The 144,179-nt window shown below is 40.7% G+C and overlaps 3 protein-coding genes across 5 annotated transcripts; 2 read left to right on the top strand and 1 right to left on the bottom strand.

Annotated features, from left to right (window-relative positions):
- The first annotated feature begins 10,210 nt into the window (after nt 1-10,210).
- LOC136695442 (microsomal glutathione S-transferase 1-like) lies at nt 10,211-14,356 on the top strand. The gene is made up of 4 exons (XM_066669516.1): nt 10,211-10,313; nt 11,406-11,529; nt 11,698-11,792; nt 13,240-14,356. The coding sequence occupies exons 2-4, from the start codon at nt 11,413-11,415 to the stop codon at nt 13,484-13,486; spliced, it is 459 nt and encodes a 152-aa protein (XP_066525613.1). The 5' UTR covers nt 10,211-10,313; nt 11,406-11,412; the 3' UTR covers nt 13,487-14,356.
- Nucleotides 14,357-14,502: 146 nt separating this feature from the next.
- On the top strand, nt 14,503-17,654 carry mgst1.1 (microsomal glutathione S-transferase 1.1). Its single transcript, XM_066668940.1, has 4 exons — nt 14,503-14,648; nt 15,784-15,920; nt 16,230-16,324; nt 17,319-17,654. The coding sequence occupies exons 2-4, from the start codon at nt 15,795-15,797 to the stop codon at nt 17,563-17,565; spliced, it is 468 nt and encodes a 155-aa protein (XP_066525037.1). The 5' UTR covers nt 14,503-14,648; nt 15,784-15,794; the 3' UTR covers nt 17,566-17,654.
- Nucleotides 17,655-49,077: 31,423 nt separating this feature from the next.
- On the bottom strand, nt 49,078-96,710 carry lmo3 (LIM domain only 3). Of its 3 annotated transcripts, none has more exons than XM_066669556.1 (4): nt 96,537-96,710; nt 88,894-89,107; nt 57,170-57,295; nt 49,078-49,986 (listed from the first exon to the last, which is right to left on the bottom strand). In XM_066669556.1, exons 2-4 carry the CDS (start codon nt 89,097-89,099, stop codon nt 49,881-49,883), a joined length of 438 nt encoding a protein of 145 aa, XP_066525653.1. In that variant the 5' UTR covers nt 89,100-89,107; nt 96,537-96,710; the 3' UTR covers nt 49,078-49,880. The 3 variants fall into 3 exon arrangements, with proteins under 3 accessions (XP_066525653.1, XP_066525652.1, XP_066525651.1); XM_066669555.1 differs by lacking the exon at nt 96,537-96,710 and adding an exon at nt 93,803-94,180; XM_066669554.1 differs by lacking the exon at nt 96,537-96,710 and adding an exon at nt 92,455-93,318.
- Between the last annotated feature and the right edge of the window lie 47,469 nt (nt 96,711-144,179).

The following is a 144,179-nucleotide window of genomic DNA, read 5'->3' as shown; positions in this document are numbered from 1 at the left end:
GGATATGAGTTTGGCGGAGAGACTGCCTTTAGACTGATGCTTATCTTCCTCTGGGGCTGAATGTACATCACAGAGCCCATTAGGGTTAGTATAATGTTATAATGTTAGTATAATGTTAATACGTATGGAAAAGTTCACATTGTTAACGGGTCTCTCAAAATGATATTTTCCCAAATTATGATGTGTGTGGGGCAGCACAGTGGCGCAGCAGGTAGTGTCGCAGTCACACAGATCCAGGGACCTGGAGTTCGATTCCCGCTCCGGGTGACTGTCTGTGAGGAGTTGGTGTGTTTTCCCTGTGTCTGCGTGGGTTTCCTCCGGGTGCTCCGGTTTCCTCCCACAGTCCAAAAACACACGTTGGTAGGTGGATTGGCGACTCAAAAGTGTCCGTAGGTGTGAGTGAATGTGTGTCTGTGTTGCCCTGTGAAGGACTGGCGCCCCCTCCAGGGTGTATTCCCGCCTGATTCCAGGTAGGCTCTGGACCCGCCGCGACCCTGAATTGGATAAGCGGTTACAGATAATGAATGAATGAATGAATGGTGTGTGTTGTGTCAAATTTCTGTCCTCCTCTCATCTGTGTCCAAGTTTAAAAAGATTGATTTTAATTTTTAAAACCGTCTACAGGCGAACAAGCTCGCAGTTCTTCAGTAAGACTATCCACATAACTCAGAAAATACTCAGAAGACACTTCACTCGACCTAATTCACAGTTATGAGGCTTTACCCTCTAAATATGTATGGTTTTAGATGAAGTTTGCTGGAAAACGATCTGCTGTGGTGTGCTAAACCACAAGTGCCCGTTAGCTGGCCAGCTATGCTTCTAAACAGTGCAGAATGTTATTTAGCTTTTTAAACATTCGGTTCACTTCAGTTGCTGAAATGTGCTCTCTCAGAAACTGTTTTTTCAACACGCGTTGGTGTGTGCTGTAAGACTGTGCTGAGCTGAACTGCACAGCACCGAAAACCCTTCACTTGACTCACACTTGCTGATATGAGGCTCACACAGTCTGACAGTGCACCCCCTCCCACTCCACAGTACTCCTGTACGCTGTGTTAATATTTTGAAACAGTATAACAATATGAAAAATGTGGATACAGAGGGAGTGGAGTTCTTTCCCATGTGTATTTCTGCCTTATGCCCAATGATTGCAGGTATGCTCCAGGTCTACTGCAATCATAAACCTTATGAAGTGGTTAAAAATGTGAAGATTTAATGAACAGATAATAGGTCAATATAGGGAAAGCATAAAAAACAGCCCCACCATTACTCTACATTGGTGGTGAAGTAATGTAACATTCTGAATGGAGGCTCTCATTAGTAGACCATAAGAGATGCATAAACCATCTATGGCCAGGAGTCCCAAATGAGAGCCTTCATTTTTATTACTCAGTGCAATGCAAACTGAAGACACTCTTGCTTCAGTTGATGCATTCAGAAGAAAATTGCCACTTGCAATTATCCAGAGGTGACAGTGGGTTGGCCAAGAATAAAATTAGCTATATCTACACATTTCTCACCAAAAGTGGAAAAAAGACAGTTGGTAAAACATATTTTTCATGTGAAGTGAGTTGACATTTGTGCAGCAGATAGATAGATAGATAGATAGATAGATAGATAGATAGATAAAACTGCAGACAGCTAGATTGATGGAAAATGAACATTAAAGTCCACCTCAGGTCATCAGTGGAATCCTAAGATTTAACTCCCCAACTCTTTCAACAAACACGTTGAAAAATTTGTCCCTGCTGTTGTCTCCACTTACCCCTTCACTGCTCACCTGCAGTTCCCTAGCTTACGTAGCTTAGGTAGAAAGCCCCATAACATAAGCTGATGTGACTGGTTTCTTAGTTTCATGATGCAAGAAACCCTACCTGTCTGAATTCACTCATTTGCAGGGCAGGCACTAGAGATTAATGATTAGTTGGCTAAGCTTTAACCAAGGGGTTCTGGGGTAATTGCCTCATAGCAGCAAATTTCTTTGATGAGGTACAGATTAAGCAAAGACACAGGGAGCTGCTGCCTTTTTGAAATAAACAATGTAGAATATCCATCTACAGGTAGGTATCTTGTAAAATATATAGTCATAACGTCAGGAAAGAACATAAACATTCATTCAATCTGGCTTTTCAGTTAATCAATAATAAGGTTCTCTCTCTCTCTTTATATATATATATATATATATATATATACATGCTATTTTAGCTAGTACATTAGTGGCTTTTCAATTTGGTTAATTAAAGATTGTAACAGGCATTCAATTAATGTTTTTTTTTGTCTTGAAATGACACTCGCTGTCAGGAAACGCACTACATTCGTGTGTGTAGGGTTGCCAACCTTCTGAAATCAAAAGAAGGAATGCAGAGGCCAGGGGACAAGTGTGCACTTGTAAACCCTTTTAATTTAAATTGTTCATTAATTATAATAAGATCTGAAGTGAAAGAAACTTATTCGTCTAAGAGTCTAAAACACAGTCTCGTCCTCATTACATTATCAGATGTCCAGTCAAAATGTCATTGCCTATTTAGGACTCATATTTGTCTTACACTCTGTTAATCTATATGAAAATATCTAATGTGATTTTAATGCATAAAGAATTACTTTGATTCAGAAATGTATCTGATATTTGTTGATGGAGAATGATATGTAGTTTCTCTAGGACCCAGTGCTAACATTATTTCTCTCTAAAAGCAGAGATGTAGTTCCCAGTTTCTCAGGACTGACCCACTGCTCTTAGCGCAGCTGCAAAAACAACCCCCTGTAGGAGGGACTGTGACATTGGCTGCAGAACTGAATGGTGGACAGATAACTCTGGCAGCTGATTGGATAAATAAAGGTCGCAACCAATGAAAAGCCTGTTTTCTGTTTAGGAGCCATGGAAAATCTGCCCCTCTCTAAGGCTGAAAGACAGGGAGCTTCATGTTTCTGTCTATAACAGTATGACCTCAAAAATATAGAACGTCTTGTATCGGTTCAAAACAGAACGCACCTTTTAGTGTCCAAATATGGGACAGTTCCTTATTTTACAAGACGGTCGGCAACACTACCTGTGCATAATCTGCCAAGACAGCAATACAGACGATAGCTAACTAACTGCTATCTGGGGGATATACTTTATGTTTTCCTTTTCCCTTTATATATATGTAGACTGTGGTCCAGACCCAGACGCTGTCCTATCCGAACCTGGACCTGTAACTGATAAACTATTAAGAGCGTTTATTTTGAACTGAGTGTGTGTGACTCTTCTAGTCTTGGTTCAGTTTTAGTGCTCCAGGAAACTCAGACTAATCGCATACGTATCTGCATGTCACATGTAAGTCTACTCAGACAATCAGATAGATTTGTGCATTATGATGTGACTCGAATGAGTGACACACGGGGAAGAACACACCCTGGAGGAGGCGCTAGTCCTTCAGAGGGTGACACACACTCACACATACATGTGTATTTGGACCGTGGGAGGACACCAGAGCACCCAGAGGAAACCATTGCAGACACGGGGAGAACACACCGAACTCCTCACAGACAGTCACCTGGAGTGGGATTGGAGCCCACAACCTCCAGCTCCCTGGAGCTGTGTAACTGCAACCACTACCTGCAACCTGCCAACAACTACCAGTTGTTAACTACATAAAATTGTGCTATAATTATAAGGCTGTTTTAATGTACAGGATATGGCACTGATCATAATGCAAGTTATACATTTTGTTAAGGAACCTTGGCTTGGAAACTTTCCTCTAACTGGACCTTAATGAATTTTAATGAATTTTCCCTGATACAGAACCTTTTTTTCTTTAAATAAACTTTTTAACAATGAACTTCAGATGAAAAGTGCCTTTCCTTCTAATTCCTTACCAGATTGTGTTCAAATATGTGTTGTAAAAGATGTGGAATGTTTGGCTGTGAGATATTTTCTCCAAACAGGCTTCACACATACAATTCATCCTTCAATCTTTGTGCTCACAGTTAACTACTAAAGAAATTACCTTGACATGGGAGGGGGACCCATTCTCCAGTGAACCCCATTGTCACACGGCACATTGTATTCACAAAATCAGGTTCAATCATGCAGGCACTCCAGAATAACACAAGGACAGTGTTACACTCAAAGGAACATGCAGCAAGGCACTACTCTGATGTTTCATTGAAACCTGTTGTTTGCCTTATCTCTGACCCTGTACACTGTGCTTATTGGAGGTGAACTTTGTGTGTTGGCAGTAGAGATGCCAATAGTTAACCCCCACTGCTGTGAACAGCTCTTGATAAAGTTCTTGGCTTCTTACAGTGGCTTGGAACTTCGTATGTGACTTTGTTGAAATGGTGCACAAACATCCAAAGGTTTGTAAATCCATTTTTTAAGTAGTCAATTCTGCTAGTTTACACAACACTCTAATATCACCTTGCCCCACTCAAAGGGGTATAAATGTTCACATGTAAATTATGTCATTAAAGCAAACGTGAAGCAAAATTACCCAGACATTCTGCAAACATCCATAGACTAAATGAAAATATATTGATCTAGTTCAATAAACCGAATAAAAAGTGCAGATTTAAAAGGTTGTTTTTTTCTTGGTCTTCTCTTCATTAATTGTACTCAGGGACAGAATGAATAAATGCTGGTCATCAGTTTTGAACCAGGAGTTATTGTGTCACACTCCTTGAAGCAAATGAAAACATGCTTTCAGGTGCCAGAGGATAATAAACCTCTCTGATTCCCATAATTAATGGCAGAACAACCAGTTTCTCAGTAATGGCTCTATTCATTAATGGCCATTTTCAGTTGGTCATGTTTAAGAGTGGATGATTCGGAGGTTATCTCAGCGGGAGCTGCAGAACTCTGTCAGGTTGAGGCTCTACATAATGAGGCTGTTACGCTGTGAGAATGTAACTTTGAGAATGCTATTTTCAAAATTTACTCAACATCACTGATAACAACATCATGACCACCGGCCTAAAACACTTGTGGCGAGTCACATTTGGCTGTATATGACTTTTTTTATTTATATTCTCATATTTAATGTTGGCTGGAAAGATGTTGCTTGAAAATACTGATAATATCACAATTTTATTAACGTTAAGTAGAATGTAATTAACAGATTTTGGTTGTGAGCAGTTACAATTTCAGGTCAAATCACCTAACTTAACACAGTGTTAACCCTTTTCCAAAGAAAATTTAAGTGCCAGTCAGTTTGTCTTTTTTCTTTAGTAATTTTGATGGATATATTTAGAAGGAAATATATATTATTTACTGTGGAAATATACAGATCATCATCTTCAGGCATGCTTCATGCAATGTTTTACAGAGTTTTTCAGTACTCACCCTTCCTCATCGATCTAAATTGCTCACTAGCAGCTCATCACATGATGCAATATCTAGTAGGAAATTAGAACCGTTAATTGCCGAATTAATAGATTGAAATATTTTTCATTTACATGACATCTGTAGAGTTTTGAATCACTGTATGTAAGAGATTATATTATTATACATAGGAGATCTTGGCAGGAGATCAGAAAACTAAAAGCTTTTAACATTTGCAGACCATTTTAATAGGATTTTAAAAATATATATATTTTATATCAGGGGTTTTCAGTTAAACTTTAATGAGGTTTAGTTGCTAAACCTTCCTCCCAGCAAAGGTCCAGACGCCAAAATATGTGCTTAATCTCATATTGGAGCCTCACATTACTGCTTTTGATTAATGTCAGGAAGAATTCTCATAAACTGGTATGTCCATTCATCATTAAAGGTTCAGTTTTCTGCACCAGCTTTCCTCATTTTACAGGTTAATGTAAAGAGATATCATTTTAAGTCACTTCAATGATTTGAAGCATCATGGATTTTGACACGGTGTATAGAGCAGTTGATATCGGACTATCAGCAAGTGTGGAAATGCATGGCTTTCTAAAGACAGCATCACTATTAGGAGTCTTAATGCTTGGTTACAGTTTAAAATTAATAATGAGTGTATTACCTCACACTCTATCCTCATATGGGTCATGATGAGTGTGAATCTTCATTCCCAAATATACTGCTGTAGTTTCACACTCATCAGCCCTGTCAATAGAGGTCACCTCTGTTCTGTGACCATATGGCGAAAATATACAGCAGACACCTGGGTTTAGCTTATGCTAACACACAGGCTCAGCATTCTGCTGGCATTGATTGGTCCAGCTCGGGGCATGTGACAGTGCAGGAAGAAATGTGGGTGCCGTCTTGGGTCGATAAAAAAATGTATGTGCTTGGAGCCTAGGAGGCTTTCAGTAATGAAATCAATAGCAGCGCTTGGCTCCAGGCATTAAGATCATCGGGCGGGCTGTTATTTAGTCATCGTTGTCCTAACAGCCCTAGCACAAGTTGGCGACCAGTTAAAAATCAATAGAGTGACACCACAGCCAGCATCCCAATTACTGGCGAGTCTGGTGAGAGATCAATTGAAGTGTTTGCCATTAACAGGTCCTGGAGGGAAATCATGCTGCATTATTTGTTTTGGGGGTCTCTCTCTCTCTCTCTCCCACACACACACATACACACACACCACTCCCTCTGCATGACTATCATTCACGTATGCAATGCAGCATACAGTTGCGCAGCATCACTGCTTATAGTTAAGTCTTTTTAGAAAGTAGTTCTTTATTTATTATTTGTATTTTTTTTAATATAGAGTGCAAAACATTTGAAATGAAGAATAAAACTGCTTTGATGTCTCTGAGTGAACCAGTTTATGGTTCATGGAGAGGGTCCCTCACATGACAGTGGCCATGTTAAAAATAGATTTTCTACATAAATACATAAAGAAAACTACTTTTTGGGGGGTTAATAAAGAGTCAGTCATGCATGTAAACGTTGCACAGAATGTTGTGTGTTTTTTGTCAAATAGAAGAGTTACGTGTGAATCCTTGTTTTTTCTCTCCACGCACATTGAGGTTTGACTCAAACTTAAAGCAAACGCCTAGCAGGCTAGTCTAGAGTGCTCATAAAAATATGACTCAAGGAGGCCCGCAAGAGCCCACTATTAGCTTTCATGTCTGCGGCAGCAGCGCTGATCAAAATAAACGGTGCTCCTGTGCGTCTCCTGGCATTAGCGACGTGATGGTGAGCACATCGACGCGTCACATCAGTTCCCCCCAACTCTCGCTGGTGCCCCTCAGGCTAAATACAGACACCTCCAAACCTCCTGTCCCAAATGTGACTGACAGCTCTCAAGTCTTCTTCTGACAACTCAGCCTCTCCCTTCCCCCTATTGCCTCCCATCCTTCTGTAGCATGTTAAATACCTAAAAGAGATAGGAGGGATAGGAAAGGAAGAGCCACATTAGAGGCAGGGTATCTAATCAGCACGTTCTCTTTATCAAATATTTTATGCCTCTCTCTGGCAGCTCATGCATATGGAAAGAAGGAGGAAATATGTTCTGGCTGAGATAAGAAGGAGGCCTACACCTGGAACGCATTCCAAAAACGCAGCACAATGGCGACATGTATTCAGAGTGACAGTGGTGTGATTGTGGAGAGGGACAAGGAGACTTGTTTGTCGCTCCGCTGGAGACATGACTAACTCCTCACTCCTCTCTCCATGACGCCCAGAGAAGCAAGGCAACAGCAAGCGGAGATGACTGCATTGTTTTCATATGTTCAGTGACATGTCATGTTTAAATGGTATAGCACCCTAATCTACTGTAGTAGTCACTACATATATCTGCTTTCAAAAGCATAATTAAGGTTTTATGAAGCTTGTAACCATTTAAATACTATTTAATCATTTGTATACTATTTTTATGCATTCATGCACATGTCTGTTTTTGACATGTGCTAATATATTTCCATGTAAGACCTTTTTTGTATGTGATTATTGTGGTAATTGTACTAGATTTCATCCCAATTTATCATTTTTGTTTACAATTTTGTGTCATATTTACATATTCATTCATTCATTGCCTGTAACCTCTTATAAAGTTCAGGGTTGTGGTTGGTCCGGAGCTTACCTGGAATCACTGGGCGCAAGGCAGGAACATATCTGGAGGGGGCATACTTAAATATGTTGTATCATATTTACATACATGTATTTCATTTATTTGTATCCTGGGTCTAATAAGGTTGGTGTTATATGTGGTCAGCCATCCACACGGATCCGTTTATTTTGAAAAACTGAGGTTTTGTCTGTGTTTTGGCCTCCCATCCACACAAAAATTGTGCAAATACCTCCTCACTCCCTATACATTGAAATACATAAGTCATTAAACTACAGTGTGCTTGCAGCTAGCACTAGATTTTAGATTCCCACATTTGAAGAGATATAAATTATGCTGTATTAGAAATATATAATCCACTATTAAAATATATATTCAGTAATTTCATTATTGAGTAGTGCACTACTAAGTGGAACATGGAGTAATTTGAGATTAAAACCTCTGTGTTTCTCTCATGTGTTGTGGTGTTTTGATGCCTCTCTTTAAAAAGTAACATGGCCCCCTACCTGACTGGCATGATAATGCAGCCTTTATTGTATTCATCTGGACGGGGTTATTTTCACAAACAGAGACAGGAAAATCTCAGTTTTTAAAAATGGATCAGTGTTGACGGGTGCAGTTGTGCATCTGCTTTACAGTGTTCTATCCTATAAGACAATGTCAGATGTGTTTTCTGCTGTAGGTCAGGCCTCTGTAGTAAATAAGAATTTATTAAATTATCATAATACAGTTCATTCCAAAGCCCAGCTCATTATTTTAGAAAAAAATAAAATAAAAAAATAAATAGTGGGCGGCACGGTGGCGCAGCAGGTAGTGTCGCAGTCACAAAGCTCCAGAGGCCTGGAGGTTGTGGGTTCGATTCCCGCTCCGGGTGACTGTCTGTGAGGAGTGTGGTGTGTTCTCTCTGTGTCTGTGTGGGTTTCCTCCGGGTGCTCCGGTTTCCTCCCACAGTCCAAAAACACACGTTGGTAGGTGGATTGGCGACTCAAAAGTGTCCGTAGGTGTGAGTGAATGTGTGTGTGTCTGTGTTGCCCTGTGAAGGACTGGCGCCCCCTCCAGGGTGTATTCCCGCCTTGCGCCCAATGATTCCAGGTAGGCTCTGGACCCACCGCGACCCTGAACTGGATAAGGGTTACAGATAATGGATGAATGAATGAATGAATGAATGAAAAAAAAATAAGTAAATAAAAATAAGAATTGAGATACATGTTAAGATATCCACATGGAACTGTACTGAATACCAGCTTAACCTGAATGACACTTATACAGTGACTCAGCTTCTACCACGTTGGAGGTTTTCTGCAATACTACACTGCTGCCAAAACTGGCTGGAGAATCACTCATACACTCATACAGCCCCCATTTTTCTGCTGATTAGGTCCATTCATTTATCTCCAGTTATTTTAGACACAATTTATTATCTGAAATGACAACATTTTTTTGACGAAACGAGTAGATCTCCTTGATTTTGAAGTCTATAAATCATTAATGACCCCCATGGGTGTAGTTAGTCCTCACATTTTTCAATCAATTTCTATTGTTAATTTATCATAAGCAACCAAACCATTATTTTGTTGTTGAAATGAAGGGAATTACACAGCGAGGCAGGGGGCATGCTGAATGTACAGTACTGTGCAAAAGTTTTAGGCACCAGAGATTATAAACAGCTATTTATCTGAGCAGGAAGTGTTTATTTGCTAAAAACAAACAAACAACAAATAACATTAGAATAAAACCAAATAACATTATTCACAGTAAGTGTGATATTCTGTGTGTGAATGTGTTGGTTTAACTTTTTCCAAATCTCTCCTTTTGGCAGTCCGTATTATTTGAGGTTATCATCCATTACCTAATTTTACTGGTTAATAAATAATGATTTTAAATGTGTGCTGTTGATTTAACAAATTCATGTAATCAAGGAGAATCTGAACAAATTGTTCTTCAAACTCACTCACACCTACTACTTTATAGAAAAATTATCTTATATTTCTTATTTGTTTTATATTATTATTTATTTTTATTTACTGTGATTATATATAAATTTGTACAAGCACCACGCTTACTGAGAATGCATTAGTTTAAATATATATAATTATCTTAGGTGCCTAAGACTTCTGCACATTGCTGTAGTTCAGTATTCTGTGGATTTAACTCAGTGCCTTATGGTATCAAAGTTCAAAAACTGCAGCATTAAGTGAAGTGTTATTAGGCAAAGCAAGAGCAAGCCAGCTGGCGTTGGTTCAAGTAGGCGGGCCTTCAGGTCAATATCTGCAGGCTACACCCAGAAATCAGCCTTTAACCTCAAACTGTCAAAATTCAGCTTGACATTCTGTAGGCTAACACATTCTAAAGGTAAGTCTTGCAACTATTCTACTTTTAAAATGGCTTTAGAGTTAAAAGATTTAATTCTCTTCATACAATGACTCACAGACACAGCTACAATGTTAGCAGGTCAGAACAGGTTTCACGTTACAACTTTACAACCCGTCCTACAACTATATTTTCTTGACATTTCTTATGGAACTTTATGATAACTGCTTTCTATGTGCATATGTAAAGTAGTACGAGCTATTCATAATACCTTATAATGCCTGGCCTAAGCTTGTGTAGTAGTATGGTCATGAGTACAGGCAAAACTGTATAAACCAAGAGTATGTGGATAACTTTTTAAAGTCACGTTCTGAAGATTTGCTAAGAATATTTTAAGCATTGTAATGCAGCGTAAAGTTCTGCTCTGCAGTGCGCACATGAACACATTACAAAATCTGACTTTGTCACATACTTTCGTTTTTTAATGTAATTATTATACACATAGCTGTATGCTGTAAAATATTGGGTGTATGTGATATAACACTTTTAAGCTTCAAATGAACACAAGATTCATAGGAGGTCTTATGCTGTTTTCTGGATATTTCATGGTACAACCACAAAGCTATGATCTGTATATGAAGATATGATCAACTGTAGAGATACAACCTCCCAAACAAGCTATTCCTGCTAAATGGAAAATAATGCTGTTTCATTATTAAAGCATTCTGTTAACAGATCAATTAAGTTTAAATAATAGTAGCATTTCTGTGCTTTGAATAATGCTGATCAGAACCATCTGATCAGCTGCCTTAAGCACACGAGTTACCAGTTGTCAGCCAGAAGATTTCACCCCTGTTTTTTTCTGAATGGGACCACAAGTTAGCATCTATGAGATGAGTTGGAGTGGATTTTCTGATCTAAAACTAATTATCTTACATCTTAACTGTACTCACTAATTAGTCCAAATTCCATACAATCCTCATAGACCTGCTCCACCGTCGGTTTGGAATGTTGTTCAGGGGACTGAGAAATCCTGCTTCTGTAAAACAGATTAAAAGCAGATAACAGCGGACTGAGAATTGTATTATTATTTGTTTGCTTTGCATAATTCTGAAATAATTTGTTTCTTGACAGTTGGATAATGGCTAACGTAATTGACAGTGATGTGTTCCTGGCCTTCTCCACATATGCCACTATTGCCATTCTGAAGATGATGCTAATGGCTCCTCTGACTGCCTACTACAGGATCACTAGAAAGGTATTGCAATACAGTGTGCACATGACTAGTGTGCGCAAGCATTGGGTGTCTTTGACCACTGTGACTACTGTGCACCAGTAATGTGGTTGAACACCTGTGTGTGGTATGTGGGCCCCTAGACCATATATCTTTGTCTGAAAATGTGTTAACTCTCTCTGTCCTATACAGGCATTTTCAAACTTGGAGGACACTCACATGGCCAAGACTGCAGAAGAGAAAAAGAGAATGTTGCAAGTCAATGAAGATGTAGAACGTATCCGAAGGTACATCTATTGAATTCATGTTTAAATTTCTTATGTATAGAAATAAATATGTGATATCTTTTGGTGTTTCACAATTCACCAAATTCATAATTTGTCACAATTAATTGCAGTGGTATCTTGATTCAATTCATTTTTTTATACCGAGTGCCTAACGACAGGCTAATGTTATACATGACTATGTCACCAATGAATATAAAGTTTTTAATCATCTATTTAGACTGAATTTTAGCAGCATAGAGCATTACCATTAAGCTAAATATGTGTTGTATAATGTACCAAACAAGCAAGCTAAAATGGCTGTTTTGTTTATGAGAAAAAAAAATCATTCAAACAATTTGAAATATTCCACTAGACCACACTGAAATGATAACACACCACTGACAACTTTACCAAAATATACCACTTAATCCTGCAAGCTTTTCCAGTTAGCGTAGAGGAGTGTCGTTGGCAGCAATTCTGAAACTGTCAGAATGACTCAGCATAAAAAAAAATGCTATACTTGTTTTTTTTATGCTGTGTCATTCTGACATTGAGTAATAGACAATGGCTAGCATTGTACAGTATTGTGTAATATGTTTCACTTGAAAAATAAGGGATATACCTTTTCAAAGGTATGTACTACTTACTCAGAACTCATTATTTATAATTTGTCACAATTAATTGCTTTGGTATCTTGACCACTTGATCAATACACAGTGCTTAGCAACAGGCTAAATTTATACATGAATATATCAGCAATGCAAAGTTTTTTAAACATCTATTTATACTGATTTTAGTAGCAAGGAGCATTAGCATTAAGCTAAATATGTGTTGTAAAATGTACCGAACTAGCAAGTTAAAATGATTGTTGAAATGTTGCCGTCCTATAGTCAAAGTTACGCTCATATTAAGAAATGCTAGATCTAAGCTGTTTTGTCTATGAGAAAAAATACTTTTAAAAAGTTTAAAATATTAACAAGCAAGCTTAGATTTTAGCACACATTTAGAAATGATAACACATCACTGACAATTTTACCAAAATATACCAATCAATCCTGCAAGCATGGCCATGTTAGGCTGGCTAATTTGCTTTGGCAGCACAAGTCAGCAGTTTCAGTTGTTAGCGAAGCTGAATAATATTTAATTTTAATATTGAACTTTAGTGTAAAATCCCTTAGCTAGCTTGAAAAATAAATGTGGCATTACTTATATTTTGACTGGTAAACAATTTTGTAATTCTAAAGGAAAATGTTTTACAGAACAATATGTTTGGGAACTTTTAGGTTCACAGGACATGAGTTTTTTGCAAATGCCATTTTTTTCAGAAAAGTTTTTTATACATGGAATTCCTAATATGGGTATGACAGTTAACTTCATAGCTCCATTCCTTGGCCACAATAGAAGAGTCCAATACAATGCTATATGTAACAATGCAGTATGGTGTATGACTTAAACTCCTTGTTTTCAGATGCCATCAGAATGATCTGGAGAATATCATTCCCTTCGTGTTGATTGGCCTGCTGTATACTCTAACTGGGCCTGACCTCTCCACAGCTCTGTTGCACTTCCGCCTGTTTGTAGGCTCACGGCTGATCCACACCGTGGCCTACGTGATGGTGCTGCCCCAACCCAGCAGAGGTCTGAGCTGGATACTGGGCATGGTCATCACTTTCTCCATGGCCTACCGTGTCCTCACCACGGCTCTGCTGTTTTAGAACAGGGCAAAGTTGGAAACGTCACTAGAGCTAATTCAGTGTGTTACTGCTAATGCAGCATAATTTGCCAAGAACAAACATGAATATGAAGCATTTTTTTAAACTACACAGAATTTTTCTACAATGTGAAATGTTATAAATAAAGATTAAGTAATGGCTAATATACATTTGGAGTACTGTGAAGCAACATAACTCTGAGTAGAAGACTGAGTAATTCTGAAACTGGCAGCATGACTCATCATAAAAAACACGTTTATGTGAGTACTATACTATGACTGTCTATCATTGTGCAGTATTGGGTAGTATTTGTTTCACCTGAAATATAAAGTATATACCTTTGCAAATGTATGGGCTACTTATTCAGAGATGTGTAGTAATTTTACTCATGTAAACCTTTGGTGGATTTGTATTTTTCTTAGTACGTTCTAATGATAAATTGATATTTCTATTCACGATTTATGTTTATTAAAAAATAAATAAATAGAACTTGTAGTTTTTCCCTATATGTTAAACTTAACACATACATAGAAACAGAAGCCTAATAATTAAAAAATAATAATAAATAGACGTAGTTATTATTAGTTAGACATCAACATATCAGTTGATTTTTGTCCTGAATTTGTATGCACACAGAATTTTAATTTAAGCCACTTTTACCAGGTTTTCCCCCAATGCCTAACCCTCTGGGTATTCATTAAAATTTTAGTAACTCACCTGTTTATCAAAATGACACATTTAGAAGTAATTTACAAGTGAAAAATATCCGCTAGTGGCTCTATTCTTTACACCTTGATTTAGAAAAATGTGTTTGGCTTTAGGCCCCTGCCCATATCTGTTTACTTGTAGACTATGAAATAAAAGGGCTGTTGAAAACGCAACTTATGTTTAGCCAGGTTTGTGTGTGTGTGTGTGTGTGTGTTCTTCTATGTGATTGTACACTTTTATCTTTCCGTCGCAGCCTGAGAGACACTGAGCGTCTCTGTAAATCCGCGCCATTTGGCGGTGGGCACGACTCAGTTCTCTTTATTTGTGAATATTGCGTAACATTCAGGAAGTTGGCGATTCACAGTGCACTTCTGCGCGCTCCCGTGTCTCTCTCGCAACCGGTGCTGGACACTTCCACAAGTTCCACACTCAAATAGCCTCCACTGTCCATAAAAAGGTAGGAAAAGTGCGTTACATGGAAAAAAAAAAATTAAAAATTTCTTGTTGTTTTGTTTTTGGTGGTGGTCGTTGTTTTCCGCTCTTTGTGTCTGAAGCAGCTACGTAAATTCCTCAGATTCCGCAAAAAAAACTGCTTCGAGGTTCAGTTCTGCTTGGATCTACAAAAAATGACACATAAGGAAAAGAAATAATCTTAAATCTTGTCAGAATGTTTGTCACCAAGTGATAGGAGTATTATACGATCAGTTCACCTATTTATTTACGTTTTATTGGCTCCTTTAATTCATTGTGTGAAATTGCATACTGCCAGGTCATTTTACATCACAAGGAAAAAACCATGGCAAGTTTTCCGCCAAGGGAATAAAACTTATCATTACTTGAGAATTCCAACGATTTTGAACCGTGTGAACCGTGTTATTGAGAGTGGTTTGATGTGAAACTGTATGTAAAGAAACTCCCTAATTCAAACGTATAAGTGTTAAGAACAAGGTGTAAATATATGTTTTTTTATAAGAGTATTTATTTATAAGGAAAAAAAAAATATCCTCAACTGTACACTCTCTACTTCAATAAAGGAATACAAGCATTAATGTATATACAGTCAGTCTGCCTGCAGTTTGAAAGCTCAGTCCTGCAAGTTGACAGGATTGGTTCATTAGGTTTATGACATAAGAAACCATAAAATCACACCTTTGAGAACACATCCGTTTCAAAGTGGACATGTTCAGAGATGGTGCTGGCTGTTTATTTTGCGCATGTTCATTAGCATAAAAACCCACTAACAATGTAAAACATTTCTTTTTAATCGGAAGGGGCCGCTACATTTTCTTTGAAGACTGTGTTGCTTTTCACCAGCCAGAATGTTCTTTTATATCATGAATGAATCAAAAATAATAATATCTCATGGCTCAGATATCAGTGAATTTGCTATAACTGTATGTTAAAACTTCCACTGAATTTACATCATTCCAATCAGAATGTCTTTGTTTACACTTTAAAAATTTACATATACAGAATGATTGGTGCAACTACATTTAACAGTTAAAAAGCAATGTGAATAATTACAGTTTCTCTGTTATTTGGTTCTGAGTCCTTTGTAGGCCTAATCCTCTCTCTTAACTGTGCCACTGCAGTCACTGTAAAGATGACAGAAATCGTACACATGATTGACAGCGAGGTCTTCTTGGCTTTCTCCACCTACGCCACCATAGTCATCCTCAAGATGATGCTCGTGGCTCTTATCACTTCATACTACAGACTGACAAGAAAGGTGTGTCATGATGCTACTCCGGTGCTTTGATGCTTAAAGGATCTGACCTGTTTGGTTGATATGAAGACATATTTTGTAGACAAAAACAAAAATGTTTCTCTTGAAAACATTAGTGCGCAATGATTTTGCTAATATCTATTTTATAAAAATAAAATCTGTAAGATCTGTAAAAAAAAAAAAGCTGTAAGTTTGCACAGACTCTTCTGGAGCAGGTATCCACAAACTTTGGCCTCATTTATGTTTAGCGTTTGTTGTTTTTTCTTTAACGGAAATCATTGTGTGGCTCCTCCTTGTTGCTGATTGCTGCAGGTGTTTGCCAACATGGAGGACACAGCTCTGGGGGGCTCTACAGAGGACAGGAAGAAGATGATTAGGGTGGATCCAGATGTTGAGCGGGTGCGGAGGTATGGTGCCGTTTGAGCTGCAGTCTCAAACGTGGTCCCTCTGCTGTTGGCACTCATTTCATGTGTGTGAAAAAGTATTATAATTTGCCACGATTCCAAATTCATTTTGAAGGTGTTACTACAGTTTTCACTTTTTATTAACTTCAGTTGGAGTTTAAAAATAAATGTATTCTAACATTTCCATGATGAATGGAGCAATAGATGATTCCCTAGCAACTAAGGAAACTCTACAGCATCCAAATTGAACTTATTTAATAATAAAGTTAATAACTGGAATGTCTTGTATTTGGGGGACAAGTCAAGTTTCAGGGAATTACTATAAATGGATATTTGCATGTTCAGTCCTGTATTGTGATGGGAGTCCAAGAGATCACTCTGATTCTCTTCCCTCTTCCCCTTTTCTCACCTTCATCCAACCACTAGCACTCTAGTGAAAGCAGGTGTCGATAAATAACATAACAGAACATGGAGGTTAACGCACTCTCCAAGAGTCTTGAGCCGACACATGATGCTGCATTAGCGACTGACTTTGGACTTAGTGACGGAGAGAGCATGTGCTAGTCTTCACCTGCTCACATTTATAGTATTGTGTGATGGGGGGAAACTTATGTGGCATAGGCAATGACTAAATATTGAGTACAGAAAAAAAATCACCATATCTTATTGTTGTTGCCAAAAAAGGTTGTTTTCAACACTGGGCTGTGGAGCAGGGGAACTTTTTTTTCTTTTGGAATGATGGAGCACCATCCAGTATTTTTGGGATAAGCTTAAAAGATGTTTGTGATGCCTTACAAATGCTCATGTGGCTTGCTGCAATAACAATTTCAGTGAAATTTCCAGTATGTAGTGTATAAGCCTTCCCCGAATAGTAGAAACTATTGCTGCAGCAAAGGGGCTGTACATCCTAGTTATGATTTAGATTTTTAGTAGAAATGTGTGATAAGGAGTTGTTCACAAAATATCCCTTCGACTAACATTTGTTCTCTGCCCTCAGATGCCATCAGAATGACCTGGAGAACATCATTCCCTTCGTGGTGATTGGCCTGCTCTATGCTCTTACAGGGCCTAACCTCTCCACAGCTCTGCTGCACTTCCGCCTGTTTGTGGGTTCACGATTCCTCCACACCGTGTCCTACTTAATGGCACTGCCCCAACCCAGCAGAGGTTTGTCCTGGATAGTGGGCATGGTCACCACATTCTCCATGGCCTACCGTGTCCTCACCACTGCTCTGTTTCTATAAAGCTACAGCACAACTTTGATGGAAGTTGCTCTGTTGAATGTGATGTTATGCATACAACTTTATTAAATAAGCTAAAATTACACAATTTTTAAAGGATATCTGTTACATTTATTGTATTTCTTAATATTTGGCGCAGCAGGTAGTGTTGCAGTCACACAGCTCCAGGGGTCTGGAGGTTGTGGGTTCGATTCCTGCTCCGGGTGACTGTCTGTGAAGAGTGTGGTGTGTTCTCCCCGTGTCCGTGTGGGTTTCCTCCGGGTGCTCCGGTTTCCTCCCACAGTCCCAAAAACACACGTTGGTAGGTGGATTGGTGACTCAAAAGTGTCCGTAGGTGTGAGTGTGTGAGTTGCCCTGTGAAGGACTGGCACAGGGTGTATTCCCTGCCTTGCGCCCAATGATTCCAGGTAGGCTCTGGACCCACAGCGACCCTGAATTGGATAAGTGGTTACAGATAATGAATGAAAGTCCAGGTGATATTGATTCAAGGTTATATTCTTAATTAATTTACAAAGAAAACAACCGAAAAGAAAGAAAAAAAACTCATACAATACATTATACCTGTGATAGAGTAAAAAGTTATAGTCGAGATGCACATTTAATTCAACTGATCTTCATCTTAAATGGAATTGGATTGGTTCTTGTACAAAGGCCTTAGGTGGTGGATATAAAAATATGCTTAAATAGGTTCAGTGAGCAGAAATAAAGCTTATATGGTATCTATTTTTATTTTACTTAATACTTCATAGTTTTTTGTTTTTTTTTAATATAATTGATTTTCAATGTGGTCTCAGTCTTTTGGAGTCCAGGGTCCATTAAAAGGCTCTTGAAAGGATCTAGCTCTCAATACAAGTGATGTGTTCTTTGTCCACTAGAGGGAGGTGTCTGAAAACTCAAACTCTATTCCCCATGATCCCCATAAGGCAGAGACATGTGCCACTCTAAGGACTTGATCTTGTGAACTCATGGCTCCTACAGGCTCAGAGACTGAGATACTGCCACATGGAAGTTACCTCTCAGTGAATTTATTATATAATGGTGGATAGACCTCACAGCCACTAAGTTACATGTTACATAATGTTATCATAAATAAGTGCAGGTACCAGGAAAGGTTAAGATGGCAAAGACTTTTAGCTGGCGTAATGTATTCAGTAAGCACACTAAAACAACAGAATTCCTCTCTCGTCTGCGCAGCAGGCGATAGTACCTTATCATATCCTGAATCAAGGTGAGGCTTGACAGTTCATCACTCTGATCCTCCTCCTTTTTTCCATGGCCTTCTCTTTGTAACACATTAAACACTGCCACTTAGCTCCAAGGCCAAGGGGCCTGGCCATGCATACGCTCCATAGGCTTGTGTTCATTTGTTTTGGGCTTGTGCCCAGCTCCAGAGCCTGCAATATTTCAGTCAAGTCGTGCGTCTTACAGCCAGGGCAGATGAGGTACGCCTAAACTTTGTTCCATGATCAATAGTGACTGATCCTCCTACTCTGTCCACAGCGTTGGCTCAACTCTGGATGCTGTTTAAGCTAAAGTGTAGTGAAAATTAATTTTTTTAAACCCCACTCTTCTCCAAATGTAGTTATAATCACAGGATTCTGGGAGCGTGGGGGTTGGCACATGCCAGTTCTGTCACGGTTACGTAATGCCTGTACTGGCTAGCATTGTGGTGAGTGATAGTTGGAGTGGGAGGAATATATTGCCCACAAAAAAGCAAGGCCACTTCTCTTGGACTCCCAGTCATGGATGGCTGTGGCATCATGGAAAAAACTCACAATTTCCCAGTGTTAAGGCCAAAGTTTGGATCAGGTGCTCTTGAAAAACTTTCCCAGCACTGAATCCATGGTTCATGCTTGCACTTGAGAGTGTTTCTATATTCAGACAGGCTTTCAGATGTATGGATGAGAATAGACGGAACAGACTGACCGACCGCCTCTGCACCTCCACATCTGTCAGAACGTCTCCTTTCTCACAGTCTCTGTATTACAGTAGACGTCGTATATTTCTCACATCTGCCCGCTGCCTTATTGTTGGGCTTATTAACTGTACAGGGGCTTAATTAGGCAGAACTTCAAAGTGGTGGCTCGGGCCGGCACTGAGGTGCAGCAGAGATTTATATCTCACAATGGCTCCCCGGGTCCTGAAAAATTAATGAACGCTTAGCCAAGATCCGACTTACGGCCAACGCTGTGCATTATAAATCAATTTGAGTTTAAGCCTCGCTATCTGCTAGCCACTGGATCTGGCGTCCTGGACGTTTTGAGGGCACGCATAGAGAGCAGGTGACGGGTCCATTACGCCTCGATTCTGAGGTAATATTCGGACTGATTGTGTTTTATCCAGCTCAGGCGGATATGACAGAGTAGGCCCTGATGTAGCAGAAGGACAGTCCATAATGGTCACTCTGGCTCTCACACATACTACAACCTATTAGTTTCCAATGAGGGATGTGACGGAGCAGCAGTTCAAAGCCATTCTGGCTCAGCCAGTACGTAATACAGGTCTACATACAGCAAATGTCACCTTACTCAGAGAGAGTGCACACTTTAATGGAATGTGCACATAATAAAGACCAACTAATGCCTTTTGTGTTATTCTGTTGCCCTGTTCTCTGCTAATGCCCTAGCCTCTATTACTCATATATATATATATATATATATATATATATATATATATATATATATATATATATATATATATATATGTGTGTGTGTATGTGTGTGTGTTCCCACATTGCGACCAATGATTCCAGGTAGGCTCTGGACCCATCGCGCCCTGAACTGGATAAGCGGTTACAGATAATGACACCTAATGTTGTTAGGTGGATTGGCGACTCAAAAGTGTCTATAAGTGTGTGTGTGAGTGGGTGTGTTGCCCTGTGAAGGACTGGCGCCCCCTCCAGGGTGTATTCCTGCCTTGCACCCAAAAATTCCAGGTAGGCTCTGGACCCACCTCTGGTTACAGATAATGAATACATATATAAAATGAATCTGGTGACAATCAAATTTGGGTCTCAAGTTCCCCTGTGCTGTGCTTGTCCATGAGATCTTAAATGAGTATTTAGCTCAAGTTTACACAATTTAAAACCAATACCTGATGTAGCCAAGGAATGTATTATTTTCAAGTTTCTGCTCCTTTAGCATTAGCTCTGTGGCTAATATGTCAAAAACTAAAAGTAAATATTTTCCCAAATCTTTTCCAGAAATACATCTCCAAAATATCTTCAAACCTAAGTGCGAAGTCTCGTTAAATATGTAAATATATATTGTCACTGTTCAGTTAAAAACCTGTATCTCACACAATAGCAACTTTTGCGCTCACATTGACACGTATCGTACCCAAGTCTTACTCAACCTTCTCAAGCGTACCTGGGCATGATATGCAGCACTTACACTAGTCAATGTAACTGGATTGTGGTTGTCAAACAAGCCTGAGTATGGTACGGAGTGCCTACTATGTATATTCCCTTAAGGTGAATTTAATGGTACAGTGCACCGCCTGTTCTTTGTCTTAGAGTATACATGTGCATGCAGGTTTCAACAATGAACTGCAGTCTGTCCTTAGTAAAAAAAAAAAGCATTGACTTCTGTGCCTGATTTACTGCGTGGTCCAGCAAAGACATTTACTTCTTTACTTATTTGTTTCACCCACCCTGTGCTCTGACCACAGTGAAAAGTAGAATGTATAAAAATAACGTATAATCATAGTTTAAATTGTGGTTGTAAAAAAACGTGCTACAATGTAAGGAGTCCAAAAAAGATATTTTGGGCCCAAGTCACTTGCCTCTCTTTAGTGCCAGTTACAACCCAGTCCTGGGCTGCGTTCACGTAATTCTGAAGCAGATTAAATATTATGGCAATCCTTTAGACAAAAGCTTAGGTGCCACTTTTTATTTTACATCACTTGTAATAATTTTACGTATTATGTGAAAATGTAATGATTCATTTTGTTATTAATTCATTTTACATGGTACCCCTAAATATGTCAAATAATGTTTTTCCTTCCTTCTGCAAAGTTCTGGAAATGGGAGAAGGCATTTTTCCTATAACAATAATATGGTCCTCCATGCAGACAGGGCCTTTGCTTTCCCAGTTTGATCCTACTGTCAAGTGACAGAAGAAGGATTCACAAGTAATACTTAAATCGCCTATAAATGAGAGGAAAAAGTAATCCTCTAGTGTACTTGACTGAATCAAGTGTAGACAGCAATCAACCACTCAATTACATGTAAAAGTGGCATACGTTGAATGGCCCGTCAACCAGCAGCTGTATCATAGGATGTTCCTCAATACACACATATACCCACACACACACACACACACAAACTCACACAAACCAAATGAGCGTGCTCTCTCTCTCTCGCACACACAAACTGGGCCTTAGCTAAACTAACACAGGCTCAGGCTTGACCTCTGATCTCCTCTGCAGAAGGCACTGTGTTCAGCTCAGCTGGGGTCAGCAGATTGTTCATGCTGATGGCAGTGATTGGACCTCAGGTGATTACCATAAGCAATTTAAATGTTATTGATCCAACCTCACGGCTGCAGTAATTGAAGGCCCCTCCCCCACCACCCTGTCTTGCTGCACACCACTCCACTGAATAGCAATGACAGAATCATTCTGTGACTCGGTTCTTTCAATTTAATTGATTCAGTAGAAATATTATTCAACTGTTCAACTAGATCATACAAATATTACAGTGGAAAAAAGTATAGATACATGTATTGACTTTGACAGGGACATTTAATCTAAAAGCAGAATGTATACATATATATATATATATATATATTTTTTTTTTTTCTTTCATTCATTGTATATATTAATTGTAATATAACTCTGATATTTTTGTGTATGTATAGAGGACAAATATTGAAAGTTTTTTCCACATTCTGTTGTGTTTTATTAGATGGGGCTCCTATCAGGATCAGTTACTTAATCAAGCATTGTTTTATAATATGGTGAAGTTCAATGAATCACTGAATCATATATATGATTCATCAAAACGAACCATTATGAAGAATCTGTTCCATCAACCGACTATAATTTGCCATCCGGAGCACTGGAAGGCATTTGCTGGAGTAAAGGGTGTTGAACATGGTGAGATCAATCAGCCGCCGGATCAATCAACAGCCACATCAATCCGTAGCCAGTTTGTCATGGCAACAATGGAACAGTTCAATTAACATGCTGGGTGTGGCTTATTCTACCACTTCCTGCTTCATTATAACAGCTAGTACCAGGGGAGCGAATGGACCACGTCCTTGTAAGCCATCTGGAGAGAAATAATAGAAGAATAACACCATTCCATCAGCACCTCTGACCAGATAACCCACAAAAAATGTAATAACTCTATACAGTTAATCAACGTCCTCGAAATCAAAGTCCTAAATTGGCCTGAGAGTCATAACTTGGCATTTAGATAACATTGACCAAGGTGATGCAGGCAAACGGGTGCAAACACAAGACTTTAATTGTGTTTTCTTTCCATGAAAAGCTTTCGTCAAATAACTTGTACGCTATCTGAGATTGCACGGTGTGGTTATATTTGGTGCTGTGATCAGTTAATGAGCAGAGAAGAGTCCACCTGGGAGAACACGCCGCCTGGCGCCTGCTTCATTTTTCAACCCCCCTTCCTTCTCCTCAGGAGAGCATGCCGTTTCTTGTTTTAATATTTTAGCGTTCTAACTTAAGCTTCAGACTTCTCTCCAGGTAGCGCACTAGATCATCCTGACATCTCAAAGTACTAAAACCTTTGGAATAAAGTGTTTTTTATTCCATTCTATTAACATAATTTATGCTTGTCAGGGAGCCCACCTTGGTGGAAACTGAGTTTGGGGGGTGGGGGGCACCACCATATTTCATTCTCTCCTGTGTGTATGTGTGTGTAAGTGTATGCGTGTGTGAGAGAGGGAAGAAGATAACAGCTGGGTGTGAGATTTGAAGTAGACATTCGACTTCATTAGTCAACTCTGAAGCGTTGATGAAGAAGAGAGCAGACTCCAATGAAAGCCAGCTGTCACTATTTGGGGGCTTGCTAACATTGAAACAACTAGCATTCACTCTTCCATCTTATTCCACAAACACATTCACATTGCGTTCACTACCGCAGAGACCCTAGACCCTCAGTCAGAGACTGCGTTGTGGGGGTTGTTCAGAAAAGCTTGTGATCTTGGCACTTTTTGACCATGGAGATATTTCTGAGTATGTGGGCTGAGATTTAGGCAACAAATTAAAAAAAACAACAACACATATATATTAAAAAGCATTATTTACATTCATTATCTATACTGTCAAATTCATTCATTCATTCATTATCTGTAACCCTTATCCAATTCAGGGTCGCGGTGGGTCCAGAGCCTACCTGGAATCATTGGGCGCAAGGCGGGAATACACCCTGGAGGGGGCGCCAGTCCTTCACAGGGCAACACACACAGGCACACCTACGGACACTTTTGAGTCACCAATCCACCTACCAACGTGTGTTTTTGGACTGTGGGAGGAAACCCACGCGGACAAGGGGAGAATACACCAACTCCTCACAGACAGTCACCCGGAGCGGGAATCGAACCCACAACCTCCAGGCCCCTGGAGCTGTGTGACTGCGACACTACCTGCTGCACCACCGTGCCGCCCATACTGTCAAATTATTTGTTAAAAAACATAAATTATGTTTTTTTTTATCATATATTAAGTATTAACAAACTTCTAACAAACTATTAAAAGGGTTACATCTTCAGAACAGAAGCCCCAAAATATCATATTAAGCACTAACATAATTAGAAAAGGACCCAGAAATCAACCAGTTCATTTTTTGGATTATTGATGTTTAGGATACATTTTGTGAGCAAAAATAGATCACTTCTTGTTCGGTAATAGTACATGTTTTGTGCTGTCAATATTAACAAGTTTATGCATATTATGCATGTGGGAATTTAACAAGTTTACTGAATTGTTTTACCAAATTTGAAATAAAACGTTCTCCCATTATTCACTCTTTTTTACAGAAACTATGCAAACTCATTAATTGTCTGTAATAGTAATTGTAATTCATTCTTTGTCTTTGTATAGAACATTTCTTTCTCTCTCTCTGACATACACATACACAAGCACACGCACACACACATGCAGAGATTGGTTCCCTCTTGCTAGATTGTCATCACATATCATACTACATATTATATATATATAATAATGGAAATATTTTAAATATAATTCCATTGTGTTGATCGTACAATGGTGCTTTTGTTTACGTTTAAACAGCCATTATTAAAAGCTAAAGTAGGACCAATACGATTAATCATTTAATTATTTAATTAATTAATTATTTGTCCAATTAAGCAACAGTTACTAAGTATGCATTTGGAAGCAGAGCATGGCTATTTCAGTTCTCAGAGAGATGTGCTGCTTTAGCTTTTAGACTGTTAGTAGTCCCACTCTGCACTGCTAAATCCATATTAGATAAACTAACGACAGATAGCACCAGTTATTCAAACATTTCAAAGCCAGTCTTCAACCTTTCAACAGAAAGGTAGTACACATGCACAAGATTTTTACCAAAACAGAGCCATTTTCAAGATGTACAGGGAGGAGTCCATAGGGGATGAGGTCTATAGGTGATATAGTTGACAATATTGTTGTATTGAGCTAGGTGAATGGGGTTATGTGCCATTTTGTTTGTGTCCATGCGTTGGGCAGTGGAGGTCTATATGGTGCCGTTCCTATAACACCAACACCAACATCAACATCAACGTGTTTCATGACCCCACTGGGCCTTTCTACATCACACACAAGTCCTTGTGCTGTAGTAAAAGCCTCTGAACTGTGGTGATTTACCCTCATTCCCGAATACCAACTGCTTTAAGTATGTGTGTGTGTGCACGATAGAGCCACTGAGCAGCAAAGCCGGAGAATACACAGACACTTTAATCACCTTTTTAATGCTTCTAAGGATAATTAGCATTATCAGTATACTGATAATACACCTAGGAGTCATAGCTGCTGTAGACCAATAGCTGGTACATTTCCTACAACCTTGTGCTTAGTTTTTATTATAGCTAATGCTATAGATTTTGTATAAAACTTTGTGAAAACTGTTGTCTCTATTTCTTGTCCATTAGCACTGCTGTGTACTGTTCCTCTCTGGTAAATATGGCAACATATCCTGGAGGAACTATGGTCTATTCACTCAACTTTGTCCTTGGCTTTGAATGGGCTACCTAACATGAGGTTCTTTTTTCTGGAAGTCTTCATCTCGATCCTGATCAAGGATCGTTCTACACAGTGGTACGAATCACACAGTAATACACATCGATTGGTTTCTGCACTCATAGTCCAATTTATCAGCTCCACTTACCATATAGGTGCACTGTGTAGTTCTATTATTAAAGAAATACGTCCATTTGTTGCTGTTTACATGTTATTTTTCAGTCATCAGGTATAATTTGGGGGCGGCACGGTGGCGCAGCAGGTAGTGTCGCAGTCACACAGCTCCAAGGACCTGGAGGTTGTGGGTTCAATTCTCGCTCCGGGTGACTGTCTGTGAGGACTTGGTGTGTTCTCCCCGTGTCCGCGTGTGTTTCCTCCGGGTGCTCCGGTTTTCTCCCACAGTCCAAAAACACACGTTGGTAGGTGGATTGGCGACTCAAAAAGTGTCCGTAGGTGTGAGTGAATGTGTGTGTGTGTGTGTGTGTGTGTTGCCCTGTGAAGGACTGGCGCCCCCTCCAGGGTGTATTCCTGCCTTGCGCCCACCTCTGGACCCTCCGCGACCCTGGATTGGATAAGTGGTTACAGATAATGAATGAAAGGTATAATTTGGGTGGTGGATGGTTCTCAGTGCTTCAGTGTCAGTGAAGTGATGTTGGTGTGTTAGTGTGTGTTGCATAAGAGGCACCATTGGGTTAATAAGACACACCAGTGCAGCTGGACTGAGAACACTCCTGCCAATGGTGTCCTGTGTCCAATGATGAAGTACTAGAGTACTAGATGACCCACACAAATTGTGCAACAGCAGATGAACTACTTTTTCTGACGTAACATCTACAAGGTGGACCAATGAGACAGGTGTCTAACAGAGTGGACAGTGAGTGTTTAAAATCTTCAGCAGCACCGCTGTGTCTGATCTGCTTGTAGCAGTGCGACACACACTAACACACCACCACAATGTCAGTGTCATTGCAGCACTGAGAATAGCCCACCACCAAAATAGTAACTGCTATGTGGTGGTCTGATGGGAGTCCTGAACACAAATGAACAATATATGGTAGTGTCACAATCACACAGCTCCAGGGACTTGGAGGTTGTGGGTTCAAGTCCCACTCCGGGTGAATGTTTGTGAGGAGTTTGGTGTGTTGTCCCCATGTCTGTGTGGGTTTCTACGGGTGCTCACACAGACAGAAAAAAAAAGTTGGTAGATGGATTGGTGACTCAAAAAGTGTCCAAAGGTGTGAGAGTGTGAGAGAATGTGTGTGTGTGTGTGTGTGTGTGTGTGTGTTTGTCACCCTGAGAAGAACTGGCAACCCCTCCAGGATGAGTTCCTGCCTTGCGCCCAATGATTCCAGGTAGGCTCTGGACCCACCGCGACCCTGAACTGGATAAGGGTTACAGATAATGAATGAATGAATATATATATATATATATATATATATATATATATATATATATATATATATATAGAGAGAGAGAGAGAGAGAGAGAGAGAGTGAGAGAGGGGTTAGAAACACCTGGTTTTAGACCACAATAATTTCTTTTATTGTTTTATTTATTTATATATATACAAGTCCTGCACAGTGGTCAGAGGGATTTTAAGCCATTCTTCTTGCAGGATAGTGGCCAGGTCACTACGTGATGCTGGTGGAGGAAAACGTTTCCTGACTCGCTCCTCCAAAACACCCCAAAGTGGCTCAATAATATTTAGATCTGGTGACTGTGCAGGCCATGGGAGATGTTCAACTTCACTTTCATGTTCATCAAACCAATCTTTCACCAGTCTTGCTGTGTGTATTGGTGCATTGTCGTCCTGATACACGGCACCGCCTTCAGGACACAATGTTTGAACCATTGGATGCACATGGTCCTCCAGAATGGTTTGGTAGTCCTTGGCAGTGATGTGCCCATCTAGCACAAGTATTGGACCAAAGGAATGCCATGATATGGCAGCCCAAACCATCACTGATCCACCCACATGTTTCATTCTGGGCATGCAACAGTCTGGGTGGTACGCTTCTTTGGGGCTTCTCCACACCGTAACTCTCCCGGATGTGGGGAAAACAGTAAAGGTGGACTCATCAGAGAACAATACATGTTTCACATTGTCCACAGCCCAAGATTTGTGCTCCTTGCACCATTGAAAATGACATTTGGCATTGGCATGAGTGACCAAAGGTTTGGCTATAGCAGCCCGGCCGTGTTTATTGAACCTGTGGAGCTCCCGACGGACAGTTCTGGTGGAAACAGGAGAGTTGAGGTGCACATTTAATTCTGCCGTGATTTGGGCAGCCGTGGTGTTATGTTTTTTGGATACAATCCGGGTCAGCACCCGGACATCCCTCTCAGACAGCTTCCTCTTGCGTCCACAGTTAATCCTGTTGGATGTGTTTCGTCCTTCTTGGTGGTACGCTGACATTACCCTGGATACCGTGGCTCTTGATACATCACAAAAACTTGCTGTCTTGGTCACAGATGCGCCAGCAAGACGTGCACCAACAATTTGTCCTCTTTTGAACTCTGGTATGTCACCCATAATGTTGTGTGCATTTCAATATTTTGAGCAAAACTGTGCTCTTACCCTCTCCTAATTAACCCTTCACACTCTGCTCTTACTGGTGCAATGTGCAATTAATGAATATTGGCCACCAGGCTGCTCCAATTTAGCCATGAAACCTCCCACACTAAAATGACAGGTGTTTCAGTTTCATTGTCCAACCCCTGTATATATATATATATACTCACCATGACAAATCCCTTCTGTGTGAAACATATTTGGTGAATTAAAGTGATTTTGATTTAGATTCAGCCCTCATAAATCTCTTGACTACTTTTAAACAAACAAAGAATAAAATGGCCTTGGAGCCAGAGTGTTGGGCCAGCAGGAGAACTTAGCCATCCACACAGCAGCAATCGGACGGTGGGCCGGAGCCTTTCAGGGAGCCTGCTCGGAGCTGCACTGCCTCCTGAAGGAAAATCGATAACCTGGAGGCAAGCTAATTACCTGCAAATCATTTAACCCTGTCTCAGCGCTACATAAAATGTGGCCATTATGAGTAGCAGAGTTAATAGTAGATAAATCTGCCTGCTTTTATGAAAGAATATAAAAGCTCCTTCTGATAATTTAAGGGGCATGAATGAGGCGGCTGGGATTTCAGTCATGTTGGAAATATGGGTCAGGGAATAGACATTCTTTTCACATCAAAAGTTCTCGTCAAGACAGTGAAGAAGTGGTGTGGCTCATAGGAGGTACAGCATCATTATGGTGATGACACTGAACAAGCTTGAGGTACCTTCATGTATTTTTAGAATTCTTTACAGTTTTCACATACATGTAAAAAGGTAAGGTACTCCTGCAATGTCACAGAGATCCATGGCTAAGGGTCCCAGGAAGCAGAACTTGTCTCACTCTTTGCCCGTCACTTAATGCAATGCTAATGTGGCCCACTGTGAGCTGATGAATTGGCAGTTAATGTTCTCTTCCAAGCATGTTGAACAGCCAAGGGGTGATTGCATCAGCAACAGTTGACAAGATGTGGTAGCACTTCATGTGACTGAGTTGAAGCATGTGCTGTTTTTCATCATCCCAGCTAGGTAACATTGTGCGATTACAGCTAGTGGATGGAACAGGAGAAACTTTGGAGAAAAAAAAAATCAATCAATCCATTAATAAACGCATAAAAATAAAGCGATGAAGCGATGCCACGAAAGAACAACCTGAGGTCTCCCCAAAGGGGACACATTATACTCCATTATCCATACACTACATTATCCACAAGTCCAAACAGTTCTCTTGGGTCATAATGAAATATCTGTGACATGCTTTCGTCAACAGCAGAGTTTTCTCCTTCACGTCTTACTGCTCAACACAGAGACAATACTTCACACACAGAGTCCACACAGTATTTTAGTTCACCTGATATGGGGTTTGACTGTAGAACATTTTATTTAATTGTACTAAAATTACATGGTACGTATCACATTTGACCTGGACAAAGAAGCCAAATTCTCAGGTTTATTACCCACTAATGCTTATTAATGAATAATTACATAGAAAGTAGTGCAAACCACTAAATAATTAATAAATTACTGGAGTAAGAATTGGAAGTCTGGAGTCACCAGGAAGCCATTTTAGGGACTAAAAGGACCACACCTGTTATACCAGTTAAAGGTACCAGGAACCATTTGGAAAACTTTGTTTAACAATGTAAATAGAAATCCTGGAATTGTTCAACTATCTGGATACTCCCTCACCCTTTGCTTGAACGCTCAAGGTGGATCCAATTCTGACACAACCAAAAGGCTGGAGTTGGAGCAACTCCGAACCTTGTTCCAAGACAGAGGGAGTCAGGGATGAGAGAGAGAGAGAGAGAGAGAGAGAGAGAGATGGAGACACAGCCCAAAAAGTCCAAACAGAGATTTATTTGGTCTGCGTGTACTGCGCACTCCCTCACCCTGTGGCACTCGCCGATCAATAATTGAACAGACCGAGGATAATAGCTTCTACACACACATACACACGCATGCACATACACACACACAAACTGCACACTCTTTCAGAGCAAACAGGAACACAGGAGAAACTCATTTGGAGGTGAAATAAATTCCCGCTTGCATTCCAAACATGGCCCTCTCTCTTTTGACAGATGGACAAAGAGCACTGCGTTGGTCAGCATGTGACTTCACGTCCTGGCCTCTTTGCATAGTTGAGCCTTTAAAACCATAGTTGGGAGGGGAAAAAAATCATCCAAAAAAAAAAAAATACATCCAAAAGGATCAGCTGAAACATGTCGGAGACTATAGTTTCCCTCTGATGTTTTGTGCTGGAGCCACAAGGCTAAAGTCAGATAGACAGGATTATGTAGTTTCTTAGGTTCTATAACACACTGTTAGCTAAAAATATGGACAATAAATGATAGAATTCAAATTACAAAATGACTGACTCTTTCTGCTTTTCAACTTACTTCTGTATGTTTGTTATAAATGGGTGCCTATGTATATTTGGAGTTGAAACACACCATGTATCTCAAAACCCCGTTGTTTTGGCTTTTACATTGTCTCACTGTGCTTCATGAAAATGGACCAATAGATTTAAATAAATTTACAAACCCCCATTGCAACATTTCATAAAATGCAATAAAAAGAAGAATCTGTGATTTGTTAATTGTTTTGAAGTTTTATTTAACAAACATAAAAGCACAAATAAAAGATTTCCATTATTATCACTGAGTGAATTTTGCAATTTTGTAAATATGAACAAAAAAGTAAACTGCGCTTGCAACACATCCAAAAAATTTGGGACAGACGCATGTTTCCTACTATGTTACTTCACCTTTCCTTTTAGTGCCATGTTTTAATCGTTTGGGAACCAGTGATACAAATTGTTGAAATTTTGCAAGTGGAATTTTTAGACTTCAGCTCCTCAAAATTTGTGGTGGCCATTGTCTAACTGTCCTATATATATGATGCACCTTACAATTTCAACAGGATATGATGAATGAGGCCGTGATGGAATGAAGCCTAGTATTGTCTTGGTGAAATAACCATGTCTCTCTAAAACTCCAATATATACCTCCACACATCGGAACATCAGTCATGAGTTAGGCACTGATACACATCCCATAAATTGGTAGATGTAGACTTTTGCACCTTTCAGTGGTAACAGCCAATGTCATCTTATCTTTGGCACAGAGAACTCAACATCCACTTCCCAAAAACAAGCTGAAATGTGCACTCATCTGAGTTCCACTAACATTTAGACCATCTGAGATGAGCTTAGGTCTAGAGAATGGTGTTTCTGCGTAGAATTGATGTATAACTTTCTCCTTGGGTAACAGATTTTCTTTTTGCATGTCTTGATGCAGCAGTTAACTGTGTTAAACGACAATGTTTTGGTTTTGCAGTACTCCCAAGTCCAGTGCCATGATGGTTTCGCATGGTTGCTCATTCCATTTATGTTTACAAAATACAATCTATTTGGTCAGTGCAGACACTGGAAATCTTTTCTTTTTTGTTTTATCAGTTAAATACAGGGTTTAATTAACCTTTTATTTAATTTTACAATTTTATAATGTACTTTTCCAGAAATGGGGCTTGCACCTAGAAACAAAATCACTATGAATGAAACAGTAAAAAGGGTTTTTCTTTTACCTTCCTTTATAAAATTACCATTTAAAGATACATGGCTGATGGACTACATTTGGGAAATTGGCAATTTATTTTAAAAAGACCATTTAATTTCTTAACGTCCTTTTTCAATTTAGACTCATTTGAACAGCACTACTCCAGATTATTTGCAGGTGAAAAAACCCTCGGCACCACCTTTTGGTTAATGGAGGATTTAATGGGTGACTTGGGTTGAGCTAGTGGTTGAGTGCAATAGTACACTCCGGCTCCAGCTGTGGAAACTGTGACACAAACAAAGGCAGAATTCCTCCCAGAGATCAATTGGGAGGTACTCAGCGATGGAAGGGGGGGGTGGCTAGTGAGAGAGAGAGAGAGAGAGAGAGAGAGAGAGAGAGAGAAAGAGAGAGAGAGAGAGAGAGAGAGAGAGAGAGAGAGGCAGGTGATGACGGCACACTGTTAAGTGCACGGCTTGTGAAAGCCTGGCCTGGAGCTGTGAAAAAAAGCCCCATTATTTTAGGGTAAAGAGGGGTGAGACGCAGAGAGGCACTTTTCTGCTGGGAGCTCGACTTAATGCGGTGCAAATGGGCTAGAGTGCATTGTCACCTTTAGACTTGATGCACTGCCATTGCAGTGTGACAGACACAATTTCTTTCTCTTGCATTTTTTTTTTTTAACCCACGCACCCCTGCTCTGTTACCGCTGATAGCCAACAATGCTCGCTGGATTGTGTAACTACACTCATGCCATTGTTTCCAAAAATCACCAGGTGTTATGTGACTGAAGCTTTCTTTTTTGTCCCTTCCTTTTTTTGTGTGCCCTCAGGTGGTGCAGAACACAATCGTCTATGGCTTACTAGCCTGCATTAACAGCACAGTAACAGAAATCTCACCAGCATTACAGAGGGGATGGAATAGGCCACTCATGGTCAGAACAGGCTGACTGTCACTCACCTTGCCCTGGTCCAGGAGGCCAGCTCCAAACCCATCACTCATCTGTCCCCAATTATCACACACTGGACACACTGACGCTGATGGCTGTTTGGGGCCATGTTGGTTGGGCCCTGTGTTAAAAATGAGAGAGAGAGAGAGAGAGAGAGAGAGAGAGAGAGAGAGAGAGAGAGAGAGAGAGAGAGAGAGAGAGAGAGAGAGAGAGAAGGGAGAATGAAGAAAGGGAAATACAAGGAAAGAGAAGAGAGAAAGAGAAAACAGTAAAAAGAGAGAAAGAAAGAGATCTGAAATACGGAGTGTGGAAAAGAAAGATGAAAAGGAAGAGAAAGAGATGGAGAGAATAAGAGCAGGAGAAAAGAGAGTAATTATAATCATACACAAGATAAAATGTAAAATAGCCTAGGACAATCCATTAGAGCTTAACATATGGCCCACCCTACTCTCTTCCGCTGGCAGCCACACAATTTCCATTGTTCCAATCCTACAGCTACACCCTAAGGCTGCTGTGGCCGTTTATGATCCGATCAGCAACCAGCTACTCTTAACATCTACAGTTACTCATTGAGCCCATCACATGAGTACCCAAACCACCCACTGCATTGCTAGCTCTTCACAGGGGTCGTCAGGTTGGCACCTCCCCTCGTCAGTGTTTTGCTGAATTAAGCCCACGACACCTCCATAACCTCCTCTACAGTGCATCTCCCCAACTAGTCTGTGTTCTCCTTATCCATGACCACTGACTAGACCTTTCAGCTGTTTCTGATAACTCCTTCACAGCTGCCCTTAGTCCTATCCGGCCTCTGATGCCAAACGGCACAAGCAGGGATGTGGCAGACTTGGTTACAAATCCCCTAACATCTATCTCCATCGGTCTAACATGTGCCTGCCACCCACGTTCCCTCACCTCATCCGCCAAGTCTGCATACTTCAGCTTCTTCCTTTCAATGCTTCGTCTACTGCATCCTCAAATGGAACTGTTAACTCTATGAAATAAACTATCCGTTTACTTTCAGAGTACAGCACCATATCTGGCCTCAGTGTAGTTAATGCAATGCACTTTAGGACCTGCAGTTTTTTTTACCTAAGTCCACCAGCAATTTCCAGTCTCATGCTTCACCCCATCTACCAATATTTATAGCCTGTGCACACTCTCGAATACGTTCACCCTCACGCACAAACCTAATCTCTTTATTACTACAACCACTCGTTAATGCGTTTACCTCCGCATTTGCTGTCAAACAAACGTGCTAAAACCCTTAGCACCTGATTATGTCTCCATGTATACCTCCCCTGCGACAAACTAACCTTACAGGCTGACAGAATATGCTTCAGTGTGCCAACCCCTGTACATAATCTACAACTAGTGTCTTCGCCTATCCACTGTCCAAGAGTTTGTGGAGTTGGAAGGACATCATAAGTTGCTCCCAGCAAAAACTTAATACGACTTGCCTCCATTGCCCACAATTCTTGCCAAGTAACCTTCCACTTCTCTAAATTCTCCCAGCAAAGCCATTGGCCTAGTTTTGCCTGTGATGCCACTGTTGCACACTGTGCCTCCTCTTCCTGATTACGAATATATCTAGTCATTATTTACCTTGTCTCTGGTGATGTGGCCTTACTAAACACAAATCCATGAATCACTGCTCTTCGGCATTACACTTGGCCAATCACATCCTTTAGCTCTAATGAGCCCCTTCTACCTGCACTGGCACTCCTAGCCACTCACGTTTGCCCAACTAAACTTGTGAGTGGTAACTCCAGTACCCCTCTCCCATACTGTGCCACGCTACTTAAACACTGCAGCACCCCTAGCCACGTCCTTATGGCCTTCTTAAATATCCATTCCATCCTCTCTACTTCTGTGATCGAAACATCATAAACTGTCAATGGCCACCTAATATGAGGCAGGAAGACAAACTGCAGACACCACAATTTCAACTTCCCTGGCAGACATGATCTATCAATGCTATTAATATCCTTCACCATACCATCTACCTAAACTCCTTACTGGTCTCTCCAGTACTATAGGAATCATTTCTCCTTCCATCCAAAAATATTCCTGTAAAGGATTTCCTTTGACAATTGACAGACTTCTAGACTTGTTTGGTTTAACTTTCAGCCTAGCCAACCTTAGATTATCATTTAACTTCCCCAGCCATGTGCAAGGTACAGTAGTCATCAGGGTCATCATGTCTTCCATGTAAGCCCTGATTGGGGGAAGCTGCGTACCATCAGGCAACCTCTCCCTGCCTACAACCCACTTAGAAGCCCTAATTACTACCTTTACTATCATCACCATCGTAAATGCTCATGGTGAAATTGTACATCCAGCCATTATACATATTTCTATCTGCTGCCATGATGTAACAAATTCCCCTGTAAAAAAGCAAAACGGAATGTCCTCAAATTATGCTTTAACAAACCTAGTAACTTTATCTGGCAAATAGAATAATTCAAAGGCTTTCCACATAAGTTTATGTGGCACTGAGCCAAATGCATTCGCTAAATCTAGGAAAAGGACATGTAGATCTCGACCTTCTTTTTTGCTGTCTGAATCTGATGCCAGATCATGCTGCTATGTTCTAAACATCCTGCAAAGCCAGAAACTCCTGCATTTTGTACTGATGTATCAATGAATCTGTTTGCTTTCAAATAAGCAGCAAGTCTCCGCACTATCACACTAAAGAAAATCATACCCTGCACATTAGCCGAAACGATTCCATCCCCACGGTTCTCTACCCTGTACACTCGATATGGTACAATATTAGGCCCTGGAGCAGAATCTGCCTTTGCATGATGCACAACATATTAAACCTCACTCCATTTTGGTGGGCTAACCTGCATTTGCTGCTCTATTTCATCTAGTGGTGGAATATCTTGTGGCAACTCTAGCTCCTTTGCTTTATCTTTATCAGTGTACACATAATTGAAATCCCCTCTTTCCAACTTTTAAACTTCCACATTTCTCCTTACCAAATAAGGTCTTCACAAAATTAAAAGGATTCCTAAAGAACGCTACCCTAGCATGTTCCTTCTTTTTCCTCCATTTCAAGTTCTCTGCTCACTGCCAACCTACACTTAAGCTCTTTCTTAATGCCCTTTCTTAATGCCCTCCCTTTCCTCTTCCCCTTCTTGCCTCCACTGCTTTCTAAGAGTCTTTAACTCTTGTATTAGTTTATGTATTTCTACTTGCTGTCTTGAGTTAACTATATCCCTATTGTCCCCTTTGCTTTTTCTGCAACGTACCAAACCTTGCAATTCCATATTCATAAATAACTTTACCAAAACTATTCAATTTCTTTTCTGCTGATCCCTTCAAACCAGCCAACATACCTTTCAAATCATCATTTATACACTTCCACCCTACTTTATCTATTCTCTGCCCAATTCCTTTTTCTTTCACCCCTTCTTTCACCCTCTCCTGGTCTCCACCATTCTGCTGGTTAACATCAGATTCACCCTCCTGTACACTTGTGCTGGTGTTCTCTTCAGTAGTAACAGAGGTGTTGATATCCTGTGACCTGTGGTGAGTAACCTGTCGCTGGACTTCAATCGACTGATTTGAACAACCCTGTAACAAGTATTGTTCAATGCGGGGCCTCTGTACTCCCTCATCCAAGCACCTTCTCTTTCCCTGATGAATCCTCAGACATCTTACTGTACATAGATGTGGGTGTGTATGGTAATACAATGAAAGAGAAGAGAAAGAAAACAGAAGAAAAGGAGCGTGAATAAAGGACAGGGGCAGCGTGGGAGAGAGAGAGAGAGAGAGAGAGAGAGAGAGAGAGAGAGAGCATAAAGGCGCTTTTCCACTGCATGCAACCTACATGACTCGGCACGGCTCTTTTGCTTTTCCACTGGCCAAATCTGGTACCTGGTCCCTAGAATGCGGTAGGTTTTCAGTTCCAGCTCCGTGTTCTACACGTGCAGAGTAGGTACTAAATGGTGACATGTAAACCCTGCAGAACAATTGGCCAGAGCCATGTCAATCACCACTAAATACAAAGCTCATTCAAATCCAGCACAAACTTGATGCTTGTAAAATTTCTAAAGTTACAGCAGCTTTCACATTTATTTTTATCAGAGTCACTCACAACGGCAGCTCATAACTTTACCTTGGGGTGTTTTGAAGCAGTTTATATGCTCCTTGGGCCGATGGCAGACAAAAATTTCCAGTGAAAGCCGAACCTGCAACAAGTAAAACTGATCTGTGAGAACTGTGGAGTGGGTGTGGAGCTGTGTTCAGTCCAAAAACTAAAACAACCTGCGAATACACGATGAGTAAACAGCGCCTAACTTTACCGTCGCTGTTGTTGTGGTTTTCAAAGCCAGAGATTCCTGTAAGAGTCGGGGTTTTGCGACGTCACCGTCTCCATTTCACGGGGGAGCCCTGCCAGTAGAATAACAACAAGCTTTAAGCGTGACGAGCCGAGCTGTGTCGTGTTGAGTCGTGTAGAGCCGGATACATGCGGTGGAAAAGCGACATAAGAGAGAGGGGGTCTGAGGTTAGGAAGGTGGAAAAGGTATAAAGGGATGGAGAGAAAGAAAGAAACAATGAATGAAATGAGTGGGGAGGAGAGATTAAAAAAAAGTGAAAAGAGATGAGGGAGAGAAAGAGAAAGAGGACTGAAAGAAAGAAAGCATTACAAGAAAAATGAAAGAAAAGGAGAAAGAAATTAGATAGGAGTGGGAATGAGATGGAGTGAGAAAGAGGAAGGAAGAACAAAGAATGTGCAAGAGAAAGAAAGAGAGAAAGCGTGAAAGAGAGAGAGACGGGAACTGAAAAAGGGATAGGGAGAGAGAGGTAGGATAGTTATATTCTGTGTGCTTATTACTTTACTTCTCACCAACCTTGGCAGTGAGTCCGGGGGTACAGGGCAGGAGATTAATTTTTGACGATGCGATCGATCGAGAGAGATTTTTTTCTTCCCCTCTCGCCTCCCTACCATCTCCCTGACACAGACACATCTAATTTGCTGCTTATCTTATACTTATTGAGTTTGGAGCATTGTTAAATCATACCTTTCAGCTGTTTAATTTCACCTGGCACCCCCCCCCCACACACACACACACCAACACCACCCATCTCCCACCCACCCCCAAGTGTACACAAGCACTTTATATTTTATATTTCTCCCTCCCTTCCTCCCAAAAAATAAGAGAGAGTGGGGGGAGCAGGAAAGGAGCGAGGGAACAAGGCACCCAGGGGCTGATGAGAATCGCTCTCCTCCTAATACGGCCTCCACCTCCCTCTCTAGTGCTCTTTCATGGCTGAGGTGCCTCTTATGAAATGCTGATGCGGACCCCTTCCCTCGCCCCCCTTCTCACTCTCTCACTTTCTCTCTCCCTCCCTCCCTTTCCTCCATCTCTCCCTCAGGTCTTTCTTCTCCCTCACTTCCCTGTGGCAATAGATCAGATTTCCTCTGGGGAAATCATTACTTGGCATCATTACCATCTCCAACACTTTTATCTAGCAGGCCTTGTTTCCACCCCTCATCACTTGATTAAGTTTAGGGAGGAGAGAGAAAGAGAGAGGAGGGGTGGTAAAGTGTGTGTGTGTATGTGTGTGTGTGTGTGTGTGAGAGAGAGAGAGAGAGAGAGAGAGAGAGAGAGAGCAAGAGAAACTTAAACACTTAGCACTAATAAATACCCCTTGTAGGACCCCATCGGACTGGGTGCTGTTAGGGTTACCAGGCACCGTGTAAATTTACTGTCCAAAGGGACCACTCCTGCTAACCATTCTACCCATAAACACACACACACAAACACATCTTGGTTTGTTTTCATACAATGTCAGGACAGAGTCACTATCTATTTTGTTAGATAGAGATATGTTGTATATGCACTCACTGGCCATTACTTCCTCTCACTATATAGGCACAATCTTTCTATTTGCCAAGGACTCTCTGAATAATTTGTTAGTCGTTCTTTATCCTGGTTATCAAAGAACTACCACTGAGCAGGAATTTCTGGACAGTGCTTCATTCTCATCTGAGTTGATCTGAGTCTGAATCAAATTCTGAGTCTGGCTTGTAATTCAGATTGAAGTCTGGTGTTTCTCACATATGAAACTGAGTCGAGTCTCATATCTCTGCTGAGTTGAATCTCACTAATCTGCTGAGTGAGTCTGAGTCGAATGTCATTTCTCTGTAGATTGAATCTGTGTTGAGACTCACATTTCAGCTGAGTAAGTCTGAGGTCAAGTCTTGGGTCTGGCTTGCAGTTCTGGGAGCCTGAGTCGAGCCTGATGCAAGCCTCACTTCTCTGTTGAGTGAGTCTGTGTCGAGTCTCATTTCTCTAGTGAGTGAGTGTGAGTCAATTCTCATTTCTTCATTGAGTGATTCTGAGTCAATTCTGAGTAAGTCTAAGCCAAGTCTTGAGGCTGGTTTGCGATCCTGTTTGAAGTTTCGTGTTTCTGGCATTTGACTCTGAGCTGAGTCTCAGTTTTCTTTTGAGTGAGTCAGAGTCCAGTTTGAAAATCTGGCCTATAATATCTGGGTCAAGCCTTGAATTGATTGTGTGAGTCTAAGTGATATCTTGAGTTTGTGATGCGTTAGTCTAAGTCAAGTCTGGGATTTCTTGCATATGAATCCAAGTTGAGTCTTGTGTCTTTGCATGTGAATGTGAATTTGATTCTAGTCTCAAATCTCTAGTGAGTGGATCAGAATTGTGCAGAGTCCTTGTTGTAAGTACAAGCCTTTCTAGCATGTAAGCATAAGTAGAGTCTTAGCTGAACTGAGTGAGTCTTGACTAGGCATTTGTGAAGAAACAGCCAGTCACGGTAAACATCTGTGTCCAGATGGTTGCAATGTGTCCAGAGCTTTTGAATGCAAGGCAGAAACTCACCCTGGATGGGGCGCCAGTCCATCACAGGACATCACACACTCACCCAGTCACTCACACACTCACATCTATGTACATTTTAGCCATTCCACCTACCAGTGTGTGGTTTTGTACTGTGGCAGAAAACCTGATCACAGGGAGGAAACCCATGCAGACACAGGGAGAACTGAGGTGGGGTTTGGACCCACAAGCTCAGGACCCTGGAGCTCTTTTGCAGAACCACTATCTGTGGTGCCACCATGGTGTCCTGCCATCAGTTAGGCTGATTAAAATTATAAACATATTACAAAATTACAGCTGCTTCAAAGTGTTTATGATTAAAATATTAACTTTCAGGATCTTTCAGACTGAGAATCGAATCTGGCCTGGTTAGGGTGAGGCTCTCTTCTTCTCCAGCACAGGAATCTTTATCAATTAGTTTTTTATTAGAATGACTATAGTGACCAGTGACTTCTCTATGTAAGTCCAAACATATTATAAGGGTTAGAGTCTGTGTGAAAGTCTGAACAAATATGTAGTTCCTAAAGCAACACATAGAACTGACAAAGACATTCCCTCATTCACTGTTAGGCTTTTCACCACAAGGGGTGCTATTTCTCACATGCATTGGGGACTGGTGCAAAAGGGTGTGCTATTTTCTTTCACATCAATGACACGCTGTGTCCTTTTCTTAAACTGTTTTTGGCACCAGACAATGTTGATTGTTGCTGTTTTCTAGTTTTCAACATGTTCAGGTCATTTCTGTCCTGGAAATGTACACACACACACACACACACACACACACACACATAATCCTTTATCTGTAGAGGGACATTACATAGTACTTCTATTAATTTTGTGGATACTTTTAACTTTTCCATAGGTGTTAAAAGCTTAACCCCAGCTCTACAGTAAAACCTTGTCTTCACTTTATAAAGTCATGATTTACACGGTTGAGATGAGCTAGTGGTCCCTATATGGAAGACAAGTACATACAATGTGAGTGTGTAAACAGGTTTTTGTCCCCACAATGTGATATATTCCTGACATACACACACACACACTTCTTGCATGGTGGAAACACAATGTCCTCAATGAGGACAAAAGCAGCTTTATTGTAGGTGGAGATTAGGCCTAGCAGATGTTCCTCCTATTAGCAATGGTAATGAACTCTGTGTCTGGCAGATATGGTGGATGTCATTTGTTTCAAATAGTCCTAATTAGATTAGGCTGGATTTTTGCAATCTGTATGAGACTTTAATATCACAAGAGTGGAACATCAATTGTATCTTGATGGGATAAAACTGCTTATGAAGAATGCTTACGTATTATTTTTCCACATTTTTCAAAGCTGGGTTCTTAGGTATCCAGATAATCAATAAGTCTTGTGCAGATTTATTCATGGCATACAAGATGTTTCTGCATAATTTATTAATATGATTGTTATTTCACTGTTGCACTGGAGTAGCAAACGTTAAGACACCTCTTACACAAGCACCCAAGAAATAATCACTGGTTTTAAAGTGTTTGCTTGGAGGTTGATGCGCGCATCACGCACACACACACACACACACACACACACACACACACACACACACAAATGCACCATCCCACGTATCTGACCTGCAGCTGTTTGGGACCACAATGCACAGCATGTGTGTAGGCGTGCTTTACCAGGGGGTCGCAGTTCACCAGTCGAGGCAGAAAACAGACATCTTTCTTCGCCATTCCTAATATAAGAACATCTAACTGACAAATAAGCAAACAAATAAACAGGAACACAGAACAGACAACAACTTCCTGCATTTTTATCTGGTGTAACCACAAGTTTATACCAGGCGACTTTGAGACTTAATGCACTTGTACTGTCCTCAGTATCTAAAAAAAGACGTTTCCTCAAACTGAGCCCAAAACTACACTACACATCACTATGGAAACTCACCATCATTAATAATTAATTCATTCAGATGTTCATCCTGCTCAGTGTACAGGGCACCACACACTCAGTCACTCACAAATGTGCACACCTAAGGACACTTTTACACCGCTGGTCCAGATGTGTTTTTTGGCTGTGAGCAGAAACTATACCCAGAACAAAGCACTATGGAGAGAGATTAGTCTCAAAATACTTTACAAATGGGTAAATGTTAATCCACAAATTAAACACAAGTCACAAAAACGTTTCACTATTCACAAATGAATACATCTGTGTCTCATGGTCTGTATTTTGTACAAACACAGTTACATTCATGAATGTTTTTGGTTTTCATAGTTATATCATAATTTTATGCAAAAATAAATACATTAGTTTAAATGTACATTCCATATATTTTTATATCCCTGTCTCAAATTTAAAATGTATTTGTAAATTGTAGAATCTGAATTTATGGAGGAATTAAAAAAAAGAAACTGACTTAAAGGAACACTGAGTGATATTTACCCTAAATTACAGTTACAAAATTATTGTGATGCTTTATTGACCTGTAATTGGGAGAATAAAACTACTGTTGTTGGTATTCTGGGATCAGCACTGCACATTTGGAGTTTTTTTCTGCAACTGTAACTTTTGGAGGAATGTAGGAAACTACTCCTAGGTCCCTCCCCTTCCCTGCTAATTTCAGTAGTTCTGTAAATATAAATAAAACTCTGCAACTGTAGGGGGAGCCCAAGGAGCAAAAATACCAAATCTTACCTAGCTTTCTTTAATATTAAAAATAAAATCAAAATTGTTACTAGTCATAAATAATGAAACTACATGCTCCCTGCAGTGACAAATGATGCAGCAGTATACTGTTAAAACTGCAGTTAGTGCAACTGTTGGAAGCTAACAATGGCTGCATATCTTGGCCTATGATATTAAAGTGTGTGTAGCTGCTCTGTAAAATGGAAAAAAGTCGATTCCTGACAGTATATGATCATGGAAAGCCTGTTCATCCCAAACTAGCACTCATATTGGTCATATTGGTATGACAACAGGAAACTGTTAAGAAGAGCCAGCAAAATTATATTGTAACAGTAATGTTACTGAACGACAGTAAAAGCAAGCGGCACATTTTATTTATGAAAGATGAAAGATTTACATTTTTAACTAATGAAAGATGTTCACATCTCCTTCTGGAGAAGACAATGAAATGTAACTTTAGGGAACACAACTGAACTTTAAAAAACTCCATTGTACCTTTAAAAGTACTTTTACACTATTTTTAGTGTAATTTACAGCCCTGTTTCTCACTCTCTGGTGTTCTGACTTTATTAGTCTGGAGATTTCACCTGTTTTCATGTAAAGTTAAGCTAAAGAAAAAGTTATGCACATGAATTTTACTCGTCAGAAGGTCAGTAACACTCAGATGTGTCTGTGTGTTAATGTGGGACATTATGAATAGGGACAGAATGAGATGACGTTCAGTTTCAGAAAACGAAAGGTCAGTTGGCCACAGAAATGCCTCCACACATGAAAAAGAGACTAATACATTTCCTTAACAACTTTTAACAGTTCTGTTTGAGGCTCTAGTAAAACACTGTATTGTTGAGTGGAACCTGGTTGAAAACCAGTGAATTGTGTTTAAGCTGTAGTGATGTAAACACGTGAATGTGCAAAAAGGTCAGACACATTTTTTAGGTCCTAAAAATGGAGGACATGTTGGCGAAAAGAGGACATACGGTCAGCCTGTTGTATTAGATATAGGCATCTCTGCTGTTTCTATGTGGACATGATGACTTCCCTGTTGATGCTACACTCATGATTTAGTTCATGGAAGTAGCAATTTAGCAATCGTGGCTTTCTACACTTTTCCACCTCTTCCAATCAGGTTTTGTGACGTAGAGGCCAAACTGGCCTTTAGTGTGGGATCCTGGTCAGGTGTTGTCTGTTGTCAGAGGGTGGTAATTGCATGGATTCACTGCTCGTCGGAGATCCCCTGTGTCAAAAACGGGTGCGGCCGATTAGCAGCCTCTGCTGGCTTCTGGGTCTCCTGAGTAGCCATTAGAAGCCGCTCCGATTATGCTGGGGCAATTTTGTTCTAGAGAGTCTCGAACCCAGCTGAGGCATGGCTGGCTTATTGTGCTCAAAGCTGGTTCAGGTTAGGGTCAGCAAGGGGTCAGCACTTTCTGATGTCGACTTACTGTTTGCAGAGTCAACTCAACTTGCGGAGAAGGAGCTGTTGGTTTATATATGCCAGATGATCCTACAGGCGCTCGGGCACAAACATAACCTTCAGCTGTTGTTGTGTACACAAGCCCCCCCCACTACCCACCCCTGCCGGCAAATAAGACCATAAAAGCCAGCAGTCCAATTACCCACCTGAAATAAAGCTCTTATCCACTGGAGGATACAGCCTGACATAGTGCTACAGCTTCAAGCACACACTCAAGGCCGTAGGTATACGGTAGAGCTGCGCTATGTGCTAATGCCTAGCAGATCCATACCCTCCCCACCTCGTTCATCACCCCTTTTGTTGGTGTTTGTTGCCGAGATAACAAGCCATCATCTTCCAATAGCCCTCGAAGGACAGCACAATGTTTCCGAGCTGGGTGAGGATCAGATGAGGGGATCGCGTCTTGCCGCCCCTTACTCTGACACCCTTTCCCATCCTGTATCAATCTCTAAGAAGAATCTTAAGTTGCTGGGATGTTTCGGTTGAGCAAAGTAAAATGTTCCAGGTTGTGTTTGCCCTCGCCAGGCAGGCAAAAAAAAAGAAAGAAAGAAAGAAAGAAAGGAACGTCAGAAAAACGGAATCGTTTGTATCTCCCCTTTGAAGGATTTTGTGAAGGTTATTGTCGGTGGTTATGTGGTTCCAGCAACCCCTGCTGAATACAATCATCTCTCCATTTCCAGATTAGGTGAAATGAAAATAGTTCACGATAAACAAACAGGGCTGCTGCACGGATAGGTGGGTTTCTAACTGTGCAAACAGCAGACATGCCAAGACACCAAAACAACCACACAGAGCTTAGGTGACAAAGCAGTAGGCTAATTAAAATGGCTGCTCAGTCCCACAGTGCGCATCTTAGTATAATCCTAGCTGTAAATGTATAAATTGAGCATGTGTCTTTGAAATGGACAGGTAGAGAGAGACTATCTCTGTAGCTGCTGATCGGGTGTGCATTCCTGTGACACTGCCTGGTGGACCAGGCCTGGTGCATCTGGTATAGGTTAGTGTTGCCACATCAAAGGGGAAACTTCACAGAGGCAAACGGCCTCCAAATCTCACCCCCATCCCATCTCCCTGAGTCATTTGCCCTGTGCTATGCTATCCAGAGCACATTCCTGATAATGGCAGGCAGCCTTTGCAGATCGCTCACTGCCGATAACACATTGTGCATTCTTTAAATGACACATCAGTGGACTGAGCCTCATGGAAGAAATTGCCAGTGGCATTTGAACGCGTTCTAGGTGAAATAACTATCATTCTTCCTGACTTACAGTTTATTATCTGAGCCACTTATGTGAATCTGCAGAGTCGGGACTGATGTGAAAAAAATGGAACAGGACATTGGTGAGAGTGTGTATGTGTGAGGTCAGGTGCATGGCTGCCACGGCAATCGTTTTGATTGATTTGATAGCTGCCGAATTCCTGAAAGGCTTTGGTCTTGTGCCATGTGCAGGGGGTTTAGCTGAGTTTAAGATGATGATAATGCCTTGAGCTATGAAAAGGCCAGAGTAATCACCCCGACGCAAAAGACCGTTCAAATGACTGAACTCATCTGTCAAACGTGCCTTCCAAATCTGGCCTGCTGCTTCGTTCAGAGAGATTTACATTTCTGCTCTGCTTCTGAGGATTGGCAGGGGCTCAAAGAAACCACGTTAGAAGAAGTATTCGCTCACTATCATTATCAGCTTTTAATAAAACAAGCATGTCACAGTTTATTGGCAATACCAGTCAATGATCAGCAGTAGTGCACTGACCACTGCACATTGTTACTGGCGGCTGGCTAATGTATCTGAAGGCTGTTTTTTTGGCCACGGGCTAAGCGCGCACACAAATTCGACCCAAAAATACTCAAGTCTATTATCGCTGCAATAAAGAGATAATGACCCAACAGCGGGAATACATTTGCCAGGGCACCCATCTCTACGAAAAAGGAGGCCGAAGGATAAGGAGTCATTAAGGCAGCGTTATCTGGTCCAGATAGCATTGGCATGTCTGCGTAGATCATTATTTTCGCCCCTGGAGCCGTTTGCCAAACGAGGAGAGTGGGGCTAACGGAGACTCTGGGGTCAGCTGCAGCACGGGGATGAGGCGGCTAACGATACGCGGCCTGGCAGCTAATGCTTTTTCTAAATGCTCCTAATGACTATTTTGTGGAAGAAAACTTGCGTGTTTTTTTCTCCTCGTCTTCCTCTGTCGACTCTCCGTTGCTAAGGGGGGACAAAGCTGAGAAGTGTTTTTTTCCACTTCCTTTATCTTCCTTTCTTTCTTCACTCTCTTTAGCTTTTAGATCTGTAACAAACGCCCAAGCGAGTAGCAAGGGTCTGATACAATAACAGCAGCATGTTAAATAAGACACCGGTTTCGTACATGCGTCTTCTCTCTCCGTGTGCTCTTGGCGAGTTGGGTGTTCTTCTCTCTCTCTCTCTCTCTCTCTCAGAGGATTAAAAAAGAGCTGATGAAACCATTCTTTGTTCCCAGCGACGACGACGTTATAAGGTGAGGTGTTTGAGACTTGAAGAATGCACTGGAGAGGAATTTTCTCTCCAAATGCATTAATATATGCTTTAAATCTCATAACCACAGGGAGTTCACAAAGGCTTGTTTAACAAAGTGAAAGTATCATGTCATAGTTTGACATAGTGATGTAAGACCACTGTTACCCATGTGCTTGGCCTTATGCACTGAAAATACAGAGCTGAACTGCTGCAATCATGTTTAATGTCCAAAAACACCCAGCTGACCCTTGTGAAGAGTAAAGTTAGCTACATTTTGCCTGTATATTAGTGAGTTGTGTAAATACCATAAACCAGTGGTGCCCAAAGTGGGGATGGGCACTTTGTGTGGATGCAGAGGGGGGGGCTGTACCGGTGTACCGGCTGACATACACAAGCTGTCTTTTCTGATTCAAAAGCAATCCAGACAGAATCATTCAATATAACCTCAGTGTGAATGAACAGGGCTAAACGATATGAACTGAAAAATAAATGTTGCTGTGCTTGTGAACACTGTCATTTTTGCAGCTTTGCTTTCATATGAACCACTTGGACTGCAGAAAACAGAATGTTTACATACAACTTTTACATACCATTGCTGAGGTGCATACAGTTGTGCTTGTGTACCCACTGCCAATAGATGAAATGCTCCAGAGCAGCTTACGTTCATCACGTCAAATGCTAAGTGCAGGCTAGAAAGGTAAAATACTGCAAGCATTCGAACTGGATTCTCTGCTATGGTAGTTCCATTTACTACCATATGGATGAGATGAAAAGTAGAAATTGTGATCAGCAATGTGGCAACAACTCAGCTTCCCCAAATTTCTCAGAGTTGCAAAAATTCCCTAATTATACATGAGGAGCTGTCTACAAATGTTTGGACATACGATGATAGTGCAATATATACACACATATATATAAGCCACGTTACTGTGCTGTCATTTTAATAGTGACAGTCTACACAAATTAGTACAGTCATGTCACTCCAAAGCTAGAAATATTCACAGTTTGACAATGTATTATTCAATAATTGCTCATTCGGTTGATATATCATGAGAAAATCATCATTAACAAAGTGTTTTTCTTCCCTCTTTCACAGTTCTTCCAGACTTAGTGTAGCTTCAGAGCAGTCTCTGTCTCTGTTGAGGGACTTAACAGCTTGAGTCTAATCAAAGACATTTTTCCCTCTGTGTTTCAGGCTAAAGAAATTCAATTAGTTTAATTGGTCTGCTTATTATGGGCTGTAATGTGATGAGTGTGCTGCTATTGTCAAACTTCACAGGCTACTTTAAACTGCCTTACTAATTAGAGGAACTTTAATCTCACTGTTTTACTTGTACAGTAAGAAGGATCTTAGAACACTCCTCTGGCTTCACTTGTAAACCAAACTACAAAAGGCTTTAAGTGGTTCGAGTGTGGGCCTCAGTCGGGGCCTAGCAGGAATTCGGCTTTCAGCCATTTTAAAACGCTCTGGTCTCCTCACCACACAATGCATTAAAAGCAACCAACATTTCCACTGAAGGTGATTATTTCTACTCTTCAATTCAGCTGATCCCCCTAAATGCACTCAACTGCTGACAGATTCCTGCTCCTACCCCTTGCTTTTCAGTAGGTGGTGGGGTGAGTAAAGAAAGAGGGTGGTGATTTTTTGAGGAGCAATGACAACAAAATGGCTGACAAAAATGATTGCACTTACGATCAATCATAGAGCAGAGAGTACAGCATGGTCTGGTGGCTAGGCTAATGGAGTGGCGACCAAAGAGGCCTCCACCGGCTCCTTTGCATCTACACTTGTGCCCTTGAGTGAGGCACTTAACCTAAATTGCTTCAGTAAACACTCGCCGGTGGAAACTGACAGAAGACTATACGAAACCAGCCTGTTAGCTTTCTTCTTCTCACAAGGACACACCGCTGGATTAGCGGCTTAAGGACAGGGAAAGAAAACACCACCAACACACGAGGTAAACACAATAAAACTGTATTACATTTGTGATTAAAATGATTACAATACAGTATGTACACGTGTCCTAAAAATAAACATCTCATGCTGAGTGACACATAAAAATGAAAATCATTATATAATAGCAAGCAAAAAGGAATACTTTTTGTTTTTTCAAATATGTACAACAACCATTTACAAATAATTTTTTTTTCTTTTTCTCTCAGCTTTGCCCTCAGTTGAACTGAAGTGTGTCAGGAGGAATGCTGCTTAAGCTTGATACAGCACTGTTCACTTGCACTTAGCTGATTGCTTTGAGCCAACAGCCAAACACATGGTCAAAGAGGAAAAACTCCCCACCTTGAAGTAGTCAGAAGTTTCTTGAACACTTCTAAATTTGCATGACCCAAATCAGTCTTCAAGTTAGCACAAATGTTAGCCAACGTTGAGCTAATGAGGCGACACTTGTGAGGCTCTGCAACTGGACAGTGATCCAATTCAAGTATAAACATGCCAAGGACAAAGCCTCAGTACGATGCACAAAGACAAAAAGAATCAAATAAACAAAACCAAACAAAACAATCAAATAAACACAGTGTATAAAAGAAGTGAATCAGACCCATTTCCTCCCCACCCCACCCTACCTCACAAACTCGCTTTGTGCCAGATCCCACCCAATGTCCTGACACTTTTGTAGTGTATGTTCCCCCTCATCAGACTGCCACCATGTATTCTGCAGAGATTTTTAAAATACAAAGCAGGCAGGCTTATTATTATTATTTTTTTTCTTAATTATTATTACCACCCTCCCCCCTCCGCCCCCAGAACATGGTATATTCTTACTAATGCAATTACATCACTGAGTGTAGTCATCCCAGGCAGATCATCTGAATCCATAAGAAAGAGTCAATGGGGAGAAAGTCAAAGGGAGAGCTGAACAGCGCTCAGCTGGACGAGGCTAAGGATGACTGCCTATCGCTTTTTTTCTCACAAAGGGAAAAGAGAAGAAAAGTAATAGAAAAGAGAAATAAGGAAACCCACTCAACCTGAGATCTTATGTTGACACAGCTCCCTCTCTCACAGCCATACTATACTCCTGCTTTTTCACCAATCAATTCCTTGATTGTTTTCTCATTTTTTCCCCTCCTCTGTGGTCCACGGCCTGTGAAGGGACTGAAATGGGGGTCACTGTGATTTGGAGAGGGGTCTTGGTGAGTTGCTGCGTTTCGCAGGCTTGGATGTATGTGTTGGTGTGCGCATGTCTGAGAGAGTAGTGCGTGGTTGTAGCTGAGGTGCCAGGCCAAGGGGTCAACTGTCTCCATGAGGCCGTGTGGAGTGGGGGGGGTGGGGTGGGGTGGAGTCAGGGTCATTTTCATAAGGAACCACAGCAACGTCCATGACCACTGTTATGTTTTGCTCCTGGTGGGCAGGGCTTACGCACACCCTGCCTTTCCCACTCACAAAAAGTCTCTATGGCTATTCTGTACAGCAGTGCCCTGTAACTGGGCTATCTTATGTACATTATCAAGGACAGGGGCTGGAGAGGATGCTAGTGCTTTTGGTGTTTTGATTGCATGTCCTTTCAAGTCCTCTCTCAGCTCTCTCTCCTTCCCCATAGGTGAACTGGGTTGCGCGGGGGTCAGCGGACCTGCGGGGCGTAGCCTTCCTTCATCAGGCCTTCCTCATAGTCCGTCTGACACAGGATCATGTTGTTCTTCAGGAAGAATTTGTCTCCGACGCAAAACCTGAGAAATGACAAGAGAAGGGAGAGAGAGATGGGGGGGTGTTAATTAAATGTGAGAGAGTCACAGATGGGCTCATCATTAGCCATCGGTTGAGGGCTTCCCTCAGTGTAGTGAACGAGTCTTCCTCACTACTATGAGACACGGCCATGAGCGCTAACACACCCCCACGCTATTAGTGTAAGGAGGACTTGACCTGAGGAAAGACGGTGTATGGTGTGGTATCTCTGGAGTGCATCGGTAGCATGAAGCTGCTCCTGTATTTGCAGCTGCTACCTACATAAATAAACTGCAAAGATGGAACACAGTTGCAGCCTGCCCAACGGGCCACTGTCTCACTTGACCTTTCAGAGAGGAGAGTGTGTTGGTCAGGAGAGAGGGGGAGAAGAAGAGAGCAAGAACACGAGAAAGAGAGAGAGAGAGAGAGAGAGAGAGAGAGAGAGAGCAGTAAGTGAGAGAGTGTGAGAAGGATAATGATAAGTGAGAGAGCGAGGGGTAGAGTAAAAACACACACACACACACAGAGAAAGAGAGAAAGAGAGAGAGAGATAGAGAGAGAGAGAGAGAGAGAGAGAGAGAGAGAGAGAGCTCCTCGATGTCGAGTTGTCCTGAGGGCCGCTTATCTTGCTCACAGCGAGAGTTCGACAAGGTCGGACTACAAGTGTGCACTTCTGTTTACCCGAGTTTCTCTTTCCTCTCCTTTCTCTCTCGCTCTCTCTCTGTCTCTCTCTCACTCTCTCTGTCTCTCAATTTGTCTGTGTACCTGAGACTCCCCCATCACCACTTTTACTAGAAGATTAAAAGACTAGTTCATTCTCTGCTTGAGGCAGTAACGGGAGCACAAACAACGCAAGCAGGCTTCAATCCCCCTGCGTGCCCATTTGCCTCCAATTAAGAGCGCTTAAGCATGTTCTGTTGACCACACTGCATTGTTTTCAGGGGAGAGAAAGATCAACTGAACGAAGATATGTTAACCTTTCCGTATTTCTAGCACCTAATAAGCGACAGAGACGGCCTTGAATAAACCATGTCTAATCCTGCTCTCTTTGCCGGTGAAACTTTTGAAAAGTTTCTATTAGTCACAGGTGACGATGTCAGGCGGCAGCCGCAGCCATTAGGGAGGATCAAGTATCAACAAGTAATATCCATTAATCTCGCTTGTTGACACTGTGATTAACACAAAGCAGAGGTGTGCTTAATGTAATGGTGTCATTGGCTCCAATAAAAACGTCCTGTTTAAATGACACATTCTCCCTGGGATTCCATTAGTGTCTGTCTTCTTTGACATTCGGGCCTTCTCCTCCTCCTCCTCGTACCTCCAGCCCTTTCTCTCTCTCTGTGTCTCTGCTAATAGGATCCTTGTGTGTTTATTTAAAGCCTGTGTTTTCTGCTGCCTCTTAGTCTCGTCACCGCCCTGTTTCATAGCGCCAAATTGTTTCTGCTTGGCGAAATGTCAACAGCGCTTGTGACATCTGTGCGCCAATTATGACGAGGATATTGCAGGCAGCCCATCAGAGGTAGCAGTAATAAATGCCCTTGTGCTGCCCTCCGTCTTGCAGCTCTTGCAGTCATTACGGATCACCACATGTTCAGAGCACCGGCATTACCCTCAGCTTTATGTGGTGCCATCCCTCCCCCTCAATAATGCTTTTCTGCCTGGCTTCAACAACTCCAATTGCTTTTCAGTAGTTTCACTTTTGCAAAAAAAAAAACAAAAAAAAACAAGTCTACAACTGCCTTGATTTGGAGTTTGTGTTCTGATAGTGTAGACTGATGGAATTCTTTCCTGCTTTTGTCCTCCTTTCTTTCCTTTTACTTCTTTCTTCCTACCTTTCACTTTCCTTCCTTCTCTTCCCTACCTCCTACTCCATGCCCCCCTCAGGTCTGACAGTCATGATGAATATGTCTATTGAGACCCATCTAGTTGAAGAAAAGATAGCTTCCAAGGCAGCACACTTAATGATGTATGGCTACGTCTGCGATTTGCCTGGAAGGGCTGTGTTAACTATAGTAGTAACATCTCCTCGACAAAATAACAGGCAGTCGCCGAATGAGGGATGTAGAAAATACAACAGAGCTTGACAGAATATAAGACAACTAGAGAGAATGGAGTAGAACACAATAGAATATACAGGATATATCAGGGTAACTATATTGTATTCATATTTTATGATATCTGAACTAATGAAACCTTTCATGTTTTCATTAAGGTACGTTAACTGTTTTTACCAAAACACTATTTTTATTTGGTGCCACAGACCTTTTAGTGACCATTAGGAGCTGTGTTTGCAACTTTTCAGTGACCACTAGAAGCACCATTAGACTGGCACTGAGACACACTGATCTATTTGTAGGAAAAAAGACAATCATTTGGTGCCCACAGCCCACAGCACACTGATCCCTTCTGCACAAGTGCAGTCCCAGAGCAGTGTCCAGCCCAATTTGGCTTCAGAAAACTCTCTGTCCTCTCTAGCAAGGACAGTGACCCACATCGGTGATGTCTCTCTGGTATGGGACCTGGGCCCAGGGTCCCTGTGTCTGTCCCTAGGGAGCCTCTGGGCAGCAGTGGTCAGGCTCATCGGCACGAGCCGAACCGTCTGAAGAAGCCTGATGAGGCCCGAGTGGACGACAGGCTCATCGATTAGCTGTTCCCTCAGGGCTGATCTGTGGCTAATGGATGGCTAGAGTCTCCCAACCTCTAATACACACACACACACATACACACAGTGCCATGACAGGCCCATAGCCGTTAACTAAGCTGGGGAAATAACTCCAACCCAGGTGATGAGACTCTGATCCAACTCCAAAAGATTAGGCCAGGTTTCAGACAAGGAAAATCACACAAAGGTGTTGGGGTCAGTATTGTGATATGGACAACGGTTGACTGATGATGAGTGACTGTTTATTTGTGTGTGTGTGTGTGTGTGTGTGTGTGTGAGCATTGGAAGACACATAAATCTTATCCAGGGTTTCACAATTTAACCACACTGCAGTATCCTACAGCAGTTACTTTATTAGATATTGCGACTGCAGTTTACTTTACAAAAATGCAATCTATGAAATGGTGATTCTAACTGAGAAGGTAAACACACTTCAATTCCATGTACTTTATTGCACCATGAAAGTAATAGTGGAATATTTCAAAATTATCGACAAGAAATGATCATACGATGTAAAGAACAGCTGGTGCAAAGGTTGTAGAAATAATAAAACACCAATTAGGAATATGGCATTTTGGCATTACAGCGATTACAGTAAAAGACATGGGAGAACCCTTGTTCTCTGTGTTCTTATGGTTAGATGACAAAATATATGTGATTTCATGTACAAAACGTAAGATTACTTTGACATTAATCTGGTAACTTCATGTGGATGGCCCAATGTATATCGTCTAATGTTGTCCAATGAAAAACGTGTATTCCCAAAATAATATATTTACAGGAGAAGGAAAAGAAAATCTTAACTTTCAATGCAAAAAGATTATATTCAAAGTAATTTTGGAGCATTTCTATGTTATAAAACTGACAAATTTTGATCTTTCTTCAACAGGGTGGTGGATTTAGTGTTTCTAAATAGCCTCCATTCGATGTCTGATCATAGCAGTCAGTCCAGTGCAGTGCAGCTCTCTTAGATGAAATCAGGCTAATCACTGGCAGTATGTAACACTCTCAGCTGTGCTTTTGTGTGGGCTGCTCTGACTAATAAAACTGCTTTAAAGGAAATGATGTCTGTGGTGTGTGTGTGTGTGTGTGTGCGTGTGTGTGTAGAGGTATCGAGAGGGGGTGCTGTGGTGTGTTTATAAGCCTGATTGTAGCCATTTAACCACAGAACATCAATGTTTGGCCACTGTTGACCCTTTGAAAAGAGAATAGTTGTATGTTGTGAACTCTGTTAACCTACAATAGCCACCTCTATGTATTAGTGAGACAATGATGGCCATTGTGTAAGATGGATTAGGTAACTTTTAAAGCCAGGTATTGTTTTTCTTGTTTGTTGTAGGGCTAAATAATGTGGATATAATACCATGTTATGATTATGCTACGTATTGCAAAATACTGAAACACACTAGTAAGCCTTTGATTTGAGTTAAAAATAGCCTGTATTATTTTTAAAGCCAGCTACTTTTTCCTTAATGCCTTCATTTACCGGATTGCTCAAAATGAATAAAAACTGTGGAAAATCTGTGACTGGACAATAAAACTGTGATGACATTAAAGAAATAAAAACAAATGGAACAATAATTGAGACAGTGTGATACTACTGCACAAATCACCAGAGGAGAAGGACTACTTGCTTTTTCTTCATTTACTACAGAAATAATTAGCTTTAATATAATCTTCAGTTATTTTCATTGGTGTTCTACCAGTGTTCTGAATGCTGATGTGCCATACACCCTGAAAATAGTCTGTTCATAAATGGCCCTTTAGTAGTAAATATGGAACTGTGATAACTCTGATAACTCAGAAGAATCATATGAAGGCATATATTTTCCATGATTAAATGGATCCTCTCTATTGTTGAACACATGTGTTATACAGTTCTTTAAACATCTTTGCAAAAATGGTCCCATATCACATCAAAAATAAAGTTTTGATTTTATGGCAAGACATAGAACCTGTTCTGCTAAGTGTAGAAGTATGTCTTGGTTCTGAGCTTCAAGTAATCATTGTACACCTTGCAACTTGCATCTTTTTCCCACCAGAACGGAATGTCCAAGCAAAGGATTATTTAAGCAGTTCTACATTTCTGAACTAATACTCTTTAATAGGTTGTTTAGATTTTATGCTATTTTACTCCAATAAAATATAGGCAGTGATGTTCTAAAACCTTCTCATCATGATGCATGATTCATCTCTGTTTTATTTTTCTTTGAGTGATACACATGCCAGCTAAAATTTAGATTCTTAGGTCTCTCTCCCTGCCACACCACAACCCCCCCTCTCCAAAAAGAAAAAACCCACAACAAAACCTGTGATGGTTAATTTTCATGGCTGTGCTTTCTGGTTTTGGCTCCTTTGTAGATTTGCCTGCAGAACTAAATGTGGAAGCAAGCAAGGAGTGTACTGCACTGGAAGCCCCTGATAAGCAAATCAACATTCAAACTGAATTTGGTATGAGTGCCAATTGAAACCGACGGGAGTGAATTCCCCCCACCCCCAGCACCACACCACCACCATCCCCCTTTTTTTTTTTTTTTTTTTTTTTTTTTTAATATCTACTGCCATCGCAGGCAGTTGACAGAGTCTGCCTGTCCTTACTGATGTTTATCAAAGAACATCACAGTACTGGCGTGAGCCGATACAAGGGTGTCGCATGGAGCCGTCACTGTGACAGCAGCCTAATGCACGGGCATGCCATTTCTCTATCCTCTTTTCTTTCGGAGAAGCGCGTAAAAATTTTGCGAGCCGCTTTCACAAAAACCTAGCGAGGGAACAACAAAGCTACTCAGAAGTGTCAGGTGGCATGTGTGTGTGTGTGTGAGAGTTTGTGTGTGTGTCTGTGTAGATAATATCTCGTCAAGTTGTTGACAAATGAATTTGTGCACAGTCAAATGGCACAGAGAGGGGTTGGATTTACATATCACACTACGGAGGCTGCGTTCTCCAGAGTCTTGCTACCTACCCTTGCTTCACCGGAGGTCTGATGCAACAGGCTCCTCAGGACTGCCAGCTCAAAAACACAACAACAACAGAAAATCTGACCATTTTTACCTTTGTAACTATCATTCAGTTTAGACTGTGGTCTTTTTGCTTATGGTAATATAGGGATCTGAAGGAATAGTTTGTTAGAAAAATGTAATTGACCTAATAGCATTGCTCACAGTGCCAACTGGTAGGCCAAATACATGCATCTGCAAAATGGTAGCGTTAGGGTAGATGGATAGAACATTTTTAAAAATTACAGATATTTCTGGACAATGTCTTGTAGTTTATTCATAATTGCATATCCATGTAATGTAAAACACAAATTAAGTAAAAAAGAAAAACCCAGTGTATTTGGCTAATCCACTAATAATCCACTAAGGGGAGGAAAAGTTTAAATTTGATTATTATTATAAGGGCTTAAAAAGTTTCCCATAAACACTTCCAAAAATCACTGCTCCGAAGTCTTGAGAAACTGCTGAAAAGGCCTCAGGGTGAGCAACAACAGCAATTAGCGCCAACACCATGCCATAAATCTTGTCGTGAGGGTGGGTGAAATTGTGATGGGCAGGCGAGGCTTCAACGGAGAACGCCTGGGACTGACGTCGATTTTATTAAACAGTTGATCGGCTGGCCTAATGTAAAAAGAAAGATTTGCCCGGGTCTAAATGGGTTTTAATGCTGGGCAGGCCAGTGGACCTAGGCTGGGCCTTTGCTGATGAAGATTAGCTGACTTCTTGCATTAGGTGAGTGTGTTTCGTGCAGTCAAGTGAAGTGGCAAGACAATAACCCAGTGCTAATTGTGCGTAACCAGAGCCTGCAATCTGCCTCGCTGATGTTCAAAGCTTTCAGGGTGTGTATGTGTGAAAAAAGAGACAGAGAAACAGAGAGATATCTCCTCAACTGTCCGTGCTCAGCCTTTCTTCCAAGTGTAAAGAGGCTGGATGCTACACTGACCTCGCCTTACCAAGTTATACATGGTGAGATGACAAATGGTGGTTTTTTCTCATGGTGAAAAAGGACTGACAGAGCAATTTGCTCTATATGGAACAATGGAACAAGAAAAAATATTGTGTCTATGTGTGATAATTTTAAATATTTCAGAGTTCGGTCACAATTCAGGATTTATTTAAAACCTAGAGGCAGGATGCATCTTGGGAGGACTCGCTAGTTTTAGAAATCTCTGTGGAATACTTTCGAACACAAGGTATATTCAGTGTGCGAGAATCAAACAGAGAACATGTTTCAGTGATTGCATCAAGGATTCTGCAGTGTTTCTTGACTAATATGTGTGGGCTATGACAGTCAGATTGTAGCCTAGATGGTGTGATGCTTCTTTATGATGCCATAGAGTAATCATAATGATGAGGAGGTTGTGAAAGGATTACTGACAAACGTCACCTAGACTTGAGTGAGACTTCACTGCTTGCACATGTATTCATAAATGCGTGGAGGCTTGACGGAAATGTCAGCAAACACAGTGGCTCTGATCAAAACTTCAATGGTACCCCCAGTTTGGAGGAAGACAGATTGGCAGTGCTTACCTCTGGTTACAGAGCTGGCAGGCAAAGCAGTCGAGGTGATAGACGTTCTCCTTGGCCCTCATGACCATCTCGAAGGCTGGGATGAGCTTGCTGCAAGCCGCACAGTTCCCCGTCACGCCAAACAACCTGCCAAAACAAGCAAAGATTCAGCCCCTATTCAGAAGGCCATCCCTAGATAACGGGAGATCAATAACAGAAATTGATTGCACATGGTTACTCTGCTGCCCTTGCAAAAGCCAATCCGAACTGGCTTGGTTTGGCTTCTTCTCCCCAAAGCTCGTCATTACAGCTCAGTGTGATGGGTTAAACAATATTAATAATATGGACTTAGAAGGTGCCCTAAAGGTATGACGGACAGGTCAAGTGCGATGGAAATATCATGGAGATGACTAGTGCCACTGACATGGGCTAGACAAGGTTAGCACCATGGAGGCCAAGCAGCTGAGACTCTGCCCAGGGAAGATTCTATTATTTTAGAGGCTGCTTGCGGGACATTACGGAGAAAGAGGATTCATTAGGGATTCATGGCTGTTACTCCACAACGACCTAGCCTGAGTAAAAGGGGGCAGGAAAGAAGAGAGAGAGAGAGAGAGAGAGAGAGAGAGAGAGAGAGAGAGAGAGAGAGAGAGAGAGAGATCTGATAACAAAATCATATAACAAAATAACCTATTAGGCAGACTTCTCCAGGCACTTTTAGCCGTCGTTGTTAAAATGATAAAACTGCATGCCACTCTCCGAGTCTGTAAGAGATCGCAATCTGATAAATGATCTCGGGTCCTGGGATATGCAGGGTTGTTTATTAACCTTCAGAAAGCATGTTCCCCACAGGCTAAAAAAAGGGGAGTAGATAGATTGTGCTCTTATGAATACCTACAGAATTAAGGGCTACTGTCAACACACCTTGAGACAATGAAGGCTAACTGGAGGAGAGCAATGGGGTTTCAGCCATTGGTTCAGTGCCGATATAATTAAAAGAATTATGCCTTTCCTTTTGAGCTGTCTAAATATAGATACATTTGTGTTATTTCTTGCCCCTCCCCCACCCCCCACTCTTTTCTGTGCAAATGCCATAAGGCCTCAGTATGAAATAGATGGACCTTTTATTTATTATTTTTATTTTTACTCTTAACCAGACCTGAAATTGATCTAAAAAACCTGAAAGCATCTAAATATGAATATAAAAGGACAAAACGATTAATGATGCTATAAACTCAGACTGTGATGCACTGATGTAAGATTATGATGAATTAAAATGGAAAAGAAGGCATACAATGTAAGGTTAGGAAGAAAGACTCTGTGAAAAATGCTGTTGGAATCAAAAGCTGATTTGTTTAAGGCAGAGTAAACATTCTGGACTTCACCTGATGAATGATAGAAGGTGCCCATAGGTTTTCTTTTTTGTTGTCAACTTGAATCAAAGTAGCATTGCATTTTACCACTCTTGCAGTATTTGTGTTTCAACTTTCCATCTTTGAAATTGGCCTACACCTTTGGATGGGTCCGTCACAGAGTTTTACTCCAAGTAAATGAACATATAGGTCCGGGCTTTGAAAATACACAAGGCCTTGCATGCCCACCCCCACCTAGAGTGAGGAATAAACCTGCATTTATTTGCCTGCTGTGATTCAGCTTCACCCCTGTTGGGGTCCTGTCATGCGAATTAAAACACATTGCATTAAATGATACGGGAAACAGCTGGAGCGCTGTTCTAATAGTCCAGATTACAGTCAAATTAGTATTCAATAATAGGGTATCACCAAAATAGAAACTTTATAGAGGAGAGGGAATGAAAAAGTGCATGCTAATGTACGTTCACGTAATAAGAATTGTTTTCAACTCTTTTTGAACTGTTTTTATTGGTCACTAAATGTGGCCATTTAGCTGTTATTGTTATAATTAGCAAACTAAAGCTTTTGATATGGAAGTTATGATATGAAAGGTCAAAGATTTGCATGAGAAGCCAGTTTGCTTGAGGCATGGTAAAAACATTATGCAAAAACTCTGGCAAGGTAGCCATGTTGGAATCATATCAACAATTTTTAATTGCTTTAAAAATAAATTAATATTGGACAAACATTTACATGTCACTGATGTTTCAAATAGAGTTTTTGTTATGTATTTAAATGCACTCCAAACAGAGCAAACCAAGTAACTGGTGCTGGGATACGGTGCTAAAATATCTCATTTTATTTCTTGTACACTCTTTGTAAACCTTTACAAATACACAAAACATTTTTGGAAACCAATCGAGGTAGATGTAATCGCATATTCTACATTTTATAGCCTAAATGTTGATCTGTGAACAGATATGAGCAGATATGCACATAAAACTATCATTCATAGACACTGGCCCTCAAATCCTGTAACAGGGCATCCGTAGTTGATATTTTCAGCACATCTCACCCGCTGAACATATCCAGGTTGTACATGCAATTATTTCCCTCTTAGGAGGCTTAGCTTCAAGAACTCAACATGAATCAGATAAAATTCTTGGAGTAACTCTCTAAATATTGTGTGTATACATTTTAACAGAATGAGAATACTGAATGCAGGCAGTAGACTATACACCTACACACATCTCTAAGATGTGCAAAAGACCTTTTATCAGTTTGCCGCTATCCAAAGCTACAGAGCACTTTAAGAAATCTTTTATTCGCTTCAACTCAGGAAATTGAAGGTGATGTGCTTGAATGGCTACAGCCAAGAAAAGCTAATGATGTCATAACTACATATTCATACATGCCATATTAATTTATATATTCAATAGGGGTGTCAAAGTTAACGTGTTAATAAAGCGTTAACATAATAAAGTTTTAACAGCACTCATTTTTTTAACCCTGTTAATGCATTTTCGCAGTTTGCCCTGTGAACCATCTATCTAGACTAACGGTACGTGGTCACATATATTCCCCCAGAATTTCTTTCCTAGGGGATATATTGTGTTGATATTTTTTGTGCCGTATTTATTCCACCAGGGTGCAGAGCTCTGATTGCAGTGTGGGTGTTTCTCTTATGTAAAAAGTGTAAACAATGTGGTGCACAGGAACCAGAAGACAAATAGGTGTGTCCTGCTGTCTTATGATTGGCTAAATAAAATGCACAATTAACATGTTTAAGGTGAAAATGTTCTCTATAACAAGAGTTACTAAGCTAGTGTTGTAGTAAATTGATTCCATTTCCTGTTTTAACCAACATTTGGTGTGGTAAGCTTCTACTAAGAAGTAGGCAGTATATTTATTGTTTAATATATGAACTTTACCTCAGTCATTTTTGATGACTCCAGTATTGCCCAACAATATTTTAATCAGTTGCTGTGTTCTGTTCTCTGGTCTCTCTATTCTGCAGCATTTATGTGGATTTGTATATTTTAATAATATTTTATTTATTTAGGATATTTAAACATTTTATTTTCCAATTCTGATGCTTGAATAAGCTTAATACTTATGCTTGTGCTAATCTTTCATTGCTGTTTAAAGAGGTGTATTGCATTAATCTACTATTATGTTATTTTTATATCAGTTATATAAAATAGTCTCAAAATGACAGTAATATTGTTTATCACAATTACTCCAGGGACAATGTAACGTTCACAAAAAAATGCCTATTGTGACAGGCCTACTTATAAGAAAGATCTTTGCTTGTGCTGGGGCTTCTTGGTACATGTTAGAAAAGACACCTCCTCAAACTACCCTCAACACTAAGACTAGAGGCAAAAAAAAGGGAACTGTTTTCCTAAAAGGCCCGTGTGTGGCTCTATCAGGTACCTCATGGTTTGAGAATATTCTGTTCCTACAAACGAGAGACAAGTTTAAAACGATGTTACTGAATTACTACCAATAAAAATATTAGTAATAAATACGATTGGTTGAAGCATATTTTGACTATTTTCATATCTGTAATTAATGGCACTTATTTTATATAGGAAAATCTATACTTTAGGGTCAGACATGTGCTAATGAAACAATAATGATTAATCTTGATTAACTGAAGAATATGATGTGATAAATCACATCAATTAATTATTTTAATCATTTCACACCCCTACTATACATTTATACATTAATCACTTCAACAACAAAACCCTCTGTGTTTTACTTTGTTGCATTCTTAATGTGTAAAAAAAAAACTTGAAGCTTGGAAAAGAGCCTTACATGTACTGTGTGAAGCTGCAGGCTTTAGACATGTAGACATTAATCTGAAGACTTTAGGATTAGGTGTATGTAGACAAAATCTGAAAAACATTCTGAGCTTTGGGGGGACACTTGTGTATCAAACTGGAATAAAAGCATTGCAGTAATTTAAAATAATCAAGTTAGCATATTCATAGAGTAAACATATGGCTAGTATACTCTGTTTAGATGTTTTCTTGCTGACTTGGGGACATTTAGCTAGCATCTATTTTTTAATACGTACTTTTACCTATTACATATATAAAAACAAACTTGTAACTTTAACAACTAAAGAAAACTCTCAAACAAAAAGCACAGAAAACTGCTTTCCAGAGATCACAAACCACTAAGTGGAAAAATGTATTTTCTATGAATATTTATGTTGTCCTATAGGAACACCAACCTAAAATGCATAAAGAAAATGCAAGGAATCGACCTTGAAAGCCATGGAAGTCCAAAGGGAAGCTTTTCCTTCTATAAGCTGCTCGAGGATCAATCAGTAAAACATCTCAGTGTAGGCTGCCATTCTTCTGGGGATATACTTCTCAACTCTTCTTCAAGCACAAAAGTACTTTTGGCTACTGATTTTGGTTCGACTTTACTTTCAGAGCCTGACAACTTTACTTCAAGTCACAATTTCCACATACTCAACTATTTCAAGAGTTTCAAAAAGGCTTGACTTTCAGCTCATAAATAAAGGAAGAGACACTTGAGTCCTGACGCCTCACAGAAACTCAGCCTCTCCTCCACTTGTTTGCTCTATAATTCAGAATGTAGTGTAAGTCGTCAGTTACTTAAACCTACCGATTCAAAGATGACTGCTATGGCTGAGAGGAATAATTCATTTTTACGCAGAGTACGCGGGTTCCTCTGGAATTTTAGATTGGGTCAGGAGACTAAATAGATTGCTAAGTAAAAGCACATACTGGAAATGTTATATATGCTCAATAAGTGATTCTGTGCTGTTCAATACTTAATGAAGTTGATGGGTCTCATTGTTAGGACCACAGGTGAATGATGCCTAAAAAGTAATGTTGACCTAGACATTACTAACAATATATTACTCTACTTGAACGAATGCTTCATTCAGAGCTTTAGTACAGAGTCTAACATATGTTCTAGAGTTCCTGAGGTCATGTAATAAAAAATGTGAGTGCACCTTAGTTATTACAGATGTTGATGATGTAACAAATACTCCCCTCTCCTGAGAAAAGCTTGTGCCTAAGCCATGCAGGAGTGGAAGGGGGTGGGGGGAGATGGATGGAGGCCTACCTGCCACTTGTCTTTCCCTGCTCCGCCAGTTTGATGCCACAGACGCTAATGGCTCTCAGGGGAGGCGGCAAATTAAGCGTGCTTGGCTGGTAATGAATTCAAAAGGCACATGTTCACCAAATGTGGTCTCTAAGAGGCCTATGAGTTCAGAGTGCAACGCCAGCCCGACTCTAACCAGTCTAATCTTAGCTTTAAATGCACTGATCCACATTGTGTGATAAATGCAATACAGTAAGTATTTTTGGCGGTTAACATTTAGAATTTGAAAGTGAATGCGCAATAGGCAGCACCTTATTGGAGGCAAAAAATAAGTGTTGGATGTACACAGCGGCACCTCACGGCTGAATAGTACCTATTTGATGAGAGAAAAACAGACACCAATTAAATTATTCCACAAGGCTTTAGCCCAGTGGTCGCACGAGTGAAAATCCAGGCACTCTGCTGGCCTGTAATCATTAGACAGCGCCCCATTGGAAAGCGCATAAACAGTGTCACCTCATTGTGCTCACCAAGCTACAAAATTCATGTAATTTACTCACTGTCAAACTCCAACGAGAGACTGTTATCATTATCATGTGCTATCATATGAGATTAAAAAAAAGCAAAGTGAAATAAAGAGATAAACTGGTTTGAGAGAAAAATCATGACCTGAGACATCTTCATTTGGGCTCAGCAGATCTATGGTTTTCACTGTTGGTCTGTTTGGGAATTCGCTGTACATCAAGGGCAACAAATTAAGCGTTACTTTCTTTAGGGCTAATCATTAATTTTTTTCTTTATAGAGGAAAAAATAAAGAGTGATAACACCGTCACCTCCAGAGCCATTTGAAATTCTGACAGCGGCCCCTTCTCTCTCTCTCTCTCCCTCTCTCTCTCAGCATCCTCCATTTCCCCTCCGCCACCCCCGCCACTTCAATTGCTCCGGCCTCTGCGTGCATTCATCAGCTGCCGAATTAGAATTTGTTTCCTCACAAACCATTGATCATCGGCCTATTACCAGGCAAATGACAGTTAATTACCCACTACATTAACCACCGGGACCCAGGGACCGGCTCCCCGTGCCATCAGTCAACATGATGAATGTGGCAAGTTCAGTAATGCACGGCCGTTCCCTCGTCCGCCTGCCACGCTGAGAGCAACCCCTGGATCTCACTTCCCGGCACCCAGGGAAAATCTATGGCAATCTGCATAATTACAGGCTCAGGGTTAATAACAGACAAATGATTTGTTGCGTCTCGAGCAGCAGGCGCCCCCTGTGCTAGCATGCGGCAGCGTTAGCATTTGCAGACCCCGAGCTGGTGTAAGGTTTTAAACGTCAGAGTTTAGCGGCGCCGATCCGCCTGCTAGAGAAGGGTTGAAAGATCTTAAAAAGCAAGACTAGTGGGGAGGAGGTGCGGTTGGGGTTGCGAGATGGAGGTTGGTTAGAGCTGGCAGATGTGATCAGACGTGTGCTTTCTTCAATTTACAGCCTCCCGCATGTGCGATTTCCAAAGATTAAACAACTCTTGGGGCAAAATTATTTCAATTAGGCCGGGCATGACCTGGGAATTGTCCGTGGGATAAGATTTTCCTCCTTGAGTGCCCTGCCTTGCCTGGCTGCTGGCTGGATCAGTTCTAATCTGCACCTGGACTCTGATATCCTAATGATGAATTATGGGCCCCCCTCTTGCCTCTCTCTCTCTCTCTCTCTCTCTCTCTCTCTGCTGCAGTGTGGACAGAGCAGACTTTCCACCCAACTGTCAGTCTGCTCAGGCTAAGTCAGGGATCTGAGCTAATCGCCCAGAAATACTGCGCACATGTTTCAGACTCATGAGCATCTCATGACCATCCCTCACTCATTAAGTTTCAAGTCTCTCTCTCTCTCTCTCTCTCTCTCTCTCTCTCTCTCTCTCTCTCTCTCTCTACTCCTACAAATCCTGAACACTGAAATCTGCTACATAAAAAGCAACTGATTTATTCATGCTCAGGTCACCGATTTGTTTTTCATTTTTTGTGATATGGGATCCCAAATTACTCATTCAACATTATGAGAAAATGATAGTATTATTATTACAATGCATGCTTATGTATATTCCTACAATGTCATATTATTTTACTACGTTGCATGCTTATGTATAATCAAACAATTTCATCGTTCCACACTTGTTTACGTCCTATTCACAGCAACATCTTAGACCAGCTCAATATCACAGCAATGACGGCTCAAACATTGGCTCTATATGTAGGTTTATTAGGATGAATGTAATTTTGCCAGCATTATGTAATGCTTGTCCAACCTGGCAACAGCTACAACAAAAGAAGACAATTGTTTCCTCAGAGTGAAAGGTTACTGGTTCTCTTTGCCTCTACAAGTTAATTCATTGTAAACAGTGTTGTAAGAGGACAACAACTTCAGAAAATGGCTACATTATAAAGGAGATAACATAGATGAACAAATATCAGATAAGATGGTGGCTAAAATTGCCTGCAGAGGAATAAGGGAAGTCAAACATTTGCATTTGGGCACATGAGCACAAACAGAATGAAGAAAGGCACTGTAAAGGCTTCCGTTTTTTGTGACTCTTTTAACTGCAAATCACAGTGAAACAAAGAAAAAAAAATAATTATGCCCTTGCTAAACACAACCATCCAAAGCTTGGAAGGCCTTTCAGCGTGGAAATTTGGCAGTGCCGTGCGGGGATTCGGAGGGCATTTTGAAGAGGGTGTAATGAAAGTTTTCAACCCCCGCAGGGCCCAGATGTGCACTTCGATAGGCACTTCTCAGTGCCAACCCACCTGCAGTCGCAAGCTGGGCGCCAGGGTGCGCCACGCTAGCCCTGCAATTATCTGCACCAAACACACTCTGTCCCACGAGTCAGTGCTCTTCACAGCTAATTAAGCTAATCTCAACTGGAGGGGACCATCCAAAAACATAATGCGTCCAGTCGACTGATCTTGAAACCATTTAGTTCAAATGAAAATACCAGCATTGTGATCTTTAGCTTCCCAAATTTAAACGAAGTGATGGACAGGCCACTGCTGCTGTGGAGAGCTCATAGATGGAAACAGGGTGTATTGTTTGTGACATCTCTGAGTCTAAATGCAGACTAGCTGCACACATGGTGCATAGTGTCGATGCCAACACATCAAATGGATTCTTCTCACATTATTTTTCATGCCTCGGATATGTGCTCAAACAATGTTTAGCAGAGCAAGTTGAATTTAGCGACTTACGGTCCCGGGGATCAACAAAATTCTTTTGAGTGAACAGTACGCTCCAAATCGCTTTTCATTTTTCAAAAAGCAACTTTTAACCTTTGTAACCTCCCAAACTTATTACTGAAAAAACCCTCTTGAGAGATGAATTCCATTCAAGTATGAGGGACCCTCACACCGCACAAAGGAAAAAAAGAAGGCTTTTCTCTTTTCAGCGCATATGCTAAAACATCCGTCCATCAAGACAAACAGAACATCTATTCATGCACCCATTGCAAAGACTCCATTTCATTAGAACCTGTCAAGGACTAGAAAGAGAAAACAATACGCTCCTATGCCGTCCTACCCTTGACCCATCGACTGAATCCCTGACACTTCCATCACGACAATTTAGCACGGAAGAAAAACAGAGGATTAAGTATTTGCACCTTTACTTCAGATTCGATTGATGGTGATTACAGGTGCCCATTCTGACCTCTCCGCATTTCCAGATTACATGTGAAAAGCCCAATTTAATTACAGGAAGTCAAGAACACACACATTTGCAAGAATGGGCATTATTGCAGAGGTAATTGCCAGACATGTGAAGTGAATTTTAGTGCGGAGAGGTTAATGGTGGGCAAGCTTTTTTTTCCAATCACAACATAGCAATTACCAGACGCCTTCAGAGCTTTTAACATCTCCATGTCATCCCATTAAAACGCAAAACAGAGGCTAGCAGGAATGTCACATTTCTTTGTGCTGCTGCTTTTTAGATTTTTTTTTTTTTTTTTTGCAGTAAGGGGACTTAAATTTCATTTAAAGAATAATGTATTTGTAGCGGTGATTGGCCATGTAAGTCTTTGTTGGAAATGCCATAAGAAAATGTGCAAATGGACAGCTAGTGAAAAGAAATGAATCTTCTCTAAAGATCAGAATCATTAATACAGGTCCTGAGTGAAAAGCTTTTACAAGGTTAATGTCTAAACATAATACGCCAAGTGGTGTGGCGGTACTTGGTCCTGAAAGACAAGGAGAAAACGTACAAGAAAGCTACAAATACACCATATTGTCTATACGTGACATACTTGAAGTTCTCTCAATACCTTCGTACCACCCCCATGCCGTGGTTTGTTCGACAAGAACTTTACTACGCTCAGTGTGGAGAGGCTGTGGTTGTTGCCATGATGTGTGCAGACATGTTCTAAAAATTCATTCTTGTCTTCAGGGCCAACTGTCAAAACAGACACATCTGCCCAGCTCAATTAACTTAACGGTCAGACATTTTCACTTTCATACTAACTCTGTGTGGAAAAATATCTTAGGTTTGTGATGCAGAAAAAGGAACCCAAGCTATTAAAACAGTTAGATCAGACCAGGCATAAAGCTGCAGTGTTCTTAAATGTGCATGATCAGACATTAGGATCAGAGTACTATCACGCTCGTGCAATCCCTAAGCAGAGTGTCATACTGTCAAGTCAATTTCAATAGCACCACTTTCTTCAGATCCAATCAGAAAAAAATGACTTCAAAAATATACCTGATTAACTTCTCTCCCTTTTCATATCGCAGCTAAGAGAATTAAGAAATACTTAATGTAGGTTTTTAATTAGATGGAATTCTAAATGGCTCTCCGCATTCAGCTCAAGGGGTGTTTTTTTGCAGACATAATGATTGAAATGTTTTAATCACTGATAAAATACAGATTAGGATTTTTTTTCCCTGAGAATTCCCACTGTCGGCTGAAATGAAAATCCACCTTAATGTTCTTCAGACTAAAAGTAATTAGTCGAATAAAGATAAAGCCAAATGAACTCATGATCAATATGCTTTTTTCCTCCCTCCTTCGTTTGAAAATCAAATTAATTATCCACACCCCCTCTCCGTATCAAAAGCTTCTGCTGCTTTGTGCCAGGGACATATGGGTATCACAGTAATGCGTTACGGAGAGCGGCACCTCCACTTCCCCGGGTGTGATGTCTCTTTATTATTCCGATGTGTGGTAGGGAGGAAAGAATCAGGGCAAATGATCTCGCTACCCATGCCTAACAATAGAGGAGTCTCTAATGAATGGACCAAGAGCAGCCAATTATTTTAATGAGAGCACACAAAAGCCTGGGGCCTGATCAAATCCAAATATCTGGAGCTGTTATGTGTGCGTGGCCTGTGCTGCAGTAACTTTGACTGGAGGAAAAAAAAATTAACTGTTTCATTATAGCATACCTTTTTCCTTTCATAATAGGGACTTCTTTTTGCACAAAAATGTAACTGTGAAAAAAGACGAGCTCTTATGAATTATGGTCTTGTGTAGTAATCTGAAATAAAACTCATGGCCGAGAGAAGCCATCTGCATCATATACAGATGTCGTCAGAAGCACCACAACACAAGTCTAGCTCTAATTCTGCTTCATCATTGCACATCAGGCAGAGCTGGATGACATGACGGTATGCTGCGCTATATTACTATGATACATTACATCCTAAAATGTGTTTGATTCTACCTGACATGCAAGATGATCATGATCTTGCTTTTCTTTTTCTCCAAGAGTCGAAGCTTAACCATACCCCATGCCATACATGGTCAAGTTTATCGAGCAAAATAAGACAGAAAAGTTATACAAGTAACAGTTTTCGAAGGTTCCACAATTAGCAGTTTAACTGATAACCAGTGAGGTCAGTAAGGCTCACTAAAAAACAAGCATGCACCAAAGGCTCAGACTTTGCAAGCAAGGATGGGTTTTGGTTCACCACTTCGTGGCATTTTTCAGTTCAAAAAAATAAGTGCAAGATTGAGAAGAATTTCGTTTTCACTATCTTTCAATATCTACACTTTACAATATCATGAAAGGAGCCAGGGGAAATCATGTGCGTAAAAGACAAGGGCGGAAACATTTGCTGAATGTGTGTGACCATTGAACCCTTAGTCATTATTTTTTGAGAAACCATCATGCTGCACTGGGCTCAAAAGTACTTTGGAAAATCACTGTCACTTAACACCGTCTGCCACTGCATCAAAGAATGCAATCATTAACTGTATTATGCAAAGAGGAAAATATATATAAAAATGTGCACAGAAATGGTGTGTTCTTTGTGCTCAGTGTCAACTGAGTCAGACTAAAACACAGCGGAAACATTTAATTAAAAAAGCATAACTGAAAGAAAAGGTGATGTGACCCAGTGGTAAACATACCCCTGTCCCAGCATTATTTAAGTGTGTTGCAGGCATCTAAATTTGCTTATCTTCAACAAATAGAATTCATTTTGTAATTGAAAACAATGAAAATCTTTCCTTAGTTGTTTTTTTTGCCTGTTTAAAAATAATAAATTACAGATTAAAAGTTCTATTGCCGGGCGGCACGTTGGTGCAGCAGGTAGTGTCAGAGTCACACAGCTCAAGGGACCTGGAGGTTTTGGGTTCAAGTCCCGCTCCAGGTGACTGTCTGTGAGGAGTTTGGTGTGTTCTCCCTGTGTCCGCATGGGTTTCCTCCCACAGTCCCAAAACACTCATTGGTAGGTGTGAGTATACTCCTGCCTTGTGCCCAATGATTCCAGGTAGGCTCTGGACCCAACAGGACCCGGAACTGGATAAGCTGTTACAGATAATGGATGAATGCATGAATTTCTATTGCCTCCCTCCAGGGTATGTACCCGCCTTGTGATCAGTGATTTCAGGTACACACCAGACACACAGCAACCCTGAACTGGATAAGCAGGTACAGATAATGAATGAATGAACTGCATTTTTAGAAAGTGGCTGAACTTTGTCCATTTGTATTGTGTTTTGAAGTTTGTCCATTTGTATTTTGTGTGGAAACTCTAGTTTACAATAACAGCAAAGTCGGTATAGTAACAATTTATTGATAACAAGATTTAACGGCAAGTAACAAGATTTACCTGGTGTTATTCCTACTGGTACTTCTTTTTTTCATTGCACTACTGTTTTCTTAGTGCATTCAGATTGGTCTCAAACCTAACATATTTGGATAATTATTGTGCTTTTATTTTTTGTGGTTGAAAATTTTTTGAACTGACTATGTTAGTTTGATTACATTTGGTCAACAGTTAACCAAGCCTTAGTACAGCAGCTGTATTCTCTTTAAGACTAGGCTTTCATGGCTGTGTGTGTGTGTGTGTGTGTGTGTGCACGCAATTGATCAGAGTGTATGGCTCCAATGCAGAAGAGCTGGGCTGAGAAATCACCAGGCCTGACGCACTTTGACACACACACACACACACACACACACACACACACACAAACATGCTGGGGCGATTCCTTTTGATTGCCTCTTTAGCATTTCAGAGAGATTAAAAGTGTATGGAAAAGTGGCGGAGATTCAGCACAATCAATGCTGCGGCAGCACCAACAGCGGCTGCCTCATCTCTCCTCTCTTTCACATGCACACACACACACACACACACACACACACACACACACACACACACACACAAAACTACACACACACAAAACTACACACACGGACAGCTGGATTAATCCCATGCCCTTATTTCCCCATGCTCAGATAGGCATTTAATGAAGAGGCTGGGTGTGATTTTAGGACTGCATTGATTACTTACAGTTCTACAGCACTACCCCCACACACCTCTCTGCTAGAATACACCACACAGGAGAGCAGGCTTAACAGGGAGTGTGTAAATGGGGATAATACTGATCGCTCACTCACACATTTCATTACTCCTGTTCTGAGTCTACACTGCCTTTGTGCCCCTGGCCACAACATTTCACATTTCGGCTACTGAAATTGCAGAGGCCTGTGACCTGAGTGCCCACTTGCTTTGGAAAGCTTTTTGCATTCCTTTTCCTTTTAATCTCCCTGTATAGTTGGTCATGGTGCTAAAATGTCAAACCAGACATTTTCAGAACTAGTTAAATATAACTGTAATAGTTAATGTTGATAGTGCCCTCAGCTCTGTTGGTCTACCTGGCATCACAGGATTTTTCCCTTTGGCTGAAGGTTGCCAATATCACTCTGAGATAAGATTTGAAATAAACTAATATGGCATTACAGTGAAAGACTGTGTGCTAAACATTACTAAAATGGCTTTTTCAAATCAGCACATTCTTGTTAACTGTTATTGGTAAATACGATGTTTGTGCATTAAATACATTACATTTCTATTATTCTAGCCAGAAACTCTTCATTTTAGTGCCAAGATTTTGTGCCAGTACTTGGTGGCATATGTGTCCAGCGCAAAATATTTTCATCTGTCTACGTCCATCTTTCTCTGTCTCCTACAACACTTGCCTCACATAAGGGGACAAAAATCCTAAATAGGTTTTGTAAAATAAACAACAACAATGCAAAGGAATTTTAGACAGTCTCAGAACTGCACACACATGTCAACTGAGCTACTTGCAGTTTGATCCTTGCAGCTCTGAAACAATAGGAGCTGATGACATCAGCATTCGCTGAGGAAGTGAAGGTAGCTGTCAAGTGCGGGGCATATTGTCAGGTAAGGTAATAAAGCTGTTAATTCCTTCAGTGAGACGAGCTTGTTTGTGGCTGCGCCCGGGCCAAGGGCAAAGCCAAAGAGGCTCATTTGCATTCCTCTCTCTCTTTTGGCTCGCTCATGAATAAATCAGGCTGTTAAAATGGCTACATTTACATCTCATTTTACACAAGTACAGTCGAGTGACTGGCCTAGACGGAGCGCACTTATGCAATTTGAGAGAAAAGAAATCTTCAGTTTCTTTCATCTATAGCCTGCCGTGCAGCCTGTATAGAATACAACAGTGACTGAGGTTCAGATATCACATTACTGAAAAAAAGACGTGTTAATTTGGCTCACTTATGAAATCTGACAGAATAGAAATATCCAGCTCCTTTCCATGTACATTTTGCAGTAGGTATATAAGAGTTACGAAGGTTCAGATATCCGAATCAGTGACATAAATAATGCAATACTTTGATTATAACGTCATATATTTACCCTGATATAGCTTGCAATATAGTAAAGCTGCATTGCTGGAAACCAGTAATGTGAAATGTTTGAATACATGTTTGTTTATACTTTGCATAAAATAATATAATAGGTGTCAGAATACATTTCAAAGTGTTTTTGTTTAATAAATAATTGTAATTCAGAATTTAAACATTCTCTTGCTGTTTTGTCGTTTTACACTTTAAATCTTAGTACACCTAATACATATATTGACATTGCAGGGACTGGCTTAATTATGTAAAACACACAAATCTGAAACAGTATCTGGTCAGGATATACATTGTCATTGTCAGATTGCAGTCTTCTGTGACCTCACTATTGCAAAACAAAATATCTTGATTATGACTTACAAACAATATACTGTATAGGCCTATTGAGAAAATGAGACTTACTATTCCTTGTTTGTTTTCTTTGGAATGCAATCGAACTAGTAACAAGCTGCTGCTACTGTGGTCAAAATCTCACTTCTGTTTCCACCTTTACAGCCAGGCTGAGCTGCGGTCTGCTGGGCTCAATATAAGCATGTGTACTGATGCTGTATCCACAGCGAAATAACCCTGACCATGTGGTCGCAGGAGAGATCTCAGCTTGCGGACGCTTGCAGAAGCAGTGGGGGCCATGGAGCATCCAGTGGTGTCTCGCAGTTCCGCTAGGCCGCACACTAATTGAGAAGTCACTCAGGGGTTTAGGTTTTGGGGGTGTGGGAGGGAGAGGGGCAATGCACTCCCTATCCAAATCAAGCTCTTGTAAATGGGCTTGACATGGACCAATCACCATCTGGAGGTTTCTTTCCCCTCGTCATACTGAGAAGGGCTGGGGCCTTCACTTTCCCATCTATCCCCACTTCATCTCCATAAAAGGCTCATTACACATAGGGCGGGGCCAGGGGCTGAGGCCAGCCCCCTCTCCCTTGTATACTGTAGGCTAATTGCCAGCTAGCCCCATCGACTGCTGATGAAGTCCGCCAAGCTGCCAGTCACCAGCAGCCCCCAGCCAGAGAGGTAAGACTGATGGGCTCAGAATTCCAGAGTGGGCTTCGTTAGTGTTGGGGGCTGCACCTGGCTAACGCATGCATAATAGTGGAGGAGCCTATAGGAGGCATATCAGAGGAGGTATGGAGGTTATACTGATGTCTTGAAATCTGTATGTGAGAAAGAGCCTGAAGTCTCATAATAAAAAAATAATGTTTTTCTTAAATAAATCTCTGTAAGGGTAGCACAGAGATGCTGAAGGTAGTGTCGCTGCCACAAAACGCCAGGATCTCAAGTTTCAAAATTTGACCTCAGACTCCCACTTCGGTAAGTTGATTGACTAGGCAAATGAGCCTATTTGGGTGAGGGTGTGATGCCCTGTGATGGGTTGTTACCCTAGGATTTCTTGTTGGCTCTGGACTTACCATGACACTGTGTGGGTCATCATTAATGAATGATGATGAAGTAGTTCTGTAGTTAACAAGAAAGAAATAAGAATCCACCATTAGGTATTATTAAACAATGTGCTTCTTACACCCCCCTGGATCAGCCCTGTTGATCTTGCGCAGCCACTGAACTCAGTCCTGAAGGCAGACTGTCTCTCCATAAAGTGCAGTTTGTTCCTCAGCCTGATGTAATGTAGAGCTCACAGTCTCACTGACTTGAATGCTGCTAGTCAAAAAGGAAAAAATGGGAGGCCAGGAGGCAGCAAAATGGAGCTCATACTTTTGTGCTAAACTCCAAACACAGGGTCTCTCCCTCGTGAACCCTGCACCAAAACCCCAAAAAGAATGTGAATGGGCCGAGCGAATCTGAGGCACCTGTTTTGAACCTGCATCAGTGGAGATGCTTTTGTTGCATTGCAACCAAAGTCAGGCTGGATTTCTTAAAACGGAATCCCGCTGTGAGAAGCACAGCTCCTCCTCCTTCTCTCTGGGGGAAGGGGATCCATTACCGTCTTGTTTCCTGGGTGGCGTGTGTTGCTTTATCACAGGTGAGAGGCAAGCAGGGTTGGAGGGATTGTACGTGCAGGTTGGAGGCTGAGCCGTGAGCTTTTTCGAATGGCTGTGATGTTTCTCAAGCCAAGATGGCGGCGGGCTTCCAAAGCGCTGAGCCCAGAAACAAAAGCTGATCAGTGTCTGCCAAAGCTCTGGGGGCGGCGGATCGGGGGGCTTGCATATCTGCGCGTGTCAAACGGCAAGGCTGGTTATCACACTCTCACATGCCGGCAGAGGAGAGATGCCAGCCAAATATGCGATGGCACCTCATCCCTACCTCCCCCATACACACACCACCACAATCACCCCCAGCACAGCTGGGCCAGGGTACACCAGACCTGAAAAAAGCAGTCTGATTTTCAATTAGCATGTGCAGTCTGTAGGACTGTTGCAATCGTAATCACAACACAGCATGGATCTGTGAGGTAAGTAATCTCTAAGGCAAGACAAATGTGATTTAGTTTCCTTTCATAACACTGGTAAATGCATATACTCTTAAGCTGTCCTCTACAACATTGAAATGAGATGAAAGAAAGGTCTTTGAAAAGGAAAAAAAAACCTGTTTGGTCCACTATTGTTAAAACCAATGAAACTTAAAACACAATGGAAAAATGTGAATGGACAGATCTATAACCACACACTTATCCCACTCTGAAAATGAGGCCTTTTTAAAAGCTCCTGATCCTCTCCAAGATTCTTCATTGAGTGGTGATAAGAACCTGCCTGGTATTCGACCACACCTCACACTTAATCTGGAAAGCCTGGTGTATCATGGTTACGCCGGAATAAGCGATGGGCAGACCGGTGGTAATATATGCATGGAAATGACCTGAAGCAGTCCTCACAAAGAGGGGCTGGGAAAGGTCAAATAGCCTCCAAACTATGCTCAAGTTTAATTAAAAAGACAAAGAAGAGTGTAATTTCCATACGGTCGACCCAGATTACTACTCTTCGTGTTGGAGAGCTGAGGCCTAGCTCTTTTAGGAAGCCCCGGGACCCCTTCCCAGAAGGCCATGTGCCATCTTGCCTGTCCCTTTGATGTCAATATAGACCATTTATTAAGGGCGTAAAGGTTAATCTCTGAGGAGCAAGGATATCAAATGGTTTGGAGGGCAAGAAAAAGGAATTGGCAAGAATGTCTGCCGGTGAAAGTTAAATTTAGTGTGTCAGTGAGCAAAAATGATCACCACTCTGAGTCCAGTCAGCAGGTGCTTGATTTAATTTCCTCATTAAGATTGCTGCAGTTTCTGCAAACTAATGTACATCAGGAAGAAAATTAGAGGGGAAAAGATAGAAATACAGATACATGCTCTTAAAATCAGTGCAAATTACATCAGAATGGCTATCTTTATGGCAAATTTTTAAGATAAACTCTCATTGGAAGAAAGAACTTACTGTCCCAGATGATGGATACACAATCTCTAGTGATAAAAAGGAAAAGGGATTAATACAAAAATGGATACAGAAATGCTGCCATGTTTGAATCTGCATGAGAAAATTATAGGCAAGGCACAGCATACGAATAAATAGTATATAAACTGTCAATGCCAACAATCATGTATGTTACGGACTGGAGCTAGCAGCAGAGAAAGTAAACAAGGAGCTAATGAATATCCTTAACAGCTTTGCTCTTGTACAGAGCCTTTGCTCTGTCAATACAAATCAAACCTTAGAGAATTGTATCACTACATAACGGGGGGTAAAAAACGCAAAATGGCAGAAATCAATACAACAAAAACAACAAGGAGCAGCAAGCTGCTGGCAAACAGTTTCTTCCACTTCTGTGATGATAAAAGATAATATTGCACTCAGCAGGTAGCTGTGGCATGAGGCAAGGTATTATACTGTGCTACTGTGAGCATGCTGCGGGTCTGCATCCACCAAACCAAGCAGCAGCATGCACTGCTAACTCAGGGTCCATGGATCCTTACCGATATATGTGCAAAACACCCTCAATTTAAAATTTTTGTCATTTTTTTCAGTGTGTGGTTCTTGCCCTTACAGTATCAGTGCAGCTATTAAATGTGAAGAAATATATAAATAAATCAGTAATACATAATAAATATATCTATTAATGTGTGAGATTAATCTATCGAGCGAAAACAGTGAGAGGGATATAAAAAAAATCTCATATCTGAAATATGTATTAAAATAATAGAAAACTATATGTAACAGAGGGAAAACATTAACTTTCATTTATTTTTGGGTGACAAATAATTTCTTTCTCTTTTTAAAACATTAAGAAGTGATTCTGGCCATTTGTGGTGCACATTTGCCTTCCATAATAAAGCTATGATGAAAAATGTGCTAGGGAGGGAATTCAGTGCAACAGCAGCAGTCCACAGCAATAAATCCACAGGAGCTCAGTTTCCTCCTCTGGACCAAATCAACCCCATCTCCAGGCCCTGGGTGGCCCTTTCTGATCAGCAGCAGGGTCAAAGTTGACATTTAATCTAGCCTTGGACTCATGGAGTCTGTCCACGCATGGCACAGTCAGAGCCGTCCGACATTTCGCTTCCCATAAATCCACAAAACAAATAGGGAGAGAAAAACTGCACTCCTCCACCCCGCCGCCACCACCACCTTTCTATGGCTCCCCTAGCCAGGCATGAGAATGTAACAGTGGCTGGGAAAGGTAGGGAGGATTAGGCTTTTATATTCCTCTCCCCAGATTAGATGGAAATCATAACACAGACCAACTCACCGAACTCTGACCCTTCGGAAACCAATTTCATTTGGAGAGATTGGAGTGATGTAGCTGGATGTCTATGTGGTACCGCAGAGAAAATTAAAGCGGGATTTGTAATGCATTCAAAGAGAAAGTACACAGGAGGGGAGGTTAGCATGAATAAATTGCTGTCACTAGCCCTCCTTCCCACCAACCCCCAACCCTCCAACTCACTCGTCACTACCACCACACATCAGTAGTAACATTTGTTTTAATGGAAACATGGTGGATTAGAATTGCTATGGCTGCTATAAGCAGGATGTGGAAACACTTATTTTGGCCACTTACTTGAACGGATTGAAAGCAATTCAAAATAGAAATCAATTAGAAAGTTTACCTAACTTATAAACTAATTTCTCCTTTAGTGTCTCAAATGTAAAACCCCAATGCCAACAACACCAAAGAGCTGTGTACAGATAAGCATGTGGACCCACACACAATTTTTATTCAATCTTCTATCCCCTATATCCATTTTATTTTAATGGTGCTGCCAGAGCACTAAACTTTGACGAGGGGTATGAGGATGATGAGAAGGGGGAGACAGTCAAAGTTCCTCCCTTTGCTCTGCTCTGTTCTAACAGATAGCTTCCATGCTCTGGCAAAAGGTATACTTAACAGTGCCAGGTGGTGACATCTTAATTTTTCACGCCTGCAAACATGGCCATGCTCTAGTCCCCAATCGCCCCTATGCATTATTCCTGCCTTAAGCACTGATCCTCTGGGGAAGTAGGAGGGGAGGTGGGGTGGGGGGGGCATGGGGGGGGGTATTGTTTTACAAGGCGCCCAGCTGCGGCCTACTTGCCTCGCCCTAGGTTCTTTTCAAGGAGTTGTCGTGGGTGACCCCCTCTGGCTGACAGTTATTAATAATAACACACGGCAGGGAATAGTTCACCTTGTGGCAATGTAGAGGCCGCTGCAGCTCACATCCTGGCTGGGGAGTCTCCGGGGGCAGGAATCACACCACAAGCCACAAGGAACACATAATATAGCCACCGACCAGAGCAAAAAAAAAAAACAAAAAACCAAAACTGAGCTTCAGGAACTTTCTTTGCTCTTGTAATGATAAGCATGAATATAATGGAAGTCTGTGATAGGGCTATTTAGTAAATGTATTCATATGTTATAATTTATGATGTGCAGGTGCTGTGCTTGACCTTCATAATCATACTCAAGTCTCTAAGGCTTTATAGACTGAATCTAAACATATACTGCTGCCATAACATCATATATAATCTACTTAGACAGTTATTAGTCTGCATCAAACCATAGAGTTGGTTGATTCAACCTCTACATACTATCGATGTCCAAAAAAACATGCATCTTTAAAATAATAACTTTATGGAAGGGGTAAGCCTTCTGAACTTTCAGTGGAAGTCAATGTAAAAATATGTTATTCTTCAATTCTATATTCCTTCTTCCCATTCCCCTGCATCTCTGTTGTGTTCTGAACTGCTCTAACTCCAGAGAGACTGTGACATCTAAATTCTTTTGAACAACTAGTTGTTGCTTGGCCTAGCTGTAAAAACATGTCAAAATACTTTCAGCACTAGCAATTATTATTGGCTTAATTCCAGAGTTAAACAGTGCTGCTCCTCCTGTAATAATCTTGAACCAAAATGAGTCTTTCTCCCAGGTTTGATCTGCTCTCTAAACAGATAAAAACAACGAAAGTAAGCATGTTTTGTGCACATCATGTTTTTGTCCTCAGAGATCAGATGACTGATGGGTTCAAATAAGCAAGCCTAGGTGCCAAGATGTCAGCTTCCGTGGAGACAATTTTGTGTGTTTCACAAGCTAATCTTTGTACACAGTCTACAAAAACAAGGTTTCTCATATGATTTAATATTCCTTGCTTGTACTTTATTCTGTCTTTTCAAATTCATCTAGTCCCGAGACATTCAAGAAGGAACTTGTGGAACCAAGCTGAGCTATTTGCCAGTAAAGATAATAAACGTTATATACTCTACGTCTATATGAATTTAAATATCTATTTGTACTTGCTTTAGCAGACTGAATGAAGCAGTTTACCTAAACTGATTCTTACACTGTGGCTAAGCTCACAGGTGCCCTAATTTCCAACAGCAAAGGCGTTCTTCATCTTGATAAATGCCAGCTACCCTTTAAGGATGAGACAAACTTGCTGTTCATATCAACAATGCCACAACAAAAACAAGGCTACTGAAGAAAAACCTGCATCCACAAGGGCCCTTGAGAAGCACTAGTGAGAACATGGGCTCAGGAGTGAGGGGACAGAGGCGATGTGGGGCTATCTAATGAGACCGAAAGGATAAGGAGGTAAAGAGTCCAGTGCTGCACGCCCATTAAAATCTTCACCGGGAGAGGCCCTTTTGTACACACTGAGTGCTCTATGGTAACAAGTGTTACAGAGACAGAGGGCTATCGGGGTCTAAGAGACACTGTGCAGCCTCTGAATCCACACCTCAAGTGCCTCTGATCCTGCAAGACTAAAGGCGGCTCCTAATAGTGCACACTCTCCATTTGCCTCCTCAAAGCCATTGAAATGTTCTCTTTTGAAATGAGACCTCATAAGTCTGTGCCGAGCAACTGAAGACTTAATGAGTGCTTTGACGAATGGCTGTGACGTCTTCCAGTTGAATTCAGAGACTGAATATCTAACACCACTTCAGTGGTGCAACAGTTTGCCTCGAGAGCCAGAGAGCTCGCAGCAACTCAATTCACAGCCTTATATTTCTGATGCTGAAAAGTGGTGCAATACGCAAACCGGACTCTTAACCAATCAAAACTCCACGAAAGTTTAAACCAATCACAGTTTTACATAGAGCTTAACATTTTCAGCATGAATCTTACTGTGTCTTTTTTTTACTAATTCGTGTTACAGTTAACATTTAAATGGCATTGTTTTTCATACTGCAGAGGTCTCAATTCTAAAAAGTTCCTAGATCTAAAACGGTCCTAAAATCCAGTTTAAAATACTGAGGCTTCGTTCCTCTCGCTAACTCATGCATATGTGGTGCCCCTATGAGTTCATCAAAGGTAACCAGAGCTTTGTGAATGTGCTGTACACCGAGGTATAAAGCTGACAGAATGAACTTTAGCTTAGCCATACTTCATTGTAAGTAGGTTGTTGTAACATGTTTGGTTGGTTTAGGTTTCATTCAGGACATTAATGTTGACAAGGCTGAATACAGATGGAGTGGATCGCTGTCTTTATCGATAGCGACATTTATCCAATATAATGAATGTCTGAATCTCAAATTATAATCCGAATACATACCAAACGAACTAATATCTAAACACTGGATTGAACACTGGATTTTTCTAATAATTTACCTTAAGATTCATTAATGAAAAAATCATGATATATTGCATTTTACTGACGTGACATAAATAAGGCCATTTTTAGCCAATTTAATATCACCAATATTAATACCAATTAATATTGTGATATGTTGCTTTGCTCCAAATCGTCCAGCTCCAGCGGCAGTTGCAGTAACACTTTAATGTATGGAAGCTGTACATAAACTTCCAAAGACGCTGACACCACAAGGACACAGAAGGCAAAGACAAAGCCATTTGCTGGCACAGTAAACAACAATAATTTTAAAATCAGCTTTGTCTTTTTTTTTCTCTTTAAACACGAGTAAAAAGTAACAGCACAGGTGTACCTACAGGTGCACCCGCAACATTGTTTTGCACTCAAAAGTTGACCTTGTAGCGACTGTGAAGTTTTTGTCAATGAGGAAATGACACTGCTGACAAAGGCTGAGGAAGCGTAAATGCCTTAATATTTTGAAATTTTTCATTCCAGGGCCGTTCACATGAGACAACTCAGAATGAACCCGAGGCTGTTCTCTAGTTGTTTTTACCCACGCCTATTTAAAATGTGCAGATTAAATGCTTAGTTTAATCTGCACCTGCATTCAGAACGTGCTCTGTTTTATGCTATTTAACTTAATAGAATTAGAGTATTTAAGTGTACTTCTATTGGTCTGTTCATCGTGCAGTTGATATATTATGAATGACTCCTAACATTTTTAGCACATGTAAATAAATTTAATATGAAGAAAAAAGATGTTTTTGTTGAGATGATGATTGAGGTGATGATTGAACCTCCTTGCTTCTAGTAAATGCAACACAGAGATGCATTAAAAGGTTTTGGAGAGATGTTTATTCCTTTTACCTTTTGAATATTTGATTCTTTGTATACAACATTATTCCAACTAAAGCATTAAACACTTGTAAACTGTTGCTGCCACTTTCAATGCAAATTTTTGTCGTACAATGCTCAATAGGGCAGAGGGGTGCTATGTAAACTGATATGTTTGCATTATTCAACAACAAAGTATGTTTTTATGTGCACAACTCACATTTTTTTCAAGGTCATTTGCTAATTAAACAATATCTGAACAGCATGTAAATCAATAATATACACACTGAATATGAATAATGAACATTTAAAAGCTTAAATAAAATACAAGAAAAAAACTTTGAGTGAAAAATGCGTTTCTATCATTTGGAATTGCTTTAAAAAATGAATAGGCTTTTGAGGGTTTATTTAAAAATATTATCTGCAAGTGCACCAGCTATGTGTGCAGCACAGTGAGGGAGTTGTCAGTAGGCGGGAACACTGGCTCACTTATTTTGCATAGTGTAACATGTCATTAAAACTCGGTACAAAAAAAAACATGATATTATTTACATTTAAAGTAAGACTGCTTTATTTTAGCATTGCAAAGCAATACATTTAAGCCCTTACTGAAAAAAAAATCTGATGGTCTAATAGTTAAATTATTCTTCACCAAAGCAATCTATATTCCACTGATATGATCAAACTCTATATTTCTGACAATGTTCCCACAACAACACATCATAATAACTCATTTTGGCACACATTAAACAGATATGTGTACAAATACAGATTCACTCACTTAACTTTTACTAAAATGTGATATTTTCATGTAAAACTGTTACTTGCCAGCCTCAAGATTATGACTTAACATTAAAAATTGCAATAATGAGTTGACAGAGCAAAAGACAGATTCTTGTTCTGCCAAAATATTATTAGAAGTGCAATATTTAAAGCACAGTAAACAGATTTTTGAAATTCATTCATTCATTCATTCGTTGTCTGAAACCACTTATCCAGTTCAGGGTTGCGGTGGGTCCGGAGCCTACCCGGAATCACTGTGCGCAAGGCGGGAACACACCTTTCACACACCCAACACTCCCCATTCGCAGGGCATGACTTTTGAAACTAAATTTATTTTAATATTTTTTTTTGAATGTATATCTGTGTGAATGCTCTCTGCAGGCCATTAAGTGACTGACCAAAGAGAAAGCGTGTGACCAAGGAGTCCTGCCTGGTGCCCCTCATTGGCAGAGTGAAGAAAGTCCTGCATATGAACATCTGCACTGGTCATTAGGAGCAAAGCTGGCCTCAATCTTTCAGCTAGCCTCACAGAAAGTAGGGGGAGAGCCCATGACAAACTGCAGCAGACTGCACTGTGCTGGTCCCCATGGAAAGCCATACTAACCTTTCACTGACGACATGGCTGTTCCATGATACCGGTGTATCATCAGCAAACAATTAATGAGCTGACATAAGAATTATCATACCGTGATATATTCATCCCGGCTGCAAAAGGGAAAATTCAAACTTTATGACTGAGGTAAATAACTTTTACATGACCTTTTTTGTAGTCATGTCAAGCCAAATGTTAAAGAGGAATACATCAGAGCACACCTGCAATCTGCACATGTTCAATAAAAAAAGCTGATTGGACAAAGTTATTTGTGAACACAAACAAAAAGAAAAGTGCTTCTAAACAATCTGTCTCTGTCTTCATAGGTCATTATTCTTTGTGTCCCCTTTTGGCACTGACCCAAATGGAACTGGGGCCCCTTCAAGGACAATGGCACAAAAATACACTTAAAGGCTGCATTCACGATTTAATCAAAAAAAAAATTCATAACATTCTACAAAGGTTTCCTCACTATTTGCTGCTCTCCACTCTGTTTGCGTGCTGGAAACTGGTCTAATGTGTTTATGAAGCCCCGGTGTCATTAAATGCGAAACAAAAACCAAAATTTCTCGGTCTGGTACAATAGGCTTTCTCTCTCTCTCTGTTCATGGCAGAGAAAAGTCATCAGAGGTTATTTAGACAATGGAGAGACCTCCAAATATTGAACAGCACAAACTGAGATAGGGATATTACTCTTTTCCTGCTCCATAGTTAAGGTAATATTTACTTATTTTTGCTGTTTTGGAATAATAAGGTGGAAATGTCTCCAAATTCGGGAGAGCGCTAACTGCATAAAACTGAAAACCAAAAGTGCTACAAAACTAAACTTGGGTTATAAACAAATTGCAGTGGTAAACCAAACAGTGTATAAAAACATACAGAAAAGCTCAGTTTCAAGCACATACATTCATTGTCTGTAACTACTTATCCAGTTCAGGGTCACGGTGGGTCGGGAGCCTACCTGGAATCTTTGGGCACAAGGCAGGAATACACCCTGGAGTGGGTGCCGGTCCTTCACAGGGTGACACACACACATGTATGAACACATTTGGATACATTTTTTTTTTTGAGATGCCAATCCACCTACCAACATGTTTTTGGACCGTGGGAGGAGACCGGAGCACCCGGAGAAAACCCACGCAGGGGAGAACACACTGAACTTCTCACAGACAGTCACCTTGAACCCACAATCTCCAGGTCCATGGAGTTGTGTGACTGCGACATTACCTGCTGCACCACCGTGCCACCTCATACACTGCATTCCTTCATAAAAGATGTAGGTGACAGCCAGTAAGCAAATAAACACTGAATATTGAAAATAGAATAACTGTAGCTAAAGAAAGACTACAGTTCACTTAAACCACATTCAAATTCCAAATTTTCTAAATATATGCATTTTGGATGTCTACATATTCATTTGTCATAATATGTCCACCTAAAGCTGATGATTTTAAACTCTAAACAAGCATGTTCTCTACTGCCTGACTATAAAGGGCACACGTGATCTGCTTTTGTAAATGCGTGCTATGTGCAAGTTTGGATAGAAATACTGATCACATCACTGATGCTCTGTTTCCTACCAAGCAGCCAGCAACTGTCCCATCTGTGTTTATAAGCTTTGAATATATCACAAATGTTGAACTTGCAAGAAGCAAGCATGATGAGCATTAGCAAAAATGTAAAATATATTCAAGTCAATTTACCTCAATTTTCAACTTCTTCCAGATAAGGCAAATGTATCACAGTTTGTTGATCTTTTGTGTGACAGACAACACATAAAATGCATGTGAATTCTGAATTGCCCAAGATACGACAGATGCAAATAATGAAAAAAGCCAAAGATACATTTTCATGGTTCATTTCCATGAGTTTATACAGTACAAGGTGGATGTGGTCCACAAAGTTGCTTCTGAATGAGTGAGGGAGACTAGAAGTTATTACAACTAAACCATGCTTTACATGTTGGTTATCTTCCACCGATAGCCTGCTTTCCAAAATGGTAATAAATCCAGTCATGTTGACGGCTTCTGTGAGTTGGCTTGCATTTACAATCTTAGTAAAACCACTGTAGAGGAAAATTGAAGTTGGATTAAAAAAAAAATGAATGAATAGATAGATAAATAAATAAGTGGTCTCCCTGTGCTGTCTTTAAAATGGATGCCTGAAATTTACAGTTTTCCATTAACTGATGCCTAACAGCTTTTCCCCCCCTGCTTGCATCCAGGCCTTGGCGGATGGCTTCTCTGTCTGTGGCTACTCTCTGTAGGCTGCGACACAGTTTATTTTTGCCACCTTCCCAACTTAAAATGTGTCCGTCCCTTTTTTGTCTGCTCCTTTTAACCTTATCGCGCTGCGCTCTGAAATGCAACCACATCAGCATAAACACTGTTATTGCTGTTATTGCCTTTATCAATAATGGAGACGTCAACACAGTATCAAAGGAATCATTTGCTGATAGGGTAGCCCAATAATGTATACCTACACTTTGAGTGCAATTCAACAATCGAATCGGGCTGCGATAGCACCATCTATCAATAATTACCTCCTCAATGCTCTGAATATGAATTGACTGATTTTTCTCTCCCCAGTAACTGACAGAGACCAAAGGCTTCCAGCCCATCCCTACAACCACAGAAAGACCCACACTGTATTTGATAATAGAATATACAGTGCGAGAGATGGGTTAAAGAAAAAAAAAATATATATATATTTATATATATATATGTGTGTGTGTGTGTGTCCTTTTTTAATTTGTTTTTGTGTGCGTTGTGACAGGGATTATTATTTCTCAGCTGGTGGGATCACATTGCTCTTGGTCGCTCATGGTTGTAGACCCCTGAAGAATTCTATTAACCCTGGTTATGTCAGCCTTAATAACATGCCACACTGCTAAACAGGACTGGATTGATTCTGTGAGGAGGGGGTGCAGGGGGTGGGAGGGTGGAGTTGGTTGGCCGTGTATAATAAATCCAGGCATAATTCACTTTTAAATAGATCGCGAAAAATAGAACACAGAACAAAGAGTGGGAGAGGGATTAAGTATCCCTCTTATCTCCGTGGCCGATTGCGGCGCTAACTTAAGAAAATAAATAAGGGAACGATCAGATCGAGGGGCGTGAGTCGAGAGGTAGTGCTTTGTAAGAGTGGCCCATTGATTGTCTCGTCGATGGAGACCACTTTTCTTTTGTGGTGCTGCAAATGTGATGTGAGGAGCCGGGCCTTGGCCATGTTTGCCATTCATTAAGCGCCAGCCAGGCGATGCCAGGCAGACGGGCCGCTCGTGTGATAGCCACAATCAAATCAATTCAGTCACCTTGAACTTTGATGATGGAGAAGAAAGAACGACAGAGGCAAGCGGCGACTGTGTCCTCGTGAAACTGCTAAACATCAAAACGGCACAGGCAATTACTGAATGAAAAAAGAGAAAAGAATTACACAACCCTATCAAGGGAATGAACTTTTGATCCCACACTTTTAACACAAACTACTTTTGGACCTTATGTGTTACATCTGCCAGAAAGCATTAGCAGAATACTATGCTTTATATTGGCTCAAATAAATGCCAGCATCCATAGCTCAGATTTATTGTCATCTTAATTTGTTTAAGGCACATATGTTGGTGGGTTAGAAGTGGGGAATATGCTACCTCTGTGTATCTTATATCAGTGACATATTGGTATTGTTTATGGATGCATGATGACATTGGAATCAAATCAATATAAGGAAATATTTGCTTAAGTTATATCTTAGTATTAACTATATATTAGCACGGCTAAATAAATAAAAGAACTAATCGGCTCAAGCTAATACTGAGCTGGTATAAAAGAAGATATAGAAATGAGAAGTCATATGGATGTTTTTAGCTCTCTCTCTCTCTCTCTCTCTCTCTCTCTATAATTTGTATTTAATATTAGTGTTATTATTAGATTTTTAGATTATATCAGCAATAAACTTCCCATATTGCTTCGGCCTAAGTTACTGTGATAAAAGAAACCAAATTAGGTTTCTTTGAGTATATCTCAGTATTGCTAGGGTTAGTGAACAACTGTATATCATTACCAGCAATAACAACAACAAATCTAGAAATCTAGCAGATAGAGAGCGAATAAATTACAGTTTATCAAGCAACTGACTGCATGTCATTAAAAATATTTACTTGTCTTATATTGTTCTAGTATATTGTCCTTTATAAACGTATAAACACATTTAAATTATGTATTATGAAAATATTACAATGAATGTATTATGCCAAATTGTATACCCTTAATATGTGTATGTGTGTGTGGGTGCATGTTGTCCTGAATGAAGATGCGCTCTAGCAATGGGCAGCCAATGAGGCTTGCTGTAGGATGGTAATCTGAGTAGAGTCTTAGCCCTCTGGCAGCATTTTTTTTTCTCTTTCTCTCTCTCTCTCGTCTCCCCAAAGTCTGCTTGTGTGCACCACGCCTAATGGAGACCCTCATCCCCTCCCTAAACTAAATGAACCGTGACTTTGTAAAGCACCGAGCACCTACTGTAGCTCTGACCATTTTAACAAAAGCCCTGCATCCCTGGAGCGCTCCGATGAGCTAGCGTACATGCTCATACATGACACTAGAGGAAAATGCTATTCTTTTTTTCTTTCTACATTAAAAACGAACAGAGCTTACTAGACCTGATCACTCCAAGGAATCGTTCTACTGCTATGAAGGCAAAAATATAAATCTGGTGAAAGTACAGCAGAAACTGGTCAGCCGATATGTGGTTTTCCTGGGCTGATATTGATAGACATTATAGACAGGCCATATGGGAAACATTTACAGGAATTTCTACATTACACCAAGCTTCCACATAAAAATAAACATTTGGAGAATGTATGCAGAATATAAAGTTATATTTTTTAATTTAAATATACAGAAAATACACAAAATATAACATAAATAACTTCCTAAATCCAAGCATATACGCAAACTGAAGATCACAACGGGCGTTTTATATATTCAAAAAGCACATGTGCATAGCTAACATTAAAATCTATCTGAGTCTTGTTCTTATTTTTATTACATTTAGGACAACTTATTTTTATCATATATTTTGTTTAACTATTATATCAACAAATAGATTTTTTTTGGCCAAACTACTGCACTGCTCAACTTAAGGAAGTCTTTATCTTGACAAACTCAGACACATACACAGCTTATTTTTAACAAATGCAAATAGACAAATGAAAAAAAAAATTGTTTTTACACCAAATGGGCACCCTATCCATAATGCTGTGGGCGGGACACTGAGAATGGATTTTGACCAGCTGCATTCGATATGTCATCCTTATTTTTACCTATCCTGAGAGGCTATGAGTGGAACACTAAGTCTGAAGTGCTTCCTTCAGCCGTGGTTTCATTCTAAATGCAAGTAAACAAGTCAAAATTCTTATCAGAATGATTGGCTAAATGCAAAATGTCTGAGGCTTATTATTGGACAGATAAAAATACCTAGTTAAATAACCTAGCAGAAAAAGCTGTGAACTGTCCTAATGACGGTTATTTGTAGTCCTTTTAGCTAATATATCATCACCATATTGATATACAGAGAGATACATTATTGGCTTTGCATGGGACAGGCCAACCAGAGATGATCTTTTATCAAGTTGCTGTATGTTACTGCTTCTAATATTATGTGCAATGCTTATTTCAAAAACAAACAAATTTTATATGAACAGTTGAAATTTGTGGAAGTGATAAACTTAAAATATCTTTTTATTCAAGACACTCCCAAAGTGTTTTTGTGACAGAACTGAAATAAACGTAGCATCTGTGTTGTTCCTAGCCCGCCTCATTGTACTTACGGCTAACGTGAATCGTAGAGAAAAGTGTGTGAACAAATGTACCCAAATCAGTCAGGGGCTCTCCGCCTTGCTGCAATAGTAAAAAAGCATGATGGGTCTGGGGTCCTCTTTCATTAAGGCAAAATTAGCTGGATCTGGGGTGGTCTGAAAACTCAATGCCCCAGTGATCTAACAAGTGAACTCTTTCAAACTGGAGCAGAAACACTAGAGTTTTATTGGCTCATAAAGTCCCCCTTTTTTCTATAAAGAGAACAGCATATGTAAAGGCAAGGGAGAATAGTAAGAATACCAGTGCTGCAAGTAATCATCTTTTAGGTGTTGGCTTTCACAGGACAACAGAAGAATTGCCAAAAAGGCATCTTTTGACAGTGGCACATGGAGATTTTGATTTCAGGCATGAAAGAAAAAAGTTTTTTCTTGTTTAGCATTTATGTCCTATTTTTCTTCCAGACGCTCTGTAATGTTGTAGGGTACCAGTTATTTTTGATAGAACAAAAATACTGTCCACTCGCAAAGTGTATTTAGTTAAAATATGTTTATCAGCATCATTACTTATTAAAGTAATTAATAATTTTATACTTTTTTATATATTTACATTAGGTAACTTTCTTATTAAATATATAAAGTGCAAAGTGCAAGTACAAATGCACATGCCAGGAATTGCAAGCGTGTTCCCACTGTTGCCACAGAGGGAAGAAGCTTATAAAGAGATAGATATATTAAATGAAATATATTGTTACAAAAACGAAGTTTAAATCAAGCTACAGACTGCTAAATCACATGTATTTAGCTATCAATATAATAAAACATATCTTTAAGGTCCATTATGATCTTGAATAGCAGTTCATTAGTTTATGTAATGCATACAACCACCAATCAGATGTGCTTAAAACAGAGATATAACTTTTAAAATGGCATAATATAACCAAATTATGGAAAAGAAGCTTGAAATAGTTGATTGTAAATATAAGTTAAATGGGTAACTGGAATAATTTCTCACAACACATGTCAAAATGTCAAAAAAGTGCATGCGTATGTGATAAAGAAAAAGCAAAACACAATACAAATTTTGTAACTGGTGCCGATGAATGTTGAGCTTTTTAAAAAAAATGCATGTACTTACCGGAGGTAGTCCCGCCGGCACAGGATGAGGTTGGCTTTGGTGTAGAGTGTGGAGCCCACCTCGCCCAGGCGGCAGTCGCAGCAGGCACACTTGAGGCAGTCCTCGTGCCAGTACTTGTCCAGGGCCTTCAGCAGATAGCGGTCCTTGATCTTCCGGTTACAGCCGGCACAGCCTTTTGGCTTCGTGTCCGGCTGGACGGAGAGCATTTGTATACCTACAGTATTAAGAAAAGAATAAAGATGAAAAATATACAATTAAGTTTCCATTCAATTATATGGACAACGAAAATCATATACAGACTTTGTAATCTCTAACTGTTGCCTTGGTTCACTTATTTGTTTGCAGTGATAAAACAACATGGCTACTAAAACCTTCAATTATAAGACAGATCTAATGGGAAGAAATATGGCGAGTCAATCTGGACATGCATACACACCTTGCACACTAATTATTCACTATTAAAAAAAAGAAAAACAAGCTAGCCACAGCTGCTGTTAGCATCTTCCCATTTCTTGCTCTCCCTCTTTCTTCCCCTGTCTCTAGGAGGGGCCAGGAAAAGCTTGCCCCCACAGCAGCCATTGTGCAGCCCCCATTTAGGCTGTGAAAGGGCTTTGTTGGGTAGAGAGGGAACAATGCAGGCTCATGCAGACGGCCTGTAATTAGTATTCTCCCTCCATACAGAGGAGAGTGAGCTCTACCCCAAGCTTGCACTGCCGTTCCCCTTTTGTCCTGCCCCAATAAGTTTTTTGTCCTCCATTACAAGTGTGTCTGATTCGCGCCTGTTGTGCTGACACTGGGACAGTGTGCCACGCTCACCTTGTACTGCAGAGAGTACTGTCACAGGCTACACTGCCCTCACTGAATATATATATGTTACAGACTTAATTGCAAGAGTGCCAGCAGAAATAAAAGTTAACTTTAAGTGTGAAGAGATTGCTGGAAGCCTTTGGAGGTGGAGCTGTGTGACACTTCTACCTTTCTGCAATGAGGGGATAAAGGTAATGTTAAATACAGAACAAAAACATTAGTTAACCAATGCAATTAAGGAACCAGGCAAGTGATCCCTAAATTTATAAAAACCTTTAAAAGAATACACCAGCGTTTTAAAGATTTATCTTGTCTTTGTGTGCTGTGTCTGTATCATACAGTGATTATCACACCTGTGAACCCTTTACTTCCCTGTCCTGAGTTAAAAACAAACAAACAAACAAACAAAAAACTGTTAATTCAACACACATATACATACAACCTAATATATCCATTTCGGTCCATTTTTTTTTTACTATATCACACAGCACCTGTCCATATTGTGGGAACATTTCATGATGGACTGAGAGGAATGCTCCAAAATTGCTTGAAATAAAATGTTTTTACATTGACTTCCATTGAAAATTAAGGTTTTTCCCTTCCCCTACAAAGTTAGTTGTTTGCAGAATACACTTTTTTCTTTGGACAGTAACGTTATATACATAAATGTTTTGTTAATTTATGTTCTGTTTGTTTCTACACACAGTGAATGTTCTATACATACTGCAAACAGAAATCTGATTGACAAATGCTCAAGTATTCCTTTAAACACATGACATTCAGGCAAACATACTACAGTGAACTGAACAGCAGGTAAACAAGGTCCCATCATTTTGGAAAAAGTATGTAATGCACTAGATAGAGCAGTGCATGCAATGACTCCATTCGGTTTCAGAAACATGCTCGTGTTTTAGGAATTTGTAAGTCGAGGGGTTAGCAAAAAAAAAAAGCGGGGACTGCATAGACATGAGTGTGCAAACTATACAAAGGCCACAACACATTTGTCATTTGAATGCAAACAAAACGCTGCTTTCCTCAAACGTTCCTTTCTTTTTTAAAGGAGCTGATTAAAAGTGGAGTTTTCTGGTGAAAAGAGAGGAACAGAAAAAAAGCAGCAAAGACTGCCACTCTGTTTGCGGTAATGAGCGAAGCCATTGCATTTAAGCCATTGAGCTTTTAATTGGCTGGATGGTAAGTGTGTGTGAGGAGCGCACGGCTGATCGCCTCCGCTATGCGAGCTTCCTCTTCAGCAGCACTCATCCGCTCCAGCCCAGGGAACACAACACTGCCGCTGCCTCTCATTACTCAGCTCAAAAGAAGTTCCAGTTTTACACTCCTCCTCTCCTTCGGCCTGCCATTTGGTTGTGGTTCCGGCTTGAGTTAGTGGCTTTTGTTTAACGAATGTGTGTCCTGAACCTATTAACCAATGTATCAAACCAGGAAGCAACCAGCAGCAGCATATGTGTAAATACAGAAGTCTATATACAGAACAAATACCAAACTTTAATCTGTAGATTGGGATGTGTTCTTTTCTGTGAGTTTGGGTGCTGGTCTTTAAGAGGAGAATATATTTGATCTGCTGGTTACTGCAGACGGAAACAGTGACACAAATTATGCTCTTCCAGCCTTGAAAGACCAATGTGAAAAGGTGCATTTTCCAGTGATACCCTATATTATCAATGATAATAGTTTTAAGTGAGGATCATGAACTGACTTCATATGAGTTAGACGAGTGGGTCTGCAACTGGTACTCATCTATACCATGGTCCATGATCCATATTTTGTGCCCTATCCCAAGGTGTTTTAACTGGGGTCAAGCAAAAATAGGGACCATGTGGGGATTCCTAAAAGCTGATTTGAGGCCAACACGTTAGAGCTTTACAGATGTGATACATTATAATTGAAATCATCTAAATGAAAAGCCAGGGAAAGTAAACATCCAAAATCCACTGGACACAGGAGCAGAGTACAGATACATTAATACATAAGTGGAGTCTGCTTGTTCTTAATAACTGTCATTTATTTTAATTTATCCTAAACAAAATGACAGCAGTGTCATTTGCACTATGTATTGAATATTGATCGGGAATAGCAATTCAAACTGTTTAACACTAGATTCATGGCTATACCCATGGCTTTATAATTTACACTGTAGCTATGCTTCGAAACGAAAACATTTTTATGCACTTTATTGCCACTGAAAACAATGGAACCACAGACGTGGTTATTATTCCTTCGCTTCTGTCCTTATTTTGGAAAGACTTGAGCGAATAAGAAAGTACCAAATTGATCCCCCACCCTCCTTTCAAGCGCGTCACAGCTGCGCGAGCCGGAGATGCTGACATTTCACCCGCTTATCACTTTAATTACGGTTGCCATGGCAGCGCGGGGGCTTGGAAAAGGCCAATAAGATTTGCTACAGAAGCCAATTTTCGAAGCAGCTCGCGACGCGACCGTTAAACTCGGCGACCGTTAAACGTGTTTGAAATCACCTCAGGGGGAATAATGAGAAAAACGACGACCAAAAATACATTAAAGAGTCAACTAGAACCTGGAACGTAGATTTGTGGTGAGAAAAGGGTATAGAAATCACAAAGACACGGGTATCTGAAGATTTCATTCAATAAAAAGCTCACTTCTAAGGGAAACGACGGAGGGATAAGCATAGAAACAGCATGGAAACAGTTTAGCATTAGCGACACGGTCGTAAGGACGATGCGAATACGACAGAAAAGCACAGAGTGGAGCTCTTACCGAAACTTTTCTCCCTTTTCTGCATTGGTCGACCCGCTTCAGCGCCTCAAAACACACCACCATACAACAAGAAGAGGAGCCAAAGCTTTCCCCCGGTCTCCGGGTCTCCGTAAAGTGAGCAGTCCCTCTCACTCACTCACAAACACTCTCTCTCTCTCTCTCTCTCGCTCTCTCTGAGGGCGGTTCGCTTTTGTTAGAAGTAACAAATCCAGCTTCGCCCTCACAAGAAAAGCGAAGGAGAAGAAACGAGGAAAACACCAATCAACGGAACACAGCCCGGCCGATGCTGGTGATGGAGGGGGGAGAAAGAAGAAAAGGCTAGGAGAGAGAGAGAGAGAGAGAGAGAGAGAGAGAGAGAGAGAGAAAGAGAGAGAGAGAGAAAGCGACGCTATCGTCTCACACCACACGACGTTAACACCGTGCGTCTCGTCACGACCAGAGCTCGACTATGAAATTAGATCCAGCAGTGGCGGAGGCAGCAGCAGTGACGGAGTGTCGGCGAGCGAAATTACAACCCGGACCACAAAGACAATCTGCTCAGACAAACCCCTCCACGGCGCCCTCCTCTTATAATACGCCGCTTCACTCGCTCCACACACACAGACACCACAACTACAAACCCAGCTCCAGCCCGCGTGCACACACTACTGCATTGAGCAAAACCCTTTATCCACGCTCGCTCTCTTTCGCTCTTTTCTCACGGTTCTGCTAAAAGACACTTGGCATAACGGGCGGATTCAGAGGCTGGTGCTTTAGAGATCTCAATCGCCGAACAGTAACGGTGTCAATAATGGCAGAAAAGTTTGAGCCTATTCCCTTAGTCCTCAATAAACATCTGAAAAACGCGAGTTGATGCACCTGCTTTGATTAACTTTTTGGCTTTATTTATTTTAAACATAAACCGTGCTTTTAAATAGCAAATAATGCTTACGAAGACAACTTCACGCATGAAACAGGCTAGTAGTTAAACACATACACAGTTCCACTGTCCTGATATTTGGGTAATGCTCTAACATCTGTACCTAAATGCATGTGCTTCTCTTTCAGTACAACACAAGAATAATTCTTAAGAAAAAAAAACACAAACTAATAATATTAACTAAAATCAATGCTCCTGTTGTTTATACAAATTCAATAAAGATGTATGTTAGTTCAAGCAGCTGTTGAAGCACAGTGCTGCTGTTAGTGCACACTTAAGAAGGCTCTGTCTTTAAAGCTGTAGATAAATGGTCCAAGGCACCGACTAATGGTAATAAAGCTTTACCGTTGCACATGTAATTCAGACTAAACGTCAAATTAAAGACTAAAGTCCTTAATAAGTCCTCGATCATCCGACCACTGGACTCACCTTCTCGACCAAGTTCAGCAGAAGGTTCAACTCTGGAGTCTAGCGCTCGCTCCCCAACTCTGATACTTCCGAACGACCCAAAATAAAAAGTTCACGAGACCGACATGGCGGTGAATCTTCAGGTGGAAAATAAAGAGGTCCACATGGATGACCGCGAGCCGCCGATCGCTCCCACAGCTACAGGTGTTCTTCTCGCGCGAACCCTCATAGACTCGAACAGCGGGTGCAGCTTTGAGTCGCGAGCTTTTACCGCGTTCCCAAACGGCTGGGACGCGTAACTCGACGAGAAAAAAAAAATCGTCGTTCACTTATAACTGATAGTCGGAGTCGCGTGCGTGCGCGCGTGCGTCTACATGCAAAGTCTCGCGCGCTCTCCTTGCCGGCGCGTGTTGGGAGGTCGAGCCGCGCGCACAAACGAGCCTTGTAGTTAACAGTTTTTTTTAAAGTCTCTCTCTCTCTCTCTCTCTCTCTCTCTCTCTCTCTCTCTCTGAGCGTGCGTGGTAGCAGCGTACACACGGCTAAATGATACATTTAGATCATATTCGCGAGTACAAGCTCCTTACACACTTGACAAATGACGTGACCATCCCAGATCACCACATTCTAAGGGGACAATTTGAAAGCTTCGAAGTTATTTCCTGTATGTGTGACTGTTAGCAGATTGTGTAAATGCAAGGGTGCAATGGGTTCATTCATAATATTCATGAAAAGTCAGGATAACCACAACTTTTTATTTCCCTTTTTTTTAACTTAGTTCTACTAATGATGACATCTGCCTGCCAGAGACTGACCATTGGGGTCGGCAGGTCCAGCAAACAGTCCAAGTTTGTTTAAAATCACCCTCCAGTCATTGATTAAACCTCTACAAACTAACTAACTACTAACTAAAAAAGACAATTCTAAGAAATGCATCCCTCCATGCCTTATAAATAGCTTAGTTATAATCTCCACACCTGCATATGAATTAATTAGTTCATTCATTCAATCTGTTCAGGGTTGCAGATTTTCCAAAGTCTACCTCAATCGGCAAAAGGCTGGGACACACCGTGGACAGGACTCCAGTCCATCACAGTGCCTTCATTCAGCACTTATGCAACTGACTCACCTGTACCTCAAAATCCCCAACCCGCAAGTTAATGAGATGAGAATGATTTCTTAGGCCTTTTGATGTCAGAAATCTTGGCTGTCTGAAACTGCGTATTTGGAACCCTGCATTTTTAAACCTGGAATGCTCAGCCATTGTGTTAACTGCCTGTATCATCTATCCAAAAAATAAAAAAAAACCTACACTGACATGTTCATGTGGGACTGGGAGGATTGGTTTTTAAAAGTCTCCTACCAACAACAGAAGTTCACATTTTCAAACTAGCACAATTTGGCTGGAAAATGAGTATCTGGCAGGCATTACTTCATCCCATTGGCCTGCGCTTGGCAGTAAAAGCCAGTCCCCTTTCATTTTGAATGACAGCACGCGGTGTTGTGCGCCTTTGTACTGAGGAGCAACCCTGACGTTTTTTCTTAACCTTTAGTGCCTTTCTGATGCCCACGGATGTATACACGGCCAGTGAGATCCAACAGCTCGATTCTCTGGGCTTAACCGCGTCCGGGAAGTTTGTTTTTCTCGCTTCTCTGATAGTTTCAGGTCGAGGAGATGGGGTCAGAGAAAGCGAAGTCCATTGGTAGGCCTATAGCTCGCGGCCTCTTGCCAATCACTGTGGCTAAAGCGCAGCGCTAGTTAGATGGGTCATAAAACGCTCCTCGCTACCATTATGAGTGATGAGATGCATTAAATCTGACAGGGTATTACCTGCCAGTAATTAGGTTTTGTCATGGATTGAATTATTTCAAAGCGGTGCTATCTGCGTAATCATGCAATTTGCGGAGAAGAGACTCGCGCGAGAAGGAGTGTGAGAGTGGGGGAGGGGTGGGGGTTAGAGAGAGAGAGATGGGAGGATGAAGCTCTTCCTCTTTTTCGCCCCCTCCCCCCCACCCACATCTAGCACTTCATCTCGCGCATTATCACGTCCATTATTCAGCACAGATATGTGAGTTATGTGGAGGGATGAGTGAGCTGTACATCGGCTGTATCGGCGCGCCGCATCTGTCCCGACAGCGCTCGCTGTGCACCTGCAAATTGGCAGCGATCAGACCCACGAAAAGTCCGAAGTTACGCGCACACGCAGACGCGCGCGCACGAGTACAAACAGCAATACAACACGAACACAAACTCTCTCTCTCTCTCTCTCTCTCTTTCTCTCTCCCTTCTGCAGGTAGGACGCACATCACGTGAGCTGCTCCTGCTCCATCGCACACAACAAATAGAAAACAGCAACACTGCTTCAGAGCGGTCGCCGTTTCACAGAGTGAACGTTAAGGATTTGGATCAAGACCGCATTATTGGCCACTTTCGAGTATATCTGTATAATCGTAACAGGTATTTATAGATACCTTAAAACCTACTCTTAAAATGTAAGCTACAGACACCGAATGCCTTTCAGCCTGAGTATTTCAAAACACTCCCATCAACACCACCCTATGCAAACCTTCATGTACTTGTCAGCATCACTAAAGTTATCAAACACCATATACAGGTATCCATCTGCACCAACTTCGTTGTAAATCCCCGCCCCCTATGTAAAACACACATAAAACGCTGGAACTAAACGCTCCGCCTGTTTTGCGCGTGCACGTCCACTGGCACTTTTTAGCCGTTAGAAGCCTCGGGATACTGTACCGAGCGAAACAGCAGCAGCCGAGCTCGTGGGCTTCAGGTCTAGCCTCGACCAGGTCTCCTTTGGACAGAGAAAGTAGCGCCCCCTTTCCTTTTTTCGTCCTATTTTTCTCCTCCGCTTTAAAATGACAGTTTCTTCCCTGTCGTGTCCTTTCCTCCTCTCTTCCAGTCTTTTCTCTTCTCTCCTCTTCTCTCCTCTTTGTGGCAGCAGAGTCGAGGCGGACCTGAGCCGGCCCTATTTAAGCACCTTCCAGCAGGTCCCTAGTTAGCAGCGTGCTCCAGCTCATCCAAGAAGCTGACAAGCACCGTTAGGGAAGGCAGCGCATGTTGCTCTAATGGACCTCATTAAGCTCTACTTACAGATGTTCTCTTAACATAATTGATCTGCAGCGAGTTGAGAGGACGGCAACCTATTCCCCAGCCCCCAATTATGGCCCGGTAATTAGATCCCCAACCTCCAGCTCTCCACATTCACCCTTCTAACATTCCGAAATATCAAAGTATCTCTTTCTCTCAAAGCAAAAACCCTCCTGCTCCCCCCTCCTCCATCCCCTCCACCACCACCACCACTACCACCTAACCTCCACGTCTCCACCTCCTCCTCCTCCTCCTTCTCCCAAAGACTCCATCCCTCTGACAGTATTGACAGTCAGATCTGCTAACCTTTGTAGTGAAGCCAGACTTAGTAGTGCGCTCACTCCAATTGACAGAGCTCAGTCTTCTTTTTTCTGTCTCCCTCCATCTCCCACACTTTTTTCCCTCCCTCCCTCTTTCTCTTTCTCTCTGTCTCTCTCTCTCATGCTCGCTCACTCTCCTTTTTCTCTCTTCTCCCTGCCGAAAAACCACCTTGGGAAAGAGTGAAGGATGGTGTGTGAAGAGGATGAAAAGAAGGGAGGGAGAGGGAGTGAGAGAGGAGAGACAGAGTGGAATGAGAGAGAGAAAACAAGTTTGTACTTTTGATAAAAGGTTGTAATGATAATATCTGTCAGGGGAAGATCTTTTTTTTATAATGTCTTTTTATCTTTGATAATTCCTCTGATGGCAACTCTGAGAGCGGATGCAAAAGGAGAAGAGGCTGGTGGCGTGAACAGTTTGAGGAGTGATGGTGAGGCGTTTATAATGCCAATCAGAGCTACTCCTATTACCCGTCTAATTAGCAAGCGCACTAAAACACAGAGCACTTAAGGGAAATGGGGATGTCACACTTCTTCACTTAAAAGGGGAGACAATTTCGTCACACTGGGAGAGAGAGGAAACGCGTGTGCATTCGGTGCCAATCATCACCAGACACTCTTTTTTTTTTGAGCACAACTGTGTTAAAAAAATTATATATATATATAGACATTGCTGAAATTCATCATAAAGCTTGCATTGTGAAAATGTTATCAGTGGTGTGGTTCAAGAACGTCAATTCAGACTGGCCTCAAATTCTTAAACTCCAAGTTTATCATTGTGCTATGATAGCCCTTGGCTTGTTATTTAGTCTTTATAATTAAAAAAAAATACCCACAGAGACAAGAAATCAAATTGTAAGCAGAGTTAGCATCCGGACACTACCAAAACTACATATTAACTATTGAACTATTGCGTTGCGACAGTATTACAAACGTTGCATTTCAAGAACCTCAATGCAAATTAATCTTAAGTTCTTAAACACTAGGGTCATTACAGAGTCATCACAACCCTGGACTTAATAATCAGTTTTACCAGCAAAACAAATGCAGCTCTAAGCAGTCAGACATAGCAGTCATGCATGTTAAAAATTCCTTTATGAAAATATTAAAAATGATGTGGTTTAAGAATGACTAAACAAATTAAACCCTACATTTAACGTTTAGTTATTATTTTTACAGTTTACTGTCTCTTGAATACTATCATTACACAGTAACAATTTTGACTTTAAATTTAGGGCATTTTGCAGATGGTATATCCAGAGCGCCATACTAATGCTTTGTTCTATACTCAGAAAATATCCTTTGATAGTTTGTATCAGCTAGAATCCAAAAAATACTTCAAACTTTGATGCTGCCAAATACTAAAGTCAGTATGGATACCTAGGGACACCCTAGGGGCTCTTGGTTCAGCCTGGGTTTTGACCATAACCCTCCATTAGGGCAGCCAAAGGAAGCATTGAAAATGGGAGGATGGGGCCTGGAATTTATGTCCTCCATGGATAAGTGCTACAAAATGGGAAAAACCTCCATAATAGCTAATACTGTTAGCAGCAAGCTATTAAGATAACATTAGTAATGTGAAAGCATTTTAAATATATAGTTACATTTTCAAAACTGTGAAATGTGTTCAGTGTTATTATGAATGTTAATGGACCTAATTCAAACAACACAGTAGTTAGTAACTGCTGATTCCACCCATTTTTGGCTCTGCCCATAACACTAAGCTGGCAGGGTGGAAGGCTCAAGAAGTCAACCATGATATCTTTTTAAACGGCTGTTAATGCAACATCATAGAACAACTCGACAGTCATATTTAACAGATGCCAGCTGACTAGTAGATGGCATCATCACCATAAGTGTTAATAGGGAGTGATGGTAGGGAGAGGGCAGGCCATCCTGCCCACGTAAAGAGATGTCTCCTAAACTCCCAGCCACTGAAAGGGGAAATGTTTAGAAACTTACACTTTTTCAGGAGTGCTAATTCTATAATCGTGTGTAGCTAAAAATTAAATGTAATTCAAATATTAAAAATAGAAAAATGGTACTTTATTTCTGTTGATTGTTAACCATTATACATTGACGTTAGGAATGAGAACACATCATAATTTCTTGAGCAGGATCAGAGGGACGTTTTCTTTGATATTCACAACATAAGCTGAAACTGAATCCAGCATAATATGTAATGTAGTGATTTGAGTAAGGAACAGGTCCTATTACTCTACAAGGAACATTGGTAATATTATAACCCTTATCTATAATTTAACACAGTTCACTGGGGTCTTAATGAAATACCAGTGATATGATTTGGTCAAACAACACAACAGAGTTCTGTCTAAACAGCCCTGTTCAGAACGAAAAGTTTTATCTCTTGTTTCTTAAAATGAGAATTAGTCACAGCTCAGTTCATTGTGAGAGCCCAGGAGTGAGGAGCAGAAGCTCTGGATTTTAGTCATTTTTGCTGAGTTCTCTTTATTTTCTGTTCTTCTTTATATTCAATACATGTATTTCTCCATGCTTGTTTTTGTTTTGCTCCGTTTAAGCGCACCTTTAAGCTTTCATAAATGTGGCTTCAGAGCAGACATTCCTAAACTGCCTGCATTCTGTAAGGAGCAGCACAAAACCAAAACAGCTTGTTTTATTTAATGTTTTCAGACTTAGGCAGATCACAATGAACTGACTGTTTTTTTTGTGGATTGGTAGGGGTTCCTGATCCTCATATTAATGTGCTAATACAATCATAATGTGAATTTTTAAAAATATGCCCACTTTTAAGAAATACTCCAATGGTTTTCAACTTAATCTCAGCATATGCTTCAATTTCATAGACAATAACTTCCATTTACATAAACAGAACAGAAACCTGTTGACTTCATGCACTTTAGATAGAAGCCAATCATCAGTAAATAAAAAAAAAAGCAAACAGATTTGATTAATTGTTTTCTTTAATAAGTTTTGTGTGTATGTATCAATTATCAGATATGTCATATAGTCACGGTTGAAAGGATGCAGGATAACATCAAAGTGTGGGTTGAGCGTGTCCTATTCCCCTTGCCAGGAGAAACTGGGCATCAGGACCCAGGTGCAATGCCATGTGTTGGTTTATTGAGCTGGTTTATTTCCCGCTCCTTCCGACAGGGGCCCTCTGCCGAGCATCAGTGACATTTAAAAAAAGCCCCAGGAGCCTGCTCTGAATTCTCAGCTTAACATATGTTGTACTTTTAATATCTGCATCCTAAAGCCCTTGCAACTGGACATTTCCCCCATCACACACCAACACAGACACCCAAACCACAACTATCTCTCTTTTCAAGTTCTTTCATCCCAGAAGAGCCAGAGATACGTCATGTAGGTTTGCTCTAACAACCAGCAGGCCCTCTCCTTAGAGGGATACATGGTAATTGCTTCTGGTAGGTGACCCAAAAGTAGGGTCAAGGGATGCGTAGCTTTTAATGCCTTATTTCTCTCCTACCTTACCTCTTTCTTTCCCACTCACTCTCTCTATTGCTCTCTTTCTCGCTCTCTCACTCTCTCCCCGCCCCGCAGACCAATTTTAGCTTTCGGCAGAGTGGCGACTACTGTGAGTTACGGAGACTCTCTTTGACAAAGTCTGAAGGATCACCTTTAGTAATGGGTCTAAGGGGAGCCCTCTGGATTTAAAGAATATCCAGACCACAGGAAATTGGGTCCTACTATTACACCAGGGGGAACTGATGGAGATTACTTAATTCAACTGGCAATTAATTTGTTCAGAACAAAAGCAAAGGCCAGTCAGGGAGCCCGAATATCTAAGTAGAATGTGACACTATTACAGAAAGGAGTGGTTGCTCAAAGCCCTTGGGCTAGTAGTCGATGAAACAGGATATGTGTAAGGTTCAGGGAAAGTTACATTGGAAGAATAACCAAGATAATCAGATTTATCCAAGGAAGCCTTAATTTTGTCCACGCTTTTTATAGAACTTTTGGGTAGGTGATATGGCAGCAGAATATTACAATAATACTCCAAGACATTTTCACGATACACTAGCTGCATCCTTCTATTTGGATAATTAGTGATTTTAGGAGGTAGGCTGGAAAATAAATAAATAAATAAATAAAACAAAAATGGAACAGTGGCATGCTTATGACATTTTAGTCTAAAGGACAACTACCACTAGTGCCTGATCCTTTAGAAGGGTCATCTCACCTTACCTTTTATTTTTGAACTGAATCTTGTGTCTTGCCATATCCTTAGGTACACAGGCTACTAGCAGTAAGTCTGTAAAGCCTGTGTACCTCCTTGACTGAGTACAAAACTAAAGAAACATGAATATGTCAGGAAATATGTCTTACTTTTAGGAGATCTTTTGCACCTGGGCTCTCCTTCAGTTGCACAGTGTAATTAATTTTTACAGCACTGACCTGAAATCATCAAGGGATAGAAGGAGGGGGTGATTTCTTATACCCTTTCTGAAGTTACATAGTTAAATTCTTCAGTGCTGAGTCTGGAGTAGCAACAAATGAGGCCATATTTTCCCTATTATTAGTCAGAGGAGCATCAAAATTATTCTAAAGCTATAATTCTAAGGTAAAAATACTACCTGCTGTTTATGCAAGGTAAGGGGAACATTGTCTACACTGGAAACATATGTTTCATATAACCAGGAAATCCAATCTTAGCAACCAACACTTATGAAAAGTTATTATTTTATGTTAAATATAGTGCTAGCACACCTCAAATTTAAAGGTTCTTCCCACTTTATGGCATTGTATGCATGACCTATATCGACACATTTATAAAGACGTGTGAAGACCATTCTGAACCTGATGATGTTCAACACACCATATCTGTTTTATAAAGAACCCACACAAGAACGCTTGATCGTCAAACATCTGTTAAACATCAGTGTTGTTTCACCAGTCAGTACAGACTGATTATTGCATACATCACCCTTTTGTACTTGTCACGCCCTCGTCCCGTCATGTCTGTTTTCTCTATCTCAGCACATGGCTTTGTTTTGTTGTCGTTCACGCCCCGCCTCTGTTCCGCCTCCTTGCCTTTACCCTCGTTATCCGTTTCAGGTGTTTCTCGTTTGTTGTTGTATTTAAGCCCCGTTCCCTCACTTCCTGGTGTCGTTCATTTGTTCTTGGTAATGTTTCGTTCAGTTGTTCTTTGTATTGTATCGCTCTTCGTACTGTTTGTTCCCGATTCTCCTTCTCAGTCTTGTTCTTTCCCCGCTTAGTGTTTGCCCTCTAGTTCGTTAATGTTTGTTTTGTTTATTTCCTGTTTAATAAAGTCTGTGTTATTAGCGCATGCGTCCGCACCCGTCAGTCCGCACCCCACGACCCTAACAGTACTTTACAGATCTTCTAAAAAGTCTAAATATTTGTCAGACTTTTGCTACACTTAAAATTTACCCCTGATCTTTCGGCTATAAAACAATAAAACATCTCAATAAATGCAATAAAACATCTCCCAAAGCTATGCTCAAACGTTAGCCTACACAAAAACTGTGTTCATTTTGACCAATATGTGAATTAATTGTATATTTTGGTAAAAGAAGAGTGTAGTTTGACTTTACAGGGACAAGAAACTCCAGTGGTAAATTTTCACTTAAAAGCAAAAAAAAAAAAAAATAAAATCACTAATTAAAGTTGTATATATCAGGTTTTATTGATTAGGCCATTGCCATTATTTGTAATGAATTTATAAGAGTATAAGACTGTTTAATTACATAATAATTAATGCTTTTTTTCTAATTGCAACAACGTTGACAAGGCCAAATAATCAAAATGTACATGGTTGCGTGTGTTTCTGTCTGAACATATCCAGAAATAATTGGTTTGTGACATAATGTAGGCTGTAATGTAGCATTTTGTGAAAGCACAATATCTATAATGATAAAAGATTTATCATGTTTATTTTGACAGATGAGGCTCTGGGTTGAAGTTTTAGAGGTCATTGTTATTTACATTTCTCCAATAAATCTTCCATTACAATATTGTCAATGAACATTCCTTGTGGATATGAGTCTAACCTGATACACAAAGTACCCCCACCTCCCCACACCAACCACAAACAAACACATACACACACACACACACACACACAAATACACACAAAACCACAAAAAAATGAAGCTTAATATAATATGTCTTCAAGTCTTTAATGATAACCTTAAGCAATGCAAGGCAATACTGCTAACTGCTACATAATATCAATCGATTCCATCCGGCAAGCTTTCCCAGAGTAGCTCGGCTGAAATTACGTGTGTGTTCAGAACTGAGCATTTCAAACAGACTGCTGTATACCTCCGCGGCAATCAATCAGCCTTAATCCAAAACCAATTTACTCCGCCTGAAGAGGAAAATATCTTTTAATCTCTTGCAGACAATCACTGATTGCAGTGCAGAGCATCAGTTGACAGTAAAATTGAGCCAGGCTCACAGTGGAACCCTTCGTTTATGTGGTGCACAAAAGGACCTTGTAATAAGATTTAATGTTACCATTTCAATATGCACCCATAAGGCATCTCAGTAGTATCTAAGATTTGCTAATGCTTACGACTCAAGGTCAATCTGTTGATTCCTGAAGGTTAAAATGGCACATTCATTTATGCAGTCCAATCCTAAATCTGTTCAAGACCCCCAGATATCTCACACTTTTCATTACGCCTTAGGTTGTGGTTTTGCTTTGAAAATTAAACATTTGGACGTATATGAAAAAATAATAAATGTTAACAATTAATTTTTTACTGTCTCCTCTTTTGTGAATGATATTTTATTTCTGTTGTTTTTTCTACTTCGCTGCTTGCCTGAATAGCAATAAACTGTTGAAAATCTGTGACTCCATGCACGGTCATAGCAAAATGAGCAGACATTTAGATCTAATTAGCCAAGTAATAAATAAAAATAAATAAAAAAATGGTGCCTATACGTTAGCTTGAGAAAAAAAATTCTTCTACTTCTATCACCCTATTCCTCTCTGTGGTGCAGCCCTAAATATAAACCTGAAATCTCTTAAATATTAATTTAAATTAGCGTCAAGCCATCTGTCGGATCACAGCTCACTGTCTAAAAAGCAGCAGAAAGTAAAAAGGGCGAGAGATTTTTAAAGAGTTAGTTCAGCCAAACAATTCTTACGGAGCTAACAATGGAGGGAAGCATTCATGAAGCTGTCATGAACTAACAAGATTTCTTCATTAGCTTTTTAACATTGGCATTACTTCTTAAACTATGGATTTAACACTTCTGGGTTACTATTTTGTGAATGTTTTTCCATTTGCACTCACCATAGATTGAACAGTATAATATGGTTTTCATCACAGAGCTGTTTCGCGAGCTCAGTGTCATAATATAAAATGCATGTTTACACTAATACAATTTCACAAAGGTTGACATTTATAAGTAGCAGGCAAACGTAGATGAAGATGAATTTTGCCATGTTCTAAAGTATAACAAAATATCCATCTTTTCAGCATATCTATTTCATTCATTTCTGTTTTGAAAGATTAATTGTAATTTAAAAAGTGTTGTTATGATAAAATCATGTCTGGTTTCTTTAGAGATGTTGGAAAATTAATTGTGACTTTTATTTTATAATAAAAATACACATAAATATCCTAAGTGCCCTAGAGGTGAAAATATATATTTAGAACAAGGATCCTTTAGTATAATTGTGAAAATACAGCAGAACTGGTTTTGACAGACCTATTATTTCAAAATAAATAAAGAAAAACTCATCTACAAAGTAAAAGTGAATTCTGACCAGGCCACGGAAGAAATGCCAAGACTACTGCTCCAATCATGTCAATACACGCGTACAACTTTATATTGCTGGAGAGTGACACAAAAGGCCCAGCTACAAGAACAGACGTCATATTGTAATGCTTTGGCACTGCTGAATCCTTTGTAGAAGCACTGATCTCTGAGGCTTTCAGCTGGTTATATCAGGCTCAGGATTTCATTGCAGCACGGATCTGTGAGCACTAATTGGCAACATGAAGCAATGCTTAGATGTCACCCCTGTACACTTGCTACAGTTTTTCCCACCTACACATGTCAGTCAGCACAATCATGAGCATGTGTCTCCTTTTCACGCTGATCTAAGATCAGTTTGGGTGTTTCTTATGTAAGGATTCAGATATGTATTCAAGTAGAGAGAACCGTTTTGGGAAGAATGCAAAGGGTTAATAACATTAACTCCCATTCTTCTCCGCTGCTCGGACTGATCTGACATTGCTAGAGCAACCGACTGTGCTCAAAACACAGAAGGACGCCTCCACTCTCACTAATATCATTAACCTTCAGCCCGTTCTCATCCTCACCATTCGCTAATTGACTCATACATGCTCAGATCGTGAGGTCCTCAGCGTGTGGTAAAAGCCAGTGCAGATATGACACAATGGCCTCATTACAATATGGTATGGAACAGAGTGATGAAAATGTGTGAACAGAGTGGTTCTCTTCAGCCATGAAGAATATGAAGCTTTAAGAAGGTGACAATTCCTGCACTTAGCAACTCCTGTAGTTCATATGGTTTTACAAACACCTGTACTACTGACCTTGGAATGCAGACAATTAACCTTCATGAAGTTGTCAGATTCCATGAAGGTTTCTTGTGCAGAACGGAATGCAGCCTGAGGCTCTGAGGCTTAAGAGATGGACTTATTACCCATATTGAATGACCTCAAGGTAAAAACGATATTATTGGAATTGAAAGAAAAAAAAGCTGCTTTTTCAGATATCCCATATGACTAATATCATAAAATACCATGATTTATACTTAGGATGTCATCCATGACCAACTTCACCAAACTTTCACCAAGATTCAGAACAGAGCTATAGCAGATTCCAAACGGATTGCCTCCCCATTCGTGATCGATCCTTGGAGAGCAACTTTCCATCATGCAGAGAGAGATGGTGCTGAAGACGACAGCTAATTAAGATGGCTAATCGGGCCAAGCCCAAGCAACTGCCACTCTTTACACTTCTCCCAGAAGCTGCTGTTCAAATCAGTGACATTGCCACCACTGTGTGTGATTTCTGAATCCATCTAGTGCCAAGCATCAGCATACTATGTAAAAACATTAGGGAGCAGTCCCAGTTTGCTCAAGTTACTGCACCCACTTCAAAATATGGAGGCAAAAAAAAAAAACACAGAAACATTACAGATATGTGTAAATGAGAAGAATTACCATCAGCTTTGGTTAAAACTGAACCTCATAAACTATGTGTGCACCCTAAACTCTTAACAAAATTTGGCCTGTATTCCACCTATAAAAGGACACACACTGTCATTGATGCAAAGCTCTTTAACAGCTTCCTTTTCAGGATGAAAGTAAGGTTCTTCTCAGCAAATACACAGAATTTACTTCTTGTTTTTGTTTGTTTGTTTTTTACTTTATTACTTTGTTTTATAAATATTTATTTTAGATTTTATTTATCAAGACTAAAATGTTTACATGGTAATAAATATAATACAAAAACCATAACAGGGATATAACATTTCCAAACAATTTTGGATGCTGTGTTCAATTTCAAATATTGCTACATGAAAATCAAAATCTGCTGGGCTCCTGTGTGTCACATCTCTCTAAGCATTGGCCCTATCATCTGGAAATCACAGTTTTTTCAGTGTGATGACTTAGCTGCCCATGGCCAAGAGTCAAAAAGAAAACCACTGGCCCCACTGTATGAGTGAGTAAGAGAGAAATCACTGCTAGCTCGCATGGGTGTCTGTCGACTGATGTGACAGATCAATGCAATTTTTCTTCTCCTCTGTTACATCAGTTGCAGTTTGAAAAGAATGATTTTGCCTTCAACCTCATATATATCATAAAAAAACACACAAAACAGAAAAGCAAAAGCTGAGAAGTTACAAAAATCAGCCAATCACACGACACCCTACACTGACTGACATGAAGCTTCCTTCGAAACAAGGAATATGTATATACTGACCAGCCATAGGGCGGCACGGTGGTGCAGCAGGTAGTGTCACACAGCTCCAGGGGCCTGGAGGTTGTGGGTTCGATTCCCGCTCCGGGTGACTGTATGTGAGGAGTTTGGTGTGTTCTCTCTGTGTCCGCGTGGGTTTCCTCCGGGTGCTCCGGTTTCCTCCCACAGTCCAAAAACACACGTTGGTAGGTGGATTGGCAACTCAAAAATGTCCGAATGTGTGTGTGTCTGTGTTGCCCTGTGAAGGACTGGCGCCCCCTCCAGGGTGTATTCCCGCCTTGCGCCCAATGATTCCAGGTAGGCTCTGGACCCACGCGACCCTGAACTGGATAAGCGCTTACAGATAATGAATGAATGAATGACCAGCCATACCACAACATTGTTTCTACATTGAAATTTTTGAAACCCCTCAGGGTTACTGCTGGAATGATAATCGACTATACTGTAGAACCACAAAGCGCACGTCCACAATGTGTGGACATATATAAAAAAATAAATAAATAAAATAAAAGTGTGTGTGCATTTACGTATTGAAGATTGTAAATGTCATTCTGGTTTTCTACTATGAATTATAAATTTAATTCATACATAGTCACATTATTGCTAAATTATATATTGAATAATTTCAATATAAAAAGTTTGCATAGATAGAATTCCCTTTTTATTAATTTAATTATTACATTATGAACACTTTAGTCCTTCATTAAAAATGACCTTGTCAGTCAATGTCAGTAAAACTGTAAGAAGAACAGTCTGAATGTGTTCATGTTACAGGGCTGAGTGAATGTTGAGGGAAATGTAAATTTTTCTTAACCTATAATGGGTGAAAGAGGGTTTTTGTTTTTCAAGCACGGGATGTTAAATTAATTCATCCTGTATGGCAAAATAATGAGAGTTTTATGAAAGTGTAATGGTTATATTTCAAGGTAAAGTGTAATTGCAGTGGACTGTAAGTGTTCTGAGGAGAGGTTTTATTAATATTTTAAGTGATTTATCTGAAGCATGCTCATAGGGGCATGTGAAAAACACTTTACTTGTATTTAAAATGTCTATTACATTCACTTCATTCACATATTTGTAAAAGTAATAGGACACAAATGGCACATCAGTTGTGCAAACCCCAATGTAGTAAGCATGTCTCAATTTTTATGTTGCTTCTTGAGCACAAACTTGCAAAATGTTTAACAATCTGTTCCATTTGTGCACATCTGTAGCGCTAAACAGAGCTTTATCCCATAGCTCTTGAATATGATTTGATATTTGATTCTGAACACATCAATGACTACCTTTGTTGGCTATGCTTATAGGATGTTGATTCAAAGCCAGAAATAAAGTCTAAGAGAGGGAAGAGCACACTGAATAGCAGGCAGTCTGTTTTTGGTGCCTCGTTAGCATGTTAGCATAAGCAGTGCAAAAAAAAAAAAAAAAAGAAGGTGGTCCAGAGGCGCAGCTGCTTATAATGAGCAGTTTAGCCATGCTAAGACGACTTGCTTATTATCTAATGCTCACTGACAGGCTGGCTCTTCAAGGCGACAAGTAGTGCGGAGCGCCCAGGGACGAGCAAGGCCCACACAACATGAACTCTCACTCCACAAGCATGTCTACCAGCCAGATTAAGCGACTGCATAAGCCCAGCCCTCCTCCAGTGCAGAGGGCAACATACGCAGAATGGGTAAACATCATGAAGACGTGACACGTTTGTCACTTTTTTCTTTCTATTTTTTTCCAGTGTCTCATGTCACAACCTCTGTTGGCTTGATGTGAATGTGTTCTGGCATAAAACTGCAAATTAGGCATGTAGTTCATGCTTCTTTAGGGGTTCAAAGGCACTCAAGATCTGGGCTTTTTTTCCCCCCTGAAACATACGGAACACAGTGGAGAAAAACGGGGCTGATGCACAAGCAAACTGTGAAAACTGTGAATCTTTACATCTCACCCTTGCCTTTACCGCCCCCCTCCTCCCCTCCACTCCTTTGACGTAGGAGAGAGAAAGTCCCCTCCTTCATGTTTTAATTGGCTGCTCTCTTTGCTCGTTGGAGACCCAGTGGAATAGTTAGCTAATCCCCCTGTGATGATCATACCAGAATCCTGCTCTCAGAGGGCCAGGGGTACCATTCGCCCGGCTCTCACATCACACCCTCATTGTACCTGTAGTTGTGACGGTTCAGACACCATCTCCACAGTAACCAAACTGAAACACAAAGGTGCCAAACACTCCTTCCAGAAAATATGCAGATCTATCACATGTAAAAACACACCAGGAAAAAAAAATTGTATACCCCCTACTTTGGACAGCTTCAAAACTCACTCTGATCAGGGCTCTGCAGCTTTCCATATCAGAAAACACTAAGTTTCTAAATTGTGGGGATTTAACTCAATACGAACAAACTTGTAAGGCATTTTAAACAGATATGAATACAGGTAAAAAACAGGTACGTGTTAAAATAATAAACAGTTCTGTCTGCAAGTGAGAGTTATTAATTAATTAATAGGTATTTAGTTTAATTTACAGTCACGCATTTAATATTACTGTCAGCATAGCATGATAAGCTTCCACAATTCCAATGTGTGTTAAAGTTGCTTTGCACATCTGGCTATTGCTAGGCTAAGCTATTCTCTAAGCTGGCCAGTTAAACAAACGTTGTAATGCTAACCTTTTTTGAGATGTTCCTGTGCACTTAATCTTTGTGCATTAGCTAGTTCTTTGGCTGGCTCAAGGTTGAGTTTTACAATGAGCTGAAGCCAGAAATTTCATTCTTTGTTGCTGTTAGCTGTGTAGCCCTTAGCTTGATAGCTGGCTAGCAAATACATTACAGCAGTCAAGCATAACAGATAGAGTTTGAATGCACCAAACATTAACAGTGTTGAAATATTTATTGATTGAATTATGAAACATTAACAGTATTGAAATATTAAATTATTTATGTTTTATTTTCTTTCTGTAGCACACAAACAAATTTGCCTGGTATGATTTTCAGATTTGAAACAGCAGGTTGATGGTGTTGTGTTATTTCCCTTCTAAACAGTCTAAAAAGGGTGGAAGGAAGTTGAAGTTACAGGATTTACTACTAACCTCAACATGAACTGTTTTAAAATATACCATATTTATAATTATATTGTTTTTTAATGCACAAAGTATCTTTCTCTAGCATTTCTTCGAAACTTGATTTATGCTGTTGGAATCTACAGTATTGTTCACTTACACCCTTGTCATTCCAAGTGGTTATCTAACAAATGTGATTTGAGCTAATGCATTAATGTAACAGCCCTTACAATAGTGGCAGGGACTCCTCTTAGGGAAAAGGTGGCAGCAAGTTGACAATAGCAAAAACAAGAGTTTTGAAATGGCAAGTTTGTGGTGTTGTGTTATGCCCCTTCTAAATAGTCTAAGAAAGGAGAGAGGGCACTCTGCCAACGAAAGTATCAAGTGATTTGGTGTAGTGGGATTGCTAGGATCTGGAAGTTATATCTTGCTTGTGTAAAGCCTGCACTTGGCCCATTATTTTCCAATATGAGCCTGAGCCTGTGCACACAGTCCTCTGACATGGTGCTAGTGATGATATTGAAAACGGGTGACAGTATGAGGCAACTGGGCTGTTTGGCCCAGCAGACTGAAGCCTTGAGAGTTGCCTGTGAGCCAGCACAATCATGATGAGCTTCTGTGGCCACAAATACACACAAATGTGTGTGTGTTTATATATGTGTATATATATATATATATATATATATATATATATATATATAAAACATTTTTTTTAAAGCGATTTGAGCGCCTACAGTGTGGAGATGAACATAACTCAGGCGTAAGTGCTTATGAAAGGAAACTGTTTGGGAGTGATTTCCCATCTGGATTCGGCTCGGATAAGCAGTTTTAAATTGCAGCAGGACTTATACCATTGACTGCATTACGGAGTCCGCCAGGCCGCGATATTACATCACTCTCTCATTGTCTGATCTCAGGATGTGGCCAAGGTAAAAAAATGAAATAAATAAATAAAGAGACAAATAATTTAAAAAAAAGAGGAGAAAACAGGAAATGTAGCAATCTCTAGCAAAGAACCATACATCGCAGGCCTTGTGCTAAAAAGTTAGACATGGGGCAGAGCATGAGGAAACAGTTTAATAAAACTATAACCCCAGTGTCGTCAATATTTGGAGCTTGCATCCAACCTTCAGAGGTGCAGTCATAAAAGGCCTGACTGATCACTTCACTTTGGGGCTGTCATCTGTGGCAGCCATTTTGTTGTTCCCTATGTCTCTGCTCAGCTTATGGCATGGATAAGTGATATTCCCAAAAGCACTGCAGTCATCAGTGAAGCAGGGGGAACGAAGTCTGTGAGCAGTGAGGGACCCAGTGTTCTCTCAGTGCTTTTTTCATTGTTTTTGGGTTTTTTTTTTTTTGGGAACCAAAGTCAAAAAGCTGCTGAGCGTCTCACAAACAGCATACTCCTCACTCTGTGAAATATTGAACATGTGCCAAAGACCTCCTGAGTATTCGTACAAGGCACTTGATGCTTGTCACAATAGCCATGTTTTCTTCTGTCAGAACTTGGAACCAATCAACCCAGGTAGAATCTCTCTCTCTCTTTCTCTTGCAAAAGATAAAATAAAATAAAATATCTTTATTTCTTTTTCAATATAAAACTGGGTCACCAGCACTCTCACAACTTTGCCCTCTCTGGCATATTTAGTGGTTGACCCTATAGGCGCACATAAAATACCACTTCATCCACAAGTTGGGTCTTAATGAAACATGTTCAATATGGCACAAGGATTGAACAACATAACACCATTCTCCCCTGCTCTAAATTGCAGCATCTGTTTCTTTAAATAAGAACGAGCCATAGCTCAGTTCAATGTTAGGCACCCATGAGTGAGAAGCAAAGAGCAGAAACTACTTTTTAGCCATTTTTGCTTAGATCTCTTTCTTTTCCATTGTTGTTTTTGAAATATTTAATATAACTTTAATATTTAATGCAGCACAAAATCAGAACAACTCGTTTAATCCCATGTGTTCAGAATTAGGCTGATGAAGTTATTTTACTTCAAAGTTGGTAGGAGCTCCAGATCTCCAAATTAATGTGCTAATGTCCTCAGATAGTGTGCATTTCAAAATATGACCTGTTTACTTTTCAGATAAGCAAAGAATAAGATGTATACATCTTGTACAGAAAATCTACATGAGTTCATTCATTCATTCATTCATTATCTGTAACCCTTATCCAATTCAGGGTCACAGTGGGTCCAGAGCCTACCTGGAATCATTGGGCGCAAAGCAGGGGATACACCCTGGAGGGGGCGCCAGTCCTTCACAGGGCAACATAGACAAACACACATATTCACTCACTCACACCTACGGACACTTTTGAGTCGCCAATCCACCTACCAACGTGTGTTTTTGGACTGTAGGAGGAAACCGGAGCACCTGGAGGAAACCCACACGGACACGGGGAGAACACACCAACTCCTCACAGACAGTCACCCGGAGCAGGAATCGAACCCACAACCTCCAGGTCCCTAGAGCTGTGTGACTGTGACATTACCTGCTGTGCCACTGTGCCGCCCCTCTAGATGAGTTACACCCTTCAAAATAAAAGTTCCTAATAAAAGGTTTGAAATCCAAGTACAATTATAATAAGGACAAATGCTACAAAACCTAATTGGAAAGTCACTCACACATTCAATAGCCAACTAAGCAACCACCATGTGTTTTTAGTGAGAGACTGTGGGAGGAAACTGAAACAACCAACTCATATTTCAGCTAGATAGTTTGTATATTTCAGCCAATTTGGAAATTTGCTCAGACATACTCTGGAAATATATATGCCAATAGAAAATTGCATTGGACCATAGTGAGGAAACCTATTTAATCTGAGACTTTTATTACTTTGTAATTATGTAGACAACTTTGCAAAATTAATGTTAGAAGGAAGGCATGACTAATTGTTTAAAGATCTTTCCACTAAAAAGTGTCTCTCCTACGATACTTTAAGGGTGTACTCTCCACCTGCACTGCAAGCAATGTACAAGCTCTGAGCAAATTGTTTGGATTTGATTTGGCAGAGAAAACATGCACTGCAACTCAATAAATTGACTTTTAATGCAACAGCAGGCTGGTGGACCAAAAATCCTTTGGTCGTGATCCAACATCTGACAGTGGACTCATAATTAATGGCATCATACGCTGCTCTAAAATGAAAAGTTCCATTTGGTTTGTGCTAATAAACTTCGTCAGACCTACTTGAAGTAAGACTCAACACTTTGCTCGCTTAATAGTATATTTACAGAGGATTCACTTTTCTGTCTGCCACTTGTGCATTTTTCACACGTCCTGGATTTGAGGGCTTGTATGGGACATACTATAAGCCCCGGGGGAGAGTGACTCATAATAAAGAGAGATTTCATTAAACTGGGATTCACTTACAGTCTGCCACGGAGCTAAATGAATTCTCTCAGCTGTGTGAGCAGTGAGCTTGGAAAACTGGCACTAAGTGAACTTTTAAAAGTTCTGTTTAACTGCTTCATGATTGATAGAGGAGTGTTGGGAAGATCACTTTTAATCTATGTTTACCTCGGTGTGTATATCAGATGGGTTTGGATACAACCCTTGGGTGAAAAAGAATCGGCTGATATTGAGCTTTCATTTGGTATCAACAGATACCAACGTGGTGATGTTTAGAACACAAATAGAACCATTATATTTACTGTCTATTGTAAAAGCTCAAGCTTTACACACACTATAGAAGTGAAATGTATATGGACACCTGCTGAACCTTCATTCATTCATTCATTCATTCATTCATTCATTCAAATACACTCTGGACAGGGCTCCCATCCATCGCAGAGCATCACATGCACTCACATCTGGGGACATTTTCACACAGCCGATCAACCTACCAATGTTTTTTGGACTGTGGAAGGAAATCAGAAGAAAACCCATGCAGACACAGGGAGAACACACCAAACAGGTCATAGTCAGTGACACAATGTGAGGATTGAAGTAGGATTGTGTGGAGCGTAGTTATAGCAGAAAACACAAACTTACAGACCCACAGTCTAATGCTGGGGGGCTTTACACTCCTGAAGCTGATTATTTGGCATTTTGCAAAGTGACCATAGGCTGGTCCAGAGTATGTCATTTTCTAGCATTTGTCTATGGAAATGATACAAACAAATCTGACAGCTTTTTCACATCCATAAGGCCATGCTGAAGCACAACAATTATGGCATCCTTATGTAAACTGCATATCCAGGCCTCACTCAGTCAGCGCTCTGTTGGACCACATTTTATAGTCTGAGATAATTTGTAATTATGCCCTTGAGTTGCCAAAGACTTATGAGTCTTGTCTGTAGGCATTTTGGGAACCGTTCCTGTGGCATTTTTGAAGGGAAATCTTGGCCAGCTGGAAGGATACTGCTGCTGACCCAATCGCTGATTTTCTCACACTTTCAGGGACAACAAGCTCCATCCTCAGGTTCTGAAGTCTAGAATTCTACTTGGAGGCACCTACAGCAACCATTTATTTGATGTTCTCCATAAAACTTTGGCAAAATCGGACCCATCTTCTCTTTCATCATGTTGTTATTGTCCCTTCAGTGAAATTCTTTCTACCCCAGATGCAAAACACTCCTGCCTTTGGTAAAAAGGTAAAGCTCGACTCCAGCAAAAAAGGGGGCAGTCTCCGAATAATTGCTTCAAACAAATGAGCTGTTGAAGGTCCATTAGCCCAGCCTCTTCCTACGGCTAATAGTATTCAGAGATATCAAAGATTGCTGGAAGGGATCTTGCCATGGAACAGATGGGGCCATCCTCTCCCAGCTGTAAATGAGAATAATTCCAAATGGTTCCTCAGCTTTCATCATTACCTGGGTGCTCTTGATAAAAGAAGAAGCGGATTCTAACCTCTCCAGTTATGTCACGCTTCACAAAAAGTAAATGCCCTCCACATGGTTCAGTCAGTCTTCCCAGCACATTTGGATGTAATTGCTCATGGGTGCGCTCTATAGTCATGCTGGTAATTGCGCAGGTGCAAGGAGAAAATGTTTTTAATGATGGAAAATGCCGGCATCACAATTAAGAAAATGAGGCAGAAGCTATTAATTCATTTCTATCACCAAACAGATCATTACTGGGAACTAACAATGTCTATTGCTGAAAGGCTCTGAGTGATTTGTAGCTGTTTGTCCAAACGGAACACCAGTCATGGGAAAAAAGTTATGCATTGGATAGTGTTCTACATCAAGCCCAGAGTGTAAGTAGTTTGTTAATGCTGAACAAGATACTGGACCATTTACAGCAGAGCAGTACCAGTGCAACACACACTAAAATACCACAGCCTTCTCAGTATCACCAGTTAAATATCTGCTCAGTGGTGAAATTAATATAAAAAGACAGAGACTTTCATTTGTTTATTTCCAGTCAAAAATTATGCACTTCATAGTGGCAAAATGGCACTGTAGGTAGTGTCGCAGTCACACAGCTCCGGGTGACTGTCTGTGAGGAGTTTGGTGTGTTCTCCCAGTGTCAGCATGGGTTTCCTCCAGGTGCTCCGGTTTCCTCCAATGTTCCAAAAACACATTGGTAGGTGGATTGGTGACTCAAAAGTGTCCATAGTTGTGAGTGAATATGTGGGTGTGTTGCCATGTGAAGGACTGGCGCCCCCTCCACAGTGAGTTCCTGCCTTGTGCCCAGTGATTCCAGACCCAGAACTGGGTGAGCGGTTACAGACAATGAATGAATGAATGAATGAATGATGCACTTTCATTAGGAAGCAAAATGTTAGGGCAAACTAAGACAAAACAATTTCAATTTATAAAAGATATTTAGAAAATCACCGCGACCCTGAAATGGAAAAGCGGAAAAGAAGATGTATGTATGTATGTATGTATGTATTTAGAAAATGGGAACCATGGTAGCAACCATAAGAGCTGTGTGAGCTAAATGCGTTTTCCGTGTCTGAACATCGCTTGAGAGGAGGGACAATGAGGGTGTGATTTTTTCTCCTGTAGATCAGTGGCCAGATTCTTCACAGATTAACTTGAATATCTGTAAAACCCTATACTTTCCCGCCATTTTTGACTTGTCTCTCATGTACTAAAATTCCTCTGGACAGTTTTGGTGATGAAATAACACGAGCTGCAAGACACAGCCATTCCCTTGCCAATGTTCCCTGCCTGTTTTAAACCTTCCTTCCTGAGATTTGAGAGCACATAAAACACTGGTAGTAGCATATGACCACAGTTTACAGACACTTAGAGGGAATAAAGCAGAATTAAAACATTGGTGCAATTTTTACACAGGAACCTAAAATTGGATTTCATTTTAATGACAATTGTAAACAGAATCCAGATACAATCCGGATACAAAACACATGTGAAAACCTAGTGTAAACAGACCAGTAAAGCACCGAAAAATAGTCCCATTCGGATAAACAGTACCCAAAGCACTTACACTTGGTTCCAGTCTGAAAATAATTGAAAATCCCTCCACATTGAGAAGACAGGCCTGAAAAGACGTGGAGTTGTCTGTGATCTGTTCCTGAGTAACCACATCACCAAAAAAATAAAACAAAGAAGCTGCTGGTGTTCTTAGGACAGTGTACTGGCCACAGGTTCCTGACCTCAACATCACTGAATGTGCTGAATGTGTCTGGGTTTGCACTGATTTGTTTGAAGCAGAATTTCCATCAGAAAAACCTCCAGAAAAGAATGTGCGGTGTAATATAAAACCTTCAACATTAGCAACCTACATATACAACAAAAAGGAGAAGCCTAGATATTGAACACAAGGAATACTGAAAGCTATGTTGTTATGTTTTGGCAGATATGTGTTCTGAGATTATGTGTTATTTATGTGTTCTGCCTTTTTTCCTGGCACTGAAAAAAGTAAAGTATGAATATGAATTATAGATGCCCAATATATCACTTTTTCTGAGTTAAGATGAAAAAAAAAATCAACAAACTGACTTTTCATTTTCTATTTTTGACTGGTATTTATACAGGTAGCAGAGTCATTAACATGTTCACTGGGGTGTCAAAGTGGTAAAACATGGCTCACACACTATTCATCTGGCTGCTGTGTCCCAGTGGCCTTTTCCCCTGCCCAATCAGAATTTAATTTGTCCTTGAGGCTCCTCCAGTGTGTGAGTTATGTTTGGAGGGTGGGCTCCTCTGGGGTCAGCTACTATACCTCTCGCCCAGGAACGAAACAAGGTTCAGCACTTTTGTATAATCCTGAAGCCTAAATGATGATCTGTGTCATCATTTAACCATTCTTTCCCATTGACTGATGAAAACACATTAATTGGTAACACTTTACAACAAGGGTACATTAATTAACTATACTTAAGGCCATATTAAATAGTAAGACAGTATTAGGCATTACTAAATGTTTAAGTACAGTCACAATAAACCATTATTTAATGATGGAAACAAGAATTAGCATTATTTTAGGATTTTATAAAATGTTAGTTAATGTTACTTCTTGTTTATTATCATTACTTACTAGTTAATTGTGGTATTACCTTAGGACTTATTTAGGTTTATCATTGTCTTAAGTATCTTGAAATAATGTACCATTATTGTAAAGTGTTAGCCTTTAATTTAAACCCAAAATTATTCAACTATATGTCGTGCTGTAGAAAGTCTATGAATTGAGCAGTAACACTCAGCAGGTAGGGTTTGATTCCCAGCTCAGGCAGGAATGCTATTCTGTATTAATAAGTTTTTGGACAAGACTCCTAAAGTGAATAGTCTACATCTGTAACATTAATAAAAATCATAAGGCGCCCTGGATAACAGTGTTTGCCAAATGCATTAAATGTAAATGAATTAATGAATAACATCTTTTTTATAAGAATAAACAGCAATTAAACAGGAATTTGCTTGTGTATGTACAAGTGGAATGGTGGGTGGTTTAACTGCCTAACTGGTAAGAATGTGTGTGGTGTGTTTGTGTGTGTGTGTGTGTGTGTGTAGCAGTAGCATGAGGGTGGAAGGGGGTAATGATTTTTTAGAATTTCCCAGGGTGTAGTTAGAGAGGCAACAGAAGGCTGCCCTGGCAGAGTTCTCAGTTTCGATTATGTATACTCTTTTATTCAATCATCGCATCGCTCTGTGCCTGACATTTGGTCAATAGTGCAATCTTCTAGTGATCAGAATACGCCAGACAGGCCGCCACACAGAATTCCATTAGTTTTTGCTTTCAATGGATGCTCTTGAACAAGATATCTAACTGGATAAAGCATAACAAGGAGCAGTTCTCTCTTTTGGCTCTCACTTATTTCACTGGAACATCTCTGAAATCAGACGCCTTCCATCACACACTGAAATACATACTTTGTTTTAACAGAGGCCATACCCCTTTCTTTTTCTTGTTTTCATTTCGCTAAGCTCCCCTTATGGTGGGTTTATAAACCATAAAGTGTAGTATTTAATTTTACATGACTATTTTCTAACCTCTCTATATTTATATAAGTATTCTGAAGTTCCTGTCAATTCCTGACCTTCATATCATGAGACTGTGTGCGACTCACATCCAATGTTATGAGGCTAAGAAATGGGGGGAAAATATACACAGCATATATGTCACCTGCATCTTACTGTTCATACTTGTCAGATTCACCTATCATTGTGTCCTACATTTGTGTGAAACTGACCAATGGACACTCAGGAAACTGTTATGCGCTTACCTATCATGTTGGAAAAGCTTCATTCTTCATTCAGTCTGCATCTGGGAGACATGAGAAACGGCATACAAATACTTTATGGCTGCAAAAGTTGCTGCAGCGGTTTTGGAAACTAGTGACAAAGATAACAGTACCTCAGCGCCTGAGGGGTCTGATTCATGATGGGTGTGATGTTATATGCACGTATATTGCAAGGCAAATACAAGAAGACTTGCAACAATGAAGAAAATATTCTTACACCCCCCAGAGGTTTAAACAGGTTCTTCTTGTTTTTGTGCCTTTAAGATAGATATACGTAAAAAAACGGACTGTTCTGATGGGCTGCCCTGTATTGTGCCTCACACCAAAAGACAGTCTGGGTAAATCTGCTACTGTGGTCACTTCTGGCCTACTCATGTTCAATTGGGTTACTCAATCCTGCTACCTAACAGCCAATGTGATGTGTACACTGGCGCAGGATGACTGCTGTCATCTAGGTGGAGGCTGCACATTGGTGGTTGTTGTGTTGACTGTGTAATATCCCAAAGAATGTACAGCCCCTTGTGAAAAATATATACTTAAATTGTGTTGGCACAGTGATGTACTTTGTATTTTGGAACCACTAATATTAAATCACTACTAATATGTAATTTAAATAATATTACACTTAAAGTATGCCAATTATACTAGTCATATGGTATTTTTGTTACCCTTCTAATCCAATTGGAGTATATCTCTCTGAGCTGAACACATTAAAAATGTGCTTAAATCATTAATAAATTAAAAAATATACAAATAAAGTCACTAATGCAAATGATAAAACAGGCATTGTCAAAAAAGTCACTAATAAAAACAAAGCAGAAACACAAACTTTCATATACATTTTTCCAAATTACAATATATGTAATTACACTAAGCATATGAATATATTTAAACTGGCAAAAACAACATAACTAGTAAACTACTATATATTAAGTGTATTTTCAAAGAATTTAAGTTACATAGTAGTGATTTAGTACAAATTATTGGTTCAAATAGAACATAAAATACGTATATTAGAAATTAAAGTGGATGTCTACAATTGTGGTTAAACGCAGTTCTCTCTATTTGTATACATTCAGAAGCTTCGTGTATTTGAAAAAAAAAAACAATTTATTTGTAGATGGCTGAACTTGAACTTGTCTGTAAGATGTTATTCTCTGTTTGAATTACCACAGGAACCCAGGAGTTTGGAGACATTTCCACCTTAATTCATCATGGGGCATAAATGGAGAACATAGAAAGAGAAAGCCTAGCATACTGGACTGAGATACTTTGTTGTTTTACTCATTTACAGACACTGGGGCTTTGTAAACACAAAGACACTAGGGAGATGATGAGAAAACATCTGAATTTTATAAAATTGCTTTTTGATTACCATTGTATAAAAACGCTATATAAATGTAACTATCATTCATTCAAAATAGCATGAGACCAACCTCACACTGTTTTTGTCATGATCAGTGATAGAACCCGTGATCACCTGATGATAGGGCCACACTTAAACAGATACACCACTTAGAAGCATTTCAGCCCTTTAATATTTTAAGATTACATTTAGTTTTGACCAGAAAATATTAATATGCACAATAGCAATGATTCAGGAAGTGCTAAGTGTTTGTGCTAATGAGCGAACACAAGCATATGGTGTCACATTTCTAAGTGAAGCTTGATTAAGTCCTGACAGGCCTTAATTCATGGCCTTTTTTCTAAGCCTGAAAAATGGAAATGCAGGTTTAAAGAAATATGCATGATCATCAGACTAAATAAGGCTAAAATACTCACGCTGGAGTAGTGGTAGTTTTATAAAAGCCTGTGAAGAGAGGGTTTTTATTAAGATTCCATATAGCATTGTGTATTGGCACTTCCCTGGGTAGCCTTGAGATTCAAATAAGGTCGCCCCGGCGCACAAAGCAGAGGAAATGGAGGTGGAAGTGCTTTTCAGCCGCGACGTATGTCAGTTAAATGGAGGTCATGTTTCAGCCATCGTCCACTGCGTCTATACACACACTTTAAAAAGCCTGGCCTCAATGCAGCTTTGTTGCATCTGTTAGTGTGCAGTCTAGAGCGTCTGCCACCTGCTCAGCAGCTTCCAGCTACGCTACAGGGTCAGCAGTGGTGGAGATTTGTGGCCAGTCGCTGATTATTTTTGATGTTTTTAATAATTAACCGCAGCCAGTCTCTCCCTCTCTCTCTCTCTCTCTCTCTCTCTCTCTCTCTCTCTCTGCCCACAACTCTAGGGATGACCAATGAGCCTCCATGGCTTAGCACTATTTGAATATTTAAAGTAGGATTTATGAATAAATCAGTGACACCCCCCCCCCCACACACACACACACACATACACATATATAAACACAAGATGCAGACCATACACACTCGCCCTTGGTAAATCTGTAAGCAAATGTTACAAAGCACTGCTATAAATAACACTGTGAACAGAAGTTTAGCATTGACCCCCACCCCCCAGTAAAATGACATTTTGTTGACATCCTAAATAATAATGAACAAAGAACACATGATTGCCAGATCCATAAAAATGGTTAATAATATTGTGATATTGCAGTAATATCCTGAATTTATCCACACATTTAATGTCAGAGTCCTAGCTGTTATTAATTTATTACTTATAACATGTTGTGTAATATTAGGGGCATAACTCCAAAAACAATGAAGCAGTTCTGCTGAAATGATCTGGTGTTATCATAAAATACTTTTTCCCTTGTTTCTACTTTGTCTCTGAATTTATGCTGTAAAATGGTCAAGTGCAGTGTGATGTACAGCAAGTTACGGGTGGAACCTGGTGTAAAATACCAATGCCCTCGAATAGAGTGGAGCCTCGTCTATGGTATGTCCCTGCCTTGCAACCATTGTTTTCAGGTAGGCTCCAGACACACTGTGACACTACACAGGATAAAGGAGTTTGAGAAAATTATGAAAACAAAAATGAATGAATAAGTTACTGCATCTCACATCAGGTAATATTATCAGTTCTTCAGAATAAGGAGAGTACTTGGTGTCCACTTTCCACTTTCTTCTAGGCAGAAAACTAGGTTTTGAGTCCCAGTTCAGGTAACCACAGATCAGTTAGACCTGGTGTTATCACATCTAATCTGATGTGAGATGTAGTCGCTAGATCTGTACATGCTACTGTGTCATTTAAACACATAATAGGTCAGAAAGAAAACAGAAATAAATAAGTGCGTATTTAACACAAATACCATATAATTTAAGCCAAATGACTTCATTTTTGAGGGTGATAACACTAATAACATTAATTGTTTTCCAGGTACGGTGAATAAATGTTACATATTTAGAGTAAATTCATGTTATGGTCCATAAAATTCTAAAATGCCACTGTAATGGGTTATAAATGGCTTGAAATCTCTTTATTGCAAGTTCGTAATCATGTTCGTAACAAATTTGTGAAGCCAACAGCCTTAATGCTGATTGATGGAGCAGACAAAGTAAGGTCAGTATCCGGCAAGAGCTGAGGTTTAGATGTAGATGAACGTGGGTTCACTATTCGGCAAACAAAATTCAAGATTTCCCTTAGTATCTATGTCTTCTAACTGATTATTAATGACTATTAATGAATTAATACGTTTAACCATTTTATGAATTAGCTACCAACAGAGTATTTTTATACATCACTGATTATATGGTGTACCTTAACATGTGAACATACTAAATTCACATTCTCAGGTTTTAGCTTATTCTTTACATTGACAGTCATTATTAGATAAAAAAATAAATAAATAAATACACAATTAAAAGCATCGCTGTTATCCTTTCTATCTCTATGTTACAAACGATTATTAATGTCCTTTAAGGTGTTTACAACCTAATAAATAACCATGTAATATATCATAAACCTTTAGAAATGTAGTCTTATTTTAAAGTGGTTCCACTCTTCTGGACACTTTAAGGCATGTCTGCTCTTTGTTTCATGAGTTTCACACAGCAACACCTGATCTGAACAAAAATTCATATTCCCTGCATTAATCTTCCCTAATACATTTAATTCTGCATATACCAAAAAACAAATGAAGAAAATGTGCTAAATATGTCATTTCAAGGATTCAAGGACTTTTACTTAGAAAATCAACAAAGCATGTTCTTCTACCAGCAGTGTCCAAGCTTTTGCACACAACTCTACCATTCAGAATAAGCATTTGTTGCAAACCATGCTCCAAGTACCTCCCTGACCAGTAAAACAGTTGAACATTCATTTCTGCTCTTTTTATTTGCTTTTGACTTTTTATTAGAGAAATCTCATCTCTCTTAAGTTGCGTATTCATGCTGAGTTGGGCCTTTTCCGCTATGATGAGAACATCACAAATATAGCAGCGACACATATTTATCCAGCCCCGCGGCCCAGTAGTTAAAGCACGGTTATTAAGCCAACGGCAACTGTCAAATTTACATCCGTGTAATAGCAGCCCAAAACTGTGTACTGTTTGACTCCAGCTGTCAGCACTTTTAAATAAGAGAGTTAATACTTGTGACCAGCAGAAATGAAACGCTAACCAATATCCATCAAAAGCTCGGCAGCCTCGCTCTGCATTAACCGCAGCCATTTACACAGAGCTGCTACCTTTCACTCTCTCGAGCCCTCACTCAAATCACTTCAGTTAAGACTTAAAGGGCCCACATCCTTCAGGTTATCCTTCGTTTTATTCTTCCCAGAGGTTCACTTCCTATGTTTGTGTGGGTATATGTCCTGAAAAAACAGGCATTATTTATATCTAGCATATCTTCATTGCTTTGATAAAGGGACTGACTTATATACACAATATGTGCAAAGGTTTTTAGACAATCCTTATATCAACATAGTAATACAGATTGTGTAATACACACATATGTCAACTTGTCAGGAACCGACGTGTCAGTATCACGTTTGTGAGCTTCTAATGCATGAAATGCAAATGCAGACATGGCAATGGCATGTGCATTTAGCCCATTAGTGGCCCACAGTCCAAAAACACACGTTGGTAGGTAGATTGGCGACTCAAAAGTGTCCATAGGTGTGAATGTGTGAGTGAATGTGTGTGTGTGTGTGTGTGTGTTGCCCTGTGAAGGACTGGCGCCCCCTCCGTGGTGTGTTCCTGCCTTGTGCCCAGTGATTCTGGGTAGGATCTGGACCCACCAGGACCCTGAACTGGATAAGCGGTTACAGATAATGAATGAATGAATATAAACAAAATGTTGCAGCCTATTCCTTTCAATGCCAAGCAATGAGTAGACGGGAGCAATGGAGCTATGTTCTCCAGGGTGGAGCATCAATCACCGGGGATGTGAGATGGACTGGCGATTATGCTCATAGCTATTCATCCAAAAATAGTATTTGACTGCTTTTGTCAAATTTGTGGCTGAATGCCCTCAAATACTCGCAGAAATGTTCCAGCATCAAATCTGAAGCTTTGCAGAAAAAGCTGTTACTGCAACAGAAAAAACTCTCAATTAATACCATCACCCTTAATTATTTAACAGTAATATTTTTTTATTTTTGTTAATTTTCCCTCCTTTTTTAAACTTGATTTATCACAAAATCTTTTTACAAATTCCCCTCTATTGTATAACAATTGATGGATTCTGTGCTCATCAGACCCCCACATGTCAATTAAACTTGTCCAATGTGTAGGTTTAATGGGTGTTGTGTTGAAAAGTGTATGAGGTTCAAGTTAAGAATAATCAAGAGGAAAAAATGAAATAAAATACTGGAGCTGAGCATCATCTACCAGCAGCAGAATAATTATCAATGTTCTATTTTTTTACAGATAGCGATATCAAAAGAGTTAATATATAATCATAATGCCTTGAGGAAGCCTGCGGGGGGGACAGGGCCTAGATAAAGCAGAGAAGTGCTGACACCCAACTTTCTTTAATCATCTTATAGTCGAAAGTTGAGGTGGAAAGTAAAGTCACGGCGAGAAGGAATACGAACTTATTCCTGAACTGGTTCCTTCATTACTTCAAGATATTGATATTTTACACCAGGGTCTTAAAGCATCACCACCCCATGATTCAATAACACGCCTTTGTTTTTAAACAACACGACTGGTCAATCAGTGAGGTTTCCTGGAGTTCAGCTGGAGACGGGTATTCTGCGTCACGCGCTTAATATTGCGGACGTACTAGATCAGATCTCCCTGATGGAATTATCGGACACATAATCAGAGGAAGCACCGAGAGTGGCCACAGATATTCATGTGCCGGGGAAGATGGCTTAATATTGAGGAGGACATTAATGGAAGAGGAAAGGTAAGCAAATATCTGGCGAGATAGGATACCCCGCTATCAAGCCGTTAAACGATTTCTGAACAGGCCGCGTGTCAGTAATGGAAGGGGCCCTAAGCATTTGCAAAAGTTCTGCTTTATTGCCGATTTACATAGAAATTGCCTTATTTTAGACTCGATATGGACCTTTTCTTTATACATTATCTACGAGTCTGCATCCTATCTATAAGATGATATGGCTCTGATTGGAATTGTACACAATCAATGCTGAATAGCACCTTTGGCGAATTGCGCATTTCCACGTTAAGGCCGAGGCAAACATGCTGGAAGCCTAATGTCGTCATTATGGGTTTAATTAAAAATGCAAAAGGTGGGTCTTAATCTGCACTGGACCACAGGCCAATAGTTTTGTGATAAAGCTGATACATACCAAAACAAGACCGCATAAGCCCTGGAAAAACGATTATTGATAGAAACCTAATGGTGGATTTTGTTCTCCCTTTAGTGCTGGAATGTTTGCACGGGAAAGTCCATAAGAGTAATTATTATTTCAGGAGAACAAATATCACCCCTTGGGCTCCAATTATTTTCATGCATTGTCTCCTTCAGCTTCTAACTGGGCCTGTTTTTTTTTATGTTATTTTTTTCCCTTGCTGTTTTTTTTCCCCTTCTTGTAGAATGGTTTTGCGTTTCATCATCTTATTATCTTTCACCTTCCGTGCTAGTGCTGCCCACATAGTGCAGCAAATTTAACTCCAAAACCTTCGGTTTGATTATCGATTATATTATTTACTTTTATTCTAATAAGAAGCAGCTCCGGCCCGTTCTCAAACCTGAAGTAATGGTCCGATGCATGAAGGTGTTTAAAGGTAAATAACAGCTTGAAAAAAATCAGCCTTGTTAACATGAAATAGTGAGATGTTATTGGGCTATAATTCCACCGGGGCTCCGGAGCGCTGGCTGCATCAGCAGTGTTTTTAGGGCCGACTCCAGCAGCAGCACAAACACGTCTGAAATGGGGAAGAGGGCTCAGCGTTACGTTTAGACGTTTCCAGTAATTGTGTCGATTTGTTCTCCAGAGAGGCCCAAACATCATCTTCGTTCGCCTTCAACCGGCCATTCTGCGGCGGATGGTAGACGCGGGCCTCCAGCAGGCATTTGCTATGCAAAAAAATCGTCATCGTCAAAGGCAACTTAAAGTTTATACCGACTAATTGGCAGCAACATAAAAGGGGGATTGAAAAATGACAGAAGACACCCTGCCTCCCAACCTCCGTTTGAAATTTGTCGGAATGTTTTCTTTTATAAAAGGAAAACAAAGCATTCGCTCGTTAGCGATGAAAGACTTGCCTAAGTCCCCTGTTGATTGACGATCACTGAGATGTATGACACCTCTCAACTTGTCATGGAGGAGTTATTTGTACTCGGCTGCGATCCGTTCTGTGAGGAGAGACCAGATGTCCCGTCTTAATTAGGCCTGCAGTGATGTTTTTAATGACTTCTACCCCATTACTGGCGTTAGAGAGAGAGAGGGAGATAAAGAGAGAGAGAGAGAGAGAGAGAGAGAGAGAGAGAGAGAGAGAGAGAGAAGGAAAGTTTGGATTCTTCCTCCCTGTCAACTCCTGTGTGTACATATGAGTGTGAGAGCTTCATGCTCTTTGTCTGATTTCTGACACGCTGTGAAACCCTCCAAAGGCGAGGGAGGCTCTGAGGGTTCGAGGAAAGGAAAGAAAGAGGAATAACGGTGGGTCTGACTGAGTACATATGCAACTTTTTGTGGGCGCCTAATCTCTTCTCTCTGAACTTTTGGCACGTGCCTCTCATTTATGCGTACGTGGGCACATGTTGTGTAATATATTTAATTCATGCCGTCTGGTTGAGGAAAAAATAGGCCAGGCTAGTCGATGCAAGATGTCTGCTCCTTAAAGAATAATATGACGTGCTCAGAGGGAATTTGGTTCCTCTTTCTCCCAGAAGGTTTATGAGGTATTCTACACTTTCATACTACCTAACATCTCCAATTCTGACTTCCTTTCTTCATAAGGCAACCACAGACAGACACACACACAGAGAGAGAGAGAGAGAGAGAGAGAGAGAGAGAGAGAGAGAGAGAGAGAGGAGTGTACTGTGGAGGGAAATGGTCTCTTTCCAGAATTCCCACTCTGTCTGAGAGATTCATGCAAGGCAGCCGAGGCTGGTGGAAGCAGATCAAATATGAATATGGCCTATTTTAAATGATATCCTCCTCTCTGATGTGTCAATGGGATACATCTGCAGAGTGGTGTTTTCAGGTTGTTAAGGTGGTTTGGGAGGTGTGTGAGTGGGGGGTGGAGTCAGCCTGGTTGCCGCTATCTGCACCTGCCCCAAAGCCAGGAGCAGCCGAGGCCATGCAAATCACTGCGAGGTGAAGATCGAAGTAAGTTTCTGAACAAACGTTATTGCTTTGCCGTAATGAGGGTATAAAATGTTATTAATATTTTAGAACAAGCCCTATTTTTCATTTCTGAAACCCACTATGGGGCTTCTTTTCAAAGGGTTTCAGTCAAAACCCAATGGGAGACTCAATTGACTTTAATCTTGCATTCGTTTGAAAATTTGAGCCCATTAGTTAACTTTGCCTTTTTCGGTGCCGTTTTCATTGCATTTCAATGAAGCCGCTTTCCTGTGGTGTTAAAACACTAATAGTTGCTTCTAATAGTAAATGAGGAGGAGATAGAGAGAGAGAGAGTGAGAGAGAGAGAGCAAGGAGGGAAGGAAAGAGAGATGAGGAGAGAACAGAGAGGATGACCTAAAATATTTATATAAAACATCTGTGTTTTTATGGGAGTTGAAGAAGAAAAAAAAACAGCCCATGCACAGGCCTTGGGGTAAAAAAAAAAAATCCGATATGCGGCTGCAAGGTACAGGAATCAAATATTTATATGGTTTAGTGAATAATTTGTGGATTGAGATGCAACTATTAAGTATTCCGCGCCAAGCCCCAGCTCTTTGACAACATATCAATTGCGTCCAGGTGCTTGGCGCTAATTGGTGAAATGCATTGTGTTGGAGGCGAGTGCTGGGAGGTCAGAGGACTGGCCGTAATCAAATAAAGAGAAGAGCTGAATAATTCTCTTTGAAGTGAGAGGCACCTCGCGAGTGGGACTCGCTCTAATTGCCGACACTCAGCACGCACCCGCCCACCACTGCCGAGAAGACGGAGCTCACCTCCCCTCTCCACCTGCTCCGCTCACTGGGGGCCAGCACAAACACCTCCAGGAGAGAGACAAGTCAAGTTCCACACTCATCACTAACTCCCCAAAACTCCTCCGAACTCCCCCAAAACTCCTTAAAACTCCCTCTGCACATGCTCCACTCACTGCAGGCTAGCACATACATCACCAAGAGAGATACACCGAGTTCCAGATGCACCGCAGCTCCTCCAAACTCCTCCTAAACTCTTCAAACCTAAGCTCCAGCTCACCACATCAACAAACAAGCCCTCAAAAGCAAGCTTCTCTGTGTCCAAACATACCCAGACAGCCCCCCATAATGAGTGAACTCACTTATTCTTGAGTGCACACAAGTGCGGTGAACACACTGGCTTGCAAAGATGTTTTACTGAACGAAAGGGTCGGTTACAGATAGATAAGCTCAGTCAAGCTGCAGTACTCTCTAAAAACAAGGGGTCTTCAAAATCAAGACCTGATAGACTACTGAAAATATCACCATCAGAAGATTTCATTTTTTAGAGACAAATGAAACTCAAGGGATTCTAGCTGCAGGGATTCTGGTGACCTAAGTTTGATCCCAACCTCAGGTTGCTGTCTACGAGGAGATCGGTGTGTTCTCCTTGTGTGTGTGTGGGTTTCCTCCAACTGTTCTGGCACAGGCCTTAAAAAAACACTGGGTACACTCTCAGATAAAAGGTACAGTAGAGGTACATTATTGATCACTAAAGGTACAAACAGTGCAAATGTACCTTTAAGAGTCAAACAGTGGTGTTAAATCCAGTTGTGTTCCTTAAAAGTACATTATATTCTCTTCTCCAGAAGAAGAGGTGAACATTTGCAATCTTTAATTTTAGAACTGTGTAAAATAAAGAACCTAATATAAGTCCTGGAGATATAAATGTGTGTATGAACTAAACGCAACTTAGACATTTACAATTAATGTAGAATAAGGTACCATTATGTTCCCTAAATAAAGCTACTGAACATGTGTCACGCCTTCGTCCTGTCATGTCTGTTGTCCCCGGCCATGTGCTTTTAGCACATGGCTATGTTTTGTTTATATCCTTGTCTCCGCCCTCGTCCCGCCTCCTCGTCCGTGTCATGTGTTAACCCGTCCTCATTATCTGTCCAGGTGTGTCTCGTTTGTGTCTGTATTTAAGCCCTCTTGTTTCACGTCCTGTTTGTCGTACATTTCTCATTTCACATTTATCCTATGTCTAGTCGGTCGTGTTTTCGAGTCTGTCCGTCAGTCTCCACAGTTTCTCCGTGTTTGTTTCCCTAGTCGTTGTTTCGTGTCGTAGTTTCTTTTCCTCTCTCGTGCCTTCGTTTACTCTTTAGTCTGTCAGTCCCGTTTGCCCTGTTTAGCTCCCCTTGTTTAGTTTAGCCTGGTTAGCGCCCTGTTTGTTTTCGTTTTGTTAAAGTCTCTTTGTTTTGTTGTTTTCCTTTATTAAATATACCATGTTTTAGCGAGTGTGTCCGCCTCCCTCAATCCACCCCTCGCTCCTGACAGAATGTACGACCCCCAGGACGCAGCTAGCACAGAAAATATGTTCGACAGGGCTGCGATGTGGAGTAGCCGGCTCCGGCAGATACACGCCAGCGTTAATCAACGCCTACAGGAGGAGGCAGCTCTTGAATCGAGTGATTACGCCAGCGCGAGTCGTAAGAGTCGGCGGAAAAAGCGTGCTGGAGTCATCTGCCTCCGTGGACGTCGTCGCACGTTCTCCAGTCTCCGTGGACGACGTCGCAGGTTCCCCTGCCTCCGTGGACGACGTCGCAGGTTCCCCTGCCTCCGTGGACGACGTCGCAGGTTCCCCTGCCTCCGTGGACGACGTCGCAGGTTCCCCTGCCTCCGTGGACGACGTCGCAGGTTCCCCTGCCTCCGTGGACGTCGCTGCAGGTTCCCCTGCCTCGGTGGACGTCGCTGCAGGGCTTCCTGTCCCCGTTTTGGCGGCACCCGCCGCTCCTGTCCCCGTGACTGTGGCTACGGCCGCTCCTGTCCCCGTGACTGTGGCTACGGCCGCTCCTGTCCATGTTTGTAGGTCGACCCGAAGGACTTCAGGGCCGATCCCCAGAACTGTGCCCAGGCTGGTTCCTCAGACTGCCCCACAGACATTAGCCAGTCCTGGGCACCCCCCTGTTATATTGGTTCCCCTGTCTGTCCCTGTCTTGGTTCCTGTCTCTGTCCTTGTCCCTGTGCCCGTGTCAGCCTTTGTCTCTGTCCCTGTCCCGGTCACTGTGTTTGTGTCAGTCCCTGTGAATGTCTTGGTCCCTGTTCCCCTGTCAAGTCCTGTCCAGTCTCCGTTTCAACCCCCTGTTCAGTCCCCTGTTAGTCATGTCCAGTCTCCGTATCCGTCCAATGTCCAGTCACCCGTCTTGTCTCCGGTCCAGTCTCTGTTTCAAATCCCTGTCCAGTCTCAAGTCCCGTCTCCGGTCCAGTCTCTGTTTCAACCCTCTGTCTTGTCTCATGTCCAGTCCCCTGTCAGTCCTGTCCAGTCCCTGTTTCAACCCTCTGTCTTGTCTCACGTCCAGTTTCCGTATCCGTCCAATGTCCAGTCACCTGTTTTGTCTCCGGTCCAGTTTCCCTTTCAATCCCCTGTCCCGTCTCCGGTTCAGTCTAGTGTCATGTCACCTGTCCTGTCTTCTGTCCAGTCACGTACCCCTGTCCAGTCTAACGTTCCTATCCTGTCCAGTGTCTTGTCACCAGTCTCTGCTCCCGTCCAGTCCCAGCACCAAGTCCTGTCACCTGTCCCGTCTTCTGTCCAGTCCCTGTTTCCATCCAGTGTCATGTCCAAAGTCAAAAACCCTGTCAAGTCTCATGTGTCCACTCCCGTCATGTCCAGTCCGTTCCAGTCTTTTGTTACCTCCCTTTGTCAGTCACCTTTCATGTCCCATGTCCCGTCTCGTATATTCGGTTCTGTTGTGTCCCCAGCTCCAGTGTCTGTTCCCGTATTGTCCTGAGTCCTGTCACCCGTTGGTTTGTTGTCCTGTCTTGTTTTCCGTGCCCTCTCCTGTGCCAGCTCCGGGGGGGTTTAGGAGTACGCGCCCGGGAGTTGCGCGTTCTTGGGGGGGGGGCATCTGTCACGCCTTCGTCCTGTCATGTCTGTTGTCCCCGGCCATGTGCTTTTAGCACATGGCTATGTTTTGTTTATATCCTTGTCTCCGCCCTCGTCCCGCCTCCTCGTCCGTGTCATGTGTTAACCCGTCCTCGTTATCTGTCCAGGTGTGTCTCGTTTGTGTCTGTATTTAAGCCCTCTTGTTTCACGTCCTGTTTGTCGTACATTTCTCATTTCACATTTATCCTATGTCTAGTCGGTCGTGTTTTCTAGTCTGTCCGTCAGTCTCCACAGTTTCTCCGTGTTTGTTTCCCTAGTCGTTGTTTCGTGTCGTAGTTTCTTTTCCTCTCTCATGCCTTCGTTTACTCTTTAGTCTGTCAGTCCCGTTTGCCCTGTTTAGCTCCCCTTGTTTAGTTTAGCCTGGTTAGCGCCCTGTTTGTTTTCGTTTTGTTAAAGTCTCTTTGTTTTGTTGTTTTCCTTTATTAAATATACCATGTTTTAGCGAGTGCGTCCGCCTCCCTCAATCCACCCCTCGCTCCTGACAACATGTACCAAGAGGGTACCAACACAGTGAGTTTTTCTGACCGTGTAAGTAAATCAGCTATGTGAAATAGCTGTGACTGGGTAAGTAATTAATATTTATTTATATTTATATATTATATAATATATATAATATATAATATATAATATATTGTATTTATTTATATATGGGCGAATGTATAGTGCCTGCCACCACAACCATGAAAAGGATGAAGTTGTTGATGTATATATATGAATATATGAATGAATGAATGAATGAATGAGAAAGTGAAGCTTCACTCTCGTTGAGATCTGTGTGTTCAGTCCATACATTTCTCTGTTATGGATGTGAATGGATGTGTAATGGTCAACAAGCCATAATTGAGAAATGGAAACTAATGATCAATTAAAAAGAAAGTGTTTGCATAAAAATTAATTTCCCAGCCCAAAGGCCATGCCACAACCTCACTGAGTATGTTTGGGATTTCTTGAATTAAAACGGAGTCAACACTTTGAAGGTGTGGAAATATAAGGTGTGCAAATAAGTTTTAAAGTGTTTTTGTGCTGTTTTTAAGCTTCTTTTTAGGTTATTTTTTGTTAAATAAGGTGGCAATTGTCATTTTCAATACAATAAAACAGATACTATAAAATGACAGTGGAGAAGGGAAATGTTTGAATGTACTTTTGGACTGGACTTTAAAAGGGAATGGACTTTAAAGGGGTAAAAAATAAATAAATAAAAACTTTTCAGTGCATGTGCACAACAGTCTGGGAATCTGCAGCCTACCAATCTTCAAACTGTGAAACATGACCACCCAATCAGTTTTATGTGTGCTGCCCAGCTTAGTAAACTTGGGATAAAACATGCCATAGAGTTTTTGCCTCCCTTCTGAGAGGAATCATTAGAACTGTACCGCCCCTTACCTAAGGATCTCCAATCACAACAACAGACCCTCTTTCATGTGAGAGCAGAAAGACAGAATAAAACTGCGAAAACTGACATGATGAGGTGGTACATTGACAAAATCCATGCAAAAAAAAAGTTTTTGAGAAAAAAGAGAACTGAACGGAAAGGGTGAAATCGGCTTTTCGCTCAGATTGTGTTAAGCAGCATTTGCTTGGTCAATTGGTTAATTGCTCAAAAGAACTTTCCTGAACAAGTCTGTTTAAAAAGAAGCTATGGCGCTTGATCCGTGTGGTATTTTAACCATTGCAAGACACAGTTTAAGAGCCAACAGAGCTGAGTTAACTCAGTCTGAGTTGAGTCTGTGATCCAGAACTAATCATCCAACATTAATACTGACCTCACTGATTCGCCATCAAATCCTTACAGCAAATGACGCAGCCTTTTTCCAGATGAGCAGAGATGATTGCCATTGCAAGGAGAGATGGAGTAAGGACAAAGACCCACATTAACACCCTTGATTTCAGAACAAATGCCAGATGAGCAGGTGTCTGCATACCTTTGGACAAACAGAGTAGCGACTTCTCAAACTAATTAGCCAGTGTCTAACTAAAATCGTCTCATCTCCTCTCGTGGACGTGCCTCGACAAGAATAACCTGGACTAATCATCATTCCGTTCAGCGTTTCACATCGGCGCGTGAATGTCACCGCATGCTTTGATCATTAGCAAAACCTCGGGAAGAAATGCCTCCACTCTTCTTGATGACAGCACCACCTACCTAAAACAACTCATTACATACAGTACAGGCTGTGTTCATGGAACCTTAATCATAGCTCTACACCTGGGTGTCAACTGAGGATGTCAGAATGTGATGATTTTGATAAGACGCTGTAATAAAAGAACACTTTTTTGACCACCTTTCTGCCCCCCCCCTCCCAAAAAAAAAAAGGAGAGAGAAAAAGAGAGAGAAGGAAAGTCTCCTGAGCCACACTAGTCGGTCACCCCACCGGGTCAGCAGTCGGAAGTGAGTCTGGCCAATCTGCCGCCTTTGAATAAATGAATTATGTCATTATGCTTTTCATCACCTGATAAACAGCTCCCTTTTTCGCGCTCAGACTACCCATTAATGAAAAAGTAGGTCAAGAGCAGGGGATTTAAAAGGCAAAGCCAATACACTTCTCATCTTGCTGCTCCTTCTCCTCTATGGAGGAAAAAAAAAGAAAAAAGAAAAACCTGCAGAGTAGCAACTCACCCCAGCAGTTTGTCAAGCTCCTAACTCAGCAGTGGCTCCAGTTAAATGCATGTGCACATCAAAGGATGCAACCAGAGCAGGTTGTTTTGGATGCACTTTTGGGCTATTGTTGCTTGGGATGTAGCGCTAAGCCGAGAAGGTAAAGGTTCTGCTGTTATGTGCTAAGATTGAATGTTAGAAGCTGACTCGAGAACAGGGTGGAGTGTTTCGTGTCTTAATTAGCTTGTCCTGAAGACTTTCAGACACACTCATGAAGCAAAATTCAAAAACTTTTCCCCCTTAACCACACACAGATGATTTGCTAACACCTGTGCAAAGTCAATGTCCAAATTATGGCTTCTAGAAAGCTAATGTCGCTAACAAGAAACAAAAAGATTTGTTATTGAATTAGCATAATGGAACCTGCATGAAACCAATGCATGCTTCGTCACAGAGAGCCTGATTGTGTCAGGCACTAAGACACAATGTCAAAATATGTCACAATGACAATGAGCTACAAGCAATTCACTGTCTAGGACTATTAGAGTGGTGGTGATGTGTTAGTGTGTTCTTTACGAGTGGATCAGACACAATGTTGCTGCTGAACTGCTAGAAGTCCACCAGCCAAAACATTTCAGGAAACAGTGGACAGTCTCTGCCTTTACATCTACATGTTAGGTGAGAACAGGGAGAAAAGGGAGCAAACTAAGTATGCAGAACAACAAGATGGACTACACTCTGTAACTGTAGAACAAGTTACACCTCTATTGCTGTTCCATCTCGTATTTGTAAAGTCTTCCTCTAGCCCTTTATGCGTGGACACAGGACACAGTGGTGGACTATTCTTAGTCCAGCATTGACACTGAGGGCTTCAAGCAGCACTGCTGTGCCTGATCCACTCGTACCAACAAAACACCACACAATGTCAGTGTCACTGCAGTGCTGAGAATGATCTGCCACCCAAATCATATCTCATTTGTGGAGGTCCTGTGGGGCTCCTGACCACTGAAGTACAAGGTGAAAGGAGTCTAAGTATGCATATTGAAACTTGAATTACAGTCTGTAATTGTAGAACTACAAAGTGTGTCTGTAAAGTTAGTTCAGCTGATCAAAAGGACAAAGGGATGTTTTTTTTAAATATCAACAACTTATTTGAATAATGGTTATTTAATGTAATGTACTTTCAAGAGTACCTTCTTTTGTAAAGAAGAAACAGGCTCAAGAACCTGTAATCTTATTACAGTAAAGTGCTATTTTACACTGGTTCACACACAAAACTGATGCTCACACAGTTAACCAGAGAATGTAAACCCTGGGCTCTGCTCTGTGCTGTCCTTGGTGTATGACAGTACACAAGTTGAGCCAATGAGCAAATAAAAACTTGTTTTTCAGGAGGCCTAGTTGTCTGTGATCTTTCTTGCGGGTTCCTGGTGAGCTGGGCCCACTGACTCAGACAGTCTAAGCTCAGGTCTGCCACTGTCCATCTGTCAAGACCCCTCTGCAACACAGCTGGGGGTCCCTCCAGGACAGCAAGTGCCCAGTTGTGAAGACGATGAGGTCTTTGTTGCATTAAAAATATAAAGTTTGGAGAAACAAAACCAGAACTTTTACCCTTAGTCAAATGTAGTCAGTCTTTATAGAAATGTTTGGGGTTTGAAATTCTAATGGTCTGTCCCTCATTAATTTATTCATTCATTTTCTGTAACTGCTTTATTCTGTTCAGGGTCTATACGGAACACACCCTAAATGGGGTGCCTGTCCATCACAGGGCATCATATACACGTACACACACACACACTGCTGTGGACACTTTTGAATAAACAATCCACCTATCAATATGTGTTTTTAGACTGTAGGAGGAAGCCAGAGCACCCAGAGGATACCCACACAGACACAGGGAGAACACACCAAACTACTCACGCTCAGTGACCTGAGGAGTTTGACAGCAGCACTACCTGTTGTGCCACTGTGCCATCCTTTGTCAGTTTTGCACTGGCTAATATAGCCATACGGACAATGAACATATAGTGGATGCATACTTGTCCACTGATAATACATTGATAGTAGTAAGGCCTATTAGTCTATTAGTATATACGTTGGAACAATGATACGAGTATCTGATGGCATTCAGCCACCAGACATTAATAAGGTCATGTACTGATGTTGGGTGCACAAACACCACTTCAACTCATTCCAAAGGTTTAACTGTGTGCCATCCCTCCTTATTAAGGAAACAAACAAACATATCGAATGTTCTGCTGCCGTTTCCAGTCTGATTCAGCAGACGAACAGCATTGCTTTGAGCTCCTTGATTTGGACTGTGCTGCAATCAGGCTACATCCATTTTTTATGCAGCACCTCCTTCATTGTGCTAATCACAGCGGTTTCTATGCAACAAGCACCCATATTCATCTTCTGCGTTACCAGGTTCAGTCCACCAGTCATGCTCGGCATCCACTCCCCCCACCCCTGACTGTCTTTGGCTGCATAAAACATAACAGGCCGAGCAGCAACACGTGTGGAATCCAATACTTTAACAAGAGAGAAATATGCAGTTTTTTTAGGATGAGATTCCTGGGGAGTGAGGCCGGAGCATTACAGCAACTTCAAATGCGCTGTTTGTGTTTGGAGGCAGCCGTGCAGTTATGAGTTCTGAGTTTAGAGGCTCCATTCCACGTGTATATATGTGTATGTATTTATTGGGTATAGGGGGGAAGCTGAGGCTCAGAAGGCTGCAGGCAGAGGCAGATGAGGCCCATGTTTGGGGCAGCTTCTGCGTGGGGTCTGTATCGAAGACCGGCCATCTCGCCACTATCCCCGTCTGCATCCAATTTCAGCGTGAATGCTTCACGTTAAACCCCCATCAAACAGACACGCGCCGGCACAAAGGAAAACCTCATCTCCACAGGAAACTAATCCTCCGGTGTGCGCTCTAAGCCTGTCAGGTTTTTTTTTTCCCTCATTGAAAGAAGTCATCACTCTTTTTTTTTTTTTTTTTTTTGCCAAAGATTAAAAGTATGGCTAAATTGAGAAAATCCGCTTAGGAAATTTTTTGAATTTAAATTTGGACCGGGCAGTTGAGGAGGATGAGGAGAAGGCTTGGAGGAAGAGGTGCTAGGACAGACAGAGGGAGGGGAGATCCATTAAACTATAGACATGTTTGCTTCCCTGGTTTTCTAAGCCATGTTGACCTGTACTATGTTCTTATGAATGGGAGAACAAACGAGGGTGATTCTCCCGAATTTGTCAGAGTCCACATTAGCTCAGACACCGGAGCGGTGGCTCCTGATTGGTGAGCTCTGAAGAAGAGACACGCATGTGAAATGAGTTCTTCAGCCCTTTAATTGCATCGCCACTGGCAACAAGGTGTTTCAGTAAGGGGAGGGGGTGGAATGACAGTTCCGCACTGGCAGGAAAAATGGGGGGTGGGTCAATACAGCACTCTTAAATCTACTGTGCAACATGTCTGCCCTGCAATACATTTAGGTCCAGTTACAGCAGACTTTAGGCTCCAGCTAAGTACAGTTTTCTCCAGTAACTTACAAGGACCTCATATAATAGAAAATATAATGGTGAAAATACACATTTTACATTAGATTATTTATATGTAGTAGGTAAAGGGTGTTAAACATTCTGAATAATTTCAGTGTAATTCAATATCTAAATATATATATGATTTTTAAAATGACACCTGTACAAAAGAGCATTCATAATGTTTAATGCATTTGAGTGTAAAGGGATTTTATGAATTTTAATTAAACTAATTTTAGAACATCTCTGTTGTTTAAACAGTCATTAAATAGTCACAGGATGTGGAAGACAGCTGCTTATGATGAGAAATATATACAGGTATATTTTCTTGTACAGCACTCATGCAAATTAAGACTGAATTTGTTATGTCATGAAAACTAGCAGAGCAGCCAATAAGAAGCCATTTTTATTTCTTTAAACAGACCAGTCTTAAAGACACAGTAACAAAATTAATTCTGTCCTCTGAGTGTTCATGCAAAATGGATTCACCCACACATAAGTGGAAAACTGCAAGATACTGGCTAACAACGAATACCTACATTAACAATAATCAGGAATATGTTTATACATTTGTTTTCTATAGTAGAAATCCATTCTGGTTTAAAAGTCCAATGTAGACTCTGTGATGTGTTGCATGTGCAATGAAGGACAGTGAGAGGGATGTGTGTGGTCAGAGAAAGTGTGAAAGAAAGGCACTGAGAGAGAGAGAGACAGAGAGAGAGTGAGACTCGGGGCTTTAGAAAGCAAGAGCTAATCGCTGTAGAGCACTCGGCCTATCATCCTCTCTGGCTGCCATTGTTACTGGCCTTGCTGGCCTACGCTGAGCTCCTTAGTTGGTAATTATGTCAGCTCCAGCCTAAATGATTTATTATTTATTTTGCCAGACTGCAGCCTGAGAGACAGCCGCCCCTGGAGTGGTCATTAATGTGCTATCTGGCCGGGCAGGGGCGCGGCTCCTATGATCCCGACCCAATCTCAGATCCTAATCCAAGGAGGAAGGGGGCTGCGGGCCAGGATTTGGCGGCCTAGCTATCTCTCTCTCTATAATTGATAGGTTTTAGGCGATTATACGCTTCACGTGATTAAGATCTATAACGACGTATTGATTCGACTGTACTGGGATTCGACCAGGGGGTGTGAGACACCCACACCTCCTCCCTCCCTCCCTGCCTCTCTCTCTCTCTCTCTCTCTCTCTCTCTCTCTCTCTCTCTCTCTTCCAAGGGGATGACATTTTGATGTCTGACATTAGATAAAAGTATGTTTGTGTGTGTGTGTGTGTGTGTGTGTGTGTGTTCTACTCTCACGAAAACCTGCAGATGAAAGACATGCATGTTGTTTGAGTTTACGTGAACATACATATTTACAGTGCACGTCCATGCCTACATGCACATCTATCAATCAACTGGATCAGACGAGAAGCTGGATTGGATTTTGAAGGTTAGACTGAGGACCCCGTAGGTGGGTGATTATTAATTATGATAACTGGAGGCTTCCTGATTTTATCCCACATTTGAAAGCCTGTGGGACATGAGCGGAGCTGGCTCGACTGACACGGAGACGGGCCGTAAGATGCCAGAGTTGATGAGAAGCCGGCTCAGACGCCAGCTCAGTCTTTCTGAGGGTACATGATCATTAGGAATGCAGAGAGCCTTTTATGATATACAGTAATATTAGGCACTAGATGTCCAGAGCCGGGAGCTAGCATAATCCACAAAATTTAGCCTAATGCGCACAAAATTGAAATGGCTCTAGTAGAGTGGTGCATGGCCCGGTGCAGAGAAGCCGACGGGGCCTAGGGGCTGAGTTAAGTTGAGAGATGCTCAATCCATCTTTTCACCATCTTAAGCTCGGTATATGATGCAGCTTTTCATAACACTCCATTTGCTGCCAAGATGCTGCCCTGCTGTTGACTAGCCGTGTGAGAATCTCTCCTTTCTCAGTAATAAACTGCATGCAGAAGGCAAAAAAAGCAGGGTGTAGATGTGGGGAGGGAGAGAGAAAGAGAGAGAGAGAGAGAGAGAGAGAGAGAGAGAGCAAAAAAGAGCGAGCGAGAGAGGAATTAAAGAAAAGCAGACAGAAGCACTTCTAGCTCATTCCTGCATTATGGCGCATTTCCATTTTTTTCGCTTCGGTCTTAATCTCCATTGAATGACTGTCATCACCCTCCGGCAGTAATTAGGAATGGACTCTGGACAACAACAGACGAGTCGGCCTAGCTCGTCTCGAGCAGCAAATTACCTTTAGCTTATGGTAAGCAATATTCCGTGCCAGGCAACTTTTACTGCTGATTAGCAATTAGCCCAAACTACCGGCAGCCGAAGAGCTAATGTTTAATTTGCTCCTCTAATGATATACGCTGGCCTGGTGTACTCTGGCTGGGAGAGGGGGAACCGATGGGGTGGGTGCTGGGGTGGAGGAAAGGGGTCCCAGGGTTTGAAATGTATGGATTTCTTCTTAATTCCTTTTCATTTACAACCTGACAGGCCCGCAGGTAGGAAGGAGAGGAAATTTCTTCGAGATTAGTAATGGCTGCCCCTCAAAGAGAGGCAAGTAACGAATGTTAATGCTTCTCTTCTGGGCCTTCCCCAGAAAACACACGGTGCCACAATTACTCTCAGTGGAGGCTGAATAATTACAAGGTTTTCTGAGAGAGCAGGCTTTTCCACTCTGTATGTCCTCAATGACGGCAATAGAAGTAGTGTTCGAGCACCTATGCAGCAGTGTACGCTACAGATACACACTGTGTATCTTGTATAATCTCTGAGAAATGCATAAAATGACATGCCCAATGTCAAGCATTGGCTAGAGGGTACTAAGCCCCTGAGCCCTGAGCTGTGAAGTAATGGAACGTTCTCATGAGTCACCTGACCTCACATATGTTCTCATGTCTGAATACCATCAAATTCTCACAGCAATATTCCAATATCCAGGGCAAAGCCTTCTCGGTAGAGCACAAGCTGATAGCACAGGAAATGAATGTTAACTGATATCCTTTATTACAAAAGAGACCTGAGTGAGTGTGCCTGCAGACATTTGGCCAAATAAAGCACCTCTTGAACATAAATATTCTGAGGAGATTGATTATAAACAAACTGATGCTTAATTTGAGAACTAGATATATATTCTCATACATTTTAACAACTTAACAACCCTCCAAAGTAACTGTTGTAAAGCCAGACTTCTTTTCTATTGGCAGAGTATGTTGTTTTTTCACATTGATCTGCTCCCATGTGCGGTCACCACAGTGGATCACCGGTCAACCCAGCCAATGATCTGCACTTGTGGGCATAGCATCTGTGGCTGAGACTATATTCACAATGACTTTACTGATCTTGGAGCAGCACAAAGATGTTTGCCTTGATTTGTACATGTATCAGTCATTAGAAGCTACCTTTTAACTGACTTGATATAGATATAAATGTGATTGCTGTCCAAAGAAAAACATTTAAGTTAAGAAGTTTATTTCCTTGTGTAAAGTTACTAATTTTAGAGATACATGTTATTGAACAAACGTGTCATGCAAGAATCTGTCAAATAAAACTATAAAAAACTCTCACCCAGCACTTACACCAGTACCAAACCCAAGAACAGGGAGTGGAGATGGCGTGGGACTTGACACAACAAAGTAGGAGAATTGCTCATAACAATAACACCCTTTTCACACTACAACTACACATTAATATACAACAGTAACACACATTTAAGCATGATCACACTAGACACAGCTCCAGTTCTCACATATCATAGTTTTCCTTGTTGCATGTTTTGCTTTTGCTGGAGATTTTTTCGCTGGCCAATGACCAAAGGAGCATTTTGACCCCTTCAAAACAACATGGAGCTGCCATAAAAACACATGTGAAAGCTGCTGTAACTTAAAAGATTTTAAAAGTTGTTAGCTTGTTCTCGAGCTGTGCATTTCATGGTGATTGTCAAGTATTTCTGGCCAGTCAGCACTCTGCACTGTTTAACCGTCACTTGCTTGATTTGTTCCAGGAGCAAGCAGGAGCTAAAAAAGTACCCGGTTCCAGATTTAACTGGCTGAATAGCAAAAGAGCTGATTTGAGTCGAGTCGTGTACGTTCCATGCAGTGGAAAAGCAGCAAAAAAGTGGGCCAACATTTTATAATACAGTTCGTGTCTTAACCATTTTATGGTGTAGTTTCCCGTGAATTAAAGTGTATTTACCGTAACTGCCTTATATGCGTCAGTACATCTAAAACACTTACAAAACCACGTTTTAATGTGTACTTCCCTGGCACTTACAGTGCATCTCCTCACGTATTGGTGTACATTCTGGCATTTTAAAAGGAAATTTACCTCGCACTTATAGTGTACCTTCACATAACTTATACTTAAAAAATACTTACAGATTCTTAAAATACTTAAAAATTGGGGACTATGGGTGTAATTTCCAATATTTACCATGTCATTTCCCCGAATTTATGGTGTATGACAGTCATTGTTTTATGTGTTTATTCAGCAGGCAAGCTTCACTTACATTCCAGATACTTATGCATTTAATAAATGATATCTTGTGCACTGAGTGGGCTAGATAAGGTAGTTCACCACAGAGAATAAATAAATGAATAAGCTCAATAGAGAAAGCTGTCAAAAGGGGCGGAGTTTCAATAGCCTTTTAGTGTGGCCATTTCCCTACCTCTCGTTGTAACACCGTGTTGAGAGAAGGTATGGAGCAGCTCAGAAACTTTAGGGCTGAAAATGTATTATATGTCTGAATTGTCGACATAAATCACATCAATCCACTTATTTCGAACATCTAGCAATATATTGAGTATGTTTTGTGCAATTAAAACATTGTTATATGTGTTTTAAGTATGTTTTCTCTTACTCGTGATCGAGCGTGAGGTGAGTTAAAGTGTCATTTAAGGTGAAATGTAAATGATGAAGTGAGATTACAGGTACGGATTGTTCGTAGAACATTGTTTTATGTCATTTGTTGAATATAATTAGCTTAAATTGATCATTGTTTACATAGTTTAACTGTCTTTTCTGCACTTTGTGTAGATAAGGAAAATAAATTTTATTAATTGATGATGTGAGGTGTTTTCAATCCAATGGCAGAGCAAATCTTGAACAACACAGCACAGAAGTACACAGCAAACTCTCCCGTGTTAAATCAACACTATTAGTGTTAACACTGAGAGTGTTAAATTATTACACTAACAGTGTTGATTTAACACGGGAGAATTTACTGTGTAAAGATCTCTCCCTGTTGTTTTGGTGTATTTACAGAGTAAAAAGGGATACTGGTTGTCCACTACATAATCCAGCCCGCTCCCTGTTGTTTCCCTGTATTTACAGTATAAGAAGCAGAGAACTGTGAGCAAGCTTTGAATGGGTGCCTGAAATCCTTGAAAATGCTTGAATATTAATGTTGCATTTTCCAGGTTTGAAAAGTGTTGGAATTTTGGATAAAGTGCTTGAAAATGCTTGAAATTGTAACTGTATTTCTTTCACAACAAATGACTGAATAGTTCACTTATTGTGAACTGTTAGATGGAAAAATAAATTAATTCACAAAGCCTAAAACGAAAACTGCTCCACATGGACTCGCTAGCGCCAATGAATATGGTAAAGATCATTTGACTCGGCTCACACAGAAGTGCCGACTCTTTGGGTTCCTAAGGCTCTTCATTATACCACAGAGGTGGTTACAGAAAGACAGAAAGGAATGAATGGCTCTTGGACAGGAGCCTGCTCCTATCGTTCACATAAAAGGCCTGGCTCAAATAGTATGCTAGCTAACATATGACTGTAATCTGCCAGTGTGTTTGCATGTGTGACCCTCCTCCCCGAAGACACAGTGAGTTAGAGAGAACTCCTAAAAATATGAAAAGTTGTCGTTTTAATTAGCGCTGCATAGAAAACCGCAAATACAAACAAGGGATAAGACAAGAACAAAACCCACGAGTAGCAGAGGTTCAAAGGTTCAAGGCACTCTTGAGGTTCAAAGGTACATCGTAGTGGAAAATTTTGAATGCTAATTTGTTTGCTAGCTGCCAAATTTGCAGGCTTAATGATGTGCACTGTATGATACAATTGGGTAATGCTAGTTTTCATGGAATCATTTTCATGCCAATACTAGAAAATACTAGGTGAAAATATAAACATGCATGCTTAAACATTTCACACACAAAAGCACAAGGCAAAAAAAACAAACAAAAAAAACCCCCTACGTAGACTCATTTTAGATAGCAAGGAAAGTACACGTATAAACAGGTGACACATTTTGAAACTTTGATTTCTTTTTAAATTCTTATCATACTGCTATTCCCAAATTTATTACCAGAGTTAAGAATTTTTATTGTCCCTTTTATAAAAATACATAAAAAGTGAAGTTATCATTGTGAGTATGTATGTATGTATTTGAATAAATCTACAATTTACTACAAATGTAAGGTGCTGGAAAAGCTTGAAAAAGGACCTAGAAAGTCCTTGAAAAGTGCTTGAATTTGACTTTGGAAAAACTGTACGAACCCTGCGTGATGAACTATATAATCCAGTCTGCTCCATGTTGTTTCCCTGTGTAAGAAGCGGGGAACAACACTTACTTTGTGATTTCTTTATAATTAGTGAATAAAAACATTTGCATAAAATATTGTAATTCTTATTATTGTG

Source organism: Hoplias malabaricus, chromosome 4, assembly GCF_029633855.1.
Source record: "Hoplias malabaricus isolate fHopMal1 chromosome 4, fHopMal1.hap1, whole genome shotgun sequence".
In the NCBI taxonomy this organism is placed as follows: Eukaryota; Metazoa; Chordata; class Actinopteri; order Characiformes; family Erythrinidae; genus Hoplias; species Hoplias malabaricus.
The sequence above is the reverse complement of the archived record's forward strand: the minus strand, read 5'-3'. Positions and strand labels throughout refer to the sequence as shown.

Bases quoted from the DNA above. Each gene is read 5' to 3' on its own strand.
- LOC136695442 (XM_066669516.1), top strand. From the start codon at position 11,413: ATGGCTAACGTAATTGACAGTGATGTGTTCCTGGCCTTCTCCACATAT. The intron at 11,530-11,697 runs GTATTGCAATAC...TGTCCTATACAG, and splicing joins ACTACAGGATCACTAGAAAG to GCATTTTCAAACTTGGAGGA. The intron at 11,793-13,239 runs GTACATCTATTG...CCTTGTTTTCAG, and splicing joins GATGTAGAACGTATCCGAAG to ATGCCATCAGAATGATCTGG.
- mgst1.1 (XM_066668940.1), top strand. From the start codon at position 15,795: ATGACAGAAATCGTACACATGATTGACAGCGAGGTCTTCTTGGCTTTC. The intron at 15,921-16,229 runs GTGTGTCATGAT...TGATTGCTGCAG, and splicing joins ACTACAGACTGACAAGAAAG to GTGTTTGCCAACATGGAGGA. The intron at 16,325-17,318 runs GTATGGTGCCGT...CTCTGCCCTCAG, and splicing joins GATGTTGAGCGGGTGCGGAG to ATGCCATCAGAATGACCTGG.
- lmo3 (XM_066669554.1), bottom strand. From the start codon at position 92,479: ATGCAGAAAAGGGAGAAAAGTTTCG. The intron at 57,296-88,893 runs GTAAGTACATGC...TTGTTTTGGCAG, and splicing joins TGCCGGCGGGACTACCTCCG to GTTGTTTGGCGTGACGGGGA. The intron at 49,987-57,169 runs GTAAGCACTGCC...GTCATTTCTCAG, and splicing joins TGCCAGCTCTGTAACCAGAG to GTTTTGCGTCGGAGACAAAT.